Raw genomic sequence first — 137,174 nt, 5'->3', positions numbered from 1 at the left:
CCTGAGCTAACATCTGCCAATCATCCTCTTTTTGCTGAGGGAGACTGGCCCTGGGCTGACATCCGTGCCCATCTTCCTCCACTTTATATGGGACGCCGCCACAGCATGGCTTGACAAGCGGTGCTTCGGTGCGCGCCTGGGATCCGAACCGGCGAACCCTGGGCCGCCACAGCGGATCGTGCGCACTTAACCGCCTGCGCCACCCGGCCGGCCCCAGTAGTGGTTTGTTTTATTAAGCTTTTTTAAAACCAAATTCAGAATCCAGGTTCCGACCTGGTGGGGGGCAGGGGCGTACCCCCCTCGAGTTCTGGTGGCTCAACCAACCGGAAACGAGGTATTGGAGCGCTGAGGAATGGTGCGTTTGACCTCGACCCGGCCCTCCGGGGTGGGGGCAGTTCCCGCTGTGGCGGTGGGCAGCAGCGAGGTTTCTGCCCTCTTGGATCGGGGTGCTCTGGGCTGGGCCGCCTCCTGCCGTTTCTGGCTGCCTGACCCTTGCGTTTCTGGAGCTTTCTGTAGGTGAGGTCCTCACCCTGCGGGACCAGCGGGGCAGGAGAGAAGGAAGCCTAGGGGACGGGGACAGTTCCGTTCTAAGACTTGTCGCCAGGTAAATGGTGAGGGGACAAGTTTGATAACCTCAGAAGCAAGCGCCTCGGGGTTCAGAACCATGTCCACGTGTGCCAACCACTTCCCGCCCTCCTGGCAGGAGGAAGGTGACTTCACGGCAAGTCCCTGGGCCCCTCCCTGTTTCCCCACCCTGCCGTGTGCACGGGGCTGAGACTGGCCCCCGTTTCCCACGTAGATCCTCACGCGTTTGTTGACAGCCTAGCTTCTGTCTAACCTTGCTGATGTGCTGGCCCTGGGACACGCCCGTTGCCTCCTGCGGGCCGGCTCCACACCACGCAGCCGCCCTGGCCGCCGGCCACCCCTCCTGCGTTAGCCTCCCGTGTCCACCCTCCTGCTTAGATACACAGAAGTTATTTTTTTAATGGATATTTATTTTTTTACATTGGTCAGTACTCAGATTGCCAGGATCCCGCTCCAGGGGCTCATGCCAGGGTCACCAGGACAGTGCCCCGGGGTGGGCTGGCATCCAGGGGCCTGTCTCAGTGAGCTGAGCCCCCAGAGGGCAGACTCCTTCAGAAAGTGCAGCTCAAGTCTTACAGACGCAACCCTGAGCCATGAGGCGTGCTGCCTGGAAGGCGACGTGTACAGCGCAGCCGCACTGGCCCCTCGTGGGTCACGCTAGCCCTGGGCAGCACACTCGCCCCACCTGTACGTGTCTGGCTTTGCTTGGGAATTCCTAATGGCGAGGAGGGTTGGAGGCCGGGAAAGTGCCAGTGGCTGACAACACAAACACTGCTGCTGCTGCTGTATCTAGAACCTGCTAGAAGCCCCTTGCTTTCAGTCCGGATCTTTCTATGGTCTCCAGGCCATGGGCTGTGTTTTCTCTGTGGAGGGAAATGTGTCACCAAAACAACTCACGGAAAGTGCAGACACCCCCCATTTGTGGTGGCCTGCCCTGGCCATGCACCATCCTGCCCCGTGTGGGACCTCTCCTGGGAGTGCTTCCCAGGCCCCTGAGGCTGCAGGCTGCCTCCCCTTCCCGCCCTGGCTTAGTGGGAGCCCTGGCCTAGGGGGAGCCGTGTGGACAGTGTGTGGACGAGGCGCTGGGAGGGTGGGGCTTGCTGGCCCCCAGACACGCAGGAGTCTGCGCTGGTCTGGGCCACACTCCTCAGTGTATTTTGGGACTCTCTGGGGATCAAAGCTGTGTCCTGGAATTTGGGTCTGATTTGCTGTCTTTCCGGCTTGGTCCAGGGACAGGAAGGAAGGGAGCGGGCCCCACCCTCCCCACAGGCCCAGATGTCCCCCTAGTGCCTAGCAGAGCCCCTAGGCTCACAGATAGGGGCTGTTCTCCCCTTACCGCACCCCAGGTGGGCCTGGCTAAGGTCTTGGGTGGAAATGGGAGGTGGCCTGGGCAGCCACTGGGGTGCCCTTGGCTGTGGGGAGTAGGCTACACTGGACTGCGTGTGTGGCCAGGTGGTGACTGGAGGTTGGTGATTTGGTGGTGGTTGGTAATCAAGTATTTGGAAACATGGAGCAGAAGCCAATGTTAAAATGTCGCTGTGGCCTGGGAAACAGTTTGCACCAGCCCTGAAACATGCTTAGCTTTAAGCCACTTAAAATGATGCGGAAATGATTCTTTTGTCTGCGCCCCTATCATGTGACTCCAGGCAGCACCCTTCCTAGAGGAAAACCGGACTCCGGCTCAGCCCTGGCAAGGTGGGAGGCCTGCCTGTGGGCATGCAGGGATGGGGAGGCCGCCCCGGGCCTACACTAAGGGCTCTTCACCTGGACTTGCTCTCTCAGCTCCTTTGCTAACAACGAGGCCTCCGACTCGGGTGGTTGGCAGCGCACGTAGACCGGGAGTTCTATTTATAGTAGCACAGCCCAGACGAGACTGACATTCCTCAAGGAGGGCAAAGCCACTCGGAAGGTCTTAAGTCCGTGCCCCCAAGGGCATCTCGCTAGCGGAGTCGGGTCAACAGCTGCGCCGTCTGGACTTCATTTCAGAGATTGGTTGGTTTTTACGATGCATGCCAAACGTGTGGTCTTTATTTCTCCGATGATTTGTAATATACATTTTATGACTGGAAACCTTTTGTACAACACTCAATAAACATTTTGGTTTTAAGTTCTGCCTCTGAGTGTACTCTGACGCGGGGCTGCCGGAGCCCCTAATGAGGCGGGGGTCTAAGACCTACCCACCCACTGAGAGAAAAAAATCTCAGTGGCGAGTGTAGACAGACCCCACTCCTTAACTCCCTGGCGGTACCCGCCACCCGTGTTTTCTGCGTTCGTTTTCTACCGGCGCCGCGGACGCCGCGTTGTGCTTTTGGCCGCATGACACGCCGTGACTCTTCCCGGCTCCGCCCCGGGCAGAACGCGCAGTGTAGACGCGCCCTCTGCCCCTTGCGCATGCGCGGCAGGGCGAGCCGGGGGCGGAACCTGAACGCTCCCAGTCCCCGCTCAGCCTCTTCGCCCCTCGGGAAACAGGCTTCCGCCGGTAACAGCCGGCTCCCGCCCGCGCGGCCTTGTGGGAACTGTAGTCCCGGCCGTCTCTCCCCCCCCCCCCCGCCGGTCTCCGTCCTGGCACGGCTGGACTCCATTTCCCGTGGTGCCCCCGGGCGGCCGACTTCCGGCGCGGGTACGGGTCGGCGCACGCGGCCGCGGTCCGGTTGACTTTGCGGAGCCATGGAGGGCGGCTTCGGCTCGGACTTCGCGGGCTCCGGCGGCGGCAAGCTGGACCCGGGGCTCATCATGGAGCAGGTGAAGGTGCAGATCGCCGTGGCCAACGCGCAGGAGCTGCTGCAGGTCCGGGGCCAAGGCCGGGGGCGGTGGCCGGGGGCGGCGGGGGTCCGGTGGGGCGGCGTCGCGGCTGAGGGCTCGCGTGTCCCCACAGAGGATGACTGACAAGTGCTTCCGGAAGTGCATCGGGAAGCCGGGGGGCTCCCTGGACAATTCGGAGCAGGTGAGACCCGTGGGCAGGCGGGCGGGGGCCGTGGGCCGGTACCTTGGACCCTGGACCCGGCGGGGTGGCCTCTGCGCGTGCGCGGACTAGCGGCGTGGCCTCTGCGCGTGCGCGGACTAGCAGGGCGGCTTCTGCGCGTGCGCGGACTCGAGGGGCGGTGCGGAGGGAAGGCTCTGCGCGTGCGCAATCCGCTGCCCCGGGCCCGAGCTGAGCCGCGCTCCTTCCCGCCTGCAGAAGTGCATCGCCATGTGCATGGACCGCTACATGGACGCCTGGAACACCGTGTCCCGCGCCTACAACTCGCGGCTGCAGCGGGAGCGAGCCAACATGTGACCGGGCCGCCCACAGGCGCCCCCTCCCCGTCTGTTTTCATAAATGCCCTTTGCTGGGCGGGGCCAGCGTGTGCGGACTGCCTACCCGTGGTTTATGAGGTTTCCGAGGACGATACCCGTGCTGGGACGCTGGGGACTCTGCCCCCTCCGCCGCCCACCCCCACCTGCCAGCGCGCGCAGCTCGGGTCTCCGGGGGGCCTTGGGACTTCCCAAAGTGCTGGCACCGCTCCTAGTGTGCCCAGGTCAACCTCGTGCCCGCACACAGAATCCGTGTTGGGACCCGGGAGGGCGTGATCAGACCCCACCTGAGCTGTGACCTCCCGGGGCTGACAAATAAATTGCCGAGGGGGGCGGAGAGCACCCTGTGCGTCTTCCCTGCAGGGGTATCTTGGAAGACGGTGCCTCGGGCACCTGGGTCCCCCACCCCCATCTTTTCTCCCTGGTGCTCCTGGGTTCCTGGGTGGCGGGGAATGTGTTGACACCCAAGGGGCCTCAGAGATGAGGCTGACCTCGCCCAGCCCCAAAGGCCAGGGGAGTGGCCCTCCCCCTGCCACCCTTCGTCCCACTTCTGGGCCCCGGGCGATGGGCAGGCACATGGTCCTTGCTGCGACATGGAGCTGCGGAGCCAGCAGGTTGGGGATAAGGGCTGTGTTTATTGGAACAAAATATGCAGTAACACTGCATCGTGTTACACGCTGCTCCCCCACCCCTGTGACCACCTGGCCTCCCCTCCTCAGGCCAAGCGGCCAGCTGGCTCCTGCTGCCTTTACATCCCTCGTCCCAGGCCTGGGCAGCCACGTGGTGGTCACTCCTGGATGTTCTGCCCGATCCAGCCTCTCACGGCAGCCACCCGGGTGTAGACACCTGGGAAGTGGGGCCGCCCGCAGCCATAACCCCAGCTGGTGACCCCAGTTAGCACCCACCGGCCGGAGGGCTCCCTGCAGGCCAGGGGTCCCCCAGCGTCACCCTGAGGAGGAGAAAGGAAAGGTACTCAGAGCAGGCCAGGACCGCCCAGACAGCAGCCCTCGGGCCAAGGGAGGGCTGGCCCGATCACACCCCTGGGTCACCGGCCACCACAGGAGGGGCACCTGGGCTCCCGGTGTCACTTCCCTGGTGAGCCTCACTGTTATCTGGGAAATGGGTTCAGTGCTGGGACGGCCCATCCATCTGGCGGGCTGACGTTGGTGAACACCCACCGCTGTGGTCCGGGGGTGGAAAGACCTCACACTGCAGCCGCTGCCCAGCCTGCTCCCGCCCCACCCCTCCGGGGCCCCGGGGAGGATGCGGGGAGTGGAAATGGGCTCCTGATGGATGCCAAATAAACGGAGCGAAAGCTCCACGGCCGAAAAGCTGCCCGGCTTGGTGAGCTTGAGAGGTTTGCCCGGAGGGTGGGGCCTGGCTTCGGAGCGATGAGAGCCTCGCTCTCCCCGGTGCGTGGGACCTGGGGTCCGCGGAGCCCCCATTTCAGTTGCAGAGTGCGCTCACCGAGCAGCTGTCCACGCCGCCCTGCGGGAAGCCGGCGCACAGCATGCGGCTGCTGATCTGCACGGGGTAGAAGCGGCGACACGTCTGCTCGCTGAGGAGGCGCACAGCCGCCTTCTGCAGCTGCCGCGCCATCGAGCCTGCGGGCGAGACGGGCCGGTGGGGCCGCGCGCCCGCCCTGCACCGCGGGGCCTTCCCGACGCCCCCAGACTCCTGAGCCGCGGGGCGCCCGGCCTGCCCGCGCCTACCTCCCTCGCGCAGCGAGCCCCAGCCCGTGATGACGCAGCGCGCGCCGTCGGGGGGCCGCGGCGCGGGCTCGGGCAGGCAGATGGGGCGCGCCAGGCGGCCGCGGCGCACGGGCCCCGCCAGCTCGAGCAGCGCCACGTCGTAGTCGAGCGTGTAGAGGTTGTAGAAGGGGTGCTTGTAGATGCGCGCCACGCGCTCCAGCTGCCCGTCGGCGCCGCTCAGGAACGGCGTGCCGAGCAAGGCCGCCCACTGCTTGGGGTCCCCGTAGCTGCGGGGCGCGCGGGGACAGGCGTCGGCCCGGGTCCCCGCGCCCCGGCCCGGCCCGCCTGGGGCTCCCCCGCACCCCGCTATGTCCACGGCCTCGCTTGTGCCCCCAGCGGCCGGTTGGGGACCTTGGGCAGGGCCCTTGACCGCTCTCGGCCGCGCGTTGCTCATCCCGAAATGGGGCTAAGAGGCGTCTCTCTCTCCTAGGACAGCGGGGAGGGCGAGGGGAGCCCACGCCCTGGATGCGCCCCGCCGGGCCACCAGGCAGCGAGGTGACACCACAAGCTGTCTTCATTTCTGTCTCATATTAGGGCTCTGGAGGCCAGAGGCCCCCCCCGCGGCCCTCCGCCTGCCCACCCTTTCTGACCCCGCCACCGCGGGGCGCGGAGTGTGCACCCTGAGCTGGCGTCTCCACGGAGGACAGCGCCCCTCGCCTGGTCCACCTACTGAGAGCCCTGCCAGGAAGGGGACTCCCCACTGGGTGGCCTTTGGGGGCTGGCGCTAAGTCCGAGTTGGGGGGGGAGGCGGGGATGGAAGTGTCCCGCAGTTCCCCGGAGACCCCGATGTCGCCCGCAGGCCTGGCCCGCGGCTGGGAGAGGCTGCTGCCCCCCGGGTTTGGTGAGGGCCGCGGGGCTGGATTCTGCACCCCCAGAGCCATGGTCGGGCTCCGGGCGGGGGGTGGGCATGGGAGGGCTGCACGGAGGAGGGGACGGTCTGCGGCAGTGGGTGCCGGTGGCGGGGGAGGGCATTCGGGGCAGAGGCGCGACACTGAGTTTTTGGGGCCACAAGTCGGTCCGGGAAGCACAGACCGGGCCCGGGCGTTTGGGGCGGGCCGGACTCACACGTCGAAGCAGTGCGCCGCCGACAGCAGCCACCTCTCGGCCACCAGCACGGCCCCGCAGCGGTGCTCCCGGCGCCGTAGCCACAGGCTCACCTGCCACGGCCACTCCCCGCGGCCCGCGGCGCTGCCGCCCACGATCCTGGTCAGCGCCGCCGCCGGCGCCAGGCCGCAGTCTGCGGGGGAGCCGGGCGAAGGTCGGCGGACCGGCGGACGGTGCCTCCTCCGCGAAGCCCGCCGGGCGCCGCCCCTCTGCGCAGCCCCGCGTGGGCGCGCCGGGGAGGAGGTGCCAGGAGAGGGTGGGGGACCCGCCTCGCGAAAACTCCGCACGAAGAAACATTGGCACTTGGTCCTACAGACGAGCCTCCTCTGGGCTTTTCTCAAATAATATTTGAAATGCATGTAAGTTTGTTTTGTATAACCTCAGCGCTAGGGTCAGGCCAGCGTCCCCTACCACCACCACCACCGCCCCCAGGGAGCTTTCAGTCCCCTGGGAGCCGAGTTCCCTACTGCCCCAGGGCCTTTGCACACCCTGGGCTCACCAGTTCCTGTGCCAGCCTGTCTGCCGGGATGCCTTCCCTGCTGCTCTTTACCTGGGTCCTGTGTGACCCGGTATCCTTCCCCGGGTACTCCCTCCCGGCTGCGATGCCCGCCCCCCAGCACAAGGTGCATGCTCAGAACACAACTGTAGAAAACACAAACCGGTAGTTTCAAGGGGTGCGGCAGGGACCAGCGTTACCACCCCTGGGGGCACTGGAGTTCCCCGGGGATGATTCCCATAGGCCTGCTCTTCCTCGGGAGCCACCCCCTTCCCTGCCCTACAGGTCTGAGAAGGTCCCTCCTGTCCCAGTCTCAGCAAACACAGAGAAGGGAACAGAAGGGCCGTGTCCCCACCCGGAAGGAGAGAACGGAGACAAGAGACCACCTGCCCCGCTCCCTACCAGCCCCCCGCCTCAATGCTCCTGACACCACATGGACCTCGCCCAGGACCAGGCGGCCTGGAGGATCTGGGGGAGCCCGCAGTCCCTCTCCTGGGGACGCTACCCCCACTGGAACAATGCTGCCGTTTCTGGGGCCTTCCTCCACCTCCTGGCCCCCAAGTGAATAACACGCAGGCTGCCGCTATCGGAAAAGCAGAAATCATCAGGCTGGGAGGCCAGGCGCAGAGTACCGAAACACCCCCTCCCCGGAGCATCCCAGCTGGACGCCTCTGTCATCACGGCCACAGACTGGCAGAAACTGTGCTGTGGGGGGCAGAGCCGTGTGGACGCGAGGTCCCCCTCTGGCCTGGAGGGTGTAAGTCCCAGAGCCCCGGCCTCGATTTCCAGCCAGGTGCAGAGCTTCCGATGAGGGGGTTCCGGACTCGGCGTGCCACCTCTGCCTTAACTCTCTGGTTCCCAGGACACAGGACCCGAGTCCCCCTCACCGTCCAGACCTGTGGCCAGAGCCGTGGCACGCCGTCTGCTTTGCTCTGAGCCGATCACAACTGTTTCATTTCAGCGTCCCCTCCACCCCACTCTGCCCCTGGTCCCAAAACACCTGCCCCTTCCTTTGTCTGGTTCCTCCGGTGTGCGGGCTGCCCCGCTGCAGAAAGCCCCTAAACCTGATTTGGAGGGTGTGGGTCTGCGTCCGGGCGACGCAGGCCGACTGGGCCAGGACACCAAAAAACGTGCAGGGAAAGGAAAAACCAGCCCTCGGGACACGCAGAGGTTGTGATGGGGCAGTGGGATTATGAGCCGTTCCCCCACCTTCTCCGTAGTGGGGTTCACTGACACACACCCCTGCCCAGCCCTGGACGGAAGGACACTGGGGACCTGGGGAGCCTGAGGAAGGAGGAAAGGCACAGAGAAGTCCCGGGTCAGAGTCCCCTGGGGGAATCGCAGGAGGGATGTTGGGAGACGGGGATTCTGGGAAACGCCACAGTAAGAAGGATGGTGGGTGCTGCCTGCCAGACCAGCAGCCCCCAGTGCTGAGCACCTGACCCCTTGGGGGTCTCCAGGACATGCTTGTCCCTGCCCCCTGCCTCCCCACCTGAATGAAGCCAGACCAGACATTGTCCCCGGGAATATGATGTGAGAGCATCAGGCTTGTGTCTGCCGGTGGGGGGCTCAGGGGGGCGCGTGCACAGAGAAGCAGAGCCGGGGGCGGGGGATCGTGGCCCAGAGCAAGCTGGGGGGGGGGGCCAGCGCCACCCTGCTGCTTCCCAGCTGCCGGTCCCCGACCCCACCCACCCCGCGTTCATCTTCCTCTCCGCTGAGTTCTGCTCGGGCTTCATTTGGTCCCTCGAGGCCAAGCCCAGGGGCTGGGGGGATGGGGAGTGGGTGGGCTCCCTAAGACAGGGTCTGCCTGGCACCCCCCACGAGATGCAGAAGCCAGAGCGTCTTCTGTGTATCTCTCCGGACACTGCCGACGGCGTCTAACTTATTTCTAGGCGTGCGCCGTATGCGATTACCTGCATGACATGGGGCCTTATTTTTGATCTACAATCTGGCGGTTTCACTGAGTTCTGATGAGTATTTAATAAAAATGAACTCAGCGTCTTACACGCCAGTGGAAAGACGTCAGAGGCACCTTCTCCATCGCTGTCGCTCTCGGCCATTACGGCCGCGCTGTGTGTGCTGGGCCAGACACACGGACACCCCCCAGGCCCAGGCGGGGGTCTGGGGTCAGCGGCCCCGAGCCCCAGCCTTGTCCTGCTGTATTCGTCTTCCTGTTCCTCCTGACTACCTGCTATCATACCGTGTGGGTCTCGAGCCTCTGGTTCCCCTCTGCCCCCGAGCTCGGCACCAGGAGAGGAGGGCCTTCTGACCTGGCTGAGCGGACGGGGTGACCCCGTAATGGACACCCCCCCGCTGGGGCCTTCCCCCTGCACCCCGGGCCCCTGCAGAGTGCCCTTTTTAAAGTGGAGTGGCAGGGGTTGCAGGCTAAGGCATTTGCCCCCAGACAGTGTGAGTCTGCCCCGGCAGCGCCCGTGTCCCTGGCTCTCAGGACCTCTTGTGGGCTGACTTGTGTCCCCCCAAAAGTCATAAGTTGGAGCCCTAACTCCCAGGACCTCAGGAAGTGACTGTATTTGGAGACGGGGTCTTTAAAGAGGGGATTAAGGTAAAATGAGGTCATGTGGGTGGGCTCTGATCCAATATAACTGGGGTCCTTTAAGAATAGGCACAGAGGGACGGCCACATGGGGACACAGGAAGGAGACGGCCGTCTACACGCCAAGGAGCGAGGCCTCAGAGGGAACCAGCCCTGCCCACACCTGGGTCTGGGACCTCCAGCCCCCAGCACTGGGAGAGAACCAGTGTCTGGTGTTCAAGCCCCCAGGCTGTGGGACATGGTGACGGTGGCCTGGCAGACTGATACAGGACCCCTGCCACCCAGTGTCGCTCCATCCCTCCCGGTACCTGGAAGCTGGGAGCCCATGGTGGTCCCTGGGGCGTTTGGAGGTGGCGTCTGTCCCCTGGCGGTGGTGGTCATGGCGGTGGTGGTCCGGATGGCAGGCTGGCTGGTCGCCCTGCTGTTGGCCGGGTGGGTGGGTCCGCTGGCCGTGCCGCCCGGGGCTGTGAGGCCAGCCGTCGTCCTGGGGGCCCGACTGGTGGTGGCGGGCGTCCTCGTGGTGGCGGGGGGAGGCGTGGGGACGGGCCGGGAGGACATGGTGTCCAGGATCCAGCCCGTCAGCGGGGTGATGCGTGAGTACACGCCGGGCTTCTTGGCCTGAGCACAGCCGATGCCCCAGCTCACGATCCCCGCCAGATAGAACACGCCGGGGGCCTCCTCGCAGGCCAGGGGACCCCCAGAGTCACCCTAGAAGAGAAGAGGGCTGGCTGTGAGCATCCCGGCACCCCCTCTGCAGAGGGTGCTGCCGGGTTCTCCCACATCCCCACAGTGGGTTCGGGGACTTGGAGACCTGGCTTCAGACCCGTGTCTGGCTGTGTGACTTTGAGTGACCTTGAGCAAGTCACTTCTCTGAGCCTAGATGGTTCTTGCTTTTGTTTTGGAGATGCACAGAAAAGCCTAAAGAGAAAAATACCCCTCGAGGATATTCCCACCACCTAGAATTCACCACTGCTCTTCAGCCGCCAGTCTTTTTTCTGTACAAAGAATTGCAACAGTAATATGTTACATTTCTTTTAAAATTTAGAATGTTACCATAAAGCTTAGGCCACGTAGCAGATCGTATTTCCCAAAGACTGGCTGGGACGACCTCTCCCATCCTACATGCTTTCTGAGCACCAGGACCCTCCTGTTGGGTGGACGGGTCTGTCTGTCCCTCGAACCTCCACGACCCCCTTCGCCCACAGAGTCAGGGGCAGCAATGCCAGGCGGCTTCGTAAAAGTCGTCGAAGTGCCACGTGCTCCCGCCTGGCCTTCTTGGGGCTGCTTGGTCTTGGAGGCCGGCCGCCATGTTGTGAGGAAGCCCAGCGAGCCCGGGCGGAGACCACGGGGAGACGCCACGTGGAGGGTGCAGCCGGGATCCTAGCGCATAACCGGCAGCAGATGGGCGACGAGAGATGCCTCCAGATCATTCCGGCTGCCAGCCACGGAGTCACTCCCAGCCTTTGACCCTCCCAGCCGAGGCCTCGGGTGCTGTGTGGCATGGACGAGCCAGCCCCGCTGAGCCCATCTGAATTCCCAACCGCGACCTCTCTGATCACCATCAACAGTGGTTTTCCACTGCCAAGCTCTGGGGGCACAGGGACCGACACACCCCCGCCCCTGATCCCAGGCTCTTCCCGCTGAAACTCCACGGCACTGAAATCCTTTCCTTCCCTCTTTGCGGACATGTTGAGCGCTTCAGAAGTCGAGACCCGTGCCAGCAGACTTGTGGGTGGAAGGCTGCGGGCACTTCATAAACACTGCCCAGTCCCCCTGTGGATGCTCACCTGGCAGGAGTCGACCTTGCCCTCCAGGAAGCCCGCGCAGATCATCCTGTCCGTGAGGGAAAAGTTGTAGAGCACGCTGCACGCCTTCTGGTCCATGATGCCCACAGACGCCCGCTGCAGGGTGTCAGGCTTGGTGGCTGCCAGGGAAAGGAGACCCCCCGAGGCCACTTACAGAGCCATCACCGTCCAGTGTCCAGTTGAGCTCGAACGAGAACCCCCAGAGGGAGGTACCGTCCCCGTGCTACAGACAAGACACGAGGCTCACGGCCTTGTGGGGATCAGCATAAAGGCACATGGCGAGAAGGTGGGGGACCCCAGAGTCCCGACTCGGGGCCCTGGAATCTCGCCACTGTGCCCCGCGATTCCCTAGCACTTGGGGTGCCTGCAGGGAGGCCACGCTGAGGTTTCAAGGAAGCATTAAGTCTCAGGGGCTCTGAGGGTATAGCACCAGGGTCTCCAAACTTTGTCTATAAAGGGCCACAGTGTAAATATTTTCGACTTGACGGCCAGCCTCTGTCGAGACTACTCAGCTCTGCTTTTGTAGCAGGAAAGCCGCCACGGGCCGTCTGTAAAGGAGTGTGCGTGGCTGTGTGCCGGTAAAACTTTATTTATAAAAAGCAGGTGCGCTGGGCCCCGGGGGCCTGAGTTTGCGACCCCTGGAGGCGGGGAGAGGCGCATGGCTTGCAGGTGGTGGGGGCTCACCGTTTCCCTCCTGCGTGTTGCCCCATCCGGAGATCATGCACTTGCGGCCCACGGGAAACTTCTGGATGGCCAGGGGCAGGCAGACGGGCTGGACGTACTGGTTGAAGACGAGGGGCCCCGCCAGCTCCAGGACGGCCACGTCAAAGTCCAGGAGGCCGGGGTCGTACTGGGGGTGCAGCACTGCCCTCTTGAGCCCCATCTTCATGGGGGTCCCGCCCACGCCCACAAGGGACGCGGTGCCCAGGTGGGCCCACACCTGCTCCACCTTTGTCCTGCCGACAAGAGGCCACTTAGACCCCCCCTGCTGCCCCCGGAAGCCGGGCAGAGCTGCAGGGCCCAGGGAGTGAGGGGCCACACGGCTGCACCCCAAAAGCAGTCCTGGGCTGGGGGAGCCCCTTTGGGCCACATTCCCTTCGTCTGTAACAAGAGGGGGTTGGCCCAGCAGCAGGAGGGGCCCCGAAGTCTTTATGACCATCAAAGGTCCAGGTCTTCTGGCTCTGGAGCAAGGAGCCCTGTCCCCTCCCTGGGTGGCCCCAACTGTCCCCCAAAGACCAGCTCAACAGATTCTCCTCCCAGAAGCCACAGCCCTGGCCTGGGCCCACAAGACGGCTCCCCAGAGCCCTAACTTCTTCCTGCTCCCCCCTCCTTTGCAACTGGACATCAGACCCCCGGCCTGTGAGCCCCGGGGGACAGGCCGCCTCTGCGTGGCCACCCCACGCACAGATGGGCACAGGTTGGGCCGTGAGCAGGTTCTGAGGGCACGGGGATGGGACGGGGGCCTGGCGATGAGGTGGGAGCCGCACAGCCCCTGGGGCAGGTGGGTCTTACTGGTTGAAGCAGTGGGCGGCCGACAGCAGCCAGCGGTCCCCCACCACGGTGGCTCCGCAGAAGTGCCGGGAACCCTCCTTCAGGCTGACCTGCCAGGGCACCTCCCCAGAGGTCGCCCCGAAGCCGCCCACGATCCGGGTGGGCTTCTCCATCGCCGGCCTGGCCCCGCACTCTGTGAGGGGACCAAAGGGGAGGGTCTGGGCATCTCAGGCTGCTCAGAGTGGGGGCACCCTGGTTCCAGGGCCCGATCATCCCCATTATACAGATGAAGAAACTGAGGCTTAAAGGCGTCCTGAGGTCTCACAGCAAGTACGTGGCTCCACTGGGGGATAAAGGTCATAAAGCAGAAGATAGACCTCGAGTTCCCTGGCCCACGAGACACGGACCCACAGCCCACGAGGTCACGTTCACGGGCTCTGCGACGAGGGGGCCGCACACCCGGAGAACCACAGGGCAGCTCCCCAAACAGAGCACGAGTCGCGTTATTATGGGACTTGGGGGCGGTTGAAATGAAGCACGGTTTCAACTGGCTCAGAGCATTTCAGGTCTGCGGGACCACAGAGGGGGATCAATATCAGATCCGGGCTGGGACGGGAGCCGGGCCCTCGGAAGCCACAGAGTAAGACGGATGGAGACTGTCGTGTCCAGAAAGCCCTCATCGGGAGCTCTGCACCCAGGTCCTAAATTAAGGCGGCATCCCGGGGCCAAGAAGGCAACTGTTCTTAATGCAACTGAGCTGGGCCCTTGAAAATGTTTAAGATGGTCGATTTTATGTTATGTGTTTGTCATCACAATTAACAATAAAAGTAAAAAACCAGATAAGCTGATTTTACCCTTCATACGGGAAGAGAAGCATGCCAACGTGTCTAGGAAATGTTTGAAAAAAAGAGAAACGACGGTTCTCAGATATTAAAATGTAACGTGTGCTTATGTGGACGGCGTGTTGGGAAGGTCTCTCTCCCACACTGTGGGATGGAGCCCAGGACGGGGGTCCCACAGGCAGGGTCTCTAGCCTCTTGTGGACCCCTCAGGATATTCTGTGTTTACCCCTGGGGCTGCTTCACTTAACCACACAGCAAATGTGAAGGCTGGCCGGTGTGTCTCCGCCTGTGCTCGTGACAGACATCACTAATCGATCACCCATCTCTTCCCCACAGAAAGCCAGTGCCAAGCGATCCAACCCTGCAGGGAGCAGACACCTCCTCCTGCCTGTCTCCCCAGAATACCTTGTGGCCTAGAGATGGTGACGGAGTCTGGAGGTGCAGTGCTGGGGGCCAGTGTGGGCTGGGTGGGGGTGTCGACCCCCTGGCTCTCGGGGCTGGCGGACCAGGCAGTGCTGGAGGTGGTGGGGGCAGGAGCCACCGTGGGGGCCGGAGGCCTGCTCCCCGTGGCGATGGCCTCCAGGATCCAGTCGCGCAGCCTGGTCACGCGGGCGTAGACCCCCGGCCGCCGGGCTTCTGCACACCCGATCCCCCAGCTCACGATGCCAGCCAGGAAGAACCTTCCGGAGGGCTCTTTGCAGACCAGGGGGCCTCCGGAGTCGCCCTAGGAGACAAAGACACACCCTCATGAGGGGTCCCGCCCACAGCCAGTCCAAATCCCAGAGAAGGAGCCCCGGACGGGGACCTCCCTCCCCATGAGCTCACAGAGTCAATGCGGGCTGATGATCCCCATCTCAGAACCTCAGTTTCCTCGTCTGTAAAAATCAAATAGGACAGTTGGACGATGGGATCTCTAAGGCCACTTTTAGTTCTACCACTGGCAGTTTAAAAGCCAACCCAAATAAACAACATCCCCTCCCCTCCTTATCCCAGTAGACCTTCGATAATGTCACCACTTGCTTAGGCTGACAGGATGACTACCCTGCCGGAGCCCCAGACATCTCACCGGCAGCTGTAGTATCCCCCCTAGGGGCCTGATCTGCCCCCGCTCTCCTGTCTTCTGTCCTTTGCCTGCTTCTCACATCCAACTCACCTTGACTGTTACATTCTTAAACACAAGCTCACTATTATTATTTCCTCACATTTTCTCCAGGTTCTGGTTTTGATATGGCAACCTGAGCTCATGCAGCAGTCTCTCCCCACCCCCCTGGCCTCAGAGCAAAGACAGAAACTAAAAGAAGGAAATTCGTAGCCTCGCTAAACATCGAGCAGGAGAAGTCTCCGTGGTGAACCAGAAACTTCGAGGACTTCCCCTCCTGGGAGAAGGGACCACGGGGTGGAAACCCGGGGCCTTTCCTGGGCGGCCTTGGCGGGCGGGGCGTGGTCTGGGGGCTCCGGGCTCACCTGGCAGGAATCCACCTTCCCGTCCAGGTAGCCGGCGCACAGCATCCGCTCGGTGAGCGAGTGGCCGTAGAGGCTGGCGCACAGGGCCTGGTCCAGCAGCTCCACGGCGGCCTTCTGCAGCGTCTCGGGCTTCACCACTGCCCGGGGCGGGGAGAGACGGGTGGGGGAGCGTTTCAGGGCCCCAGGCAGCCACCTCAAGCCGGAAGGCTGAAGGACGTCTCCTCTCTAGGCCTCAGTTTCCCCAGCCGCAGCCAGAGCTGCTGCCACACCCAGCTCAGATATTAGCAAAGTGACCACTGATGACCCTCTCGGCTGGAGAGCTAAGAGGCGTCAAAGTTAACACCCTGAGACTGGGCTCCTCATCACCCCCTCCAAACCTTCGCTGCCCTGGGCCCCCCCTTACCTGCTTCTGTCCCTCTCTGCTGGAATCTAAAAGCCCAAGTCAGGACCACCTACCCCAGGGCCTTTGCACACGCTGTTCCAGCTGCCTAGAATGCTCATCCCCGTAGAATCCACCTGCCTTCCTCCTTCATCTCCTTCCTCAGGCAGGCCTCTCCTGCCTTCCCTATTTAAACTTTCAGCCCTCCCCGACTCTCTCCCCTTCTCTGCCTTATTTTTCTCCCTTGCATTCATGACTATCACTTATCTTGTTTAGTATCCGCCTCCCCTACAATCGCACCGTCCGGTACAACAGCCACCAGCCACACGTGGCCATTTAGGTGCAGATTTAAATTCATTAAAATGAAATAAAATGTAAAACTCAGTTTCTCAACCGCACCGGGGCTGGCAGCTCCCGTAGCGGACGCCACAGATGAAAAGCATCAAGTTACAGTCGATTCTCATTATTTGAGGCAGTTCTGTAAAGTCGCCACAAACACTGAATTAGCAAACACCGAATCACTGCTCCTGGGGGAATGCAGGGGTGGGGTGCTGGGGGCCTCCCGTCACAACATTTTCGCCAACGGATCAACACACAGCCCTGTGTTCTGTGTGTCTCTGTTTGAAGACGCCTTATTTAATACATATCGTTGATTCACCAACGCTGACCTCACAGCCTGTAACTTATGCCTGAACGAGGCTCATCTAACAGGTGTTTTTTCCTAAGACACATCCCAGCCTTCTTTCGCTTAAGAACCCTAGCCAGCGCTTCAGGACTCCACGAGTGGGACATTTCGCACAGCAACATGACCCACAAAAGCACAAAAATGCAAAAAACGTGGCAGAAAATGTACCACCGAGAGGACACTGCTTTAGAGTCTGAGCAGGAACAAGAAGGCCGAGTGTCTCCTTGTTCCACCTCAGCTGGAAACGTGTGCCCCTCTGCGCACGGCTGCAAATTAAAATTCCCGCGAGCCTCCGTGTGCGGTTGCAAATACATTTTCGCGAGTAGGCGGATTCGCAAAGGGCGGAATCCGCGAATAATGAGGCGGGACCGTGTTGTGCTGGATTTCCAGGCGGGCTGCGGGAAGGTGGGCGCTTACGGAAGTCCTCCTTGAGGTAGCCCCAGCCCGAGATCAGGCACTTCTTCCTGGGCGGGAAGACGTGCGTGGCGGCCGGGAGGCACACGGGCTGCACGTGCCTGCTGAAGGGCAGGGGGCTGCCCAGCTGAAGCACCGCCACGTCGAAGTCGGCCGTGTCGGGGTTGTAGAGGGGGTGCCTGAGAATCCGGGCCACGCGGGCCCGCACCGTGCTGGCCTCCGAGCCGCTGAGGCGGGTGGTGCCCGCGTAGGCCACCCACTCGGTGGGGTCTTGGAATCTGCGGGGCAAGCAAACCACAGCTCAGAGGCCCACGGGGTGGGGACACAAAATGTTAAGGGGGCGCCCCGCAAAACTTAAGTCATCCAGACTGAACTGTTGTCATGCAGCATTGTCAACAGTCAAAACGAATGCAAAACAATAAAATTCCATGGTGCACGGATTGTCAACATTTTAAAGACAGACAGGATCCGACAGGGCTGGGACTAGGGTGTCAAGTGGGCGCCAAAAATCGCCATCATTGTGAGAAATCGTATGTTCATGCCGAGCTGTAAAACATCTCAGTGGATGCAAAAAAATCCAGGATGAACACTATAGCGACATTCTACATAAACCCGGGATCCCACGGGCAGTGGCTCAACTCACCTCCCTCCCCTTCCCCTGACCCCGGTCCTGTCCCATCCAGTCTTCCCTCTAAGACCGGATATCTGTTCATGGTGGATTTTATTTTGCATTCATTTGGATTTTTTACAACGTGGCATGAAAATATGCCTTGTCTCGGGGATGCGGTGTTGCGGGCGGCCCCTTACATCTTTGCCCGTGGTGGATGCCTTGCTCTCCTCACCCTAAACCTGGGCCTGCGGTGGACGTGCCTCTCGGATCCCGCACCCAGTTAATGGGACAACACGCTTCCCAGCAGAGCCCAGGGCCTCCACGTCTCTGGCCACACAGCCCTCGGCAGTTCCCGGGCGGTGGGTGCCGTTTCTCACCCTAGCCCTGCAAACACCCCAGCCCCACGGCTCCGTCCCCTCTGCCCTCAGCACGCCCCCTCTCTCAAAGGCCTTTCCCGAATTCCCCTTCTCAGCTCAAGGTCAAAACTGTTACTGCCTTAAAAATGGTTAAAATGGTAAATTTTATGTCTATTTTACCAGAATAAGAAAGAAAGAAAAAGAAAAAGCAAAAACAGCCCTAAGAGACACTCGTGGGACAACTGGGGAAAAATGAACATGGATTGAATACCAGAGGATGTTGCACAATTTTTAAAAATTTCCTTGGGTGTGATAATGGTATTATGGGTACGTGAGTGTTCTTTCTGGGACGAATGTGTATAGGAGATTAAGAGGTGATGTCGTGATGTTTTCCACTTAATTTCAAATGGTTTGGCAAAAAAATATATGTAAAAACGCAGGGGCCAGCCCGGTGGTGCGGCGGCTAAGTGCGTGCACTCCTCTTCGGCGGCCCGGGGTTCACAGGTTCGGATCCCAGGTGCGTACCAATGCACTGCTTGTTGAGCCATGCTGTGGCGGCGTTCCATATAAAGTAGAGGAAGATGGGCACGGATGTCAGCCCAGGGCCAGTCTTCCTCAGCAAAAAATAAAAAATTGACCCATGGGGTAATTCGTAGGCTGTGGTCTCCCTGGAGAGCCCAGGCTTCCTGTGGCCCTGCACTCTTCCCCAGGAGTCCTCAGATGGCAACAACTAGATAGCAATGCCTGGCACTGCCAGAAGCTTCTAGAACCTTCTCCTGCCTTTTGGCCAGCTCCATTCTGATTGGCCACTCTGGTTGTTAAAAAGATTCTGACCATCCTCAACAACAACAAGAAACAGCCCAATTAAAAATGGGCAAAGGACATGAACAGACATTTCTCCAAAGAAGGTATATGAATGGCCAAGAAGCCCAGGAAAAGATTCTCAACATCACGAATCGTCAGGGACATGACCATCAAAACCTCGGGGAGACACCACCTCACACCCCCTGGGATGGCTATCATCAAAAAGACAAGTAATCACAGGTGTTGGTGAGGATGTGGAGAAATTGGGACCCTTGTGCTTTGCTGGTGGGAATGTAAGATGGTGCAGCCACCGTGGGAAACAGGATGGGGATTCCTCAAAAAAATTAAACATAGAATTACCGAATGATCCAGCAATTCCACTCCTAGGTATATACCCCATAGAACTGAAAACAGGGACTCAAACGGATATTTGCACACTCATGTTCACAGCAGCGTTATTCACAGTAGCCAAAAAGGGGGAAATACCCCGAGTGTCCCTGGACGGATGATGGATAAACACGATGTGGTCCATCCACACGCTGGAATATTACTCAGCCATGAAAAGGAAGGAGATCCTGACACCTGCTCCAACGTGGATGGACCCTGAAGACATGACGCTCAGTGACCTGAGCCAGACACAGAAGGACAGACGCTGTGTGATCCCCTCACAGGAGGCCCCTAGAGGAGTCACATCCACAGAGACAGAAAGTGGATGGTGGGGCCAGGGGCTGGGGGAGGGATGGGAGTCAGTGTTTCATGGGGACAGAGTCTCAGTTTGGGAAGATGGAAAGTTCTGGAGATGGATGGTGGGGATGGTCGCACAACCATGTGAATGTGCTTAATGCCACTGAATTGTAATGGTTAAAATGGTAAATTTATGTTATGTATATTTTACCAAAATTAAAAAAAAATTAATGTATTCAGATTCAACAAAGAAAAAGAGAAGGAAAAGACAGGAAGAAAGAAAGAATTCCAAGGGGCCTGGGGACACCAGGAAAGGTGGCGTCCCAGAGTGGAAGAGGAGGTGGGACGTGGGGATGGGGTGGGGCTCACTCGTTGAAGCAGTGGGCGGCTGACACCAGCCACCTGGCCCCGACGACAGCGGCCCCGCAGAAGTGCTCGCCGTTTTCTCGGAGGCTGACTTGCCACGGGAACTCCCCCGGGGACGCTTCCACACCGCCCACGATCCTGCCCGCTGTCCTCCAGCCAGGCTGCAAACCGCAGTCTGCAAGACAGAGGTGGCCAACCAGGCCCCCAGAAAGGCTGGACCCCGGCCGCACTCCCAGCACGTCTGCTCCCAGTCTGTCACCCCCCAGGGCCCCCACGTTCAAAAACACACACAGGGTCCCACACGTGGCTTTGCTGACTCCTTTGAGGTCTCCCATCCCTCCCTCTTCAGCATCTCCAGCTGCCCGACAGAGGTCAAACACCCAAGGTCGCATGCACCTGTCTCCCTCCGGGACACTTTCCCTGCCTCGAGCGTATGTGGACCATCACTTCGCCATATTACATTTGCCGTATGGTTAACGGCCAAGGGGTGGGGACCAGGTGGGGACGTTGCTAACACTTCTGACTTGATTTGGGACCATGCTGACTCATAAACCAAAGGGTCGGGTCCTTGCGTCCTCGGGTTTCTAGCTGCCTGGTGGACATTCTCCTCCTCTTCCTCCCCACACCGGCCCCTCCTTCTGAGGTCTCGACTTCAGCGACAGTTGCCAGGCAGTAAAGGGTTAACACAGAGGTCTGAGTTGACCAAACCCTGCACGTTTCAAAGAAAGTCTGGCCCTTGACCAGCTCCCGGGAGGGATCCTCTAAGCTCTTGGAATGTCCTGCCTGATAAGATCGTCTTTGTTTACCTGGGGACTTGGGTCATGCCTGAGAGTTTATGCTACAGTGGCATTGATGGGGGGGGGCATGGGCCATGTGGTATCAGCTTGACTTCTGGAGAGGCTGGAGACTAAGGTTATGGGTTGAATTGTGTCCCCCCAAAAGATGTTCTAACCCCTAGGACCTGGGAATGTGAGCTTATTTGGAAATAGGGTCTTGGCAGATGATCAAACTAAGATGAGGTCATGAGAGTGGTCCTAAATCCAGTGACTGGTGTCCTTATAAAAAGGGGAAATTTGGACGTAGGCACACACACAGGGAGAAAGCCCTGTGAACATGAAGGCAGAGATGGGGTGATGCACCTACAAGCCAAGGGATGCTAAAGATGCTAGCACCACCAGAGGCTGGGGGAGAGCGTGGGACAGATGCTCCCTCACGGCCTCAGAAGGAACCAGCCCTGCCAACACCTTGATCTCAGACCTCTAGCCTCCAGAACTGGGAGAGGATAAATTTCTGTTGTTGAAGCCACCCAGTTTGAGGTCTTCTGTTATGGCGGCCCCAGGGCACTCATACACTAAAGTCGACTATGCCGGGGCCGCACACTACGTGACCAACCCCAATGCAGACCCTGGACACCAAAGCTTGTAAGTACTGTCCACACGACTCCACTGGGAGAGGACAGCTGGGGGCTCAAGCCTGCTCTCTCCTGGATTCTGCCCAGTGGGTCTCTTCCTTTGCTGATCCTTTCACTGCACTGAATCTATAACCATGTGCATAACAGCTTTACTGAGTTCTGTGAGTCTTCTAGAAAATCACTGAACCTGAGGGGGTCTGGGGAACCCCCACCACAGCTGCCAATTTCAATCAGCCTCCACATCCCAGTACCAGACGCTATGAATGTCTCCTTCACCTTGTATTCCCCAAGCTTCAAAATTCTTATATGTACATCCTTTCACAGTATGCTGTGTCTCTCTGTTTATTTAGTCTCCTTTTATGTCCTTCAGGAAAGTTTTGTAATTATAGATGATTATTCTTATATGCCTGACACATGTTTATTTTGTTCCTTATTGCTATCGGTCATGAGTGGGATTTTTTCCGTTATGTCTTCTAACCTATTACTACGTGTATAAAGCAAAACGGTAGCTTTTTTATGTGTCGTTATTTATCTTATCTTCCCCTCATTGTCGAACCGTCTTATTTTTCTAGTAGCTGGTTAGTCAATTTATCGTTTCATTTAGAGAGACAATCCTATCCACTGCAAATCATGATCATTTTCCCTCTTCCTTCCCGATACTCAAACCACTGTTCTTACCTTATTGCATTGGCTAGCGTTGCTAGGAAAATGCTGACTCCTCTTACAGCATTTTAATTGTGAAATTCCCTTGCTCAGACCCCTTAGGCGGCTCCCCGCCAGGCGTGGGACAGAGCTCCAGAGGCTGGCATGCAAGGCTTCCCATGGTTTGGCCAGGATCTACCTATTCAGCCTTTCTTTTCCCTACTCACTCAAGGGCTATCCACTCCACACACCATGCGGTCTCCCTTTCTGTGTTTGCTGCTCATGTTTCTTGCCATATCATGGCTGCCCCCTCCCTTTCCTCTGCCCGTTTCTAGAGAATGCCAGGCCCATGTATGCAGCTGACCCTGGAAAGGGGACGTGGCCTGGAGACCAGGCCAGGGAGGCAGACTGACCACAGCGGGCCTCGTCAGATCCGTCGGAGCAGTCCACTCTGTCGTCGCATTCAGGGTTCACTTTGGTGACACACTGGCTGTTCCCGCAGGAAAAGGTGTTCCCTGGACAGTGACCTGAGGACAGAGAAGAACCAGCTCCTGACTTCGCTCAGTCTCTCCTGGCTGGAGGGGGACTCCGCTCTCCACTCGGAACCTCCAGAGCCTGGAAAACATCTCGTCTCTGCTTTCTTGCCTCTGAATATTTCTGAAATAATTTTCTCAGAATTAATACAGAGACACAACACGAGAATGTCAGTCAGCGCTGAGGCCAGGGCTGTGCGACAGAAGTCTATGTACACCATGTGTGGACTTCCAAATGTTCTAGTAGCCGTGTTCAAAAAAAGTAAGAAATGGGTGAAATTAAATTTTTTTAATTGTGGAAAAATACATATAACATAAAATTCACCATCTTAACTATTTTAAGTTCACATTTGGGGCCAGGTCACTCTCTGTGGGGGGCCGTCCTGGAGGCTGTGAGGGGTTGAGCAGCATCCCTGGCCCCACTCACTCGACGCCAGGAACACCCCCAGTGTGACACCCACAGATGTCCCCAGACATGGCACAGTGTCCCCTGGGGGGAAGGATCCCCCCTAGTTGAGAGCCATTGATGTAAAGCTAGATAAATTTATCTATAAATGTGTTGTGAGCTGTCTGGAAAATATTAACAGCAACGAGATTCCAGATGGCACATTTTCTTTTTTCCCAAACTGTTTGTTTTTTTGTTTTGTTTGTTTGTTGTCTTTTAACAACAGGTTTTCACCACTTAAAAAAAAAACCCAATAATGTTTTCTCTTAATCATGCTTGGCCATGTGTATATAATTCGGCGTCTCATCTTTAGATTCTTTGCCCGCACAGGACTACAAACCCATCTCTCCCGCAGGAGGCTGGTGCACAAAACTAGCATTTACTGCTTTCTAGGGATTGCTCTGTGTACCTGAAAGAAATCTTAGGAAACTTCTCGAGAAAATCTGGCAGAGAGCAAGCTGCTCACCGGAGAGAGAAAAACATACCTGATTTTAAGTCTCTTTCTGTCATCGGCCCCTTCTGGCTTCCTGTGGTGGAATGGAGAAGAGATATGAGCTCGGTCACCCAGCGGCGAAGTTCTTAGAGAACATCGTGTTGCAAATCAGAGAGCTGCGCTGGCCACCTCGGGCACCTCTTAAATTCTGACTTAGATCAAGTACTCTTATTTATATATGAGAAGCCAGCAAACTATGGCCATGGGCCTAATCTGGCCCTCCACTTGTTTTTGTAAATAAAGTTTTATCAATACACGGCCGTGCCCATTCATTTCTGTATTGTCTATGGTACTTTCGTGCTACCAGAGTTGAGCGGTCAGGACAGAGACCCTATGGGCTGCAAAGAGGAAAATATTTACACTCTGGGCATTTACAGTTGCGGACGCCTGGTTTTATCACTGAGTGGAAAGCAATGTGCGCGTGTTCTTTTCACAGGAGGGGGCGATTATTGAAAACCTAAAGTTTAATGGAACTTTCAGCTGCTTCCCTCCCACAACACATCCCTCCAACCTCCTCCATGTTTCAGTCTCCATAAGCTACTTGCCTACGAGCTGGGCGGACACAATGGTGCCGTAGGCGGCCACGGGGAGGCCGTGTCCCCACAGCCTCGAGCTGAGTCCCCGTTGCAACAGCTCCTCCTCCAGGCCCAGGCTCAGCGTCCCGAGGGCTTGCAGCAGAAAGTGCAGCCGGAAATGCACGAGGATGCTCGAGTTCCCATCCCTGCAGGTAGGAGAGAGGAGGCCCTTGGAGAGGGAGGGCTCCTCCCTGCTGGAATCTTCCAGAATCTCTCACGTCTCCACCAAGGTTCATGCACCCCAAGGAGGCCCCGACTCACCGGTAACTTAGCACCGTGCAGCCCACACAGCTGGCCTCCAGCTCTGTCTTCTGAAAGCTGCTCACAAACTGCAACGGAAACACAGCAGCAAATGTTGAGACCGCAGCACGGGCTCCCGTCCCCGTGGAGCCCTGTCGTGTGTGCGGGGAGCAGGAGAACTCGTGTTCTACGGAAAAGCATCTCCTCTTAGACTCAATACATGCAGCGGGTCACAGAGCTGTATCAATGACAGGGAGAGGGCATTTCCAAATTATTCGTGTGAAAATATTGCTCCATCAATGGATGGATGGATAAAACATGGTCCATCCACACACTGGAATATTACTCAGCTATAAAAAGGAGCGAAGCCCTAGGGGCCAGCCCAGTGGTGCAGGTGGTTAAGTGCGCAAGCTCCACTGTGGCGGCCCGGGGTTTGCAGGTTCGGATCCCGGATATAAAGTGGAGGAAGATGGGCACGGATGTTAGCCCAGGGCCAGTCTTCCTCAGCCAAAAAAAGAGGAAGATTGGCAGATGTTAGCACAGGGCTGATCTTCCTCACACACACAAAAAAAAGGAGTGAAGCCCTGACACAGCTACACCGTGGATGGACCTGCAATACACAATGCTCAGTGAGAAAACCAGACACAGAGGGACACAGTGTGTGATTCCGTTGATGTGAAATGTCCAGAACAGGCACATCCACAGACAGGAAGTGGGTTCATGGTTGTCAGGGGCTGGGGGAGGGGGAGTGACTGCTAATGGGGATGGGGCTTCTTTTTGGGGTGATGGAATCTTCTAGAATTAGCTAGAGGTGGTGGTTGCATAACTTTGTGACTGTACTAACTGGGATGTTGGTGCTCCACGTGTTGCCCCCAGCAACATCAAGGCTGGGGGTCCCGGGTCGCCCCTGGCACCTCATGTCACCTATAAGAAGGGTGACCACATGTTCCCATTTATCTGCTCTCCCAGTGTAATTACCAACAGCGTCCCCGTTCACTGTCAGAAGTGTCCTAAATTTTATGGTCACCATCTCTGCTCCCTTACCATGTGACGTCATGCTTTTCGATTCTTCCTCCTAAAACTCCCTTATTCCAATCTGCTTCTCTGAGTCCACGCCCCCATTGCCTGCCGTGTAGACCTTCACTGTCCCATAGAACATTCCATAAATTTCCAGAACGTTCTACACCCGCCTCACCCCATATGGCAGCCGCCAGCCACACGTGGCTACTGAGCATTTGAAACGTGGCTGGTGCCACAGAGGAAGTGATTTTTACATTCTATTTAATTTTAATTAATTCATGCTTAAATTTCAAAGCGGATACTCGATTCAGTTACCGGAAAACTCTTAAGTGTGTTTGGAGCCACTTGAGTATGTAAATGTCGTGGAATCTAAACATGGATCGAATATTCCTGATGGAAATTTAGCGTCCAGATTGAGATGTGGGTGTAACATACACATTGGATTTTGAAGACTCCACACAAAGAAAAGAATGTGAAATATCTCGTCGATTCCTGCTTTATTTATGCAGACGACGTGTTGACAGGATAATATTTTGGATAGTCTGGCTTAAATAAAATATATTATTAAAATTCATCTTACCTTTTTTCCTGTTAATGTGGCTACTAAAAATTTTTAAATTACACGTGGGGCTTGTGTTGTATTTCTACTGGACGGTGCAGCTTTGGGGTATAGGATTGAGTCAGCAAACTCCGGCCCGTGGGCCAAACTCGAATCACTGCCCATTTCTGTACAGTCACCAACTAAAAATGGTTTTTACGTTTTTAAGTGGATGTGAAAAATCAAAAGAAAAATAACATTTCATGGCACATGAAGATGAGATGAAATGCAGAGTTCGGTGTCTGTAAATAAAGTCTTATTGGCACAGAGCCACGCTGTTCATTCACGTGTCACATATGGTGGCTTTCTGGCTACAATGGCAGAGCTGAGGAGTCAAGATGGAGACTGTCCGGTCCTGAAAAGTGGAAAATAGTGTCTCTCCGGCCTTACGGGAAGTTTGCTGTCCCCTGGTCTAGACGACGGTGACCTAACTGTCTCCTTCCTTTTCTCATATCTTATTATTCACTCTCCGGGCTGCAGGCAGAGTGCTCTTGGCAAAACACGAATTCTCATCTCGTCACCCACCCGTTTCTCTTAGAATAAAATTTAAAACAATTTTTAAAAATTGAGATATCATTCACCTGCCATAAAAACTCACCTTTTAAAAGTGTGCAATAGATGGGCTTTAGTGTATTCACAGAATTGTGCAACCGCCGCCTCTAATTCTAGAACATTCCATCACCCCAAAAAGAAGCCTTGTATCCATTAGTAGTCATCCCCCCAGCCCCTGACAGCCAGGAACCCACTCTCTGTCTGTGGATGTGCCTGTTCTGGACATTTCACATCAATGGGATCACACACCGTGTGTCCTTCTGTGTCTGGTTCTCTCCCTGAGCGTCGTGTGTTCAGGGTCCGTCCATGGTGTGGCTGTGTCAGGGCCTCACTCCTTTCATGGCTGCGTCATATTCCAGTGTGTAGGTGGACCACGTTTGTCTGTTGATGGACACTCAGATCGTGTCCACCTCTTGGCTGTTGTGAATCACGCTGCTGTGGACATTCATGCACGAGTTTCTATGTGGACATGTGTTTGCATTTCTCTTGCGTGGACACCTAGGAGTGGAATTGCTGGGTCAGATGAAAACTCTATGTGTAACCATTTGAGGACCCACCGGACTGTTTCCCACAGTGGCTGCCCCATCTCACGTTCCCACCAGCCATGTACGAGGGGTCTGATTTCTCCACTGGAATACAGTTTACAGCCTATGAACATGGCCCACAAATCCCGCAGGAGTCAGTTCCCACTGGATGCTACTCGCCCCTGCGTTCTAGAATGCACCAGCCCCGGCCACAGCAGCCTCGTCCTCCTGGTCCCAGGCCCCCCACCCCCCGACCGCCCCCTGCTCTGCTCTGCTGGCCCGGGCACAGGGAGCTCCTGTGGGTCGAGGCCCCTCACCAGCATCTCCAGGGCGGGCGTGAGTGCGCGGTAGAAGGCGGAGGTGTCCCTCTGCAGGCTGGGTGCGTAGTGGATGCCCCCCAGCTGGGCCGTGTGCTCCACCTCGACGCCCTGTGTAGAAAGGGAGGCTGCGGGCGAGACCAGGGCCCCGTGAGAGAGCCCAGCTCCGGGGTCGGGGCTCAGGGCCCCCCACCCAGGGCCGGTCACCCTGACAGACGGGGTGGGCTGCCTTCCTGAGTGACTATTAATGGTGCTCCCTTTTCAGCTCTCATAGTCACCCACCTGAAGGTCCCAGGCAGAGCACAAGGCCCCAGATGTCCCAGGATTTACTTGAGGGCGGGACTGGCTCCTGCTCATCCTGGTCTCACTGGACGGGCCTGGAGCCACCGTCAGCCGAAACGGCTGGAATGGCCTCAGGAGACCCTCCCTGCGCTTTGGAACAACAGTCCCCGCCTTCCCCCTGGGGACAGGGCACCACATCCCGAAAAGCCAGGACACAGCCCGGGCATCGGGGCCCCGGACCACCGCCCCCAAACGCCACCCTCCGCGACAACACGGGTTTCTAGCTGTCAGTTCACAATGGCAAAGAATAACAGTCATCGAAGGCTTTAAAGTAAAGAATATGAGAGCAGCCACATAACCGGCGAGGGCTGGGTCCCGATTCTAGTGAATGTTCATTATTGGACAGATAGATACTTAGGTATTCATTTATTCAATAGAATAAATATTCTAAGCCGATTCCAAAAACGGTTTATTTTCTCATTCAAGAAATGAAAAAGAAAGAAACCGAGCACCCCGTTGTGTGGACCAGTTGTCTACACTCCAGACCCCAGCTGAGCCCTCGTGTGTTTCCCGTGAAATAATCGTGGGCGCCCAGGAGTTGGATGAAGAGCACAGACAGGCCCCGGGCCTCCCCTGGCTTCCCGAAGGCTAACCTTTCCAACTGAAATTCCAGTTGTCTGGGAGGGGATACGTTTCTGTTTCAGCTAAAGAAAATTTTTTAAAAATTTAAGCGCCTCTTAAAGCCTTCCTTAGTTTCAGGGATCCTGCTGGGGGTTATAGTTATCTGTTGTGCCCAAAATGTGTCTGTGCTTCTAGAACGCAGGCGTGAAACCCTGCCCCGCCTCTCCCTGGTGTGAGGACATGCACACACACGCCCACACACGCACACTCACGCATGCACACAATCACACACACTCATACATGTGCACACGCATACAGATGTGCACACACATGATCACACATATGCACATGCAACACACATATGCACACGTGCACATACACCCATGCACGATGCACACCCACGCACACATGCACACACTCACATACACACAGCGCACACAGAACACACTCCTGCACACTTGCACGCAGAGCCCCATTTTTCTGCACTTCACTCCTGCAGCCACTAGGGGGCCTCCGTCAGACGTGCCAGGCTGCAAGCTATTCCAGATGCTCCACATCTGGAATGTGGAAATATATATAAATTAGGGATCCACATACTATTGCCAACTTATTACTTTTCCACATGAGAGCTCCCCCGCAAGCTGCCATTTCCTGTCACCATTTCATAAAAGAAAGGTGACTTTCACATCCCAAACAAAACTGTAGGAAGCTCATCATCTCAGAATAAGCAGCGATGCCCCGCAGAACTTCCCGTAAAGATGGAATGTTCTAGATCTGCGCGGTCCACTACAGTAGCCACGAGCCACGGAAATGTGGCTAGTAGGGACTGAGGAATTGAGGTTTAAGTGTTATTTAATTTTAGTTGATTTAACTCTAGATAGCCGCTGGGGCTGGGGGCTCCCGTCTGGGACAGAATCAATGGAGGGCAGGATACGGGATTCCTCACAGTTTGTGGGTATCTGTCGATCGTTCTATTCAAACATGAAAAGAGCTTCGTTTGTTTGTTTTTATAACTGTAGCCCCACATCATATAGACGGGTCATAATTTTGTACGGTTCACCTTGAATAACATGAAAATATACTGGAAACAAATACGAAATGGGAGCCACTGTTGATTGCAGGCAATGGGAATAGAAACGATTGTTCATTTTTTATGGTTTTTGGTACTTTTCTCAAGATTTTTAAAAAGTTCATTTCTCTGTCCCTAATTGTCTCCATTTCAGCCCGTCAGTGGGAAACCTGAAATACACAGGTATTAAGTCCCCCGCCCAGGTGCCCACCTGCCCAGACGGGAACTGAGTGCACGCTGTACCCCACACCTGGCCTGCTTGTGTCATCTCTTCAGGGGCCTGAAGGTCGGCCTTCCATCCTACGCTTGCACACTCAGCCCTCTGGCTCTGGGATCACGCAGACACCACTGAGCCACTGCTGAGCATCTTTGTGCAAGTCGCCTGGGGTATGAACCCATGCAAGCCCATGGCCACTCACCCACAAGGACTCCCAGGGTGACGATGACGATGCTGGTGGCCACAATAGCAGAGAGGGCCACTCGGGAGCATGCGGCGTCTGGAGCAGGGACTTCCTTTGTGGCCCCGGGCACGAGCTGTAAGTCACCCATGGTGCGCTCCATGGCTCCCAGACACGGGGATGGCGACCTGGATGCCAGCAAAAAAGGGAGAGAAAACTGGGTCAGAGCAGAGGGTGTTTCTCTTCCCCTAAGCAAGGGTCTTCTTGTGTGGACGTGAAGCCATCAACAGCGCCCGGCGCCAGCGGACTCCACTCACAACAGTCATAAAAGATAGATTCAACACGAGTGCTGGCTGGGCTGGTGGGTCACCAGGGTCCATTGCTAGAAAGAAGGTACAAGCTTCTTAGGGCTGCTGTAACAGATTACGGCAAACCTAGTGGCTTAAAGGACACGCATTTATTATCTTACAGTTCTAGAGGTCAGAAGTCTAAAATGAAGAGCTATGTTCCTCCCGGAGGCTCCAGGGAAAATCGTGTCCTGCCTTTTCCAGCTTCTAGAGGCGCCGCGTCCTGGGCTGGGGGCCCCTTCCTCCGTCTGCACAGCCAGCAGCACAGCATCTCCCGTCTCTCTCTGCCTCTGACCCTCCTCTTCCCTCTGATGAGGACCCTGTGATGACACTGTGCCCCTGGGAATCCAGGGTCATCCCCCATCTGAGGGGCGTTAACTTAATCCCATCTGCAAAGTCCCCTCTGCCACGTAAGGAGACATATTCACAGGTTCCAGGGACTAGGACATAGACACCTTTGGGGGCTGTTATTCAGCCTGCCATAGAATAGAATACATTGATGTAGAGAGAACAAGATGGAGCCTGACTTGTTTCTAGCTCTGATGCCCCTGGTGTCCCCTGTGGCTCTGTACTCTCTCTCTATGACCATTCACAGCCACCAGCATCCCCGCTGGAGGGACAGGTCTCCCTCATCCCTCTCTTGACAATATATCATGTATTTATTCTCACTAGGGTCTCAACTCCACGAGAGTCAGAACCAGTGGTGTGCTGGTAAATGCTTAACAACTGGCTCTTCAGTGGAGGGAGGAGGCCCCATCGGTAGCATCTGCCGATTTCCGTGGTGTAAATACTCCCACTGTGGCTGATTTCTAGCTACCCGCATGACACCATTGCACAGAGTTGGGATGAGGCGCACCATGTGAACAGTTGACTTGAAAAACCTCCAGATGAGTTTATTGGGGAATAGCCAAAAGAACTGCAGTTCAGGACGTGCACGCTAGGCAAACCATAGACAAATCCAGAGAACAAAGGAGGGGAGCTGCTTTTATAGAGAAGAAGGGGGAATGGGCGGGGCTGTTCTGAGCGAGTCTATTGGGGGAAAGTAGCAGTTCAGGGCAGAAACAGCTTCTCATTGGCTGAGCTGCAGCGTTTCTCATTGGCTGGGCTGTTGCCAGGTGGGGAGAGAAATCTTCCTTCAGTAGTAAAGTAGCTTTGCCTCCTGTCTGAGACGCAAGCATCCTCTCTTCCTGTTTGGTGTAACTGATGATGTGATGGGCGTGAGAGCTCCCCCTACAGGCCTTCCCGACTCCAGTTTAGTTAAGGTTTCTTTAATTAACCTCCACAGAACCATCGTATAAACTTTCCATCATACAGATACGGCAGATGTAAATAACCCCATGAACATGGACCAGAGCTCAGCACACTTTTTCTATAAAGGACCAGATAGTAGACATTTTCATCTTTTTGAGCCGTCCCGTCTAGGTCACAATGACTGGACTCCACATGTGACAGGAACTACACGTGTTGTAGCCAGTGTGCAAACAACTGGACGTGCCTGGGTTCCCATCACACTTTACTTATGGACACTGAAATGCGAATCCCATATAATATTCACACCTCACAAATATCATTCTCTTTTTGACTCTCTTTCCACCATTTAAAACGCAAAAATTACTGAGCTCGTGGGCTGGGTAGATACAGGTGGCACCCCAGATTTGGTTCAAGGGCTGTAGTTGCCCCCCGCTGGCAGGGGGTAGATAATTGTAAAATGTAAGAAAATAAGTAGGAAGTGGTGAGTTTGGTGTGCTTAGCACCTTCCTTTGTAACAGTTTTTGAATTGTGAGTTTATATAACTTAATCTTTGATAATGTCTGAGTTTAATAACCAGCTTGCAAAATTCCCAAGAATTTAGCAATCGGGTCTCCAAAGGCAATGAGAGCCCGCTCCAGTGTGCCCTCAGTGGGCACCGTCTGCCATGCTGTCCCTCCTACATGGGATGCCTAGAACGTGCCCGGCGCACAGCAGGTGAGGAGGCTGATGATCAAAGGGTCGAGATCTCGTTGGCACCTCGGTTTCACCAAGTCTACCAGAAGCCACCACCTCCCCTCTGCATCCGCTCCTTCTCCATTTCTTACATTCCTGGAGCCGGAATTTATTCAGGGGGACCCCCACGCCCACATCGGCCCCTCTGCATTGAGTGAACTCCAGGGGAGGGACTGTGATCCAGGTCAGGGCTTCTCAGACTCCAACGTGCCTATGAATTCTCGAGAATCGTGTTAAAACGCAGACTCTGGGTCGGTAGGGGTAAGATGGAGATTCCTCATTTCTAACAACCTGTCCATGGTGCTGACGCTGCTGGGCTGTGTTTGTTCAGAAGGTTCCCTCATCCCCCACCCAGCACCTCCCACAGCACTAGGAACCCAGACGGCACCATCTCCCTACCCAACACCAGCCTAACGTTAAGCATTTTGGTTTGGGTTCTAAAGTAGACTTCTCTTTTTAGAACAGTTTTAGATGTACAGAAAAATTGAGAAGGTAGTTGCTATGCACCGAATTGTGTCCCCCTCAAATTCACGTGTTGAAGCCCTAACCCCAGATGTGACTGTTTTGGGAAATAGGGCTTTTGGGGTAGTGATTAAGGTTAACTGAGGTCATGGGTGGGGCCCTGATCTGATGAGATTCGTATTCTCAGAAGAAGAGACACCAGAGAGCTTTCTCTCTTCGTGAGCACAGAGGAAAGGCCATGTGAGGACTCAGTGAGAAGGCGGCCGTCTGCAGGCCAGGAAGGGAGCCCTCCCCAGGAACAGAGCCTGCTGACACCTTGATCTGGGCCTTCCAGCCTCCAGGACCGAGACAGTAACCGTCTGTTGTTTGAACCCCCGGTCTGAGATATTTTGTTACAGCTGCCCGAGTGGACTGAGACACTATTATGGAGAATTCCCATACACTGGGCACCCGGCTTCCCCTGTTGCTAACATCTTACATTAGCACAGTACATTCGTCACAATTCATGAACCAATATTGATCCATTATGATTAACCAAATCCACACCCTATTCAGATTCCTTGGTTTCTCCTGATGCCCTTCTCTGCCCAGGACCCATCAGGACCCCATGTGACTTTCAGTCGTCACGTCTCCTTAGGCCCCTCTGGGCTGAGACAGTTTCTCAGACTTTCTTGTTTTCAATGCCCCGGGGAAGTCTTGATATTTTGGGGATCACCCCTCTATTGTGGTTTTTCTGGTGTTCTTATCATGGGTAGACTGGGGTGGTGGGTCTTGGGGGTGTCAGTGGAATCCTCCCCACCATCGTCCCCTCCATCTCCACTCATGGGGTGTCTGCAGCAGCCTTCTCTTACACTGTGGCCACCACTCTTGGTCAGGTGAATGTCACCTCCTCTGGGAAGCCCTCCTGGCCTTCTGCACCCCCAGTTACAGGCCCTCCTCTATCACGTTGATGGAGCGTCCTCTCTGCCACTGCTTCTTCCCTGTGACCCCATGTCCGTCCATCTCCCAAGAGGAGTCTCAGCACAGATCACCCACAAGACGCTTTAAATATTTGTTGAAGGAATACAGTCTGTGCAGTAGTCTCCAGTATCGCATTTCAGCTTCTCAGGTGTCCTCAGTGTGTTAACATAACACAGTCAGACCATGTCCTAAATGCACTGTGGTCGGCGACACCTTCCTACACTTTGTATGAGGGTCCTGTTTTCAGCAGACTCACCTGTTACTGTAAATAAAGTCAGCCACGCAGAAAGCCAAGAGGGGCAAAAGACAGCCCAGTGCGTACTGACCTCATTTTAAAGGTAAATGTCTACTCAAGGGGTTGGCCGGCCCCACACTTGTTTTTATAAATAAAGTTTTATTGAAACATAGATATGCCCACTTGATGACATCAGTGGTTCTCAATTGGGATGATTTTGCCTCCCATGTGACATGGGATGATGTCTGGGGACATCTGTGGTTGTCACACTGGGGGTGCTCCTGGCATCGAGTGGGTGGGGCCCAGGATGCTGCTCAACCCCCCGCAGTGCCCAGGACCCCCGTCCCACTGCAGAGAATGATCCAGCCCAAGATGTCAATGGTGCCGAGCTTGAGAAACCCTGTGGTACGTACTATCTTTGGCTGCCTTCACGATGCAATGGCAGAGTTGAGTAGTCACAAAAGAGACCAATCTGGCCCAGAAGCCAACAATACTTACTCTCTGGCCCTTTAGAAACACTGGTCGATCCTTGCTGAAGGCCATCCCTGACATGTCATCACTAATTCTTTGATGTTGAAGAGGATTTACAAATGTGAGTACCAGAGTTTGCCCAGGTGTCACAACACAGGTGGCCAGTGAAGTGGCCTTCTCCTTCTGCTTGTGGCTTGCTCTCTTTTGGGCAGTGGCTTCACCCCTGGGTGGCCCATGACATACTGTGTACTTGGAAAGTGGCTCATTAAGCATAATCTGAGAGCTTGTCAGCCCCTGAGAGGTGGAATTAACGCCTGTGGCAGACAGATTCCAAGATGGCGGCCATGACCTGCCTTCTGGTGGTCTCGCCTCTCCCCGTGAGTGTGGGTGGGCCTGCGACTTGCTTCTAACCAATAGACTTGGGCAAAGGTGATGGGCTGTACCTGATCACTTTACATGATTACATTACATTGGATTATAATGCCCACCTTGTTGAGAGACTCTGTCTTGCTGGCTTTGATGAACCAAGTGGCCATGTCGGGGAGATCCACGTGGCAAGGAGCTGAGGGTGGCTTGCCGCCAACAGCCAGAAAGAAAAAGAAGCCCTCATCCTGCAACCACAAGGAACTAAATCCTGCCAACAACCCCATGAGCTTGGAAGCGGATCCTTCACCAGTTGAGCCTTCAGATGAGACAGCCATCACAGCTGACACCCTGATTTTGGTCTTATAAGAGATCCTGAGCAGTGGACCCAGCTAGGATGTGCCCAGCCTTCTGACCCACAAACACCGAGAGGTAATAGATGTGTATTGATTTAAGCCATTAAGCTTGTGGTAATATTGTTTTGCAGCATAGAAAACAGATACGATGCCACTTCATTCATTAAGCACTATTCAAAAGTTAACTGTTGGCTTCATTTTTATAAGTCTGCAAAACTTGAACCAGAGGCTGTTTCTGCAACAGTTAATGCTGTTTAAAAAAAAAAAATCTCTGATTAGGAAGGCTGCAGGGTCAGAATAGCTGTGTGACCTAACGTCTCTGGCCTCCAGCTTCCCCTCTGTCGAATGGGCAGAATACAATCCTGCTGTCGGGTTGACTCTTCCCTCTCCAGGATCTTGAGTTCTCAGAAAGCAGAGCTGAGCCCTTTTCTCCAGAGGGGATGAATCACTTTTGGGTTTTCTGCAGAGGTGGATCTCATTACCTTACCTGCCTCCACTGTGTGGGTGGAGAATGATTCATACCTGGCCTCCAGCACATTTTTCCCCATTAGAACATCACAATGAAGGAAGCTAGGGGACAACTCTGTCCAATTTATCTTGACAGGGCTCCACGGAGGTGCCAACTTGGCCGGATGCCTCCCTGGAGGGAGTAGGGCTGCTCTTGAGGCCCATAGGGATGAACAGCAGGCCTGGGGTGTCTGATAAAATACAGGACACCCAGTTAAACTTGAATTTCAGATAGGCAAAATATACTTCTATAGCATAAGTATGGCCCTGGGATGGTTGATTCCATGTGTCTGCATGGCTAGGCTAGGGTGCCCAGTTGTTTGGTCAAACATTATTCTAGGTGTTGCTGGGAAGGTAATTTGTAGATGAGATTAACATTTAAATTAGTATATGTTGATGAGAGAAGATTAGCCTCAATAATGTGGGGGGGCCTTGTCCAATCAGTTGAAGGCCTTTGGAGGAAAGACTGAGGTCCCCCAAGAAGGGAGGAATTTTGCCTCCAGACTCCCTTTGGACTTGAGCTGCAACATCAGCTCTTCCTGGGGCCGGCTGCATGGCATATTGGTTAAGGTTTGACCACCTCCACTTTGGCGGCCCAGGTTCATGGGTTCGCATCCCGTGCGCAGACCTACACAACTCGTTATCCATGCTGTGGCGGCGTCCCACGTACAAAACAGAGGAAGACTGGCACAGATGTTAGCTCAGGGCTAATCTTCCTCAAGCAAAAAAAGAGGAAGATTGGCAATGGATGTTAGCTCAGGGTGAATCTTCCTCAGCAAAAAAAAAAAAAAAAAATCAGCTTTTCCTGCCCTGCAGATTTCGTACCTACCAGCCCCCATAATCGTGGGAGCCAATTCTTTAAATTGCTTCTCTCTCTCTTTCTTTATTCTGCTCTGTTTCTCTGGAGAACCCTAATACAGTCCCTAATATGTCTTGAGCAATATTTGGGACATATACTAAAAAAAAAAGGATTTATCTGAAATTCAAATTTATCTGAGCGTGCCGTACGTTTATTGTTAAGTATGGGACCCTATGCTGGGGCCCAGAATGTTCCATCCTCTGGGGAATGGGTCCCTGCTAGGAACGACCACTCCGTGCCTCGCCGCCACCCTCCAGAGCCGATGAGACAGAGGAGCTGTGCGGCGGTGGCGGGCAGCGAGGCCGTGTAACCCTCACCACTTATTCTTACACTTGAGCTGAATTGCCTTCCGAGGAGCCAGAGAATCTCTAAGAATCACTTGAGGAAATGTTTTGGGGACAAAGACACTGAGATTCACGTCTGTGATTAGAGTTGGACACTGGCATTCAGTGTTATGAGCTCATCGACATGCCCCCTCCCAACACACACACTGTGTTCATTCTACCCCAGCTGCCCTGCCACTCCCACCCCTGGGTTTTCTAAGGATGCCTGTGTTTTCTAAACTGTCCTGTCATCACCATCATTAGGGCACAGAAGGGGCCCTCCTGCTATTTAGCGTCGAATATAGCAGCACCATTCATCCAGCTTTCCATCCGTCCGATATTTATGATGGGCCAGGCCCAGCGGCTCTGGGCTGGGTACCCGGCCCTGAATGAGACAGATGCAATTCTCAGCTCACAGAGCTTAACTCTTCGTGGCAGAGACCCAAATAAATTAAAATTACAGCTACGATAAAGGCTGGAAAATGGATATGCGTCCGTGGGGATTTGAGTCTGTGTAAAAGGGAGCTTTGATCTAGACGGGGGATCGGGGAGGGTTTCCTGGGGGAGGGATGAGTTACCTGAGTTCTGAAGGATAAATAGGAATTCAGTGAGTGCCCAGTGGAAGGAACAGATGTCCACAGGGTAAGAACAAAATATGCAGAAGTCCTGGGGCAGAAGGGAGGAAGTAAAGGCCAACGTGGAGAAAGTGTGTCAGTCAGCTACTGCTGCGTAACGAGTTACCAAAAACACAGAAGCTTAAAACAACGCACATTTATTATCTCGCGGCTTCCGTGGGTCAGGATCCCAGCGTGTTTCAGCTGGGTCCTCTGCTCAGGGTCTCAAAAGGCTGCAGACAAGGTGTCAGCTGGGCCGTGTTCTCACCTGGAGGTTCAACCGGGGAAGGATCCACTTCCAAGCTCCTTGTTGTTGGCAGAATCTGTTTTCTCACGGTTGGAGGACTGAGGTTCCCATTTTCTTGCTGGCTGTTGGCCAGGGGCTGCTCTCAGCTCCCAGCAGCCTCCTGCTCACAGGCCCCCTGACGACACGGCAGCAACTTCTTCCAAGCCAGCAGGACAAACTCTCTCCAGTCTTTTAGGACAGAGTCTTCTAGAATGTAACGTAACAGTGGGAGCTACAGCCTGTCACCTTGCTCATGTAACGTCCCCTAATCAAGGGAGGGACCATGGCTTCTTATTCGCTGGCTCTTTACGCTCATGGGGAAGGGATTATACAGGGCGAGTATGCTGGGGGCAGAAATCTCAGGAACCATCTTAGACTTCTGCCTGCCACAGAAATCACGAGGAAGGGTGGTATGAAGTGGACATGGGGATAAGCAGGGGCTCACCAGGCAGGGTTTTGTCCACCGTAAAGGAACACCAGAGCATGCACAGGGATGTACGGACAAGGGGCTGGATGTTGACAATAACCTAAATGACCATCAACAGGATGCTGGTAAATCCACGGGGACACAGCTAGACCAGCGCTGCCCCAAACAGTAGCCACTGGCCACCTATGGCTATTAAAATGAAAACTAACTGAAGTGAAACAAATGAAAAATCACACTCCTCGGTCACACTGGCCACATCTCAAGTGCTCAATAGCCACATGAGGCTAGTGGCTGCCAAAATTTAGCCGCCTGTTTTCGTAAATGAAGATTTCAGGGAGGACACAGCCACACCCATTCTTCTACACTGCCCATGGTGCTTTCACAGGATTGAGTCATCAACAGAGACCGTCTGGCCCACAAAAGTCGAAATCTTTACTCTCTGGCCCTTTTTGGAAAAAGTCTGCCGAGCAGTTAAAAAGAATGAAGGACCCAGATACATACTAATGTGACAAGCCCTCTAAGACACCAAGTGACGAAGTCACAGAACACTGTGCACAGAAAGAGCCTGTGGTTTTTAAAGATATTTTTGTGAACAGAGGGCTTCGGGAGGTACCAAGGAAGGATGAAATCTTGCCTGGGGTACTGACGGCAAAGGTCAGAATGTCAAACACACTGCAGGCACTAAACTGTGCTTGTCAAGTGGAATTTAGAACCGTGATGGAGGGCCGGCCCCGTGGCTTAGCGGTTAAGTGCGCGCGCTCCGCTACTGGCGGCCCAGGTTCGGATCCCGGGCGCGCACTGACGCACCGCTTCTCCGGCCACGCTGAGGCCGCGTGCCACATACAGCAACTAGAAGGATGTGCAGCTATGACATACAACTATCTACTGGGGCTTTGGGGAATAAAAAGGAGGAGGATTGGCAATAGATGTTAGCTCAGAGCCGGTCTTCCTCAGCAAAAAGAGGAGGATTAGCATGGATGTTAGCTCAGGGCTGATCTTCCTCACACACACACACACACAAAAGAACCGTGATGGATGAGCAGGACAGCCCTGGAAGGAACAAGGGGTTCCAGAAGAGGGAATGATGCAGCAGAAGTCCAGAGGCGTTCAAACAGGATGAGCTTAGGGAACCCCAAAGCCTGGCGTGGGGTGGGGTGGGGCAGAGCAGGGGAGAGGAGAGTCTGGGAGGATCTGAAGGCCCAGGCTGGAAGGCCACGGCGTCCATACCCAGAAGTTCAAACTCTGTGCTAGGACCAACATTGTCACGGGCAATGGAGAGCTGGTTAGGTTCAAGCGAATTTAGAAAGCATTTCCAACTCTCTCTATGTATCTCGCCAACACCTATGGTGGCCAACTGTCTTGGTCTTCCTGGGACCAGCCTGGTTTTAGTGCTGAAAGCCCCACATCCCAGGAAACCCCCCAAGTCCAGGCAAACAGAGGCAGGGTCATCCCACTGGTGACACCTAAACACAGTCCATCCAAAATTAAACTAATTTCCTTTCTCCAAACTGCCTCTCATACAGACGGTTGCCCGAGCCCCGAATTCTCGCTTGCTCACTCCCGCTGTGCCTCGCCCATCACCAAGTCCTGCAGATTCTCTCCCGAATTTCTCCAGAACAGGGGTCCCCGAACTTTCACAAAGGGCCAAGAGTAAATATTTTCAGCTTTGTAGTCACACAGTCTCTGTCACAACTACTCCAGCATGCTGTTGTGTCACGAAAGTAGCTGAGACAACAGGTCAAACAAATGGGTGTGGCAGTTTCCATAAAAGTTTCTTTCAAAAGCAGGCAATGGGGGCCGGCCCAGTGGTGTAGTGGTTAAGTTCACACGCCCCGCTTCGGCGGCAGGGGGTTCGCAGGTTCAGATCCCGGGCGCAGATCTACACACAGCTCATCAAGCCATGCTGTGGTGGCGTCCCATATAAAGTGGAGGAAGATGGGCACGGATGTTAGCCCAGGGCCAGTCTTCCTCAGCAAAAAGAGGAGGATTGGCAACAGATGTTAGCTCAGGGCTAATCTTCCTCACCAAAAAAAAAAAAAAAAAAAAAAAACAAGCAATGGGCCAGATGCAACCTGTGGGCCACAGGGTGCTGATCTTTGGTCGAGAATTGTCATTTTGTCTTTGTCTAGAACAAGTCACCACTGCCTCTTATCTGAATTATTGCAAATGACTTGGACCCCTCCAATCCATGATCTGCACTGCAGCCAGAGCAATCTCTTACCAGGAAAATCCAATTACTCCTGTGCTTGCAGGCAGTCAAACCCAGTGGGTGAAAGGCAGAAAAACAAAGTAAAACAAAACCTTTCCAGAGAGACACACCTTCATCCCAGGTTCTGCAGGATTCCCAGAGAGAAAAGTGTGCTAAGGATGAACTCACAATCCAAAATTGCAAAACACACCAGGGGAAAAACCCACCATGAGCGAGAGTCAGCAGACACAAGAAGGCAGTATTAGACACCCAGGACATTCAGAAAAGGAAACTATCCGAGATTGTAAAATAAGTATGATTAAAATTCTTACAGAGATAAAATAATTGAAAATATTACAAATGACACCATGCAAAAATGGGCAGAACTTTTTTTAAGAAACAGAAGTTCTAGCAATGAAAACTACAGTCATTAGGATTAAATTCTCAGTAGAGGGATTAAACAGCAGACACAGATCGAGAAAGAACTAACGACCCCGAAGATAAATCGGTTACTCAGAATGCAGCAAAGAGAAGGAAAAAGATGGAAAACTTGTGTGAGATGTTAATAGATATGGGACACATTAGATAGATAGGAAACGCTCCATTGTATATGTCATAGGAGTTCCACAAGGAGAGATTAGAGAAAACGGGAGAGAGGCAACATTACGAGAGAAACTAGCTGAGAATTTTCCAGAGTTGTGGTAAGACCTGAATCCTCAGATTTGAAAAGCACTATGCCAACCATAGTAAATAAAAACGAATCCTCAACATAATCTACAGAATAAAAACAAAGGGGAGATTAAGAAGTAACTAGAAAGCAAAGACAGGTTATCTACAAGGGAATGCTGATTAAGAGTGACAGCAGGGGCCGGCCCCATGGCTTAGCGGTTAAGTGCGCGCGCTCCACTGCTGGCGGCCCGGATTCAGATCCCGGGCGTGCACCGATGCACCGCTTCTCCGGCCATGCTGAGGCCGAGTCCCACATACAGCAACTAGAAGGATGTACAGCTATGACATACAACTATCTACTGGGGCTTTGGGGAGAAAAAGGAGGAGGATTGGCAATAGATGTTAGCTCAGAGCCGGTCTTCCTCAGCAAAAAGAGGAGGATTAGCACGGATGTTAGCTCAGGGCTGATCTTCCTCACAAAACAAAAAAAAGTGACAGCAGATTTCTCATCAGAAACCAAAGTACCAGAGGTGAGGGAATAATATCTTCAAAGTGCTGAGAGGAAATAGATGTCAATCAACAATTATATATCTAGAACCCCCTAGTCAAGGAAGAGAATGAAATGCAGACTTTTCTAGGAAAAGACTGAGAAACTTACCATTAACAAACCTTCACTGACAAAGCTACTACAGGATGTATTAGGGGAAGACTAACATTGAATTCAAAAGAAGGATGTGCAATGCCAGAAGCACAGTGAGCCCAGAGACCGTAAACATGGGGGAACATCTAAATTAGCACTCTGGATAAAAAATAATAATAATGACCAATTTGAGGTGTACAAAGACCAAGGCTGAACTAGCAGACAAGATGGAGGGGATGTTTGCAGCTAAAAGACTCTAAGGTTTGGGGGAAAAAAGGAGAGATTATCTATTAATTTGGGACTTCATTAAGTGAAGCATGCATGATAACATTTTGAGTAACTCCAATATTAGGACTAAAATGGATAACTTCCAAAAAGCAGAGTGCATAGGATATAAAAGCAGGAAAGCAAACAAAAAGAGAAAGAAAAAATGCAAATGTACTAAACTTACGTGTTAAAAGACAGAATTTGTCAGGTTAGATGTTTTTTAAGCCATCTAGGTGTTTTAAGTGGTCTCTTGTAAACAGCAAAAGGCACAAAATGGAAGAGATAAAACTTCTAAATTCATATCTACCAAAATAGCAAGATTTGACACCAGACAAGTTTGTTTAATTGACCTATATATTCCCTGCAGTCGAGAATAAACTTACTTTTTCAGGCACATGTGAAACATTTATGAAAGCGGACCATGCACTAGCCACAAAGCAAATCTCCACAAAACCCCAAAACTTTAAACTCAGACCCCCTCTCTCACCACAGTGCAGTTAAATTAGATACCTAGAAATAACAAGAAAACCAAGATTGAAAATCTAAAACAACTTCCAGAGAAGGAATGATTCCAAGAGGAAATTATGTATAGCTAAATTAACAAAATATTTAGAAGTGAATGATAGTGAATATCCTTCACGTCAAAATACTGGATGCAGCCAAAGCTGTCTTTACAGGCAACAACATTGCCATCACCATCAATGTTGTGTCACATCGCTCAGCTGGACAGGCACTGACTGAAATGCTGGCATCTCCAGGGTCTGATTGTCCTCCATGGGAAACACAAATTGACGTCCCCAGCCCACACACGGTGTTCACTGTACTGAGGTCAGCTGTCAGGATCCTGGTGTCCTCAGAAGAGAAGATCACTGTCCCAAGCGAAACCCCATCTGTGCACCGATGGCCCGAAGAGTACTCACGGGGCCAGCATGCTGTTGTTTCTTCTCTTAATATTTCCTTAAGAAGCATCTGAGAAGGCAAATCCAGCAGGAAGAGGTGGGGTGGGAATTCAAGGGGGAAGAGATCTCATTATGAAGATGTAGAGTCAAAAATTTGGCATTGCCCAAAAAGAAAGTCCAGCCTTTGCCCTCAAATTCTGGGAGGTGATTGATGGGAAGCTGAGAACAACCACGTGAGCAATCAATGAATCAATCAATGAGTCAACACCTCTCTGGTGGAGCCCCAATAAACTCTGCACCCTGAAGCTCGGGAGAGCTGCCCTGAGTGACAATACTCTGTGTGTCATCACACATCAATGCCAGAAGATTAACGCATCCTGACTCCACAGGGAGAGGAAGACAGAAGCTTCACGCTTGGTGTTTCTCCTGGTGCTATGGTTTGTGTCCCCCAAATTCCTATGTTGAAACCTAACTCCCCATGTGATGGTGTTTGGAGGTGGGGCCTTTGGGAGGACGCAGTCAGGAGGGTGGAGTCCCCATGATGGGATTAGCGTCCTTATAACAGAGACCCCAGAGAGACCCCTCAATCCCTCCACCATGTATGACACAGCCAGAAGACAGCGTCTACGAACCAGGAAGCGGGCTCTCAGCAGACACCAAATGTGCTGGTACCCTGATCTTGGACCTCTAGCCTCCAGAGCTGAGAAATGAATGTCTCTTGTTTCTAAGCCGCCCTGTCAACGGTATTTTTTTAGAGCAGCCAGAAGGGAGGGAGACAGCCAGACTCTGCCCTGTGAGTCTCTCCCTTCGGTTGATCTTAATCTGTCATCTTAATCCCCGTAACTGTAACTGTGACTATGACAGCTCTTAGTGAGTTCTGAGTTTCCCGGCTTCTGGGGTCTCCAGCAGTCCTGGGTGTTCCTTGGCTTGTGGAAGCATCACCCCCATCTCTGCCTCTGTCTTCACGTGGCCTTCTCCCTGCGTGCGTGTCTGTGTCCACATGTCCCCTTTTTATAAGGACACCAGTCACATTGGATTAGGGCCACCCTGGTGACCTCATTTTAACTTGATTACATCTACGAAGACCTTATTTCCAAAGAAGATCACATTCTGAGGTACGGGGGGTTAAGACTCCAACATACGAATTTTTGAGGGGACACAGTGCACCCCAGAACACCCCTGAGCTTGCAACTGGTGTCATAAGTGAGGGCAGTCTTGCACAGAGTCCGTGACCTCTGATCTTGTAGTCGGCCCTACACCCCTCACAAAGGAAAAGAGTTAAAAAGAGAGAGAGTTCACACCCATTAGGACGGCTATTATCAAAAAACAGAAAATAACAAGTTTGGCGAGGATGTGGAGAAAGTGGTGCCCCTGTGGACTCGTGGTGGGAACATAAAATGGCACGGCTGACTGGAAAATATCTCATAAAGCTGGTATTAAAAAAAGAAAGAAAGCAGGAACTCAAAGAGATATCTGCACACCCATGTTAACAGCAGCGTGATTCACAGTAGTCAGAGGTGGAAGCAACCCCAGTGTCCATAGACGGACGATGGATACACACAATGTGTCCACCCACACACACTGGAATATTACGCAGCCATGAAAAGGAAGGAGATTCTGACACCTGTGCCAACGTGGATGGACCTTGAGGACACGACACTCAGTGACATGAGCCAGACACAGAAGGACAGACACTGTGTGATCCCCTCACAGGAGGTCCCTAGAGGAGTCACATCCACAGAGACAGAAAGTGGATGGTGGGGCCAGGGGCTGGGGGAGGGGATGGGGAGTCAGTCTTTCACGGGGACAGAGTTGGGGAAGATGAGAAAGTTCTGGAGACAGATGGGGATGGTTGCACAACAGGGTGAATGTGCTTCACGCCACTGAGCTGTGCACTTAAAAATGATGAGGATGGGGGGCCGGCCCGGTGGCGCAAGCGGTTAAGTGCGCGCGCTCCGCTGCGGCGGCCCGGGGTTCGCTGGTTCGGATCCCGGGCGCGCACAGACGCACTGCTTGGCAAGCCATGCTGTGGCGGCGTCCCATATAAAGTGGAGGAAGATGGGCACGGATGTTAGCCCAGGGCCGTCTTCCTCAGCAAAGAAAGAGGAGGATTGGCGGATGTTAGCACAGGGCTGATCTCCTCACAAAAAAAAAAAAAAAAAAAAAAAAATGGTGAGGATGGTAAGTGTTATGTATAATTTACCACAATTTAAAAAAAAAAGAAGAGAGAAAGAGAAAGGGGGAGAGAGAGACTGACACACTGCAAACTGGAATGTGATAAGGGAGAGCTGGAGGGGTGACGATGAAGCCCCAGAACCACAGGGAACAGTGGCACACACTTGAACTGTTTCCACACAGAAATATCCCGAACGTGGAGAGCCAAGATCGATTGTGAACAAACAAGGAAACTCAGGAGAAGGCGGCGCCAGGCGGCCGCCCGCCGGGCCAGCTCTGCCCTCTCCCATCCCCGTGAATGCCAAGCCTGATGCACACCGGTGCGTTCGTGCCCCGGCCCGACCCGACACAGCCTCCTCGAAGGCCGAGAAACCTCATCCACCAGTTGGCAGGCCCAGTGGAGGGCAGATCAAAATCAGGCTACAAAATCTGCCTTTGAACCAAGCCAGGTTCAAGAAAGACAGCGACTGGTCCAAACAATCTGACGGTGTCTCTGGTACTTCCACAGAAACGGAATTTTGCTTGGACACCGTGGCAGGCAGAATAATGGCCCTCAGAGACGTGCCCATCCTGGCCCGGGCCCTGTGGACGTGTCACCTCACGTGGCAGAGGGGTCTTTGTAGGTGGGATTATGTTAAGGCCCCTGAGATGGGGATGACCCTGGATTCCCGGGGGCCTAGTGTCACCACAGGGTCCTCATCAGACGGAGGAGGAGGGTGAGAGGCAGAGAGAGACGGGAGACGCTGCGCTGCGGGCTGTGCAGACGGAGGAAGGGGCCCCGAGCCCAGGACGCGGCCTCTAGAAGCTGGAAAAGGCAGGAGACGGTTCTCCCTGGAGCCTCGGGGAGGACAGCCCTGCCCAACCTGGACTTTAGCCCAGGGAGACCCACTTTGTTACAGCAGCGACAGGAAACTAGTAGAGGCTCCTTGTAGGCAGTGCTACTCAGGGCTGGCCGAGGAGAGAGAGCCCAGTGTTGACCCAAGGCACTGGGCTCCTTTGCAGGAAGAACGCCTTGAAAATGGGTTCCCTGGGGTCAGGTGCAAGGGATGGCTGCTGGTCACCAGAAGACCAGCATCACATTCTGGCTTCAACCCGAGTAGTTCTGTGGCCCCAGCAAGACAGACAACCTCTCCAGGCCTCAGTCACGGCTGGTCATTGATCAGCTATGTTCCTTTAGTTCTAGTTTTCTATGGCATGTGGGGTGACGTCATTTTTGTCTTCCCCAAACCTTTTTTGGGGGAAGGCCCGCCCTAAACTAGTGCCCCACCCACCTAGCCACCAGGCCTGCCAATCACAGTATTTACCCCCCTCTGTGATTGGTCCACAGTGGACTCAGGCCTGCCAATCACAGTAGCCACCCCTTCATCCCCATCAGTGATTGGTCCACACTGGACCTAGGCCTGCCAATCACAGGAGCCACCCCTTCATCCCCATCAGTGATTGGTCCACACTGGACCTAAGCCTGCCAATCACAGGAGCCACCCCTTCATCCCCATCCATGATTGGTCCACATTGGACCCAGGCCTGCTAATCACAGTAGCCACCCCTTCATCCCCATCAGTGATTGGTCCAAAGGGTTGCATATGACTGAAGCAGGCCAACCAAGTTTCTTCCTTGAGTTTCAACTGTATGAAATTGCCGCTTTTCTAGACCAAACACTACAGGACATGATCAATTTCATATGGTTCAACTAGTAATAGGAGGGAGGAAGCAGCCTTCTTCTCGATGGGGCTCCTAAGCTGCCATAGGTAGCCTTGGGGCGCTTGGCCGCCATCTTGTCTGCCAACAGGATGGAGGGATGGGGTCAATGGCCCGGAGGAAGAGATCCAGTGGACATGGAGGGCAGAGCCAGGGAAGGACCTCAGGGGACAAGACAGCGACCCAGCTCTGCCCGGGGCCAGGTCTTCCTTGGACTGCTCAGGCACAAGAGCCAATCTTGGCTTGAACTGGTTCAAGTTGGGTTGTGTCTCTTAAAAGACCAAGATTTATGGTTCCTCATTGATGCTCACGGCACCAATGACCTTTAATCCACCAACAACCCCAGACAGAAGTTTCCAGTTCACGTCTCTCTGGAGCTTCAGGCCGGAATGGCCACCTGGACGTCCCCACCTGCAGCTCAGCATGTCCCAAGTGGGCTGTGTCTTCCGCCAGCAAATCTGCTCCCTCCCCTCCTCCTGAGTTCTCAGGTACCACCTCTCCCACCCACCGATGCTCTGGAGCAGCCCCTGGGCACCGGCCATCACTCCTCCTTCCTCCTTCCCCTCCTTGCCGGTCACCTCCAGATCTGGCCATTCCAGCTCCTTCCTCCTCTCCAGGGACCCCCTCCACCCATTGCCGCTCTCGCGCCTTCCTCTCTTCCCTGGCTCAGTGAGCTTCTCGCTAACTTCAGGCGTCCCCACAGGCCCGTTCTCCATACAACTAGAGATATCTGCCCAGACCAGGGGTCTCACCCGGGGATGATCATGCCCCCAGGGGACACTGGGCGGTGTCTGGGGACATCTGTGGTTGTCATGACTGGGGGTGCTCCTGGCATCAAGTGGGTGGGAGCCAGGGATGCTGCTCAACCCCCCACAGCGCCCAGGCCGGCCCCACCCTGGAGGATGACCCAGCCCCGATGTCACAGTGCTGATGGGAGAGACCCTGGTCTACGCAAATATGACCGTGTCATTCCCTGCCCTTCCATAGCTCCTCACTACCCTTGGCATCAAGCTCAAAATCTGGGCCCCGACTTCCCTCCCCAGCCTCATCACTCACCACCACTTGTTCCCTCCTCCCGCCATTCCACGTTTATTCTGCTCCCAAAGAAATCCTGACACCTGCTCCAATGTGGATGGACCCTGAGGACACAATGCTCACTGACCTGAGCCAGACACAGAAGGACAGACACTGTGTGGTCCCCTCACAGGAGGCCCCTAGAGGAGTCACAGCCACAGAGACAGAAAGTGGATGGTGGGCCAGGGGCTGGGGGAGGGGAGGGGAGTCAGTGTTTCATGGGGACAGAGTCTCAGTTTGGGAGAATGAGAAAGTTCTGGAGACGGATGGTGGGGATGGGTGCACAACAGTGTGAATGTGCTTCATGCCGCTGAGCTGTGCACTTAAAAATGGTAAATGTTATGTATATTACCTGAATGGAAATATTGTTGAGAGAAGTCAGCAAGGAATGGACGGGGCAGGAGGTCGTGCCTCTCCTGTGACTGTGAATACAAGAAAAAGGACTGTTTGATGCCAGTGTGATCATTTAAGGAGTTAGAAACCAGTGGAGCTGTGGAAGCAACAGAGCTCCCTGGCTTGGGAAGCGATTATAAAGCACTGCATGGATTTAGAGAAACTTCTAGACCCCTGTCAGCTCCTCAAAGACAGACACGAGCTTTCTGCCTCTTTGGTTTGCTCCCATCTCCCTGCAAAGTCTTTGCAAACAGTTGGTGCAGACGAGGCGTTTGTCGCCTGAGTGAAAAACTGACCACTTCACCAAAGAAGAAACGGGCAGTGTGCTTATTAGCTTTGCAAACAGTTGACCAAACACCTCCAGGTCTCAGCCTCTCTGGGTTGCGTTATCTTCCATCAAATGTTGAGAAACAAGGGCTGAAGGATGGATTGATAATGGGCTAATTATCAGTCTCCAGACATAACGTCAAGTCAGTTCAAAACCCAACTTGTGCAAAACACCCACGTTTCTAAATTGAAATAAACTTCTGACCAAGATACAAAGTCCATGTAGGGTTAAAAAAAAAGTCAGCCCAAACAAATTATTTGGTGTTGTGTAGACCAAAAACCAAATCTGCCCGTTAAAATGGATCTTTTCCTTTTCACTCCGACGTGATGGAGACAGCCTGTTTCGGACAAGCGGGCGTATTACTTAAGAGCGAGAGGCAAAGGGATGGAAGGTTCCGGAAGATCCTCCATGCCCCTAATCTCAGACTACAAAATATCTTCTAGAATTTGCTTTATTTTTATTTTTTGCAAAGATTGGGGGTGGAGAGGACGGAATACAAAAGCTGAGGAGGAAAGAGGTGAGATAGCAGATTAAGACAAATAAGAGAGAGCTGAAGAGGCGGTTGCTGGCTCCACGCGGTGACTTGAGCTCAGAGAAAGCCCTTGACGGGATGAGGCATGATTTATTTTTCTGAAAGCGACGTAGGAGGATAAGTTACCACCTGAGCTGGGGAGACACATGAGAAGCCCCCAGACGGGGCGGTTGTGAAATCAGAGAAATGAGTGGGCGAGGGACTGCTGTCTGTCCCTGGTTGCAGGAATGATGGGTAAAAACTTGGAGAAGGATCGGCGCCAACTCTAAGATCTGAAGTGCGCAGCAAGATGCAGGGGAGGAAAGGGAAGGGTCTCTGGAAGAGACGACAAGAGCGCAGAGCGCGCAGAACTGAACTGAGCTGTTAGCCTGTCACTCATCAGCCCGCAGCTTAACAGCGTCCTCGGGCCCACGTGGGAGGCAGACGCCCTGACTCTCATCCCCACTTGGCAGTGATGGGGTGACACTGAGCACGTCACTCCCATTGGGGTGACTCGTCATCCCAGTCACCTGGCACTGTCCCCGTTTTAACCCAGAAGTTGGGACATCTGGCCACCCTCCTCCCACTCTGTGGTCATCTGCCAGGAAGGGTCTGAAGCAATTTGGGCGTTCCCACCCAAGTGCCCAGCAAGCAGATTGCGTGCACTGAGCCCTAACTGTGAAGGGGGCGGGAACAACGTCTGTTTCCAGCCTCCTGAGGACGCCACGGAGAGTCTGTTTAGGGCCAAGTGTCCTTAATGCCACTCTGACACTTGCCAGCGTCTGTTTCCAGAAAAGAGAGAGAGAAGGTGCAAAGCCTTGGCCTGGGGGAGGCGATGGAAGCGCTGGCCTCGGGGGCAACATCTAACGGGCCACCGAAAACCTCAGTCAACAAGATAAATAATCTTTTCATGCCACATTTAAAAAAATCAAAGTTAACAGCAAAAAATCCATGACCAACCAAATATCGACATTTTACGTACAGACAGGATCCAACCTCGCACTCGCCCAACTCATCCGCTCTCCTCCCCTCACCCCTGCCCTGTGGGGCACTGTCTTTGCTGAAAATGTTGATATTTTGCTCATTGAGGATTCCTCTGCATTCGTTTGGTATTTTCTTTTCTTTTCTTTCTTTCTTTTTTTTTTTTTTGGTGAGGAAGATTAGCTCTGAGCTGACAGCTGTTGCCAATCCTCCTCTTTTTGCTGAGGAAGATCAGCCCTGAGCTAACATCCGTGCCCATCTTCCTCTACTTTATATGTGGGACGCCTGCCACAGCATGGCTTGATGAGCCATGTGTAGGTCCCCGCCTGGGATCCGAACCTGCAAACCCCAGGCCACCAAAGCAGAGCACGCGAACTTAACCACTACGCCGCCGGGCTGGCCCCTGGTATTTTCAATGCTGCACTACAATGTTATTTCTCTGGATCACTGAGTTTTTTGGTGTCCCCTTAAATTTTGTGCCCAAGGTGAGTGTCCTGCTGGCCTCACCTTAATGTGGGCTCTGGAGGACGGTGACAATTTAATAACATCATTTGGTTTTCTTCCCATTTATTTTGTATTTTGGTTGCATTCCCTTTCTTGTTTTCTATTTGGGCGTGTCAGTGATCAAGTATTCTTTTAAAAATTTTTTTTAGATTTAAAAAGTGGGCCATTTAAGGAAGATTAAATAGACATTTTCATGGACTCCCTGCAGATTCGCGCCCTCCCCTGGGACCCCACCCAGTCTGTGGGTTTTTTTTTTTCTTTTTTTTTTGTGAGGAGATCAGCCCTGAGCTAACATGCGATGCTAATCCTCCTCTTTTTGCTGAGGAAGATTGGCCCTGGGCTAACATCCGTGCCCATCTTCTTCTACTTTATAAGGGACGCCACCACAGCATGCCTTGATAAGTGGTGCGTCGAGCATGCCCGGGATCCGAACTTGCAAACCCCGGGCCGCCAGCAGCGGAGCGCGCGCACTTAACCGCTTGCGCCACTGGGCCGGCCCCCAGTCTGTGGTTTCAATACCACCCCTGACGCCTACAAGCTCCAGACTAATTTTTCGCATCCCTGACTCAGGTCCAGCTGGCTACTGGAACCTCCCTCTGGGTGACCTGAGGTGACCCCCAGTGACCCCACCTCCAGATGTTCACAGCCCTGGGTGATCTGCTCCCCTCGAGTGTGGTCGGGACTGTGACTTGCTTCCAAGCAATAGAATAGGACAGAGGCGATGGGACGCCACTGTCGTGATCGGATTATGTTATGTGAGGCTCCCTCTTAGCAGACTGGGGTTGGCTTGAGGAAGCAGGTGGCCATGTTGGGGAAGTTCGTGTGACAAGGAACCGTGGGTGGCCTCTACATTGCTGAGAGAGGCTGCCAGCTGACAGCCGGCTGAAAGCCGGGCCCTTAGTCACCTGCCAACAACCTGAATGAATTTGGAAGCGGATCCTTCCCCCCTTCCTACTGCTTCCCCTCTCCCGCCCTCGGCTCCAGCCACACAGGCCTCCTCACTATTCCCCAAACACGCAACACACGGCCCAGCCTCAGGGCCTTTGCATCTGCTGTGCCTGCTGCCTGATGTGCTTGTCTCTATCCTTATGGAGTCACCGCCACTCCCCCCTCCACATCCCCTGCTTTAATTGCTTTCTCCGGAATTATGCAGGCTGTACCCATGGGAGTGGACGGCAGGATGGTTTCGGCCAACGTGCAGAGCCTGGAGTCCCCTGGACTTTGGGAGAAGTGGCAGACATTGGAAAAGGGGACGAGGGAAAGAACAGCCACCATGTTCTCTCCATTCTTTAGCCCAATATTGGCCAAAGGAGCAAGTTCTCTCACTCGACACTCTGGCCTTACAGTTCCAGGGAGTTAGGGCTTGACAACTGTGGCTGGTATATCTTTCCCCAAGAGAATGGAAAGGTACTGGGGGAAATGCATTGCACTGAACAATATTTACACGCATTATCTTGTTTATTACCACAAGTCTCCTATGGGACCAGCTGTATTCTGATGGGGCAGGAAATGGAAGCACATAGGAGCTAGGTAACTTGCCCAAGGTCACAGGATGTGGTGGTTTTAAAGGATGTCCACAAATTCTTTGCCATTTTTCACATTGGTGGAGCCTAATTTGCCTCCCTTTGAGTGTGGGCTGGACTTGATGACTCACTCCTAGTGAATAGAATGTACCAGAAGCAATGGAGTGAGACTTCTGAGAGTAGGTCATAAAAGGGCTGTGGCTTCCACCTCGCTCTCTTGGGATCACTCCCTCTGGGGAATCCAGCCGCCATGTTGTGAGGAGGCTCAGGCGGTGCTGTGGAGAAGCCTGTGTGGAGAGGAACTGAGGCCTCCACCAACGGCCACAAGAGGGAGCCAGCAGGGAAGTGGCTCCTCCAGCCACGGTCGAGCCTTCAGATGAGGCAGCCCCAGCAATGTCTTGACTGCAACCTCATGAGAGACCCACAGCCGGAAGCACCCAGATAAATCACTCCCAAATTCTTACCCTCTGTGTCATAATAAATGTTCATTTTAATCTGCTAAATTTGGGGATAATTTGTTACACAGCAACGAATAACTAATACACAGGACCCCAGACTCCACAACCTTTCTGTCTGGCTTTCTATTTTCCCTCCCAGGAACCACGCACTCTATTCTCGGTGGCTCATCCAGTTCCCTTCTCCTCATCTCCTCTGTAGTCCCTCATCCTTCCTGCAGTCCGCCAAGCGCCTGCCACGAATCTCCTTCTTGTCTTTAATGGCCGATTTTATCTAATTGGTTAAAACAGTGGTTCAGCCCCGCCAAGGGGACATGCAGGGTTTGGGCTCACTTTTTTCTAAGCAGAGTCAACTTTTAACTTCAATAAAACCCCAATGTCACCTCAGCTCTGCTCCTGGGCTCCTAAATTTCTTCTCTTTGCTCTCAACTCTTTAACCATCTCGCTGTGTAATTTTTTTCTTTCTCCTAATCCAAGATGATCACGGTTTCCAGAATCTTCCATCCCATTTGTCTCCCAGAGCTCGTTTCTGGAACGGGCATTTCCGGTCAGCACTTCAGCCTCTCCTGTTCCTCCCGGCCCGGGCTCCTCAGGCTCAAATCCAGCCAGGAAACCCGCCCCGCCCCCTGGCCCCCGCCCCAACTTCATGAAATAAATCACTCAGCGAACCTCAAGGAAATTTAATAAGCTTGCTCTGTTTTTTTTTTTTTTCCTTTTTGTCTGTGGACTTTTTGTTAGGTTTTCATGGGAAGAGGTGTTTGTGAGAAAACTAGCTGTGGTGATGATATCTTGTGCTCTTGTAGCTTTATGATGGGCACGGAGGAAAAGAGGCTCAGAGATCCTGTGGGGGGGCGTCGAGGGAAGACACTTCCAATCAATTTATGATTTGTGTCACTTGAAATTAACACAGGTGCTAAATGCAATGGAGGACCTCAGATTGGATCCCAGAACAGAAAGGACATCAGTGGAAAAACTGGGGAAATTTGAATAAAGTCTGCTGAGAGTGCTTATGTTGATTTTAACGTGAATTTCTTGGTTTTGATCATTGTGCTGTGGTTATGTAAGATTTGAACACGAAGGGAAGCTGGGTGAAGGGTGTACGGAGACCCTCTGTACCATCCTTGCAACCGAAATTATTCTGAAATCATTTTTGTAAATTAACAGAGGTAAAGGGGGAAAAACAGCAAAGCCTTATGCAGCTATGAGCCAATGACCCAGAATATGTCACCATCTGCGTTAATTCAAGAGCCACGCGTAATGAAGTGAACAGCTCGGAACAGCCATTTCCCTGTTCCCGCTCACGGGGATGAAATGGGCTTAGGCCAAGAGAGAGGCAGCCTCGTGCAAAAAGGTCGTGTCTGATATCTGTGTGCAGCTCACAGACATAAGTGAGCCCTTCCAATAATCCCACAGGGGGCATGGTTGTCCCCATTTCACAGAAGGGGACATTAAGGCTGGGAAAGTCTATCTCCTCTCTTTCTATCTCTCTCTCTGCCTCTATCTGTGTCGCTGTCTCTCTCTCTCCCTCTTTGTCTCTGTCTCTTTCTGTGTCTCTGTCTCACCATCTCTCCCTCTCCCCCTCCCCTCTCTTACACGCACACATAGTTCTTAGAATTCCTGGGATTTCCCCCACTTTGCTGTGAGGCTTCTCTATCACGAAATGGGCCACTGCTACCCCAGGCCCCTGCTGTCCAGCAAGGCAGGAGAGCCATGGGGACGGGGATCAAGAGCTCTAAGCCCTGCCCTAGGGCAGGAGGAGAGAGGGCGAGTGGCTGAAGGGACGGAGGTCAGCGTCCATGCCTGCGTTCAGCTCCCAGCTCTGTATATACCGGCCACAGGGCTGGGTAAGAGTCACAGGGCCACACGCGCACGGCTCCCTCACCCCCCGTCCCGCCTGGGCTCTGTGCTCCTCTCCCCCCACGCCACACAGACCGACCAGCACAGAGCCCAGACCCCAGACCTGCGATCCCGCTGCTCTGCCTCCGCAGGACCGGCAGGACTCACCTGGCCACAGTCACAGAAATGCCCGTGCCCCGGGCCCGTGCCACTGCTTCAAACTCCTGCCCGACAGCAGAGACAACAGGAGAGAACTTTCTCCACGTGGGCTGTTCCCAGCCGGATTCCGGGTCCGAGTTCCAGGCTTAATCAAAGGCCACCCAACACGCTTTTGTCAAAAGACTCTCCAAGCCCCACACTTTGTCCCCTAAACATGCAGAATTCTGCAAAACACTCTGAACAAAACACGGCGCTGGGGCTGGACGCCGGGAGGGGCCGGGGTCCACCCGCCTACATTCGCACCCCGCAGTGCAGCCCTCCCCAACCTCTGAACTTGGCGTTTGGTGGGACAAGAGGGCTGCACGAGGCGGTCAGATCCGCGGGCGGGGAAGTGACTCCGGTCCCCAGTCTCCGGACGAGGACACTAGTGAGAAGGTGTTCACACACACGCAACCATACACACGACATCACACAACCACAAAGAAAATCATACACGATCGCACAGTGCAGTCACATGCATCCACACACTATGGCAACACAACCACACACAATCTCACACACGTGCCCACACACTTAGTCACACAGACACACAGCCACACACAATCATACACAGCCACACAAAATAACACAATGACACAACCACACACATAATTACACAATCACACACTATTGCCACACGATCTCACACACATGGGCACACATTTAGTCACACAGACACACAACCACACACAATCATACACAACCACACACAAATAACACAATAATTACACACAATTACACAATCACAAATTATCACCACACAACCATACACAATCTCACACACACAGTCACACAATTACACAGACACACAACCACATACAATCACACACAACCACACACACAAATACACAATGACAGGACCACACAATTACACAACCATAGACAATTACACACAATCACCACACAATCACACACACAGACTGCACAATCTCACATATGTGGTCATGCTCAGTTACACAGACACACAACGACACACAATCATACCCAACCACAGACACAAATATGCAATGACACAATCAGTGACACACACAATCTCACACACACACCACACCGGCTCAGGGCCGCGGGCAAGCAGAGTGGGCTCGGGGTCCGCGGGTGAGGGCCCCGCATGGGCACAGGCAGAGCTGCTATGGAAGCGACCACCCTGTTTGTCAAATACTATGTCCCACTGGCGAGATGCACAAAACGTGCATCCACTTAGGTGCCCGGGTTCATGGAGGCTCTGCCCTCGCTGTCCCGGTAAGCAGACCCTGAATAGAGCTGGGCCGGGGTCGTGTTTGACGTGAACACACGCACCCCTAACCTTTGGCGGCCCCCGGTGCCCACGCCTTCCTCCGCGGGGTCCCGGGAGCCTGGCTCTGACCCCGTCCTCCTCAGCCAGTCCCAGGGCAACAAGCATATTGCTAATCAGACCAGACAACTTGGGTGACATCAGGGGACGTGGGGGGTGGCTTTCCTGAATCCGTGAGACCCCCTCCCCCCAGGCAAGTGCGACCCCCCACCCCAATCCCAGGCCTTGTGACCACCCTTCCCAAACTGTTATCCTCAAATCCTTGCCATTTATTCACTCACAAGCAAAGAAGAGGCCGAAAGGAAGGACAGGGAGGGAGGCAGGGCAGCTCCTTACCAACCCCCTGGCGGTGGTCACCCCTCTTCCTCCTTCCGGCTCCTGCGCACCCCTGACCCCGCCAGGGCTCCAGGCTGAGGCTCCACGCTCGGGTTCAGCCAAGTTAGTGGGCAGAAAAGGCGGGAACACTGCGGTCGGGGATGGGGACCCCTTGGGGGCCCCACCCCGCCGTATGCCCGGGGCGCGTCTACACAACCAGCCTCATTCACACACTCCGGCCGCGTCTACACAGCACTGCCTATCCACACGCCCTGTCCACACGTCTAGAAAGCCTCCTCTACACGGCCCTGCTGCCTCAGTCACACAGCCCGACCGCGTCTACACAGCCCGTCCGCGTCCACACGGCGCGGCCCCGCACTCACCGCGCTCCGCCCGCCCGGAGGCTGCACCGCGCCCGCTCGCGCGGACAACCGAGCGCCGGTCTTAGGGAGCCGGGGCGGGGCTGGGGGCGGCCCCGGGCGGGGCACCGCCCTCCTCCTCCTCCCCCCACCCCCGGGGTCGCCTGGGCCGGGGGCACCGCCCTCCCCACTCCCCCCCACCCCCGGGGTCGCCTGGGCCGGGGGTCCCGCCCTCCCCCCTTCTCCTCTCCCCTCTCTCCTCCCCGTCCTCCTCCCCTCTGGGACATCCCCCGCCCCCAGCCTCCCCGGCCCCCGCCCGCCCCCCGGTGCGCCCCTCCCTGCGCCCTGAGACCCGCCCCGCCGCGCTCTCTGCTCCGCGAGGACAGGTGGGCCGGGGGCCCCATCCTGCGACCACCCCCGCGAGAAAGGGCCGCCTGCAAAGGGGGGAGGCCCGGTGGTGCCGGGAGCCCGTCGGTGGGGGGGTGTCCTGGACCTCGGGCTGCTGTGGACGGAGCTGGGCGTCCAGGTGGAGAGGGCACGGCAGGGGCAGGTGAGCCCAGTGGGCAGGTGACCCAGTGCAGAGGGCCGGGGAGGGGTGATGCTCAGCGGGTTTTCTAGGAGGGGAGCCTGGGGAGGGGTGTGTGTGAGTAACTACACTATTTTAAAAATAAACTTTTAATTTTAGAAGAGTTGTAGATTTACAGAAGGGTTGTGAAGACAGTAGGGAGGTCCCGTGTCCGCGCGCCCCATCAGGATCCCACTTGGGCCCCTCTGGGCTGGGACGGTTCCTCAGATGCTCCTGATGCCCTGGGCCCTCGTGAGGGGACGCCCCTCTCCTGGGGTTCCTCTCCTGTGTTTCTCACTGTTAGGCTGGAGGGCGGCCTGGCCTCCAATGTGACACACCTGCCACGGTCCTGAGGGCGCCCGGTCTCCCCTCCTGCTCAGTCCCCCTGGGCGGGCAGGGAGGCCGTGCACTCCGGTAGAACCATCGTCTCTGCTCACGATGCTGTTGGCTGTTTTTGGAGCTGCCTTCGGAGACCAGCCGTTTCACCGCCTCGGTGGCCACATCTTTGTGGCCGAAGTGGCGATTTACTTTTGTGGGAGGCGCTGCAGGCGACGGGGAGCAAGCCTGGTGCTGGGGGGGGAGCAATTCTGCGGGGTCCCGGCAGCCTGTCGTGGCCCCATTTATCAGGCACATGAGGGGACTCGAGCGAGTTCTCTCCGGTCCTCGAGACCCTGCAGAAGTAGCTAGGACCCTTCTGGCAGAAGAGATGGCTGCAGCTGAGGGTAGTGACAGGCCCAAGGTCGCCTAGCTCCAGACCCGGCCTCTTCTCACTGCGGCCTCCTGCACACCCTCCATCGCTGGGCTGAGTTGAGTCCCAGGGAGGTGTTCGCATCCTGCTTTGAGCCAGGACGGCTGTCGGGGGGAGCCTGGGAGCCCTGGGGGCCGCCCTTCTCTCCCCCAGGGCAGCCTCACCTTGTGGTGACATCCTGCTGGTGTCTTTCCCGTATGGCTGGCCATCGTGCCTCCCTCCACTGGCCCTGAACAACCCCTCCTGCACCCCTCGGGCTCAGCCAGCAGTCACCTCCTCCAGGCAGCCTTCCCTGACACCTGCTCCCCAAGACGGAGCTGGGGGCCTCTCCCGCACTGCCCCGAGTCCTGTCCTTCCTATCCAGGCTGAGCCGCCTGGGGCAGAGAGCGGGGTCCGAGACTCACACACATCCTGGGCAGAGTGGAGGACGGGCACACAGCGGGCACTCAATGAAGGCTGGCTGAATTAATGAATGAGTGAATGAATGGATGAATGAATGAATAGGTGCAGGACGGCCGGGGGCCTCGGCACCTGCCAGCAGGGCCTGAGACCCTTGGTCGTCATACCAAGACCCCTGACCCAGGAGGGTCCTGCGGCGCCGGGCGGTGGGTACGTCATCCCCCCGCCTCACAGAGGACTGGTGACAGAGGCTGAGGGACCTGCCAAGACCTCGGGGGTGAGGGGGGCCCGAGGGAAGCACCCAGGCCCGCCTGCTCCTCGGTGCTTTAGGCCAAGTTCTCCCGAGACCGTTTTGAATCGGCCTGCACAGGAGGCCCTCACCTGGAACCGTCGACGGGAATGACCGGCTGGGGCCGTCTGCTTTACGCACAGGACAAACGACCGCTGGAGAGAGACCCCGGGTGGACATTCAGAGTGGACCTCCAAGCTGTGTCCCCGCGCAGGGATGCCCTAACGGGAAGGCAGGCCAAGGACTCCTGTTAGAAAAGCTCATTGGTGCCTCACTAAGAGTTAAAATAAAAATTTTATTTATTTTTTTATAATTTTATTTATTTATTTTTCCCCCAGAGCCCCAGTAGATAGTTGTGTGTCACAGCTGCACATCTTTCTAGTTGCTGTATGTGGGACGCGGCCTCAGCATGGCCGGAGAAGCGGTGCGTCAGTGTGCGCCCGGGATCCGAACCCGGGCCGCCAGCAGCGGAGCGCGCACACTTAACCGCTAAGCCACGGGGCCGGCCCTAAAATAAAAATTTTAAAGCCTGTGATTTGGAATATTCTAGAACTAGCTTTCAGTGATTAAACCATCCCTGCCCCGGCTGGTTTAAATGGGGCTTGGCGGCATCTGCCCCAAGCCCGGCGGGCGTTAGAATCTCCTGTGGGTTGGGGTCTCTCTGCCCGAGAAGGGGGACGGTAACGCCAGCGAGCAGAGTGAGCCTGGAGGAGTGGACGCCCCTGCTCGGACCTCGGCTGCCCTGCAAGCCGGGCAGCCTCGGGGAATCGCCTTCTTGACCCGGGGAGCAGGGCCGGTGAAGCCTGACCACTCGAGCCCCCACCATGCTGGCCGCTGCCCTCGGCTGCGCACAGGCCCGCGTCTCTCTGGCCAGCCGCCCTGCGGGCTGGGGTGGCACCCGGGTGCCCGCCCACCGAATCCCGCCTGCCGCCTGACTGTGCACAGCCTCCGGCTAGGAAATGACTTTCTGGTTTTAAATAGCTGAAAAGTATCAAATATGGAACTCCACGGAACTCACTTGTGCGTCTGTCCAGAGCGTGCTGGTCACAGTTACATCACTTGTGCTCGCGGTGTGTGATGCTTCTGGCTCCGACGGCCGAGCTGACCGGCTGTGACAGTGACCGTGTGGCCTGCAGAGCCCCACGCCTTGGCCCTCGGGCTCCTGGCAGTCTGTGGGCCCTGCTCTGGGGCTTCCCTTCCAGGCTCCTCAGATACCCGCGGAGCAGCTAAGGGCACTGGAAACGCGGGGGACGACCTGGTCACCTCTGAGCTTCCTCCAGCTCTCGCGCCCACGGTGAGGACACCGCCGAGCCCCGTCGCAGCCATGACCCCACGTCCGCCCTGACCCTCTGCAGGACAAAGCCGGCCCGGTCCGCCCCAGGGCTCCGCCAGCTCACGGCGCCACGGAGGAGGCAGAGGCCGAGTTTTAAGTATCAAAAGGGGTGTTTAATTGTAAGATTCCAACAGAAGCAAGGCAAAAACTGCAAATGGAAACTTTAGGGACTAACGTCTGCCTTTGAATCCCTTGACATCTGTCAAATTTCCAAAACAGAAGAGAGAGGTTCCCGCTCGGACCCCAATGGACAAAATGGCTTTGAGGGAGGCACAGTCCCTGCGGCAGAAGGGGTCCACCTGGACCCTCCGCCCAGGCCGCCCCGCCTGTGGCTGCGTCCCGGGTCCCGGCCTGAGTCCAGGAGCTCCTGGGAGGGGGGGGGCCGGCTGCCCCCTCCCAGGTCACCTGATCTTTTTAGGAAACACACGGAAACCAGTGGAAGACGTCTTCTTGTTTTGGGAACAAACGTTTCTCCCTCGAGAAGCGTGGCTGACAGAGGCTGGGTGCGACTCTGCCTGGCGCTGGTATTTTCCGGAATGGACCATAGTTGGACCCGGTGCCTCCTGTCCACGACAGGTCAGCGGGAGGCGCACGGGGTGGGCCGGCGGAGACAGAGCTGGGACCGGAGGGTCTGTGCCTTCCCTTCCCGTCGGTGGAAGCCTCTCTCTGACCGTGAGCCTGGGGGCCGCGTGGACGGGGCGGGCAGGGCCCTGGCGGTCAGCGGCCCCTGGGCACCAGGCTCCGTGGCCAGGCCGTGGCGTTGGGGCTGCTGGACCGCGGCCAGCTCTACCGTGGCATCTCTGTCGTGAGGTTCAGAGAACCCTCGGTGAGGTAGAAGACAAAATGCCAGTTCCGGAATCTTCTCCCACACGCAGAAGCTCCTCCGCGGTCGAGATAACAAGTGCGCTCGCCTCGCCTGTGTCGTGGCTGGAGGCCGGGCGAGTGGCGCGCCCGGACGGGGCGGGGTGTGGAGAACGTGCAGATGCCCGTGATGGGGGTGGGGGCCCCGAGGCCCTCGGAGCAGAAAGGCAAGATGGAGCCAACGTGAAAGACAGAGCCGACCGTCGAGGGCTGCGGGGTGCAGCTCCACACGGACCCTGAGGGCCCGTCTGCCTGGCCTGGCGCCCACCCCAGGCCCCAAGAAGGGCAGTCAGGAGACTCGCACCCCAAGAGGCGACACTACCGGAATTTCAAAACGTCGTGGCCGTTTATTAGAACGTGGAGGAGGTTGGTGCGGGGCTGATGGAGGACGGGGTGGGCGCGGCCCACAGGGAGCAGGTGCCCGCTGACGGCCTCGTCTGCAGCCCTCAGTGGCGGCCCCTCCTCACGGGCCCCCTACCAACCAGACGGGGGTCTGGACCCCACGCCAGCCTGAGTCCAAACCTCGGGGGGCCGGGCTCTCAGTCTCTGGACCGGCCGGCCTGCAGAAAGGGGCTCTGCGGGGCACGTCCCGGGGGAAGGGGCAGCCAGCCTGTCCTCTCCTGCCCCGAGGGCCGGCCGCGGAGGAAGGCGGCAGCACGGGAAGCACCAGGTGCGGGCGGATCTGCAGCCATCGGGCAGAGGGGACGGCCCCAGGCCCTTCCTGAGGTACCAGCAGACGGAATCCGAGAGGAAGACCGCGGGCCAAGCACTCACCCAGTGTGGCCTCGGCCGGCCGGAGGGCCTTGCAGCAGCCACGCGAGCTCGGAGCAGGACTGGAGGGGCCGGGGCGCAGCGGGCTGGAGGGCGGGGAGGGGCGAGGGAGAAGGGGGAGGAGCCGGGGCAGTAGCCATGGGGCCCCCGCCCCGACGTAAGCATCGGCCAGACCAGAGCACCAAGTCGGGGGCAGGGTGGGTGGTCCAGTCTCGGGGGAGCCCCCTCGGTGTGGTGGGGATGGCAGCAAGGGGGCCGAGTCCGTGCCGCCCTCTCCTAGGCCGAGGCGCCCGTCAGGCCCGCGGGGTCGGGGGTGCGGCCGGTCGGGCTCACGGGCTCCTGGGCGGGCGTGCCGAGCCCCGTCTCCTGGGGTGTGGAAGGTTCTGGGGGCTGCTCTCCGGACACGGGGGACCTGACCGGTTCTTCACCTGGAGACTGCTGGGAGACGGTGGCGTCGGAGTCTTTCGGAGGCTGCGGGCCATCAGCGGAGGCCGGCGCCCATGGAGGCTGAGGTAGGTCCTTCTGCAAGAGAAGAGAGGCCCACGGTGAGGGGCAGGACGAGGCCGGAGGAGAGCCCTGGCGGGGCCCGCGGGGGAGGGGAGGTAAGATGAGCCACTGTCCCCAAAGGGTTAGGCTCCAGGCCCAGCAGGAGGCACCTTCCCCCAGGACCCAGCACCACCGGCCGCACACGGGGCCACAGGAGGGAGGCCTGAGGCAGAAACCCCGACTCTGACATCTCTGCTCATCTCACCCCTCTCCTGAACCTTCTAGAACTAACCCACCCACTCTCTGGCAAAGCCAACGCCCATCAGGACTGAGACCCTTTGAGGACGGTGGGCAGCGACCCCAGGAGGGCTTCCCTGAGGCTCTGGGAGAGGGACAGGTTCGGCGGTCGGTGAGGGCCCAAGGCCAACCAGCTGGGTGGTTAACTGGGCGAGACCCGAAACCCGGCTTTGCCCCAGCGTTTCCACACCAGGACAGATGGCACGAGTGTCTATACACCCACAAGAACAGGACACAGTAACACCACGTTGCAGGGGCCTGGCAGAGCGGGGGCGTCACACGTGGGGAAGCCCTGTCCACGCGGACAGATTACATGGACACCAGAGGGGCTTTGAGTCCCCGTTCCTGGCGGGACAGGCTCCTGAGCGCCCGTGTCCACGGGGACTTGCGAGCAGGGCGCCCCTTCTGCAAACGTGGGAGGGCAGCGGTGTCCCCCGGAGCCAGGGAGACGCGCGCTCGCCCCTTGACTTCGAACGCCGCACGTTGTGTTAAGAGGGGCCTCCACCCCGCTCCTCTGTTTCAGACAACAGCAGCGAGCCCCACGCGGCCGGAGCCCCCCCAGGGGCCTGCACAGGACAGCGCACCACGGCTCTTCCGCGTGGACTCGCGGGGCTGCCTTGCGCCCCAGTTAGTGCCCCGGCCTGTCGCCCGCTCCAGTGGCCGGGTCCAGCCTGAGCTGCGACAGCTCTCACCCGGCCAGAGGGGCTTGGTGGTCTCCCACGCCCGGTGCCACGTTCTCAATGGCAGAAGCCGGTGTCCCACTGAATGGGGTGTCACTATACCAGGAGACGGGCACCCTAGGAAGAGGGGGTTCAAGCACCACCCTCAAGTCACGTCCAGCGTGACAGCCACAAGCTCGTCCCCTCCGCGGGGACAGCTCAGAGCCACCAGAGCCACACTAACATGACACTCAGATCAAAACCTTCCGGGAACAGGGAGACACCGACCACGGGACATGGGTCGTGGGGTTTAGTTGTAAAACTAGGAGCTTTTACTCAACTTTAATTCTAGTTAGGGCTTATTAGGTTATTATTTCTCGCAGACAGTCATAGCAAACCGGTATTCACCGCAAAGCCGCTGCCCGTCCAGAACATGCCCAGCTCCCGGCGCCAAAGGGCCAGGGCGCAGCTGGCGATCAGCGTGCAGGGCACCAGGTAGAGCAGGGCGGGCTGGCCGCGCTGCATCAGGGCCAGGGCCATGAATGTCACCAGGAGGCCAATGCCGTAGGCTGCAGGGACAGAGACGGATGGCACGTTACCATGGCCCGGGGGTCCAAGGCCCCCCACCCACCTCTTGCAGGGATGCCAGAAGCGGGGACAGAAATGACAGAGGGCCCGGGGACCAGAGAGGCAGAGAGAGCGCCACAAATACAGCACACAGGGGCCAGCCAACGGGAGCTGGATGCTTCCAGAAGTGCACAGATCCTTCTGGCATCTTCCAGGACACGCGCTCCCACCAGTCCCGAGGGGGCAGGCAGGAGTGCGAGGCAGGAGTCAGCGAGAAGACAGGAGGGGGCGAGGGTACCGCGAGCCTGGGAGAGGACGGGGCCGGGGACCACGGGGCTTTCTGATCAGCAGCTGGCAACTGCACGAAGGGTCTGGAATCACAGAAGAGGCTGAGGAAGCTGTAAATATGCCCAGGTATCTGGCTTTTATAAACCTTCAATTACAAAACAATTTAGAATGGCAGCAACATACATACAGAATCAGGAAACCCAGTTGGATAACTGAACTGTGATCGCATAAAAGACTGTTTCTGTTCTTAGGAAACACTCGGGAGGCCCGGGGGCGAGGGCGCACGGCGTCTGCCTCTGCTCACGGCTCACAAGGAAACATGTACTGTTTACACGTGAGCGTGAACACACAAACATACAGAGAGAGCGGGAACCCACAGAGCAATGTGCCGAGACGCTGAAGCCAGTAAACCGGGGAGCAGGAGCAGAGGAGCTGATCCTGCAGCTGCCAATCTGTGATCGCTTCAAGATGAGAAGTTACGAGAAAGTCAGCCTCTCCTCCCCGGCGTCTACTTGTCCCTGCTGCCTCGTCTGACCTGACCCCCACGTCCCAGGACACGGTGGGGGGAGTTCCTGCTTGTCATGTGGACCACCCACGTCTCCCACACAAGTGATTCAGTGGAAGCAAACTGTGGAGGATAAAGGTGCTCGTCCCCCGTGAAGATCTAGGGGTCTGGGTGACAGGACCCTCAGAACGACCAGAGAAAACCCTCGGCCGCTGTCTCTTCGAGGACAGTCACGAGGACTGTCAACCCGGAGGGAAGGTGCAGGGATGCTGACCGGGACGGGCGAGGGGAGAACAAGGGGCGAGCCTGCAGCTGCAGGAACTGGGCGGGAAGAGGGGGACAGTGACAAGCTGGGACCATGCCCAGAAGGCTGCCTGTGTCCCGTGTCACAGTGGCATTCACGGGGGCCCCCCTCCACTGGTGTTGGGGCTGTGGGACCGGTGCACTCTGCACCCCCATGACGGGGGGCGGGGGGAGGGAGAGCCCCCGCCCACCCAGCTCTCTGCAGAGGGGGCACGTGGATTTGAGTGTGTGAGTGCGTGTGTGAGTGCGTGTATGAGTGTGGGTGCAAGTGTGTGCGTGAGTGTGCGAGCCCGCTTCTCTTCCTTAAGAGCTCACGGGGTGGGGACAATCAAACGGGCTTGGAAAGTATTAAAAACAATACTTCGGGGCTCAACAGAAAATGAGAAAATGGTCCCGTTGTGTAAGTGGCTTTGGCGACAAAAGAAACAAACGGGAGACGAGGGAAAACACAAAAAAGACAAAAAGCAGACAAAACAAAAGAAAAAGCACAACACGAACCACGGATGAGAGAGAAGGACTGCGATGTGAGCACAGGCGGCGCCCCCAGCCCAGTCCACTGCACCCCCCAGCACAGCCTCGGGAGCGGGCGGGCGAGCCGGGACTCACCAATGGTGCAGACCACGAAGTAGACCCTGGAGGACTGCACCTGGATGTCAAAGCGGTGACAGTAGGCCACGAGCAGCCCTGGGGGAGAGAGGACGAGGGCCAGAGCCCCGCTGGGGACCAGCCTCCGGTGGGGAGGGACGGCGCTGGGCACTACCCCGCCCTGCGGCTCTCACTGCTCCACGGATGGGCCGCCGGCGCCCAGACTCACGGCGGGCAACCCGGGGCCGCGGATGAGCACATGCCCCAAGGCTCAGAGGCCGCGGGGCAGGGTGGAGAGGGCCGGGTGTGGGGGCAGTGCAGCTGGCAAGGCCACACCCCGCCCCTGGGCAGCGCGACCACTCAGGCAGGGCTGCCCCCCGGAGCCCACGAGGGGCCGGTCATGCCCGGACACCGCCCCGCCGTCCCATCCCCACCCGCTGGCTCCCTCCCCACCCACTGCCCCTCCGGCCCGACACTGCCAAGGACACCTGGCCGCCCACGGGGCCAGGGGCACCCACCCGCCATGCCCAGCCAAGTACCTGGGACCAGGATGTCCCCGAAGCCCAGGAGAGAGAAGGGCCGGTCGCACAGCGCCAGCGGCGAGGCGTTCAGCCGGGGCACCTTCAGGACCATGGGGAGCTGCGGAGAGCGAGGCGGCGGCGTCTGCAGGACCCGCTCGGCCCCCCACGCTCCTCGGGGCCGCGCCCTGGCCATCAGCCGCCACGTACCTTCTCGTGGGTGGCCGAGTCCGAGGGCCCGGTGGCCACTTCAACCATGATGCTGTTCCCGCTCTACGGGGGGGGGCTGTGTCAGAGCGGGGGCAGGGGCGGGGCGGGGGCGCGGGGCGGGGGCGCGGGCGGGCACGCACCTTGGTCAGGAAGGGCGTGATGAACACAAAGAAGACGTCGTAGACGAAGAGCACGAGCAGCAGCAGCGTGCAGGCCTGCGGGCGGGCGTCCTGAGAGGGCCGCACCCCCTCTTCCCCTGCCCGGCCCCCTCCCTGCTCCCCTGACCCCCCGCCAGGCTCGGACCACCCCTGTGGGGACAGAGCCTTTAGGAGAAAGTGAGCCAAACCAGTCCCATCCCCCAGGGCAACCGAGCCAGAAACTGCCCTGGAGCCACGGTGGCCGCAGCCGAGGGTCAGGGCCCAAGCAGAGGTCAGACTGCCTAGGTTTCGGAGAAGTGACCGGTTGGCTGTGGCGTTGGGGGGCGGGGGGTGACGAGCCTCTCACACTCGCCCATGCGTCTAAGTTACTTCCGCCGGGGACCTGTGACCCAGAACCTTGACCGCGTGCTCAGGCCCGAGCCATGTGCGTCCGCCCCCTCAGCTCCACCTGGTCTTCCTCCCTCTGTCCCCTCCTCCAGCCGGAACTCAACCCCAGCCCCCAGCTGTCACCAGAGACACCGCCCTGCAGCGCCCGCCTGGCCAGAACTCCGGTCCCCGGCGTGGCCGCCACACCAGGAGGCAATTCTGCAGCTGACCCCTAAGCCCCATCCCCAGGGAGGTGGCCGGAGGAACCGGCTTGCAAAGACCAGGCCACCCTCAGAGGGCCAGGCTGACACAGAAAGGGCCCTCGGGACACAGGCTGCCACCCTCGTCCCCACGTCTGCAGACCGAGCGCCCTCAGCCAGCACCACCCCGGGGCCCTCACCTTGAACGTGGGGAGGCGGATGGTTTTCAACGTATAGAGGCAGAAAGCAATGCCCAGTGCGTCCTGAAGGATCCAGGCCCACCTGGAAGGCAGAGCAGGTCACCCGCGGGCAGGGGCTCCGCCAAGAGCCACAACCCACCGCATCCCCCTCTCCTTGGCCGCCTCAGCCAACAAGCAGTCAGAGCCGACCTGCACCTAGCCCGACCCCGCCATGCTGCGGAGACGTGGGTGCGGTTCCAAGACCTGTGGGCGGGGCCCTCGCTGCGTCGGGACGGGGGGGGGGGGGGGGGGGCAGCAGTGGCCAGCAGGAGCAGGAGCCAAACCCACCCTGTCCACCCACCCCAACACTGCGAGGCCAGAGAGAAGCGGACACACCAGGGTCCCCGGCCCTCCACAGGGGTGGTTTTCACACCCAGGTCACAGAACGGGCAGGGCCCAGGGCACGGGGGCGGATTGTGCATCTGCTAGACTCAAATCTGTTTTCAGAAATACTTCTTAAATGACAGAAAAATGAAACTCGCGCCCAGCCAGGTTCCACCAGAATCTCTCAGCCCGTGGGACATCGGGGCTCGGGCCGGCCTGGGGCAGGCCCCGAGGATGCGCGTCCGGAGTCCCCCAGGATGGTCCCACGGGAACACAAGGCAGGAAGGAGCGTGGGCGGAGACCGCCTCACTCTCAGACGTCCACACTGACCCCACACCATCAGGTGCCACCAGCGGGGGTCCACATTTCTGAATTCGCAAGTTAAATTCGTGCTGAAGACGTTCCGCGTTGAGGATCTAAGAAACAGCTGGCTCGACAGAGGGGCCGGCGGCCCTGTGCGCCCCTCCTGCCCTTGGCGTTGGGGGTCGTGTGGTCACAGCCCCCGCTGCCCCCGCCCTGGGCTCTGTCCTCGGTTCCTGCCGCCCCCTGCAGCCTGAACGGGGCTCTGCCAGCCGGGTTACACATCCGACACTTCACCCAACCCGGGACGAACCATCTCCCGGCCAGGGCGGTCGGGAAGAACAAAGAGAAGGCTCTCAGGCAGCCGGGTGGGCGCCCCGCCGTCGGCTGCCCGCGCCCAGATGCAGCGGGAACCACGGCCTGTTCTAATTTTGTAAGACAGGGCAAGCCTGCTGGCTTGGATTTAACTGCGAGACTTCGTCTTCTCTTTGTGTACAAAGGACTCAAAATATTTTCACGTTCTCCTTCTGCCAGTTAAATCTGTTGTGGCTCCAAATGTGGCGCAGCCAAGAGCGTTTAACCGCCTCGGGAAAGGTGGTTAGCAGATGGTGTCAGCAAAGCAGGTGGCAGCGGGGCGGGGACGGGCCCGCTCTGTCCTCACTCTGTCCTTGGCCCAGCCCGGCTCCAGGCTGGGCCGCGGGGACGCCAGTGCTCAGAGCAGCAGGGCCTGCCTCCGCACGCTGTCCAGGCAGGGAGCCGCAGAGCATACCCCGCGGCCGGAGGGCAGGCGCCACGATGGGAGCAGAGGGGGCCAGCGGTGCCAGGGCCCCCCACCCGGGGCCCCGTGGAGGCCGTCCTGGAGGACACACTTGGGGCACCCGGGCCGGGAGGGTTTGCGGTATCTCAGATCCAGATTCCAATCGAGACTCGCGTGGCATCCGGACAGACCAGGGCAGCCCCGCTCGGCAGCGCGTCAGCTGAGCCCGGGCAGCAGCTGGACGCCGCGCGGCCACCGCTTCCAGGGAACTGAAGAGGCTTTTCATACCCGAGGAGCTGGACCAGCTCCAGCTGCCCCCGAACGGCCCCAGGGAGGTCATGCTCCAGCTGGGAGCATCTGGGGACAGCCCGCCCGCCTGCCGGGGCCTCCCAGGCCGCACTCACTGGTCCTCGTTCCGGAAGACTCCCCACACCACGCTGACGGCCAGGCAGAAGAGCGCCAGGAGCAGCATGCGCACCTGGGGGCGCTTGTGGAAGTATGGCAGGCTGTTGTCCGGGACCCTGGGGGCGGGCGGCCATCAGCACAGCACCCTCGCCACCCCGACCTCTGACCCCCACAGCCCCCTGGCTCCCCACGTCCCGACTCCTACGGACCCACCCCTCCAGGGCCCCTCTGTCCTCCAGGGCTCTGCTCTGGGAGGGCCCCCAGCATCCTGCCCCCCGGCCCTACCCTTCCTCCGCCACACAGCGTCTGTCAGACTCACTGGTCCCTCACCTCTTCCTGTGCTTCTAGAAAGAGGCCCCTCAAGGCAGAGCAGAGCCGGGTGGGGACAGGCACTCAGGGGTGTGCGGACAGTCGCCCAGCCAGCCCTGCCCACGGGAGCCCCCGGGAGCCGTCAGCCTGGCGCAGTGTCCCCTCCTCGCCCTCTCACCCTCGGATGGCCACCCTACAAGTTCTCAACCCTGGGAGCCGAGCTCTCTGAACACCCGTCTGACCTCGCCCAAACCCTGCAGCAGTCGTCCACTCATCCCGTAAGAACCAGAACGGGCCCCCGGCAGCAGGGAACCTTCTGGGCCTGGACCGCCAGCGCATCCAGCCACGTGGCCCTGCCCTGGCGGGGTGCCCTGAGCAGGCCTGACCCACTGCCACCACCCAGTGCCCACTGCAGCCCCTGCGTCCCCACTGGGCCCGACCCGGAACATGACGTGCAGAGGGAGGCCTGAGAACCACCCCCGCTGCGCCCCTCCATCCTGCTCCCGAGGCCCTGGGCCCCAGGCCAGTAATGAGTGAACGCCTGTTGTATGCCCGCACTGTGCCAGATTGGCTGGGGACCCGGGAGATTTGGGGGGTGCTCGGCGTCACGGAAGCAGAGCCTGGAGCCTCAGGGCCGGGACACAGGAGACAGAAGCAGACGAGCGAGCAGAGCTGTAGGCAGGGGCCGGGCGGAGGCCACCCCGGGGGGGCTCACCTGCACCGGCAGAAGGGCAGCCTCTGGACCAGCGGCGCCAGGCAGCTGTAGAGGCCCGTGGAGGACGCCAGGCAGAAGATCCCGATGATGACGTAGACTGCGGGGCGGGCGGGCGGTGAGGGGGGGCTCGGCGCGGTCACTCCCCAGCAGGGTGACGCGCGCCCAGTCCAGGAAAGGGACAGCCCCAGCCCCTCCCAGGGCTGGCGCGGCGGTCCCCGTGCCCCCGGCGGCCAGCGGACGCACCGAGCTTGTCGTAGAAGTAGTAGAGCAGCACCAGCATGGAGCAGCACAGGACCACGAAGACGCAGATCATCACGGGCGTCACGTCCACCGCCTCGTCCTCCTGCTTCTCGGGCCCGTCGTCGCGCTTGTGTTTCATGTACCTTCTGGGGGACACAGCAGGTCCTGGGATGCCCAGCCGGCCGCACGTCTCCCGGGGCCATGGAGAGGGGGAGGACGGGCAGGGACGGCCTGACACAGGGGTCAGCACCGGCTGAGGGGCCGCCGGCCGGGACGTGCCACCCACCGCTCGCTCCATCGGCCGGCCCGCCCTCTCCACACCCACCGCGTGTCCCTGCTGTCCCGACGGGAGAGCCAGGCCCTGCCCCCAGGACCCCACGGACCACGCCAGGAGCTCGAGGTCCTCACGGTGACGGCTCCCTGGGGCAGCCTCCAGGCCCCCTGAGGCTCAGCCACAATGGCAGCCTTTGACGGAAGGCTGTGGGATGCCCTCGACCCCCGCCGAGACCACCCCCCGGCCCCGGACGCTGCGCTGACCACATCGTGCGCTTCACTGGGCTGCGGAGTGAGGTCTCCCGTGTACGGCCCCTCCCTGGGCAGGCCTGGGGCTGGACCCCCAGCGCCAGAACAGAATCTCAGGGAGCAGGACCCTCAGAGCCTTTGGACAGGTCTCGTGAGTGTTCACAGCAGCTGTATTCTAGAATGTTCTCAGGTGTGTGGACGCCCCTCTTCTGGGCAGTCCTGTGACTTTCACATCTTCACATCCCAGTGCAAGGCCACCCGTCTGCCACGCACGCACGCACACACACAGCCGGGACACTCACTTCTTCACGTCCCGGCTCCCGGCCCAGTAGCCCCCGAGGGCGACGGTGCCGACCGCCATGATGAAGATGATGACCATGTTGTAGTCCAGCATGGGCTCATTGGGGGCGTACAGCGCCGCCCGCACCGCTCGGCCGAAACTCTGCCTCGGAGAATGCACCAGAGCTCAGGGCTGGGGCCGCCGCCCCGTTCCCTGCCGCCCAGAGAGACAAGGCCGGCCCACGTGGAGCTGGGGCGGGGAGACCCTGTCCTGGAGGGCCGGCCCACCCACCCTCACCCGCCACGCCTGACCCCACAGACGTGGGCTCTGACAGAATGAACTTTGCACGAGGGCAGGCGGAGGGACCCATGAGGGTGGGGGGACATAGGCCGTGAGGCCACATGTGTGTGTGCGTGCGTGCGTGCCTGTGTGTCAACGAGGGTGGACATTGCCTGGGAAGCGACCAGGAGGCCGACGTGGTTCCCTCGGGGAGAGGCACGAAGCCTGCGGTTAGGATGGGAACATTTACTGTGAACTGCCGGAAGCTTCCACAGACTGAATATTCCCGTTTTACTTGTGTCACGAGGCTCACATGCTCCAGACCCAATTCCCCAAATGAAAGGTGGACACAGGCCTCTGGTCAGACACGGCCAGCTATGTGTCTGCGTGGGGGGCCGGGCCAGGCGTGTGAGCGGCCGGGAGGGGAGTGAGGAGCACGAGAGATGCTCAGAGTCTCTGCGTGTGGGCAGGCCCGGCCGGCTAGCCTGGAGGAGTGTCTGGCTGCCGCAGGCCAGAGGGCGCCCGGGCCGGGGCCGCTCTACCTGGCAGCTCGGAGCCCTGCGGGCCGCGATCTCCACTGCTGATGTCCAGCAGGGCTGCGGGCCCTCCTTCACGTGCCCTGGCTCCTGCTGGGCACGAACCACCCACCGGCCAGCCCGGGAGGGGCAGCCTCGCCCACGGGCCCCGCCCACCATCCACCAGTAGGGCGCCACAGCCCGGAAGGGGCGGGAGACCCTACCTTGAAAATGTCCAGCATGTCTCTGTGGCTGAGCAGTGCCACGGGAATGCCGATCTCGTCGTACTGCGTCTTGTTGCCCGCTGGGGGCACCTGGGGGCCGAGGGGAGGGAGACCGATGGCTCACCAAGGGCCCCCCAGGACGGGGCCGGCCGCCAACCCCTCCTGACAGCGAGGCCTGCAGAGCCAGCTCTCCGAGGGCACAGAACAGTCCCACGTGTGTGTGTTGGGGGGGTCATGGGGCGCCAAGTGGCGGGGAGGGGGACACGCCGGGAGGGCAGGCCTCAGGCTCGGCCCACCCGCTGGGGGAGGAAAAGCTCTCCCTTCACATTCACACCTTGGGGTCAAGTCCATCAGGTGCCCGTCCACGCTGGGAGGCCAGCGAGAGGCTGGCACACGGGCCCACATCACCTGCTCCTCAGAAGGCCCCCCCACAGCTTGCTGGGGACTTGTCAGGGGGCGGGGTGCAATCTCCCTGAACCCCATGACTCCTCTAGGACAGGGCCCCCTCCAAGACCACGGTCCAAGGGCCCAGGTCCACAGCCGCGGTCAGCAAACCAAACTCCTCATCTCCCTCACCGCGGCCGCCCACGCCCCCCGGCGATCCCCGCAGCCCACTGCGCTCTCGGCCCAGGCTCCCCCCCACGTGGTGAGAAGTCAGAGCAACTCCCACCGCCTCCCACCTCGAACCCCCGCCCCGGGGCCTGCTGCCTGGCCGGGCGGCCGCCACCCAGTGCAGGGGAGGGGTGCCAGGGCGGCCGTACCAGCGTCTCCTTGCTGACAACGAGCAGCCCGCGCGCCCCGCTGCCCTGGGCCAGCCTCACTTTCTCGTAGAAGGTGCAGTTGCCCCGCGCCACCAGCGGGATCTGGTTGCTGAAGCCTCTGGCCGGGAGGTCGGCTGGGGAGCAGAGCACGGAGCTCGTCCAGTCCCGCAGCTGCAGGAGAGACTGAGGGAGGCAGCATTGACACAAGCTGTGCTGGAGAAGTCAGCACGGACGACGTCCTCACGGGACCGAGTGGACAGGGAACCCTGTCCCCGGAGCTGACCCTCCACTACCCAGTTCCTGCAGTGAGCCTCATCCGGGCCACCCTGCCCTCTACTCCCCACCAGGCTCGGCCCCACGCACCTCGACAGGGCAGGGGTGGGGTGGGTGGGGCCTGCACACACACACACGTGCACACCCATGCTTGTGCATATACACACCCACGCACACTCACACACACCCCGAGCACGAGGCGGACGGGAGGGACAGGGGGCAGCGTGCGCTCAGAGGAGTTCCTGGGAAACCCTCGCTCGTCTCCAGGGCCCGCCGCCCGAGTCCACTGCAAACAGAACTCGAGGGGTAGGCGGGGGTGCTGGTCCCTGCAGGGAGAATCGTCCACCCCCCACCCAAGCGGGGGCTAACGCTCTGGGAGGAGTGAGGCCAGGCCACGGAGCAGCACCTGAAGGGAGAGGTGGCGGAGGGCCTGTCACGCCCTCAGCTGTCACCCCCTCAGGGCCCCTCTGCCAGCCAGCCCAGTCTGGCGTGTGGGGCCTGGCTGGTGTCCTGCCAGGGCCTGTCCCCCGACAGCACTCTGGACATTTTCCATTTACGACCATGGAACCCGAGGCCCAAGGTCGTGGGCTTCTCCGGGGACACCCCAGACCCCAGCGGCTCCAGCAGCCTCTCGAGGGCGACCCGGTCCCACCTCGGTTTCCCAGCCGAGGTCCTTCCTCCATCCTGCAGCCGGCTCTGCAAGATGAGCCTACCGGGGGCCCTCCAGAGACCCGAGAAGGAGCGGAGGGATGGCGGCCAGATGGACGACCGCAAGCCGGGAGGGGGCCGCCGGAGCCCAAGGGAAGGGCCCCAGCGGGTACTCACCGCCTTGCTGAGGTCGTGTGGCAGGTGGGCCCACTGCGGGTTGTAGAGGACGCAGTAGTCCTTGCCCTGGGAACCCCCGGCCTCGGAGACCACGTGCACCATGCCGTACTCACAGGCCGCCTGCGGGAGAGGGCAGCGGTCAGAGAGCTCAGAGCCGGGCCGCACAGCCCGGCAGGAACGGGGCCAAACCAAACAAGGACACCTCTCCAAGGAGCACCTCTGTCCCCAACTGGGGACGGTGTCCTCCCTCCCACAGGGCGGACGGGGTACGAGCGTACACGTCTTACGGTGGAGAGGGTGACGGAGGATGGCGAGGATGCGGACCAGCCTCCCCACGGAGACCCCCCACGGCTGACGGCGGCCGAGTCCGGTCCCCTCCCGTCCCCGTGGCCCTTGTGGCAGGGAAGGCACCACCTCGTGGGGCCCTCCCAGGATCAACAGGATGGGGAGAACGGAAGCACCACGGCTCTGTCGCAAGGCCGGGAGGGAATGCGGTGAGCCAGCAGCTCTGTCCCCAGGCCCCGGGCGGTGGCTCGCAGCTGGGACCCCAGGACAAGGCGGGAGGCCTGGAGAAGCTTCCGGCGCCCCAGCAGTTCCCGCATCACCCTTACCCCACAGGCTCCTGGGAAAACTGCCTATCGGCCACTGACAGGTGACACCAGCTGGCTCCGGGCAAATCTCAGGACCTTGGGCCAGCGCCTCACTTTCCAGGGGGACATCAGAGCCCAGCTCACGTGACCAGCCCTTGCCGGGACACAGGTCAGTGGGACTTCCCAGCTCAGCATCCCTAACCTCCCCCGCTCGGCGCTGCAGCAGGAAGCGGATGGTCAGAGGGCCCGGGCAGCTCTGGGGAGGCTGGGAGCTGCCCCTCTGCTCCAGGTGGGCAGACTCGGCGACAGAGAGGAGCTGCCCCTCCGCCCCACACCACCCCAAGCACGATCCCGAGCACGACGAGCCTGGCTCCCCACCCAGCACCAGCTGCCCGGCCCACCATTGCCGGGAGGAGGAGCAGGAGCTGCTGGCCGGCTGCAAGTTCCTCCTTCCAAGCCCCGCCGGGCCGCAGGCTGCTCACGCCGGCTGCAAGGAGAGGAGCGTTGCCCAGCGAGCTTGGAGGCGCAGCAGGGACGAGGGCGGCTGGCCCACCGCGGAGGACAGGGCGGGCCGGGGCATAGCAGCCGTCGGGGCCCTTCTCCGAATCTGAACTCACAGTGAGGCAGGACCGTGTCCCAGAGACACTGACGCCTCCCTCAAGGGCCGGGGGCGGCCGGGGGGCGGCCGGGGGCCTGGGATGGAGGGGCTCACTCTCCTCTTTTCCGTGTAACCCCAGAGCAGCTTTATCCACGTGAAAGAACACCGTTTCACACAAAAACACCCCACCACCTGCTCGCGGTGGGCCCTACACAGACCACGGCACCCCCCCCCCCCCCGAGCGGCTGCCTGGCCGAATTGAGCGCAGGCCACCCTCTCCCCCTTCCTCCCACACACCCGGCTCCGCCCGGGACCCGCAGAGCCCCCACAAGGACAACTCTCTCTCTGGAGGACGCCGTCACCAGCGGGCCTCACAGCGTCGAGGCCCCAGGCAGGCTCGCCCTAACTCTGGGGAGCTCCCGGGGCCTGCAGGGCCTGCCAAGGAGGGGGTTCCCAGGACAGAAGCCTGTGCTAGGAGCTGGGGGCCAGCGTACCCAGCCAGGTCACACTCACGGGCCCTGGGGCCCCCGCCCCTGGGCTCCTTGGAGCTCCTGGGGCCCGTCTGCACCCTACTCGCACTCTGCACGCTGCGGGCTCCCGGGCACGTGCTCCCCGTGGGCTGTGAACACCTCGAGACAGAGACGCAGCACACGCTCCTTGGTCTCCCCCAAGAATGTGCCACGGAGACAAACAGGTGGCAACAGCCTCCTGTCTGACAACAGACGTGTGACGAGAACAGACGCCAGCCGGCACCGCGGGACCCGCACCATGCCATGGGGGGCCGGGGTGGGGGGCTCTGACTTGGCCGAGGGTCCTGGTGGACCGGGGCCCCCGACACCAGGCCTGGGGCACAGACTGGCCCTCAGCGGAAGCAGTGAGGCCCCGGCCCACTCCGGAGCTTCTCCTTGGAGGCCCCGGGCATCTGGTGGCAGTGGCGTGGAGAGAAGCCCAGGGCACCCCGACCCCACAGCCCCAAGGCTGACAGGAGGCACCGGCTGCAGGTCCCCGACCACCACTGCTCCAGCCGGCACGTCACTCTGGCGCTCAGCTTGTCACCCTGAGTGAGGTGCCCACGCTGCTGGGTGTGTTCGGTGAAGCAGTGCTGACAGAGCCCTGAGCTCCAAAGAAGCGGGGTGCACGGGGCCACTGTCCCCAGCACTCACGGGAGGGACACGCGGGGGGCTGCCTGAGGCCAACCAGGGGTCTCAGTGTTCTTCCTCCACCTGCCCTGGCACCGGGCCCCGCCAACCTCCACACACCTCACGCCTCACCTTGTTCCCTCAACCTGAGACAGAATTAGGAGACCCCTCTTCCAGGTTCTCCCCACCAGAGTGCCCCCCAAGGGTGCCCCTCAGCCTGGCCCCAACTACCACATCCGGCTGTATGCCCCTTCCTTCTGATGGGTCACCCTACGCTCAGAGCCCCCTGGCACCTCCTCGCCCGGGGCCACTGTGGAGAGTGTATGGTCCCTCAACCCCCAGGCTTCGTCCGGCCCCCCTTCTGTGTTTGTAAATAAAGTTTTACTGGAACACGGCCACCCCGTGAGAGAGAGCTGATGGCTGCTCTCAGTACAAACGCAGAGCTGAGCAGTGGCAACAGAGCCGATACGGCCTGCAAAGCCGAAAACATTCACCGTCTGGTTCTTTACAGAAAATGTCTGCTGACCCCTGTTCTATGGGATCCAGGGTGTTGGGGAAAGGTGTCATTTGCATAAAATGAGAATTGACAGAAACTGTTTCTCTTGAAAAACGTCATTTAAAAGCACAAAAGAATACTACATGGGTTTTCCTCCCCACAATCTGCACAACTGGCTTTCCGTTCAGAAATACATCTGTGCTCACATCAAACGCCAGGGAGGGCACGGTTTCGCTTTGAATACGGCTTCCTCGCCAGCTGAGTTAAAGGAACTGGGAGTTCTTCAAAAGGACCCCGCGCTACGAGTACCCTGCATTCTAGCACGGCCCGTCCCAATTTGGAGAACCAGAAATAGTTTGGACTGCCGAGGACAGGCCACCTGACACATCTCAATCACCAAGCAGGTTCAGGGATGTCTAGGAAAACTATGCGCAGGAGGAGCGACCATGAGAGCACCCACGTCAGGGGGCTCTAAGAGAGGCTAGTGACCACAGGCGGGGAGAAGCTTTCCTTCTAAGACCTGTGAGTTCCAGGAGGAGGGGAATAAGGACCCAGGATGCTTGGAAAAGGAGGTGCAGGTGGAGGAAAGTGACGGGGAGACGAGGCAGGTGGAGGGGGCTGGGGCAGCTGTTAGGGGCAGGGGGAACAGGTGGAGGGGCGGGGACAGGTGCAGGAGCTGGGGGGACAGGGGGAGAGGAGGGGACAGGTGGAGGGGCAGGGATAGGTGCAGGACGTGGTGAGACAGGTGCAGGAGGTGGGGGGACAGATGCAGGAGTTGGGGGGACAGGTCGAGAGGCGGGGACAGGTACAGGAGGTGGGGGGACAGGTGCAGGAGGTGGGGGGACAGGTGCAGGAGGTGGGGGGACAGGTGGAGAGGCGGGGACAGGTGCATGAGCTGGGGGGACAGGTGCAGGAGGTGGGGGAACAGGCGGAGAGGTGGGGACAGGTGCAGGAGGTGGGGGGACAGGCGGAGAGGTGGGGACAGGTGCAGGAGGTGGGGGGACAGGTGCAGGAGGTGGGGGAACAGGTGCAGGAGGTGGAGGGACAGGTGGAGAGGCGGGGACAGATGCAGGAGGTGGGGGGACAGGTGCAGGAGGTGGGGGGACAGGTGCAGGGGTGGGGACAGGTGCAGGAGCTGGGGGAACAGGTGCAGGAGGTGGGGGGACAGGTGGAGGGGTGGGGACAGGTGCAGGAAGTGGGGGGACAGGTGCAGGAGGTGGGGGGACAGGTGCAGGAGGTGGGGGGGACAGGTGCAGGAGGTGGGGGGACAGGTGGAGGGGTGGGGACAGGTGCAGGAGCTGGGGGGACAGGTGCAGGAGGTGGGGGGACAGGTGGAGGGGTGGGGACAGGTGCAGGAGGTGGGGGGACAGGTGCAGGAGGTGGGGGGACAGGTGGAGGGGCAGGGGGCAGGTGGAGGGGCAGGGGCAGGTGGAGGGGCGGGGGCAGGCGCAGGACGGCAGGGGAAACAGGTGCAGGAGGTGAGGAAGGTAGAGGAGGGGCAGGGAGGGCACTAACATCAGTTCCAACCTGCTGAGTAACAGCCTCCACTCGGGCCTCTCTGTGCGTCCTGTAACAACTGGGGAAGGTGGCTATACTTGGGGAGGTCAGACCCTTGGCCAGGGTCACAAAACGGTAGCAAATGAGTTGAGGGCTGTCAGCAAGCAGCCTCCTCCCAGTGGAGACCTAGTCTTATTCTTGGGCACCACGAAGAGCCACACCCAGCCACCAAGGGCGCCGTCCTGTCTCAGGGAGTGCAGACCAGGGTTCTGTTCCAGGAAGCTGCTCCCCTCACTCTCTCCTGCAGGCTCCTTGGCTCCCCACGTGCAAGGTAAAGTTCAAAATCCTCAGCCTGCTTGCCATAAAGTCCAAGCACGTCAGTATCGTGAGCCTCCCACCACCTGGCTCTGACCTGCGCAGCCCAGGGAGGCCACCTGCTCGCCCCCCTTTACCCTCTGCCTGGAGCCACTCCCAGTGCTGCCCCCTCCCCCGCCCTCCAGCTGGGCGGGGACCTCAGCCTCCCTTCATGTGCACCTGAAGGGCCTCCTTCGGGGTGACATCCTTCTGAGGTATAAGCACTGTACCACCCTATACACCAGTGCAGCGGAATCCTCATCGTCCCCAAATAAATCATCAGCCCTCACACCTCTGGCCCTGCTACACCCTCCCTCTTTCTTCGCATCTGGGCAAACTCCTACTCATCCTTCAGAACACTCCTTTGCTGCCACTGCTTCTGAGAAGCCTTCCCAGACAAATCTGCTCGCTCCTTTCACGCTATTCTCATGACCCTTCATCCACCTCTTGTTTTTCCCTCAATCAAAATGCCTGGGGCTGGCCTGGTGGCTTAGCGGTTAAGTGCGCGTGCTCCACTACTGGCAGCCCGGGTTCGGATCCCGGGTGCGCACCGACGCACAGCTTCTCCGGCCATGCTGAGGCCACGTCCCACATACAGCAGCTAGAAGGATGTGCAACTATGACACACAACTATCTACTGGGGCTTTGGGGAAGGAAGAAAGGATGAGGATTGTCAATAGATGTTAGCTCAGAGCCGGTCTTCCTCAGCAAAAAGAGGAAGATTAGCATGGATGTTAGCTCAGGGCTGATTTTCCTCACAAAAAAATAAAATAAAACAAATGTCTGGAGAGCTCAAAGTCTCTGCCCTAGAATTGTCCAGATTGGCGAGGAAGATGAGTGAACAGAGTTAGGGGAAGGCCAGGGGCCAGTGAAGCGGCTGGGGAGAGGTGTCCCAGAGAGCTCCTAGGCGGGAGGGACAGGGAAGCTGAGACCAGAAGGAAGCCAGGGGCATTCCAGGAAAACAGATAAGACCAGAGAGCAGACCGCCTTCAATAAACTAGAGCCGGAAAGGGAGGGAAGCTTCCCGAGCAGCCAGATCACAGAGGCCTCCCAAATGCACTGGGAAGCCACTGGAAGGCTCTGGTCTGCACGCAACAAGAGCCGACACACTTTGAAACAGATGATTCCTGCTGTGTCGAGAATGGACCGGGGACGTGGGGGACAACAGTGGCCACAGGGAGAACAGTGGCCACAGGGAGAACACCGGCCACCAGGAGCTATAGCAGAGAGGTGGCACTGAGCTGGAGGAAACGGGTCAAGGTTAATGGCCTCGTTTGTAGGGCGGCTGGACACCATTCTCTGAGCTCCGGCACCCAAAGGAGAGGGAAATAAAAGATGCGCTTATGACAAGGTGCATCGGCCTCTCGTGGTCAGTCACCCCCTGGCCCCGCAGACCCCTAACGCCAAGTAACAAAGTGGCAGCACGCTGCACGTTCATCACCCCATGCATCGTCTCGCGGAGTCCACGCTGCACTCCTGCGGACAAGCGACGGATGCCCAACGCGGGGGACTCCCCCACCCAAGGTCACGGAGCAAAAAACGGGGCGGCGATTCGACCCCACTCCAGGGCTGGGCTCCCCAACACTGCCAGGCACCGGGCGCCGGGCTGGGCAGCTTACCACAACCCTGGGGGATAGAGCTAGCATCGCGGGGGGAGGGAAACTGAGGCTCGGAGAGGCGCCGCCACCTGCTGAGCCCACAGAGCCAGTCGGGGGCGTCCCCGGCGGCGGTTGGAGACCCCGAGGGGGCCCGGCAGGGCCCGGGGGAGGGAGAAGGGTCCCCCAACTTCAGCCCCGGCGGGAGCGAGTGACGGTGCGGCAGGGAGGAGATCCCGAGGCGGGGAAGGGGGACGGGCCCGCAAGGTCACGGCCGGGCTGCGGGGGGCGCGGGGGGCGCGGAACCCCGAGGCTGGACCCCCAGGCCGGGCCGGGCGAGGCCCCGCGCGGGGCCGGGGGCCAAGGGGCCGGGGCGCTGCCGCCGGCGGGACCGGGAGTGCCGGCGCAGCCCTCACCTGGGCCGCGAGGAGGAGGAAGGCCACCTCGAGCCGCGCCAGCGCCGCCGCCGCCGCCATGTCGGCCGGTCCCCGCCGCAGGCGTCGGCAGATGTTTCCCAGCAACGCCCCGGCGCGCTGCGCCGCGCCTGCGCCGTGCGTGCGCCGCGCCTGCGCGCGGGGGCGGGTGTCAAAGGGCGCGGCCGCGGCGCCTGCGCAGAGCGGCGCGGCGCGGCAAGATGGCGGTGAGCGCGCGGCGCGGCCGGCGGGGCCGGCGCGGCGGGAGGCGCGGGGCCGGGTCGCGCTCTCCGCCTCACGCGCTCTGCTTCCCCCGCAGGACAAAGAGAAGAAAAAGAAAGAGAGCATCTTGGACCTGTCCAAGTACATCGACAAGACGATCCGGGTGAAGTTCCAGGGGGGCCGCGAAGGTGAGCCCCCGCCGCCCGCGCCCCTAGCGATTTAGGATAAGTAAGGAGCAGCGATCCTCGTAGCTGATGCCGGGCTCCGCTTAGGTGCTTTGCTCGGGTAACTCGTGCAGGCCTCCTAATAGGTCTCATAATAGGCGGGCCGGGAGGTAGGAACTTTTGAATCCATTCTGCAGTTGGGGAAACTGAGGCACGGAAAAGGGACCGGACTTAACTCAGAGCCACAGTGGTGCAGCCGGGGCTGGGATCCACGGCTTTGCCTCCCCTGCGGGCCTGTCTGTCCAGCTCCCGCCCCCGCGGCTGCCCCAGCTCCTCGCCGAGCCCCCCACCCCAGGGTTCCCCAGACTCGGCGCTTCGGACAGCCGGGACGGGTCATTCTCTGTGGGGCTGTCCTGGGCACTGCGGGGGGTTGAGCAGCATCCTCGGCCCCCACCTACTCGATGCCAGGAGCATCTCTCAGTTTTGACAACCAAAATGTCCCCAGACATCACCCAGTGTCCCCGGGGGGGGGCAACATGGCCCCAGTTGAGAACCACGGCCCACGCCGCTGCCAGAGAGACCTGTTAACAGACAAATCGGATCGCCTTGTTCCCCGTGGTCCCAGGGTAAGGGACCGACTTCTTGTCTCTCTGGGAGCTCTGACTGCCACAGGGCAGTGAAGGGACACGTTTTCTCTGTGCCTGGAGTGCTGTTACCAGGTCACCTCATCACCAGCTTAACCGCAGAGTTGTTTCTCTGCTGTCAGCTCGAGACACTTGCTCCAGGAAGCCTTGCCTGACCCTCCACCCCAAGTCAGGCCCCTGTGTTAGAAGCCCCTGGTAGCGCCTATCACCATTTGCAGCTTGATGCCGGTTGACACGATGCTTAGCTCTGCGTCACCCCCTGGTGAGGAGAGGGCAGGAACAGGGTGGAGTGCTGCCTCTTGGTGGGGCAGCCGCTCTGCAGCCTGGCCCTCCGGGTTCGAGCTCCAGACGGCTCGAGTTAGAGCCCCAGGTCTTCCGGTCACTGGCTGTAGGTCTTGGGGTGAGTTGCTACCCTCTCTGAGGGTCAGTTTCCTCATTTGTCAAACAGGCTGTTAACACCGCCTACCTTGGCGAGTGGCAGTGGGGATGAAAGGGTTAAAGACACACGCCATGTATAGCATCCGGTCAACATTTCATTTATTCAGCTGCCACTCTGACCGTAGGTTTCATTTCACGAGACAGTCATCCAGACCCCTCTCCCTGAGGTGTGGACAGCTGGATGGTGTCAGAGTGGTTAGAACACAGTGCCTGCGGGTCTGGGTACTGGCGGAACTGAGACTCTGAATTTGAACGGGTATTTGCTCCATCCCCACGTGCTGGCCCTGGGACTTGTGGGCTGTTGCTTTGCAGGGTGCTTGTGTTAGTTTTCTACGTTGGGGAGTAAATGACCACCAATTTGTTGTCTTGTGGTGTCAGTGGGTCGGGAGTCTGGGTGCCTCGGGCTCAAGGACCCCTATGAGACTGTGATAAAGGAGCGTCTCTTGGGGTCCGTCCTCTCAGGCTCGGGGGCCTCCTCCAAGTCCACTGGTGTTGGCAGAATTCAGTTCCTTGCGGTTGTGGGACTGGGGCCCCATTTTCTGGCTAGTCTGGCCAGGGACGCTCTCGTCTCCCCGAGGCTGCCTGCTGCCCTCCGCACGACTCTGTCCACAGCTCGCAGTTTGCTCCTTCAAGGCCAGAAGGAAAATCTCTCATTTTTCAGAAAATGCTCATTTTTTTTTTCCTTTTTTTTTTTTTTGTGAGGAAGATCAGCCCTGAGCTAACATCCATGCTAATCCTCCTCTTTTTGCTGAGGAAGACCGGCTCTGAGCTAACATCTATTGACAGTCCTCCTCCTTTTTTTCCCCAAAGCCCCAGCAGATAGTTGTATGTCATAGCTGCACATCCTTCTAGTTGCTGTATGTGGGACGCGGCCTCAGCATGGCCGGAGAAGCGGTGCGTCGGTGCGCGCCCGGGATCCGAACCTGGGCTGCCGGTAGCGGAGCGCACGCACTTAACCGCTAAGCTGCGGGGCCGGCCCGAAAGTGCCCATTCTTTTAATGGCTCACCTGATCAGGTCAGGCCCAGCCAGTGTAGTCTTCCTTTACGTTAGTTAACTGAAAGTTGACTGACTTGGGGACCTTAATTACATCTGTAGAGCCCTTTGTCTTTGTCATAACCTAATCACGGAGCGACACCCCATCAGGTTCACAGGTCCCATCCCGCATTCAAGGGGAGGGGGTTATGTAGGCGTGTTCCCCGGGGCGGGGGAATGTCGGCTCCGCCTTAGAATCCTGCCTGCGCAGTGCTTGTGTTCCGCTGAGGGGGCGGACCCGCAGGTGCGGGCTCACTGCCAGGCCCCTTGCCCAGGGCCGGATGCATCATTGCATTTGACGCTGTCTGGAGCCACGTCCCATCGGTGCCATCACCGTCTTCATTCCGCAGGAGGGACGAGCAGGGAGACAGGAGGACACAGGGCTGGGGGCTCAGACCCAGCCAGGCAGATGGATGTCCACACCAGCGGCCGGCAGACTCTTTCTGTCAGAGGCCAGACAGGGACCATCCCCAGCTTTGCGGGCCAGCGGGTCTCTGTCGCAGCGGCTCAGCTCTGCCACTGCCGCGTGAGAGCCGCCACGGACAGTGCTTAACAGAAGAGCGCGCTTGCGTGCCAGTCAGCTCTTCACAAAACCAGGCGGCAGGCTGGATTCGGCCGACGGCAGAAGTTCGCAGACCTGCTCTCCACCCCTGGGGGTGCTGCTGTCACGCCCGGCCCGGCCTCGGTGTGGGCGGTACAGCGGGGACCCACGTGTGGGATCCCTGGGTGAGACCCGGGGAAGGAGGCCCAAGAGACGAGACAGGTTAGAACGGAGGGGGTTCCTCAGGTCCGTCCACATGGTAGCGTGTCAGCACCTCACTTCTTTTCACAGCCGAGTAATAACAGTCCGTTGTGTGTGTGTTCTGCTGCCTGTCTTTGTATGGTTCATGAGCTGACAGCAGTTTTTACAATTTTTAAATAAGTGAAAAACAATCAGAAAAAGACTATTGCCTGATCTGTGGAAATCACGTGAAATTGCGCGTTTCTGTGTCCACGAGTTAAGTTTTATTGGTGCACGGCCGTGCCCGAGTGTTTAGTGTCTCCAGCTCCTTTCCCCTAGGAAGGCGGAGGGGGTGGTTGCTGTGGGGCCTGTGCGGCCGCACAGTGGAACATTCCCCGCCTGGCCCTCTGCAGAAAGCTCTCACCGACCGTGATCTGTTGAGGACGGTTAGGAGTCGGCTGTCACTGCTCCCCTTCTGGGGGCTGTTCCCTCGCTTTCCCCTTGTCCCCCATCTCTCCGTCCCTGGAGAGGCTGCGCCCACATCTGCATCTTCCTGGGGGGTGAGCCCCTTGCAGGAGGGGGCGCCCCATCTCTCCAAGCACGCCTGCCCCGAGCACGACCGCTGACCTGACGCCCTTCTGTCTCTCTTCTCTTCTGGTGATTCCTACCAGCCAGTGGAATCCTGAAAGGGTTCGACCCGCTCCTCAACCTCGTGCTGGACGGCACCATCGAGTACATGAGAGGTGAGTGTGCCGGCAGGGCTCAAAGCGTCCTCGCTGGGCCTTCTTCCTGTTCCCAACCCACGACCCCGCCGTCCGAGGGACGCATGTCGGGCCTCGTGGCCTGGACGGCTCACGGGCGTGTGTCATCTCCACCATCCCAGCGTCCCGTCCAGGCTCATGCCTCCGTCATCTTGGGGACTTAAAAGACATAGACGAGTTCTACCAATCCGCTCGTCATGCTCCTGCCGCACTGCTGGGTGCTGAGAGCCCGCCCGGCGTGCTCGGAAGGGTGCTGACCCCCCTGTGAGCCAGCGGCCTGCTCTGCTGCTCCTTTTGGCTCCCTCGTCCCCTGCTGTCCCCGGTGTTACCACCTGCTGCTGACAAAGGGCCCCTTCCCCTCATTGCTGCCCCCTGGGTCCCCAGATCCTCTGCACCAGCCCACGGTGTCAGGCCAGCCCCGGCTCGTCAGCCGTCAGGCTCTCCGGCTCAGCCTGACCGGGGCATTAAGGGGACGCCAGGACCTGGGAGGAGGGAGGGAGAATCTTGCCTTTTGGGGGACCGCCAGTGTCATTGAGACGGGAGTGACTCTAGTAGAAGGTTCATGCAGCCACACAGGAGTGTCACGGGGCCACTGGGGAAAGGCCCTCTTGGTGGGAGAAGCACGGCCTCGGCCGCATCAGCCATCGGTGAGGCTTCTCACTTTATCATTTTCTCTCTTCCCACCTGGGTCCACCCAGAGTCCCAGCGTGGCCCCCCCGAGCTGGGATCCCGGCCCAGCCTCCTGGGGCGGATGATTGTCATCGTCTGTGAAAGGACAGGGCCACCAAGTGGGGCCGTGGGGAAAGCCTGTAGCTGGAGCGGGGCAGAGCCCAGGTAGGGCCCTGGGCTGTGGCTGCCGTTCTTTCCACAGAGCTGCTCCTGTCAGGGTGGGCCCGCTGGGCTGAGGAGGCCATCCACCCAGCCCCCACAGCACAGCCCTGGGGTGGCAGCCCTGGGCCTTCCGCACGTTCCAGGGAGGCGGGGGTGGGCCAGGACAGCTGTTCCACCCGCAGGTCTGAGGTGGGACTGCGGCTGCGACCGGGTCTCTGATGCCGCTGGGCCCCCTCGTGTTCCCCACGTCATGCGGTAACGATACGGGGACTTGAAGTTTCTGTGACCCCAGCAGAGCACTCCTCGGGCTGCTGTCACTTCCGGGGTCCCTCTCCCCCCACCATTAATAGCCCAGTGATGGGTGAACGGTGGCCCCACAGGGCTCCCACAGTTTTCCAGAAGCTGGGGCCCCAGATTGATTTTTATTCCAGCTGCTCGTCTGATGATGTGTCCCAGGGCCTCCGCTGGCTCGGGTGCCGGGGCCCCCAGTTAGCTCGGAGACCCGGCGTCCCCCGCCGTCCCCTACTGTCCCCTGGGCTGTGTTCCCGTTGCAGAAGGAGGGCAGGCGGGGACGGCTGTTCCAGAGTCCTCCGGGCCTCACGGTCCGTGGGTCGTCCCGGGGACAAGGCTGCGTGTCGGGTGATCTGGGTCCCTCGTGCCCCCTCCCCAGGCAGGGTCTCGGGCGTCCTCCTCAGGCCCCCAGCCCGCGCCGCCTCACCCCACCTTCTCCCCTGCAGACCCCGACGACCAGTACAAGCTCACGGAGGACACGCGCCAGCTGGGCCTGGTGGTGTGCAGGGGCACGTCAGTGGTGCTGATCTGCCCGCAGGACGGCATGGAGGCCATCCCCAACCCCTTCATCCAGCAGCAGGAGGCCTAGCGGGCGCGCGGGCGCTGCCGCGGACTCAAAGCTGCCCCTCGCGTGGCGTGCCGCCCGCAAGAATGGAACTTTCCTTTTTGTATAGGTTATTTTTCTTTTCTTAATAAAATTGCAAATCTCAGGTGTCCGGGAGCCCTGGATCTTGCTTTCGGCCCAGGGCGGTTTGTCGAGCCGGGGGCCGGGGGCTTCAGAGATGCCCAGGGTGTGCGGCGTCCAGACCGGAGGCTCTGCGGAGCCCCTGGGCGGCCAGAGCAAGTGCAGCCCCCAGGCCAGTCTGTGGTTCCGGGCGGTGGACGGGCCGCACGCCTTCTCAGCGAGCAGGTCGCGGTGGCATCGTCTCTGCGTCTGCATTGTCCCTTCAGTGCCTCTCTGCACTGGCCACATGGCCCCCAAACCCGCGCCTCCTGGGGCGTGTCCCGCTTACAGTCGTGTCGGTGCAGAGAACAAAAGAGACGCGGCCTGGATCTCAGCCAGCCCTGCGGCCCCTCCGAGTCGGCGCCCATCTTCCCCTGACCTTAGTCCAGCCCCCGGCCCAGCGAGGGCCTCCCCCTGCTCCTCTGGGCCCAGGACCCCCACTCGGTCCTCTTCGTGAGCACCCCTTGATGCCCCGTCCTCAGAGAGCAGGGCTTTCCCTGGCCGGTCTCCCAAACTCAGCATCCTTGTTAGGACTCCGCCCCCATGGGACTGTCGCTGCCCACAGCAGGCCACGTCTGTCTCATCTGTCACTCGGGGGCTGGGAGTGAGTGTGTCGTCCTGGTGGGAACCCCTCCCCTTACAGCTGGGCACACAGGCAACTTGGGGTCGGGGCTGCGCGGGAAGCCAGCAGCTGACAGAGCTGCATGTCCAGCTGGATGGGCTCGCGAGCTACGTATCTGTCGTCGCCACCACGTAAACTGACACCGGCTGGCTCCCGGGCCTGTCTCGGGGATCTGGGCTCTGCTGCTGCTATCAGTTATGGGGCTGCAGAGCAAACCCCTGCGCCAGCTCCTCGTCCCCCCGCCCCTGCCTTTGCCATCTGGCCCGGCCCTGCCTCCACCGGCTCCCTTATCGAGGCCTCATCTCGGAGCCAGAGCCTCGAGCAGCTGGGCGGTGGGGGGCTGGGCTGCGCGGCCTCAGGGGAGGCTGTGACCTAGAATCAGCGCACCCGCCGTGCCACCATCCAGCCCCCGTGCCTCGCTGTTGGGCAGCGATTCCCTGTGCCCGTTCGACAGTCGTGGGGGCTGGGACCTGGGCTAGGTCGCCGGGAGGGACTGAGACCCCAGGCACCAGGGTATCTGTGTGCTCAGCACCAGCCCGCCCTGTCTGAGGCCGAGATGATGGCTGAGACGGAGACTTTGGGGTTGAGGGGAGCCCAGGGGCCTCGACCCCAGCGCGGGGGACAGAGGAGCAGCAAGGCCTGGAGACTACTTAGACCCCCACCCAGGACAGCCAGGCCGGGACAGAAGGGCGCCTGGCTTCCCCGCCCCCGGCTTCTCTCCCAGAGAAGCAGGCTTGTCCCTGGTACCTCCCTGCCCCACAGTTGGACCCCTCAGAGCAGCCCCCCAGGCTCCAGACTGCCCTCCGCCCACCCCCTCACCCCTCAGCGAGCTGGTGAGGGCGAAGGCTGCCCTCTGCAGCCAGAGTCCGGAGGTCAGCTCTCCTCCCACCACTTGCTGTGTGGCTTAGAGTAAGTGTCCCAGCCTCTCTGAAGTCCCGTTCCTTCTGTCTTAAGTTCAAGACCAGGCATTGGGTATCCACCCAGTGGCCGGGCCACTCAGTGCCCCAAGCTTTGCATTTCAGCCTGAGGATAAGAACAGAATGCTATAGAGGTCTGAAAGGAGACCCTGACCTCCTGGGGGCTCAGAGAGACCTCCTCAGAAAGGAGGATAAAATGAGCTTGTTCCACTGAACCGTATCTACCCTAGAGAGTCACATCAACCTCATTTGTAAAAGACCAGCAATAACCTGGCTGCCCATCACTGGGGGATCTGCTACATAAACTCAGTTTCCTCCAGCCAACTATGAAGTGACTTTACAAAGCGGTAGATCTCTCTGTGCAGGAGTAGATTAAATACAGCCAGAGGGTCTCTGCAGCTCTCCCTAGCAAGAGGGGGCCCTATTTCTCCACCCCTGGGAATCCAGGGATCTGATCTGATGATAAGAATATGGCGGAAGGGATATAGTGGGAATTCAGAGCCTGGCTGGCAACGGGGCCTTGCGGCTCCCACCCTGTCCTCTTGGAATGCCATCTGGAGCCGGCCAGGATGTCAGGAGGCCGGACCAGGAGCTCCGAGGCCCCCCGGCCAACAGCCAGCACCACCAGCCCGTGTGAGGGTGTTGGAACCACCAGCCCAGTCGCCCCTGTGGGTGTCGACTGCAGGGGCCCACAGAATCACGAGAAATAACCGATTGTTTTATGCTGCTAAGTGGGGGGATGTTTGTTACGCAGTGACAGGTCACAGACTTGCCGACAGAGGCCTGTGACAAAGTGCGAGTGAATCACACAAGTTCAGATGCGTGTGGTATAACACCGCTTATTTAAGATACTTTTTAAAAAGATCTTACACCTCTGTACTTTTCAATGTATGGAGAAAGATCTGGAAGGATCCGTGCTGACCTGGGATTGAAGCTGGTGATGGAGATGTCAGGCTGCGCTTAATGCTTTAATATTTTACAAGGAGAAATTTAATATTTCATATCTCACATTTAATACGGCGACGATGTTTTAATATTTTACAAGGAGTCAGAGGAAGAGAAGGCCAGACACAGGGAGGGAGACGCGGGGAGAGATTTACGGAGACAAGGAGACGGGGAGGCAGAGCAGGGAGGGGGAGAGAAGCGAGGACACGGCCCCCTGGCCGCTGACACCGGATCCCGGCCTCCCGCCCCCCCCCCCCCGGCCCCGATATTAATGCCGGCCGCACCCGGCCCCCCAGCAGCCCACCATGCCCGCTGACCCCCGCCCGCATCCCGCCCTTCCAGCTCCCGGTCCTCTGTCCCCGCGGGCTCAGCGGGCGGGGGCTGCGGCCGTCGCCGGGGCCGGCCCTGCTCCATGTGCCCACGGTCACCGCGGCCCACGGCTTCTGGGTGCTGGCCCAGAGGCCTCGGGTGCTGTCAGCTGAGGCCCCGCTCTGGGAGACGTCACCAGAGGCCCCAGGAGACTAGGACAGAGGCTCGAGCCCAGACCAGCCGGAGACCCCCAGGACGCGGGCCCATGGCCGACCCCGGAGTCCTCCGCGGGTGGACAGGATCTCGAGGACGCTGACGGTCAGCCCGGCCCCTCCCCCAGCCCAGCCGCCGTGTCCCCAGAGCAGCTTAGGGAACAGGATGGGCTAAGCCACCCCTCTGGCTCGCTGCCCTCCCCGACGCCCTTTCTCCATCCCCGTTCACGGAAGAGGATGCTGAGGCCCAGAGAGGTTGAGCGACTAGCGCAGGGTCACACAGCCAGGATGCTAGCCCAGGTGGCGGGCGGCCTCCAGCGCTGTCCGCCCCCCACACCCTTCCCGTGCCGGGGAGCCCCCCGAGGCTCACTGCCCCCGTCTCGTGGTGCAGAAACAGACCCAAAGCGAGATGGGGGGCACGCATGTCGGGGGGCAGACAGAGAAGGGGTGCCCCGGCCCAGAGCCGGGAGGGAGCGGTTCCCACTGCTCTCAGGCCGCAGGTCTGTTCCTGCTGCCGACAGCCCAGGGGAGACCTCACCGCGACCCCCGAGCACCAGCAAAGGGACCCGGACGACGCCGAGTAGCGCGGGCCCCTCTGCCGCGGAGCCCCGAAGCCCCCCAGCGTCCCGGCCTGCCGCCGTCCGTGTCGGGGTCCCGGCTCCCGGTCAGTGACTCAGGAGCTCGGGGGGCCAGGCCGCGCGAGGATCCCCGGGCTGTTCTCAGCGCCAGGCCCGCCCGGAGCCCCCACCGTCGGCAGGAGCTTCGGGGCGGGGGGCTCGGACACTCAATAAACTGGCCAGTGCCTTCCGGGCCGTCTCCTCCCCGTCTTCTCGCGCTTTCCACGTCCACTCAGGCACCGGGTCAGCTCCCCCCACCCACCCCATGCCCGCCGTGCAGACCAGAGCCAGCAGGGGTCAGGACTCGCCCAGGGACGAGGGACGAGGCAGGCGAGCACACTGCCGGCACGTAGGAGATGGGGACCGGCCACCGAGGGGGCTGCCCGGAGCCTGGGCCCCGCCCGGTGGCTGACAGCCTCTGAGCTCCTTTCTCGGCCCCCATCTCCCCGCAGCACCAGATCCACACCCACTCGGGGACCTGAGAGGCTCCCCAAAATTAACATGCCCCAAGCTGATGCCTCCCCGACTTCCCCCGTTCCAGGATCCACTTCCACAATCCCCCACTTGCTCCAAACCTTGGGGTCACCCTTGACCCCCTACTCTTTTTCTCTCCCCACACATCCCATCCATCAGCAAGTGCTGACAGCCCTACCTTCAGAATTTATCCCGAAGCTTTTAAAGAACAAATAGCAACCAAACTCTCAGAAATGAGAGGTGTCGGGAACGCTCTCCAGCTGGTATAAGGCCAGCGTAACCAAAACCTGTCAGAGACATTCCAGAAAGAGAAAACCACAGACCGATGTCCCTCACGAATATAGATGCAAAAATCCTTAACAAAACACCGGCAGATTGGATCCGGCCGTCTACACAAAGGCCCATACATCATGACCACCGCGTCGGGTGTATGCCAGGAACACGAGGTTGGTTTAACAACAGAAAATCCATCGATGTGGTTCACCCCATTGACAGAATAATGGGGCAAAGCCGCACGATCGTGTCGCAGCCGCAGAAGAGGCGGCTGACAAAATTCAACCCCATTCAGGTTAAAAACCCAGCAGCCAGGAACAGAAGGGAATTCCCTCGACCGGGTCGAGGCCATCGATGAAAACCACAGCCAAGTTCACACTGAATGCTCAAAAACGAATGCTCTCCCCCTAAGATCGGGGGCAAGGCAAGGACGTCCACTCTCGTGCTGGAGATCCTAAACGGTGCGATAGGACAGGAAAACAAAATCAATGATAAATATTAGGGAGTTTTGCAAAATCTTTGCTTTTTGCAGAATCTGCTTGGGGCTGCAATGTTGACTTGCTGAATTACAATTACTTGCTGAAAAGACATGCTGTGATTCAGGCCCCAGCATCCCTCACCTGGATCATGTGGTACCTGCCTCCTCTCGTCGCCCTGCCTCCCCTCGAATTCCCCACAGTCCAGCAGATCACATCACCCCCCTGCTTAAGACCCTCCAGTGTCTTCCCAACACTTTAGAACAAAATCCAGACTCCTGGGTCCTCAAGGTCCTGCACGACACCCCACCTGTCCCCCTCTCTGCCACGTGCATTCCACCCCACCCTGGCCACAGTGGCCTCCCTGCTGACCCTTGCTCCTGCCTCAGGGCCTTTGCACATGCTGTTTGTGCTCCTGAACATTTTTCCTCCCACACGTTCACAAACCTCATCCCTCACGTCCTCCAGGTTGTCACTCAGTGAAAGATTTCCCAGGCCATCCGTCCAAAGCAGCCCCACTTCCCTGATACCACATTTCCAGGTTCATCCACGGCACCGATTTTGATCCTCAACCATCATCCGGGCTTATCTGACAGTTGGTTGTTTCTCTGCTTTCTGTCCACATCCCCCGACTCGTCTAGAGTCTCCATGAGGTCAGGGACTGCATCCCCCTCAGTCAACCCTGTAACCCGGGTAAGATGGCAGGTGCCCTGGGGGTCCACTGGGAGAGTGGAACGGATGATCAGCAAAGTCGAGAAGGAACGAGTTTCTTCAACAAATACATTGCAAGGAAGGAGAGAGACAGAGACAGAGACAGAGACAGAGACAGGGATAGAGAGACAGAGACAGAGAGAGACAGAGACAGACAGACAGAGACAGAGAGAGAGAGACAGAGACAGAGAGAGACAGACAGAGACAGAGAGAGACAGACAGAGACAGAGAGACAGACAGAGACAGACAGAGACAGAGAGACAGAGACAGAGACAGAGAGAGACAGACACAGAGAGACAGAGACAGAGAGACAGAGAGAGACAGACACAGAGAGAGAGACAGAGAGAGACAGACACAGAGAGAGAGACAGAGACAGAGACAGAGAGACAGAGACAGAGAGAGAGACAGAGACAGAGAGAGAGACAGAGACAGACAACCTACACATTAAAAGAGACATAACCAACTGCAACAAATGGACCTATTTTGGATCCCAATTCGAACAAAGTATGAAAAAAATTTTACGGGACAATCGGGGAAATTGGGCACTGGCTGGCCATTTGAGAATATTCAGGAATTACTGTTAATTTTTTAAAGGACGATAAAGGAATAGTTGGGGTTTTTTTCATGTCCTCATATTTTAGAGAAACAAATACGTACGGATGAAATTACATGGTGTCCGAGACTTGCTGTGACGTGGTCTGTGCAGAAGGGCGGAGAAGGTACTGACAAACCTGAGGGACTGTACGTCGGCGATGGGTTCAGGGGGGTTGTTGATGATTTTCTCAGCTTTTGCTTGTGTTTGAAAATTTCCATGATAAAAAGTTAACATAAGTGAGAAGTCCCTTTGGGATCTGCTGCAGGCTATGAATTTCTATGTGTATCAGAGGAGAGGTTTTTTCTTAATGGTGGGTGTTCAAACTCCACTCTGAACCCAGAACTCGCTCTAGGGGGTCACTTGTTAGGGGGACATTTCTCAAAGCTCCCGGCTTCTGTACCCAGAATCCTCCCACGTGGCCACAGAAAGCCAATCCCGATGCTCCCTGCCTAGAACCCTCTATGGCTCCCAACTTCCCATCAGATAAAGTCTCAGCGCCTCCTCCCTTTCCACCTCGTTGCCTCACTCCTTGCAATTCTCCAAGTTCACTGTCCCCCCGGTGTGACGCTGTTAAATCCACAGTTGTTAAGTGGAGCCCAGGGATAATGAGCCACAGTCCAACAAAAGACCACAAAGGAACTGAAGGAGAGAAGTTCATTACTCACAGGTCCTGGCAGAGGGACACGCACGCCTGGAGGGCCATGCGGGAGGGAGGCCAAGGCCGGTGCAGGCAGAGAGCGCGGCAGGACCTGGGTGCACGCCTTTATTAGGGTCACTAATAAAGGGTGGTTGCTTTGGGGTCCCTGCGCCAAGGCTGGGTTGGCCCATTCACCCCAAAAAGAGCGGGGTTCTGGTAAGCTTCACGGGGTGTCATCTAAGGGGTGCACACGGGGGACCCTGGGAGGAGGGGGTGGCTGTCACCGGGCCTTGGGGAGGCACACGGGGGTGACACTTCCGGCGACTCTGCGGGCTGCTCTCTGGGGCCCACGCCTCCACGGGGGGCCAGGTGAGCTTAGGGTCCCCAGAGGCCACTCGGCCACACAGCACAGACGCGGGGCAGCAAGGCCGCAGGGCAGCTTAGCTAAAGCCTGGACGCCCCCCGGGGCCTTTGCCCTCGCTGCGCCCCCTGCCGCACACTCTCCCACCCTCTTTGGCCCAGAGAACTCGGGCTTCTGGGCTGGCCCTCCTGTGACCCTTGCCTGGCAACCTGGCTTCGGGGCCCTCCGTCTCCCCAGCTGGCGCCGGTGGGAGCTGAGTTTGGGGACTCGGTATCCCAAGTGAGCTTCACACAGTGTTGAGGAAGTCTTGACTCAGAGAATAATAATAGCTGGCCGTTCATGTTGTTTATCATCCGTCGGGCAGTCTTATAACTATTACACAGTTTTGTAAATATTCATCCTCCCGGCAACCTGGAGGGATCCGTTCTTATTATTCCCACGTTACAGAGAGGGGAACTGGGGCTCAGAGAGGTTAGGTCACCAGCTAGAGGTCACACAGCAGGGACCCAGTGCCACCCCAGGGGTCTGGATCTGGAACCCACCGCCTTAGTCACTCTGCGCTTTTGCATCCCAGCCCCCGATGGCTCCACGCCCCATTACAGAGGGGAAGCCACTTGTCTGCGGCCACATCTGCCCCCACAGCCTCCCACCACTGGCTGTGACCGCCAATCCTGCACATCTCGCTGGAGAGAGAGGGCCAGAGGAAGAGGGCTTTTAATTTTAGAAATAATTAAGGCCACCGAGGGGCTCCTGCTGGCTCTCCCAGGCACAAGGGTGCCAGACGGGGGAGAGCTTGTGGCCCCACTGCACGCCCACCCAGAGCGGTCCACCGGGCTTGGGAAGCCCCCTGGGCAGGCGGCCACCTCCCTGCCCCCAGCCCCTCCCACAGCTTCCCCATCTGGAGCTGCCCTCTCCTCCCGGTGGTCCGTCTCCATGGCAACATCCCCATCACAGGGGGTCGTAACCTTGGCAACCAGGTACTGCCACCCCACTGCCTGGGAAGCTTGAACCCGTGGCTGCACCCCCTTCCCACGTTCCCCTCGCCCCCCAGGCAGCATCCCGCTGAGGATGCTGGGCCCTGAGAGGCCACCCAGCACTGAGCCCACGTCCCCAGTCCCGCTAGACACAGCGGGACGGGGAGCAGGGAGACACCAGCCAAGGACAAAAAGGAGAAGACACGCAGTGGTTTCAGAGAAGGAAACCGAGATGCCGCTTCCCGGCTCAGACCCCCAGAAACCCCCCTCCCTCTACCGCCCTCGACATCACTGGACCACTCGTTCACTCAGCCAGCATTTATTGGGCGCCTGCTGTGTACCCACTGGAGCCACAGCGATACAGAAGGAAGGGCACGCAGTAAACAGCATAAATCCGGAAATTACAGACTATCTTAACCGGGAGAGAGCAGAGGAGGCAGAGACAGGACAGAAGGAGGCACGGGGTGGAGACATGAGTCAGGAAGGAAGCGAGGGGGTGTTCCAGGCGGAGGGAACAGCCATGCAAAAGTCCTAAGGTGGGCGTGTGCCCGAGGCCTCACCCTGCCCTTCAGCCAGGCTGCCGGAGCAACGACCTGGAGCTGGGCAGAGCCACAAGCGCCCTGGGGGCCCTCTGTCACGGGGAGCAGAGTCCCTGCAGCCCTAGAGATGGGTTCTGTTCTGATCCCTGTTTTGCAGATGTGGAAACTGAGGCTGGAGGGAATCTCCCATAGTCCCTCACCCAGGAAGTGGCAGGACCCAGATGCGAACCCGTGTTAACCTCCCTCGGCCCCGACCCCCACAGCCTCAGGCTCCAGGCACGTCTGCTGAGTTTTCCACACCCCACCTTGTGATTTTTCATGAGTCTGCTCCCCCTGCCCATGGTAAGCCCCCTTGCTCCCCCCAGCATCCCCTCCCTCCAGCACTTGGCCTGGCACACAGTAGGTGCTTGATAAAAGCTTTCCTGCCTGAGAGGCAGGTTTCAGGAGGGAGAAAGGGAAGCTCAGAGAAGGGAGGTGACCTCCCCGAGGTCACACAGCGCATCCGCAGGGATGATTTCTCCTGCAGGGCTCGGCCGCCGTGGGGGTGGGAACCTCGAGGGAGGGCAGCTCACGTCTCCTTCCGCACTGATCTCTCCAGGGCCAGGAAGGGAACTGCCCCCCTCATCCCACAGGGGCCTGGCCTGCGGCCTCCCGGGACGCGGTTTCTGGGCCTCCAGCCAACGCGACAGTCTGGGAACGGAGCCTGCTTGAGTCACAGGTGGCTGAGCCGACGCCAAGCCACCATCGAAGTGGCGGGGAGGATGCGGCCGCGGGGAGGGCCGGAGGAGGCGGGGTGGTGCAAGGTTACACACCAGGGCCGCGAGGCAGCCAGGCCCGCCTGGCTCCCCACCCCCCCCCCAGGGACAAATGGCATCTCTGAGCCTCGGTTTGCTCATGTGTGAAATGGGAGTAGCTAAAGTGTCCACCTGGACCGGCGAGACGGCAGCCAGGAGCAAAGGGCCCACGTTTAGAAGGGAGCCCAGCAGACAGTGAGCGCTCAGTCATCTCACGATCTGGGGGTGATCTGGGGGAAGGACGCCCCCGCCCCTCTCCTCTGCTGGGCGCCCCCACACTATACTATGGTCCCGCCTCCCATGCCGGGCTCCATCCCTGAGCCCCCTAAATGGGGCAGTGCTAGCTCCTGGCCGCTGCCCGCAGGCCCCGTCTGGGGAGTCAGGACACCCCAGTCCTGGTCCCATTTCTGCCCTGACTCGCTTCGCCTCGGGAACCACAATAGCCCAGCCTGGGAGTCCAGAATAGGGACCCTCCACCCCGACATTCAGTGATTCTGGGGTGTCTGCTCCGACAAAGCGCCCTTCATGGGGCCAGGCGGGGCCCCCCTCCTAACTCAGGGTCCCAGGCAGGGGGGTGCCCACGGCTCCCCAAACCGTTTTTCACACAAACACCCATGAGATGAGAACTCTGCAAGCTGCAGCATCGGGCCCAGGGCCCAGCGGTGGAAAAGCCCAGTTAGTCAGACAAATACGAGTGATTCCAGACTGGCCAAGGAGGATGAAGAGAAAGGCCTTCTGGCAGACGGAACAGCAGTGCAGAGGCCCTGAGGCTGCGGGAACCAAGTGGCCTGTCTGAGCAACAGCAGGAGTGAGGGGGAGGGTGGGAAGAAGGCGGGGCGGGGCAGATCCAAAAGCTTGTGGAGTTAAATGTGATCCTGAGGGCAATAGGGAGCCATAGCTGGTTCTGGAGCCCAGTGGCTAAGCTTCCTCTGGGGTCCTCGTGGGGAGTGCGCCTGGAGAGAAGAGTGGAAAAGGCTGGGCAGGTGTCCGGGGCCGGGTGGTGGAGGCCTGGACTGGAGGCAGCAAGGAGGCGACAGGTCCCGGAGGGGCACAGATGGCGAGCCCTGCGTTTCCTGCGCCGCAGCCTCCGCAGGCCCGCCAAGGCCACCGCCACGGGGGTCCTCCGACTCGCGCCAGGGCGGGCGGGGCACACACGCAGCGGCACGCGCCCCGGGCCCCCCGCTCCCCGCCCGCCGCCCTGGCGCGCGTCCCGGCACCTGCGCGCACGTGTCCCCGCGCGCCCCGCAGCCCCGCACACCTGCGGCCCCGGCGCCGCGCACCCCGGCGACCAGGGCGCGCGCACGGCCCGGCGCAGCCCCGCGCGCCCCCGCCCCACGCGCCGAGGAGGGCGGCGGCGGGCACGCGCGGCGGGGGCGCGCACGGCGGACCCGGGAGGCGGCGGCGGCTCGAGTCGGCTCCGGGGGGCCCTCGCGCCGCAGCCCGCGCCGTGTCCGCGGCGGAGCCGCCCAGGTGAGTGGCCGCGCGGGGCCCGGCGACCCCGCTCCGCCTGCGCCCCGCCGTCCCCACCCGCGCCCCCCTTCCTCGCCCGGGGGGCACTCGCCCCGCGCGCCCCTCTCGGGCGCATCGCCCCTCGCCAGGCCCCGAATGCTCCCCCTGGAAACTTTGGGGGCCACTCCGCACGCTGGGGTCCCCCCTCCCCTCCCCTGGGGCACCGAGGAGCGGGGGGCCGGGTGGGCGTCTGTCTGGGGCAGTGGGCACGCCTGGGAGGATGCGCCCTCTCCATGGGGGGACGAAGGGGCACTCGCTGGGTCCGAGAGTCGGGGGGACGGTCGAGATGGAGGCTTCAGCCCCGCGCCTTCCTGTCCTACCCCTAGCGGGGTCTGGTCCAGCCTGGGGGGTACCGAGCTGCCAGGAAGGCGAAGGGGCTGTTTGGGATCGGCACCGGGACCCGCTCCATCCCAGCGGCTGGGGGAGGGATTCGGGGCACAGGGCTGAGCCCCTGGCTGTGGGCCCGGGTCCAAGCAGCACCAAGGATGGAGAGGGAGTGCTTCTCTGCATCTCCTGAGTCTGGGCCTGGGTGTCCCTGGGCCTCTGGGGCCTGGCCCGGGAGGCCACTGAGCCCCATTCAACAAGTTGAGGGCAGAGGGAACGGCAGCTTGTGCCTCCATCTGGGCACAAGAAAAGACCCAGGTCCTTACTTTGGAGACAGCCTTATAACTGGTTTTCTCCACATGTGCCCCAGGCTCTAAGGACGCAGGTACCCCAGCCCCCCAGTTCTGAGGAAGCAGAACTTCTGGGAGTCTGGGCCCCGGAACCTGCATTTTTAACATGCTGGTGAATCCGTGTGTGCACAGAAGTGTTAAGAACCTGTTGCTTCTGGTGGGGGTGGGAAGGGGGTGTCTGGTGACACAGCAGCAGAGAGAGGGACCATCTGGGACTTGATTTGGGGAGGATTTTCAGGGCCGGCAGGGCTGTGAGACCCAGGAGGGCTCCTTGGAGGCGGTGTGGAGGCTGGGAAGGGTTTGGCATGTGAGTGCCCAGAGGTGCAGGACCCAGGGTCTCTGTGTGGATGAGGCAAGTGGAAAACAGGTTTCGTGGGCGGGGAGGGGGTGATCTTTGTCAGGAGTCTGGGCCCTGGCGGGCTGTGGGCACTGTTCCCTCTGAGCCAAAGTGGCAGCCATCTGAGACAGGATCGGAGCTGGAAGACCCCGTGGGCTTTCCCTGCAGACGCAGCTCCCACACTGTAACTGGGGTGACAGGAAGGGGCCACCCAGCCATAGAATGGGGGCTCAGAAGGGCTAAGCCCGTCCTCATCCTGCTTTTCTGCTCCCCGTCCTGGCTGGTGACTTCCTGCAGAGGACGGCGCCTCTCTGAGCTCCAGGTTGGGGACAGACGTGAACATGGGATTTCACGGGGTGAAAGGAACCGCTGGCATCGCAGCCCGGCGTGGTGCTGCGTGAGAGAGAGGCTTGGTTCACGTGGGGCCGCAGCGGCTCTGCCCACACCGGCCCGGCCTCCGTGTGCTCGTCTGTCGAATGGCGGCTCGCGGCCGCCCCCAGATTAGCCCGGGACCTGAAGGTGCCTTGCTGGGTGGGAATAAAAAGCACCTCTGAGACTGCGGCTTGATTTCTCTTCCCACAGCGCTGTCACTCCCGGGAGCCCCTGAGTCACCATCTAGTCACCAGGTACAGGGCCTCTTGGAGAACTCTCCAAGCAAAACTTGTCCCAGGTGGGCCGGAGCGAACCGCCCACCACTGCCTGTCAATCTCGGGCCTCCGAGGAGCGCCCTCCGCCCTCCATCAGGGCTCTGGGATTTCATGGAGAGGAGCTTGGGTCAGACCGGGGTTCAAAGGTTGACCCTCAGGCTGAGTGATGCCAGGTGAGCTGGGGGCCACTCTGACCCTCAGTCTCCTTTTCTCCAAATGGGCTTCGTTATTCCCGCCCTCGAGGCTGGGCTAGTGGGTGAGCGGCCACGCTAGACTGTAGGCGTTCGAAACGTGGTTCCAGATCTAGAGGCCTCACCTGCAGAGGGCAGTCGACAGCCCCCGTGCACAGGCGAGAAAGGAAAAGTGGGTCGGGAGGCCCCCAGCCCCCCGAAGTTAACAGGGACGAAGAACAGACGGAGGCTAATTAGGGCTTAATGAGTTGTCATGGATGAGAGCCCCGGGAGGGCCCGGATCTAGGACGCAGGATGCACCAATCCTGGGGGGTCAGCAGTGTGTGTCCCCAAAAGCAGGCCTCGGAGAGCTGGGCACTGCCTGCGGCGGGGTCCCCACCTCCCACGTCTGTCTAGAAGGTTGAATGGGGGACGTTTTGAGGGCCCTGCCACGCCACACTCCCCATGCTCTCTCCGGCCCCAGTTGTGGTGGGAGGCAGAGGGAAGGATGGCCTGGGGACAGAGGGGGCTGGCGGTCAAGCCCCCAGCATCTGTCTCCCTGCCCCCCCCCCGCCCCCGCTGTGTGTTCAGCTGCCACCTCCAGGGGGCCTGGCTCAGCCTTGGCCAAGGGGGTCTTCAGCATCGCTGGCCTGGGGTGGGCCGGGAGGATGTGTCCCATGTGGCCTTACGGGGGAGAAAGCTGGCTCAGAATAGAGGAGGTAGGTGGGTGGGTGGGGCTGGGGGCCCGGGCAGGACCCCCGACCCCAGGAGCTGGGCTGCCTCTGTTCAAGGCGAGGGGCCCAGGGCAGCTTGGGGCCGAGGGGAGGAGGCGTCCCCCTTTCCCAGGTCGAGCCATGAGGGACAGATTTGGGCCCCCTCCCCCAGGGGGGTCCCTGCACGTCAGCCGATGCTGAGGGCAGACCCCGCGGGGAGCCCGGCCCTTCCGCCTCCCAGCCCCGGGAAGTGGGCGCCGCTCCGTGAAGGCCTCAGCCCCTCCGGCCACTGTGACAAATCACCACAAGCCCAGTGGCTTAAAACCACACGAATCGATTCTCTCACGGCTCTGGAGGTCAGAGATCCGACACGGGTCTCCCTGGGCTAAAGTCCAGGTCGGGCAGGGCTGTCCTCCCGGAGGCTCCAGGGAGAACCGTCTCCCGCCTTTTCCAGCTTCTAGAGGCGCCGCGTCCTGGGCTCGGGGCCCCGTCCTCCGTCTGCACAGCCCGCAGCGCAGCGTCTCCCGTCTCTCTCTGCCTCTCACCCTCCTCCTCCCTCTGATGAGGACCCTGTGGTGACACTGGGCCCCGGGGATCCAGGGTCGTCCCCCCTCTCAAGGTCACCCCTGAGCGTCCTTAATTGCAACCTACCTTCACCCCCTTGGCCCGTGAGGTAACGCGTCCCCAGGTTCCGGGGCTGGGGACGTGCGCGTCTTCGGAGGGGCCACGCTGCTGCCGGCCACCGAGCGCACCTTCCTTCTTTTCTGGTTTTCTCCGCACCGCTGCCCGCACGCGGCCTCCACGCCACCTCCCTCTCCCGCTCGCCACCCACAGACAGAACGGCAGGGTTTCGTCTGTTTTGTTCAAAGCTGTTTCTTTTAAGAACAGGGCCTGGCACACAGCAGGCGCCCGTTAATCGCTTGTTGAGTGAATGCATGAATGAATGAGGTGAAGACTTAGCCAAAAGCAGAACAGGGCCCGGGACTCGGGCTCCTGACCCCCGCCAGCACCCGGCAGATTTTTCCGGAAGGATCCCGGGTTACAAAGTCCTTCTCGGCCGACTTCTCCTGTGCCCCTCCGGTCAGCCCAGGGAAGTGGTCACTAGGTCACTTTGCAGAGGAGGAAACCGAGGCTCAGGGCGTTAAAAGTCTCTGCCCAGGGCGGTCGGGGGCGGGGGCGTGGGGGGTGGGCTCCGATGGGGACCAGGCGTCCTTATCCTGGCTCCGAGTGTCGCCCATTCTCTGCTGCATTTGCCGGATATTATCGGGCTCTCAGGGCGCCCAGCTCTGTGCACATTGCGGGGGGACAGAAGAGTGATCTGGTCCCCACTCTCGCGACAGCGCCGTCCGGGTGGGAGACGACTTTCTAGGCTCAGGTAATGTAGGGTGAGAGTCAGACCACACAGGACCGGACACATCTTCCGGCTGCCGCTCAGACCCCTCATGCTCTTCCTCAGACGCCCCCCATGGCCCCCCATTGCTCTGAGAGTCGAGCGCAGACCCCTCCCAACCGTGGGTTTAACGCCCTGTGTGGTTCCACTCCTGCCACCCCCAACTCCCACCCCCCAAACTCAGACACGCCCAGGGCCGCCAGCCTCTCCTCGTCTGCTCCTCGGAGCACCAAGCTTCTCCCCACCCAGGGCCTTCGCCCCCACGGGTCCCTCCACCTGGCCACCGTCTCCCTGACTTTTGCCTGGCTGATTCCTGCCCCCCAGGGCTCAGCTCAGACAGGCCTCCCCCGGCCGCGCCGGACAGAGCATTGGGCAGTGACGGACCCCACTTTCCGCTTCCTGTGTGTGTTGGGGTGATTCCTGTCTGCCCCCCCCCCGACACGACGCCCAGGGAGAGAACCAGACACAGAAGGACACACGGTGTGTGATCCCACTGATGTGAAATGTCCAGAACAGGCACATCCACAGACAGGACGTGGGTTCCTGGTTGTCAGGGGCTGGGGGGGCCGGTGACTGCTGATGGGGATGGGGTTGCTTTCTGGAATGTTCTGGAATTAGTGGTGATGGCTGCACGTATCTGAATGCAGTAAAAGGCATTGAATTGAACACTTGAAGTGGGGAAGACATGCCCCATGCAGGCCGGGGTGCCGCTGTGCGCCCAGGGCCTGGCACAGAGGGGTCAGGGGAGAAAAGAGAGAGACAGGGTGGCGAGGTCTGCACGCGGCCGGCCCCTGCCCCCCGCCCAGTGACCACGGTGACCCGGCCTCCGCTGCGGCTCGTCGAGCCCAGTGGTGAGTCTGTCCTCGAAACACGCGTCGTGGGCCGGCCCCGTGGCTTAGCAGTAAAGTGCGCGCGCTCCGCTGCTGGCGGCCCGGGTTCGGATCCCGGGCGCGCACTGACGCACCGCTTCTCCGGCCATGCTGAGGCCGCGTCCCACATACAGCAGCTAGAAGGATGTGCAGCTATGACACACAACTATCTACTGGGGCTTTGGGGAAAAATAAATAAATAAAATTAAAAAAAAAAAAAGGAAACACGCATCATCCGTCCCCCCGGACCCAGGGGCTTTGCCCTCGGTGGGGAGGAGACTCGGGAAGGTTCTCGGGGACCAGCTGGAAAGTGGGACGGCGGAGGCCCTGCTTCTGTGCGGGGGTGGGGGACCCGTCAGCATCAGCAGTCACACAGCAGGCCCCAACCCCACCGCCGACGCGCCCTCAGCCCAGGCAGGGGCGCCCGGGGCCGGGACGGAGGAAACCCGGGCTCTCTGCCCTCGTCCCTGTCGTCCACATCCTGGCCCCAAGCCCTCCGAGGTGAGGGAGGAGGGGCCGCGCTCTGCCAGTGGGCAGCTCTGGGTGCCCCACGGTTCTGCCGCCGGCACAGGGCGGGCTCCTGGGTCTGCAGAGCCGACTGGAGTCAGAGTCCCTTGGGGGACGGGGGACCACCCCCCAACCCCGGGGAGCCGTGGGGGAACAGGGTGTGGCATCCCGGGTTCCAGTCTCGCGTCTGCTTCTCACCCGCTGTGTGGCCCTGGGCAAGTCGCTGCCCCTCTCTGGGCTGCTGCTTCCCCGGCTATAACACAGGCTGATCCTCGGCGTGTTTCCTCCTGGATGCCCGCTCTGTGCCTGGCATCCTCGAGGACAGGGGTCCCATCCGGGGTCGTCCTGTCCCCCAGGGACACTGGGGGACATCTGGGGACATCTGTGGCTGTCACACTGGGGGCGCTCCTGGCATTGAGTGGTTGGGGGCCAGGGATGCTGCTCCACCCCCCACAACGCCCAGGATGGTCCCCCCGAGAGTGACCCGGCCCTGATGTCACAGTGTCGAGGGGGACCTGCTTTGCGGGTCTCGTTTGATGCTCACACGACCCCGATCCTGTTCTGCAGGTGGGGACACTGAGGCCAGAAGGCGGGGGTCTGTCGCGGGCCCGGGTGGAGCGGAGCCCACGCGGGAAGGAGGGGTGGGGAGGGGTGGGCGGTGGCCGGGTGGAGGGGGTGCTGGGGCGTCTGCGGAGGCGGCGCCGCCAGCCCCTGTGACGATTGGCGGCCAGGGTGGGAGCGGGGACAGCCCTGCTGCTGGGGTGACGTGGGGACACTGCGGGGCCTCCTGGGATGTGGCTGAGTCCCCGGGCCTGGAGCTCAGGGGGGACATGGTGGCCGAGACAGAAGATCAGGGTCATCAGATGGCGTTTAGTCCTGGGAGGACAGGAGGGGTCAGAGGGCAGGTGGGGACGGAGATGGCCCTGGGGGTATCACCTCCCCCAAGGCTACAGCCCCCAGGAGAAGGGAAGGGACAGAGAACGGTGAAGAGTGGGCGTCAGCCTGTCCGTCCAGCCTGGTCCCCCCGCCCGGCCTGTGTCCCCACCGTGTCCTCCACTGTCCGCCCCACCGCCACCATCCGCCCGGCCAACGCCTCACCTCCTGCCCATGTTGACACAGACGCCCCCCAGGCAATGGGCCCAGTGCCCCAAACACCTCCCCCCGCAGAGGCAGGACTGAGCCCAGACCCCACCCTCATCGGGACCTGGGGCCTGAAACAGGCCCAGAGAGGGTCCCCGCTTGCTCAGGGCGCCCAGCCCCGCTGTCACCCGAGAGTGGCAGAAACTGAGGGGACCCGGGGCGTCTTGGTGGAGTCCCCCTGTGGCGCTGCACCCGAGCCCACCCTCCTGCGTGCTCGCCGGCCTCCCGGCCCCGGCCAGCGCCCAGGAAAGCGCGAGAAGGGGGTCCCCCGGTTCCCTCGCCGAGAACCAGCTCATCCCCCGAGGAGGGACCGGAACCTCGGGGGGAGGCGTCCAAAGCCCCAGCCCGGCTGCACGGCCCCGTCCTGCGGCCCCAGCCCCCCACAGAGGAGATGACAGGGCCGCACCTGCGGGAGAGGTGACAGTTGACAAACTGGGTCACAGCTTGAGTGGCTCCCGCTGGGCGCTGAGGACCGGGAGTAATTATAGCGCTGGAGCGCGGCGCCCCAGGCTCTCGCTGCCTTTCCAGGCGAGGTCCAGAGAGGGTGCGATTTTCACCAGAGGTCACACAGCACGCCAGGCCCGAGGTCTCCCACCCGCCCTTGGCGACTGTATCACGGTAGCCGTGCCCCGGCCGCTCCGACCTCGCGTCCCCTGACTGCTTCCTTCCTGAGTTTGTCCTTATCTGCTGTCTGTGCAATTTTTTTTTTAAATCCTTTCCAACTCAAAAAAAAATACTTAAAAATTTTTAAAGTCCATCTTATCTGACCACGGCGCCCGCCCCCGGGCTCCTGGCCTGAGCCGCGCGGTCCCACCTCTCGGCCTTCGTCCCTCCTGTGCCCTCCGCCCGGACTGCCCTTCCCTCGCCATCTGCCCCGCTCTGTCTCACCTCCTTTGTGCAAACGTCGCCTCCTCAGTAAATCAGATCATTGCCGTCCGTCCCTTCAACTCTCCCATCTCTTTGGATTTATCTTTCTCCACTTAGATCCACCCGAAGCCCCTGGAAAGCGATCTCTTTGTCCTGTGCGCTCTGTATCCTCCGCCCTTGGAAAATGCTCGGCACCCTGTAGATGTTTGTTGACTGACTGACGGACGGACTGAATCAGTACATGAGGGGAGACCTCTGGAGGTGGTGATTAAATCGGTCCAGCAAAAACAGAACTGCATTTTTAATTCAGGCTGGATGAGCTGCCCGGACCTTGTCCCAGCTCCGTTTTTTAAAAAAAAAAAGGGGATCAGCGAGTGTCAGAGGTGTGGGAGCACCACTGACTTCACCCTGAGACTTGCTCCTGCCACCCCTGTGTGCCGTGTGAGCCCGAGCAGGTGACTTACGTTGCTTTGAGCCTCCGTGTCCCATCTGTAAAGTGGGGGTGACGGCTGGGACCCCCCGTGAGGTTTTGTGGGGATTAAGTGGGACGATCCAGGTGCTCGGGGCTGCCCCAGAGCGGGGCTGTGGGATGTTGGCCATTTTGATGGCGACAATGATGTTCATGGTCCAGGAGGAGATACCAGCCTTAAACAAGGGATTAAATGGCATTTCAGAGAGGCTAGAGTGGGGACTTGAGTGCAGAGTCACCAGGGAAGTGACATTGGGGGTGAGACCCAAATAAAGTTAGGGAGAGAGCCGTGTGGGGAAGGTGCTCCAGGTATGGGCACAGCGTGTGCAAAGGCCCTGGGGCAGGACCATGTGCGAGGAGCCCATGTGGCTGGAGCAGAGTGAGGAAGGAGGGCAGGGAGGGGACAAGGGGAGAGGGGAGGACTTTGAATTTTATTCTAAGGGCGTGAAACTCTCTTCTGCAGAAAGTATAACCAGGCGGCTTGGCCCCCATAAGGAGTCTGTGTTTGGGGCTGAACAGCGCCAGCCATTTCCTCCTTGGGGCAGAGCCTGGGAGACCCCGGCTTCTCCAAAGCAGGCTGCTGAGGTCCTGTCCCCCGTTCCTGGGCCAGGGGACCATGGGAGGTGGCACGCGCCGGGACAGGGCCCTAGGAGTGACCTCAGAGCCGGGACGGGTTTAAGGTGGGAAGTTGCCAGAGGCGCGAGGTGGGCGGCTGAACAGGGAACCATCGTCCAGGCTCTCTTGTCCCTCCTGGGACACAGCCTCGCCACGTGCCGCCTGCGGCAACCACGCGGGAGAGAATGACCTAGAAAAACAGCCTCGGACGGGAGTTTGCCTTGGGGAGGGATTACGGCCCCTGCGACACCCGGGCTGGGATTAAGGACGAGTACAGAGGACGGGCGCAGCCGACTGGCCCTCGCTCCCTCCCCGACCCTGCTCCCCAGCTGGGGGGACAGGGAGCTAAGACCCACAACCCCCTGGAGACCAGGGGCCCCTCGGTTTCCACATCCTCAGCCACGGGAACTCCATTCCCGCCGCTCACAGCGCTGTTCCGTGTGGTGCGTGAATTCCCAGGCATCCGGGGGCACCTGCACGTGTGTTTACGTGCCACCCCGAATCTAGAATTCGGTTTGGTGTTTCATTTTATTTTGCCACAAATAGGATTCTGCTGCCTGTAAGCATTTGGCAACCTTGATTTTTCCCCCCATCTAACTGCATCTCAGCCATCTCTCCTCGTGGGTACCTTCGAATCTTCCAGAGTTCCACAATTACAATGGATTACAGCTTATTTCACTGATCCCCTGTTGGTGGACACTTAGGTTAGTTCCATTTTTTCTCTGTATAACTAGATCTCAGCTGTCTTTCTCTATTGGTACGTATGAATCTCCTGGATCCCACCGCAGGAATGGACAACAATTTAACCAATCCCCTATGGATGGACACTTAGGTTAGTTCTGGGTCTCTCCCCCCGCCCCGCCCCGCTCCCCGCCCAGTATAACTGCATCTCTGCTGTCTTTCCTCATTGGTACATACAAGTCTCCCTGTGTTACACAGCAGACACGGACCACAGTTTATTCAACTGATCCCCTAGTGATGGACACTTGGGTTGGTTCCAGCTTTTTGCTGTTTCAGACGACACTGCAGCAAACTACTTGTTTATCGAATATCTGAGTTTTTCTCAAGGATACGTGGATGCTCATTTAGGTCCTGTATGAGTGTCCTGTAGCTGCCGTAACAAACCACAGATGGGGGCGCTTAGAACAGCAGAAGTTTATCCTCTCGGATCTGGAGGCCAGAAGTCTGAAATCGAGGTGTGGCAGGGCCGCGCTCCCTCCCGAGGCTCCAGGGCGGGTCCTTCCTTGCTTCTGTCAGCTTCCGGTGGTTACTGGCGATCCTGGGTGTCCCTTGGCTTGTAGACGCATCACTCCACTCTCTGCCTCCACGGTCACACGGCCGTGTCCTCTGTGTCTGCGTCCAGATTCTATAAGGACACCAGTCACTGGATCCGGGCCACCCCGCTCCAGTGTGACCTCATGCGAACTTGGTCACACTGCAGGATACGAACCGGCCCGCCACGTACACGTGGTTCATCTCCAGCACTGAGCAAGCGGCTGCTCGGGGCTCGGTGTGCGTGTGAATTGTCACCTTAAATTCCCCGAAGGGCCGGGGAGGCAGGAGGCGGCCTCCCGGGTGTCTAGCAGATGAGGAAACTCAGCCGGGTCCCCCCAGCCAGGCCTGTGGGAAAAGGGAGGGAACAGGCGGCAGGCCCGGGCCAGGGGGAGCCGAGGGGGCGCCTGGGGGGCTTCAGCTGCTAAGATGCCAAAAATGGCTGCCTGGCACACGGGGTAGCCACCACGCAGCTGCCAGCTGGCTGTTCCCTCCCCACCCCCCTGACCTTATTGGACCCCTGGGATCTGGGCTGTAGCCAAGCAGAGTTGGGGTGGGGATGCGGGGCCAGCTGGCTGCCAGGAGAGATGAGCAGCTAGGAAGGCCCAGGTGCAGAGGCCTCCGTGACCCCCCAACACATCTCCCCGTCCGTCTCCCCACCCGCTCCAATCACAGCCTCACTAGCCGCCCCTTCTGCCTCAGGGCCTTTGCACTGGCTGTTGCCCCAGCCTGCAACTCTCTTCCCCCGGACATTCGCGCGCACTTTTGTGCTGATCCTTTTGGTCTGTATGAGCTGTCGGGGGCCGTCATAACAAAACGTCCCAGACTGGGGGGCTTAAAGCAACAGAAATCTATGCGCTCTCAGTTCTGGAGGCCAGAAGTCTGAAATCAAGGTGGGCAGGGCCGCGCTCCCTCCCGAGGTTCCAGGGTAGGGTCCTTCCTGCCTCTCCCAGCTTCTGGGGGCTCTGGAGTCCTGGGCTTGTGGCTGCATCACCCCCGTCTCTGCCTCTGTCTGCCTGTGGCCTTCTTCCCTCTGTGTCTGTCTATGTGCGTGTCCAAATGTCCCTCTTCTCAGGACGCCAGTCACTGGGTTCAGGGCCCCCCTTCTCCGGAACCTCATCTTCATCAGTCACATCTGCAGAGACCCTAGTTCCAGACGAGGCCCCGTTCACACGTCCCGGGGTTGGGACTCAAACGTATCTTTTGGGGGGAGACAGTTCAGCCCACTACCTGGTCTCAGCTCAGATGTCACCTTAACAGGTCAGAGGTCGCCCCCTCCTTCCACGCTGCTCACCCGGACCTTTCATCCTCGCTGCGTCCTCTGGTCTCGTCGCCGGAACGTGCCGACGTTCCGCGAGCAGGTGCTGTGTCTCAGGCAGATCTGGGCTCCGAGGAAGTCGAGCCGATGGAGCCCAAGGCCTCGGGGGGTGTACAGTCCAGGTGGAGGCGACAGTGAGCAGGGTTTTAAGATACGTTCTAGTTTCACAAGATGGATGGACCCGTGCGGACAAATGAATAGGAACAGGGAGGACGGGATGGTGGGGGAGCTGGTGAGGCCTCTTTGGGGGTGAGGACCACCTGTATCCCCACCTGACGGACGTGAGCCCCAGGAGGGTGGGATCTGCGTCTGCCTTGTTCTTTTGGGTATTCAGAGCCTGGTATACAGTAGGCACTCAATAAATGGGATTTTGGGTATCCAAATTTTTACATTATATTTGAATGGTTCTTCTCCAGCTCAATAAATACTTTCTTTTGCATTTTTTTTTTTGCAGGGGAAGATTCGCCCTAAGCTAACAACTGTCGCCAATCTTCCTCCTTTTTAATTCTTCTCCCCCAAAGCCCCAGTACGTAGTTGTGTATAGTTGTAAGTTCTTACGGTTCTTCTATGTGAGCCGCCACCGCAGCGAGTGCTGTGGTTCTGGGCCCGGGGAACCAAACCCAGGCCACCGAAGTGTAGTGTGCCTGCTAGGCCAACATGGCTGGCTCTGCATTTTTTTTTTTTTAATGGAGATAAAATTCACAAAACGTAAAATTCACCCTTTTAAAGTGCACAACTCAGTGGTTTTGGTATATTACAAGGTTGTGTAATCACCACCACTCTCTAGTTCCAGAACATTCCCTCACCCCCAAAAGAAACCCTGGCTGTGCCCATCAGCACTCACTCCCCAGCCCCTCACAGCCACAAACCCACTGTCTGTCTGGGGATGTGCCTGTTCTGGACATTTCACGTCAATGGAATCACACACCGTGTGTCCTTCTGTGTCTGGTTCTCTCACTGAGCATCGTGTGTTCAAGGTCCATCCACGGTGTGGCTGTGTCAGGGCCTCACTCCTTTTCAGGGCTGTGTAGTATTCCAGTGTGTGGCTGGACACGTTGTGTGGATCCATTCACCCACTGATGGACACTTGTGCTGTTTCCACTTTTTGGCGATTATAATGCTGCCGCTCTGAACACGAGTGTGCAGGTTTCTGTGTGGACGTGTGCACTGAGTCCTCTTGGGTAGACATCCAGGAGTGGGATGGCGGGTCCCACGGAGGGTAAGCGCATCTTGAGCGCACTGCCGGGGCGGGCCGCGCTCGGGTGCTAACGCTGCCTCCGCCCGCAGGTGCCCCCGAGGATGGTGGCGCGGCCCTAGGCCCAGGCCCCGCACCATGACCTGCTGGCTGTGCGTCCTGAGCCTGCAGCTCCTGCTCCTGCGCGCGGCCCCGCCCCCGGCGGGTGGCTGCCCGGCCCGCTGCGAGTGCACGGCGCCCACGCGCGCGGTGGCCTGTCCCCGGCGCCGCCTGACCGCCGTGCCCGACGGCATCCCGGCCGAGACGCGCGTGCTGGAGCTCAGCCGCAACCGCATCCGCTGCCTGAACCCGGGCGACCTGGCGGCGCTGCCGCAGCTGGAGGAGCTGGACCTGAGCGACAACGTGATCGCGCACGTGGAGCCGGGCGCCTTCGCCAACCTGCCGCGCCTGCGCGTGCTGCGCCTGCGCGGCAACCTGCTGAAGCTCATCCCGCCCGGGGTCTTCACGCGCCTGGACAACCTCACGATGCTGGACCTGAGCGAGAACAAGCTCGTCATCCTCCTGGATTACGCCTTCCAGGACCTGCGCCGCCTGCGCCGCCTGGAGGTGGGCGACAACGACCTGGTGTTCATCTCGCGCCGCGCCTTCGCGGGGCTGCTGGCGCTCGAGGAGCTGACCCTGGAGCGGTGCAACCTCACAGCGCTGTCCGCGGAGTCGCTGGGCCACCTGCGCGGCCTGGGCGCGCTGCGCCTGCGGCACCTGGCCATCGCCGCCCTGGAGGACCAGAACTTTCGGCGGCTCCCGGGGCTGCTGCACCTGGAGATCGACAACTGGCCGCTGCTGGAGGAGGTGGGCGCCGGCAGCCTGCAGGGCCTCAACCTGACCTCGCTGTCCGTCACCCACACCAACATCACGGCCGTGCCGGCCGCCGCGCTGCGCCACCAGGCGCACCTCACCTGCCTCAACCTGTCGCACAACCCCATCAGCACGGTGCCGCGCGGCTCCTTCCGCGACCTGGTGCGCCTGCGCGAGCTGCACCTGGCCGGGGCCCTGCTGGCCGTGGTGGAGCCGCAGGCCTTCCTGGGGCTGCGGCAGATCCGCCTGCTCAACCTCTCCAACAACCTGCTCTCCACGCTGGAGGAGAGCACGTTCCACTCGGTCAACACGCTGGAGACGCTGCGCGTGGACGGGAACCCGCTGGCCTGCGACTGTCGCCTGCTCTGGATCGTGCAGCGCCGCAAGACCCTCAACTTCGACGGGCGGCTGCCGGCCTGCGCCACCCCCGCCGAGGTGCGCGGCGACGCGCTGCGCAACCTGCCCGACTCGGTGCTCTTCGAGTACTTCGTGTGCCGCAAGCCCAAGATCCGCGAGCGGCGGCTGCAGCACGTCACGGCCGCCGCGGGCCAGGCCGTGCGCTTCCAGTGCCGCGCCGAGGGCGAGCCGGCGCCCACGGTGGCCTGGGTGACGCCGCAGCACCGCGCGGTGACCGCCGCCAGCGCCGGGCGCGCGCGCGTGCTGCCCGGGGGCACGCTGGCCATCCAGGACGCGCGGCCGCAGGACAGCGGCACCTACACGTGCGTGGCCAGCAACGCGGGCGGCAATGACAGCTACTTCGCCACGCTGACCGTGCAGCCCGAGCCGGCCGCCAACCGGACCCCGGGCGAGGGCCGCAACGACACGCAGGCGGCCGCGCGCTTCCCGCTGGACCTCACCACCATCCTGGTGTCCACCGCCATGGGGTGCATCACCTTCCTGGGCGTCGTCCTCTTCTGTTTCCTGCTGCTCTTCGTGTGGAGCCGCGGCCGCGGGCAGCACAAGAACAACTTCTCCGTGGAGTACTCCTTCCGCAAGGTGGACGGGCCGGCCGCCGCCACCGGCCAGGGCGGCGCCCGCAAGTTCAACATGAAGATGATCTGAGGGCCCCAGGGGCCCACCTCCCACTGCCCTCGCCCTGCTGGGCCCGTGGGCTCCGGGCCGCGCCAGCCCGCGGCCTGCCCGTGTGATGACCACCTATGCATTTCCCAGAGGGGGCGGCTGCAAGCCGGCTCCTGGCAGAACTTCCCCTTTTTTGTAGGGACCCAACCACAGGTCTGTTTTTTCATCACGACGCATCTTTTGCAGAGTTTCTCAAGCGTTTTCTAAAGGTTTCACCCTGTGTTCCTGCTCGGGTGTGGTCACCGAGCTGGCTGGGGTCAGGGCAGGGTCCTCCAGCTCGCGGTTCACTCCCGGGAGGCACACAGCTCACACCTCAGGGGGTGGTCTACACCCGGGATGCCACAGAGGGTGGCCTAGCCCCGAGGGGAGGGCGCACAGGAAGCTGGCACTGTTCACACCTGGACAGCCCACATCTCACACCCAGCGCACGTGTGTTCACACCCGGGACACAGTCGGACACGGCTCCAGAGTGGAACACACACGCCTCACATCCAGCTGACACGAGACAGGTGCCCCAGGCTCCAGAGCTCGGCACAGGCACACAAGGCCCTCACACCAAGGACACACGCAGTCCACACTCCATACACACACAGCTCACTCTTGAGACAGATCACACCCAGCTCACACTTGGGTCGCACAACTCACACCAGAGACACACTCAGATTACGCACAGCTCACACCTGTGACCGGCACAGGTCACACCCAGGACAAGCAGCTCACACCTGGAACACACGTGGCTCACACCCCAGAATGCCCAGTTCACACTTGGGACACACACGGATCACCCCCAGGACACAAAATTCACACACAAGACACACTGGGCTCACACGTGGACACTCAGCTTACACCCGGCTCCGGCTCGGCTGGCCGTCTCCCCCCGGGATCTCGGGGGCTGGGCTAAGGTCAGGCTCGCCCCGAGGGGGCCCCGCACACCTGGGTGGTCCCTGATGCAGCTACCCCCCCCCGCAGGACTCACCGGCCCGACAGGGTGGGCTCCGACTAGGAGAAGCCATCCCCGATTCCTCCACCGCGCCCACGCCACGCGGGAGGGGCAGCTGCCCGGGCCCCGGGCCCAGGAGCGTGGCCTCTGGGGTGCCCGTCTCCAGCAGGCCGGAGTCCACACTAGCCCTGAGCCAGCCCCCTGAAGCCCTGCTCCCCAAGGAACAAGAGACCTGAGTGCGGGCCGTCCTCAGGGTCCCTGTTGTGTGCTCCCAGGGCAGCAATGGGGAGCGAGGCCAGGACGGGTTCAGGCTCCAGGGAGGCCTGCGCCTGGGTCACGCACGGGAGAAGGTCACAGCGGCATCTTGGTCTCTGCAACGTTGGGGCAGATCTAGGGCCAAAGAGGAGGGGGTCACAGGCCGACTGCAGCTCAGGCTAAGGAGGAGCTTCCTCAAGGTCACGGTCCCGTTGCTTTTCAGAGAGTGAGCTCCCCGTCACTGGGGGTGAGCAAGCAGGAGCTGAGGTTCTGCAGAATTATTAAGACAGCAGACAGGGACTGCCCATGACCGTGCCTCCCCCAGCCTGGTCCTTGCTCCCACTCTCTACCTCGGCTAGATGACAGGGCATCATTGGGAGAAAGGGGTACAGGAAACATTGTGGGGCCCAACCTCGGCCGGAAAAGAGCTTAGCCGCCGACCAGAAGATTAGGACCGTATTTTGAAGGACCTTGTAGGAAGGCTCAAAGCCGCTCTGTTCCTGCCAGGCTGTGTAATCCCAGTTGGTGACTGAGGACTACCTGGACCAACGGTGTCCTCATCTGTAGAGTGAAGGTCAAACCCATTGCTACGTATGTAGAGGCCCCTGGACCGGCTTGATGGTCGACCTGGATGCTGGATCCTTCAAGATCTTTCTGAGATGAGCCAGAGAGAAAGCTGGGTCAACCCTGGAGGTTTTGGGCAAAGGATTCAGACAGAACTCAAAAGAAGACACGGGCCGTTCTCCCTGGGCGGGGACCCTGCCCCAACCCCACTCATGGCGGGACGTAAGTGAGGGCCGAAGGGGGCGTCCAGTGGCCCCATCCATACTCCATCCAAGTTGGGCAGAACTGACTCGTTTTTTCCCCTTAGCATCTTCCTGACTTTGGTTGCCATGACAACCCGAGGGCCCCTCAAAGCAACATCCAAGTGCCTTTAGCATCATCACAACGGGAGGGGGCGTGTTCTTGGCAGCGTTATGACTTAAGGAACGTCGGCTTATTGGGATCTCCCAGCCCCCCTCTGCCCGTCCCCCCGGTCGCAACATGAACCAAGACCCCACCAGGCCCCACCCCAACCCTGCTGTATTTGATCAGAACCCAATAAAAGTGAAACCGATTTAATAACAAACTTCAGATTTTTTTTATAATTCTCATGGGAGACGTGGGGGCAGGAAGTAGGGGCTGCTCAGGTCCCCAGGGGCAGCTTCCCGGCTCCAGCCCCAAAGCTGACCCTAAGTCATGAGGCGTTTGTGGAGAGAGGGTGACCCGTGGTGATAGTGTTAGAGGTCACACTTCAGGAGTGCCCATGCTGTTCCCGATGCTGTTCCCTGCACTGCCTGTATTAACTCCTTTCACGCTGATGACAATGCTGCGAGCTGGGTCCTGTTATGATCCTATTTTGCAGGTGAGCAAAGGGAGGGTCAGAGGATGGAGGGCATCTGCCCGGAGTCCCCAGCTAGGAAAAGGTGGGTGCTGAGAAGGGCTGGGGGGTGGGGTCTCTCCTCTGCTGAGGGGGTCCCATCCGCCTCCCTGCCTCTGAGGGCTCTGGGGAAAAGCAGGCAACCCTGGGCGCTGGAAGTAATACTGATAAAGCACTTTATCCTCACTCCAACCCCCAGTGATGGATGGGGAAACTGAGGCACGGAGCCCCGTGTCAGGGCTCACACCCCACTGGCCCCTGAAGGCCTGGGCTCTTTCTGGAAGGAGGTGGACCGAGCCAGGGTGGTCAGCAGAAGCCATGGCCGAGGGCAGCCTTTCACTTGCCACCCCAGTGTGGCTCTCTGGGCCTCGGTTTCCCCATTTGAACCTAGGAAGAAGGCTCCCTTCTGTCTATCAGGATAGGGACGTGTCGGGGGCTGTGGGGACCCCTCCGTGCTGGGGCCATGGGACCCTCCCCTGGGGTCTCATCCCCCTCTTCTTCCTGTAGCAAAGGCAGGCGAAGGATGGCCTCGTGTGCCTCAGTTTCCCCATCCGCAGGGGCTGCCTGCGTCCCTGGTTCAAACCAGGTACAAGATCCAGCATTTCTGAATCCCCTCTTATTCTTGGGGTGCGGCCGAGGGGTCCTCCTTCCTTGGCTGCCAAGCCCAGCTGAAGGGGGACCCGTCCCGCTGGTTGCCGGAAACCCAACAAGGAGCCCCTCAGAGGGGTCTTTATGGGGTCCCCCAAAAACACAGGACGGCGGCCCAGCCGTCGGCACATCCTGGGCTCGGGGGGGGGGCGAACATCCCTGCCTTGATTTCCCCTCCCAGGTGGGGCTGGAATGGTGTACAGGGTCCCCCTAGCCCGCCCCTGCAAACTCAGGCATCTCGACCCCCATCTTCCAGGCACAGACACACTTCCTGTGCATCTCCCTCTCTCTGCATGGCCTTTTCCAGATGATTCCGTGATAGGAATAGCTGAGCACATCAGCCTCCCCTCCTCCCCTCTTTCCCCCGCATGGGGGCACAGCGCCCACCTGCGAGCTACTGCTTGTGGTCCGGGGTCCCCAGCCCCAGGTGCTGTGCGGCCGGGGGGAAGCCGCTGTCCCTCTCTGGGCCCCAGTTTGCTCCTCTATAAACTGGAGGACTTTTGTCGTCTTTCGTGCAGGACACTGCACGAGCTGCCCCGTGTCACTATCCACAGGTGCTGGACCCTGACAGCTTTGGGGGCCGTAACTCTGCCGTAACCACAAAAACGGAGGCATGTTTTTCAAAGTCAGGTCATTTGACATCCGTGTCCCGTTCCGGGCGACACCAGGGAGGCAGAGAGCCGGCCCCGACTCCGCAGCATCAGCAAACGCTCGCCGAATGGAAGACCAGCTTTGGGGGCTGGGGAGGGCCCGACCCTGGGGCCAGGTGGCCGGGTGGGGTGGACACGGGGGTGACTCACATGTTGATGGCCATTTTTGGGGTGAGCTGAGGCAAGAGGTCCCCATTTCTCAGCGGGGTGCTCGGCACATCGGGGACGCTGAGCAGGTGTCAGTGGGCCACTCTGCTCTCCCCTCCTGCACAGGGCCCGGGGGTCCGCTCCAGGGAGGGGCCAGCCCGAGGCAGGCAGGGGGACCCCATCACCAGCTGCCCGCCACCCTGGAGACGTCACCCCTTGTCCCAGCCTGGACCCTCTGCCCGCCTCCCCACCCCGCCCCGGGCTTCTGCAGCAGGGCTGGGCCCCAGACGGGTGAAGGGGGCGCTCATCTTGGGAATGAAATGTTAGGGGGCACCCAGAATTCAGCCATCACGACCAGCACTCCATAAACGAAATGACTTGAGGCCCCAAATCCACGATGAGCAAAGGATCAACCTAAATACAGACGGGATCCGAGCTGCCCGGGCACGGCCCAGCCTCGCTCTCCACACCCTCATCCTGGCCCTGCTTCCAATAAAACTTTATTGACAAACACAGCCAGCCGGCCCGGGGGCCACAGTTTGCCAATTAGATTTCTTTTTTTAATGTTACATTAAAATATTATTTATCTTGATCCCTGGGGGGGTCTTTGGCATCACCTTGAATTCTGTGCCTGAGCTGGGTGCCTGGCACGCCTCACCCTCATCCGGGATCAGGGCGGTGGCCCAGCTGGATGACCCCACAGGGTCTCATGAAGGGAAGAACAAGAATCACATCAGCAGGGCTTCGGCAGTGACGAGGCCGTGTCCTCAGCACCTCTGTCCCTTCTGTTCCACCTGGAACAGCCCAGGATTTGTGGGATCCATCCCTTGTGTGATTCAGACTCTTCCTGGAGCCCACCCGTCTCCCGCTGCACAATCCTGAAATCCACCAAAGCCACGGGGCACCCCAGGGACTAAAGACAGAGGGCGTAAATTCTATGAATTCCACAAAAGACGAAATATAGGAGCCAGTTTTGGACTCTCAAGCCGGAGGTGCCTCGGGGGGTCAGCAGAGGGTCAGCGTTGCCCAGAATGTCACAGAGGACGTTCACAAGATGGATTAGTCTCCTTCGCCACCCCCGGGGATTCTGGGGAGGACGGGGCACCCCGCAACGAGCCAGTGGATCTCTCGCCCCGGCCCGGACCTGCTGTGTGACGCCACGTGGATTCCCTACCCTCTCTGGGCTCATTGCCCCTCAGGGAAACAGGAGGGGCTCCAGACAGGTGGGACAAGCCTCGAGCCCCAGAACAGCTTCGACAGGCGCGTGCTCCAGCTGGAATTGCACGCTGTCTGGTTCCCCCTCGATTTTCACCATTTCTGATGTGCCACGTATGGTGATTACAGATCAAATGTGTTTTCTAAATAAATGCATTAGGCTCATGGGGGGAGGGAAGCGAAACGATTAAATTTTTTTAAAGAAAAATCCATGGCCGGCCCCGTGGCTTAGCGGTTAAGTGCGCGCGCTCCACTGCTGGCGGCCCGGGTTCGGATCCCGGGCGCGCACCGACGCACCGCTTCTCCGGCCATGCTGAGGCCGCGTCCCACATACAGCAACTAGAAGGCTGTGCAGCTATGACGTACAACTATCTACTGGGGCTTTGGGGGAAAAATAAATAAATAAAAATTATGAAAAAAGAAAAAGAAAAATCCAGCTGGTGTGGCTGTCGCGAGGCAGTGAGTGGGAGCCGTTCTTCGCTGGAGCACAGAGAGGGGTGGTGATCTGCCCCGCGTCACACAGCACGTCAGAACAGAGTCGGGCTTGAACCCGGAGCACAGGAAGGAATTCCATCAGCTCGCAGTCTGAGGGTCCTGCAATGCGGGGGAGGTGGGGGAGCAGACTGGGGGCTCCTGCGATGGCCCCACAGATGGGGAAGTGGTTCTGGAGGAAGCAAAAGCCACAGAGGAAAGAGCCTCTTTGTTACGTTTCTCCCTGAACAGCCATTGCTGGGGGTCCCTGCGCTCCCCAATGGGGGGAGCCTAAAATGTCTCGCTCCCCCCCCCCATCTCCCCATGCCGCCCACCTGGAATGACCTTCGGGAGCTCAGCTGTCTCCTCCATCTCCCCCCACCCTGGTCTCAGCCCTGGACGTTTATTTTTGAGTCCCACCTCCCAGTCTTTGCTCAGGCTGTTCCCTCTGCCCGGAATGCTGTTCCCACCTCAGAGGGAGGTGGTCTTGTGCGGCCAGGCGGCCGTGGGGAAGTGAGGCAGGGGCCCCCCACCTCCCGCCGGCCTGCGGTCTAACAGATTGCACGGGCGCTTCCGGCTCGCTGCCGGCAACAGGTCAGACGGTCCTGGGAGGAGGCCGGGGCGGCCACTGTCAGAGTCTGTCCCCAAGGATCTCCCCACTCTGCAGTCACTCCAGTCCTGAAGGTAGGGGGCTCCTGGAGGGGCTGGGGAAGGGGGTGGGCAGAAGCAGCCACTTTTCGAGGTTGGGGGGGACCTGGAGTTGGTGGGGGAGAGATGGGGGCCGGGCTGCTGTCAGCTCGAGGGGGCTGAGCCCTGGGGACGAGGCCCAAGTGTGGGCCCCTGGGTATTGTCGCCCAGCCCAGCTGTCCCCCTGGTGGCCTGCCCTCAGGGCTGGACACTCTGTCCGTGTCTGGAATGGGTGACATTCCAGAGCCCAGAGAGGGCAAGAAACCCACCAGGGCCACACAGCAGGGTCAAGGCTGGGCCAGAGGAGCCAGGTGTGCAAGGCTGACCCCCTTAGGTCCCTGCACGCCCACCCATGGAGCGCTCATGGACACCCCGCATGTGCCCACCTACGCATGCCCCCCCGCTCTGCCCTCCCTCAGCAGCATGAGCAGCCCCGAGCCACCCTCCAAGACCCCAGGGCCCGACGTTCCCACCTGGCAGACTCAGCCCACGTACATCAACCTCGGTGAGCCGCCGAGCGGGGGCCCCGGGCTGGGGGGGGGGGGTGGCGTCCAGCAGGACCTCGAGGTGGCTGGAGCAGAAGGGCCGAGTCCCTCATTGCCATTTAAGGAACTTCTGCCTAATGACAGTTTAACTTCATGACATTAGCTGTTTTACTGTCAAAATTTGTTAAAAAGAAGCCAGAATCACCAGCTTGTAAAAACGGGGAGATCTGAGTTCAGAGGTGTGGTCACCTGCCTGGAGCCACACAGGGAAATGGGGGTCACCTGGGGCTGGGCCAGAAGCTTCTCTGCCACGGACTGGGCACCTCTGGGAGCCTCAGTGTCCTCATCCGTAAAGTGGGGGCAGCCCTCCCCCACAGACCACAGGGCGGAGGGTGTCAGCATGATACCCACTTTGGAGATGGGTAAATCAAGGCCGAGGGGTGCAGTCGTGTGCCCAGGACCCCTCGCACGTCCTCACGCCCCCGACTCTCCCTGCAGGTGAGGTCCGTGCCCACCTGCTGCCCTCCAAGGCTAGTCGCTCCCGGACGTCCGAGTCCCTCTCGGCCGACCCGCAGCCCGCGCCCCCGCCCCTGCCCAAGAAGACGTTGCTCAGGACGAAGTCCCTGCCCACCCACAGGGGCCCCAGCCCCGCGCCGGCAGGTCAGCCTCGGAGGCCCCTTCTGGGGTCCTTCAGCGTGGACGAGAGCCAGGCGTGCGACGACAGGGCCCGGCCAGCCTGTTCCCCCGCGGAGCTGCCCTTCAGCTCGCTGGGCCTCTCGGTCCACGACCTGCAGCGCCCCGAGGCCGTGCGCGCCGAGCTGGAGGCCCGGCAGCTGGTGGGGCTCAGCGCCGTGCACACCCGCCTCCGGGCCCGGCTGCTGGGGGGTCACCCGGGCCCCTGCCACGCCCGCCACGGCTTCCGCCTGCTGGACCCCGCGCCCTGCGCAGACGGCGGGGACGCGCTTTACTACCGCGTGGTGCGCAGGGACGACGACACCTGGCACGTCCTGGCCGCCAAGGTGAGCCCGCGGTGCCCCACAGCCGCCGAGGTGCCCCAACATCCCGACTCGGGCATGACCCTTGACACTTTCAGCCCCGGCCTGACTGCTTGTGCAACTAACCCGCATTAACACAGTCGGCCCTGGGGCCGCATCTCTAAAGTGTGGGGCCACCTACATTCAAATCCCCCAGGGAGTCTGGCTAAGGGCCCCTCCCCACACCTCCCAGGGGCCCAGGAATCTGCATCGTCACTCCCCCCGCAGTGAATTCGGGCGCTAGAAAGCCACTGGGTTCACCAGCCACGGGCGCTGACAGCTACCACTTAATAATCAACCACCACCAAAACGCACTGAACACGTCCTTTGCATCCCGTGCTGTTCTAAGGACTTTTAGACGAAGTTATTTATCTAATCCCCACGCCGACTTGACCATGCCTGTATCACCACGTTTCATCATAAGATGCTTCTGTTTTATGTACCGCTAAGAAAAAAGATTCCCATTAAATAACCGGCAGGCGTTAGACGCATCCCCACTCTGCAGGGACGGCGGCAATTTGACAGAACGCGCTCTTTCAGCCTGTTTTACAGAGGGGCGCAGGGAGGGAGGAAGTCGATGCTGGCTGTGAGTGCTTTAGGCGACGGCTCCAGCCTGGCTCTGTCTCAGAGGCCCCCGGGGAGTTTATTTTTTAAATACCCCCTCCCCCAGAGCACCTGTCATTTTTAAACAGCCCGTCCCCCCAGGTGATTCTAATGTAATCCCAGACCCGATGCCCACCTGGGCTTCTAGACGAGCTTTGCCGTCCATGCAGCCACTGGCCGTGCGTGACTTCTGAGCAGTTGAAACAAGTCTGGTCCCAATCCAGACGCGATCTGGGTGTCCAATATACACCCATCTCAAGACTTAGTACCAAAAAATAATATTAATGTAGGACATGTCATTAATATTTTGTGTATTGATGACCTGTTGAAATGATAACATTTTGGATCTATCGGGTTAGATGAAATATAAAATTTACTTTCACCGTCTTTCACTTTTTCAATGTGGCTACTGGAAACTTGTAAATGACACAGTGGCCCCCGTTGTATTTCTATTGGACAGCCCAGCTCTGGCACGTCAGCTGTCACCTCCCCCTTTACCGAGTGGTCAGAACCCGCCCCCTTGGGCAGGCTGGAAAGTCTGACCCCTAAACACCATCCTCCCTGGGGCAGTTTTCCTTAAAATCATGTTAGGGACTAACATCCGAATTAACATCTCACTCCGGTTTCTGGAGGCGATGCAGTCCGCCCGGCAAAGCCGAGTGGGTGGCCGGGAGGGTGTCAGGGCAGGTCGAGCGGCTGGGGCAGGCTGTGCTGGTGGGGGGCTCCGCGGTCAGGCGCTGATGGCCCCCTCTGCCTCGCAGGTGCCCAAGCCGGAAGCCGAGACGCCCAACCCGTGGGGCCTGGAGCTGCAGGCCTCGCTGGCTCCGCATTTCAACCTCCAGGGCCTGTGTGGCCTGGCGCCCGAGGGCGCGGTGCTCAACGCGCCTTGGAGAGGCCCCGTGGCGCTGGCCGCCGAGGTGCCGGAGCGCACGGTGACCCAGTGGCTGGCGGAGGAGGGCGCGCAGCGGGGGCCGGCGGACTTGGCGTGGGCGGTGGCCCTGCTGCTGCTGCAGCTGAGCGCGGCCCTGGAGCACCTGGAGGCGCAGGGCGCCGCGCTGGCGGAGCTGCGGCCCGAGAACCTGCTGCTGGCGACGCCGCGGGGCTGCGCGACCGCCGGGCCCCCGCGCCTGCTGCTCGCCGACTTCGGCCACGTCCACCCGTGGCCGCGGGGCTCCCCGGGCGCGCACGCGCGGCAGCTGGGCCGCCTGCTGCGCACGATGCTCCGCCCCGCCGCGCCCTTGGCCACGCCCCTGGCCAAGGGCCTGGAGCGGCTGGCGGCCCGGCTGGCGCACACGCGGCCCTCTGCGGCCCAGACGCGCGGCGCGCTGCAGGCGCTGCTCTGGGGGCCCGGGCCCGAGCTGTGCGGCCGCGGAGCCCCGCTGGGGCCCTGGCTGCGGGTGCGCCGCGCGCTGCTGCTCCTGCACCTGGCCGAGCGGGCCGCGGGCGGGGAGGTGCCCGGCCTGGAGGACTGGCTGTGCTGTGAATACCTGGCCGAGGTCACCGAGGACTCGCTGGGCCGCGCCCTGGCGCTGCTGTGGGACTGACCCCTCCCGAGGGCGACGCGCCTGTTCCGAGAGGCCGGCACCCCTTCCAGGGCTGGAGCTGGCGGCCGGCGTCTCCACGATAGAGTGGACGCCCCTTTCCAGAAGGGGTCAGATAGGCTAGCAGAGAGTGCAGGGGTGTGGACGCCCCCCTCCAACGCCGGCCCCCTTCTGTGCTGGGGACGTAGGCCCGAGGCCTCCCCAGGAACGCAGGTGCCCCCTTTCCGGGCTGGGGGCGGACGGCCAGTGCCTGCTGAGGCTTTTTGATGCCAGAGCTGCCCACCCCTCTCCCAGGCGTGGACACCTCTGCCAGTCAATGTCTCTCCGAGTGTGTGGAACCCCTCCCCCGCCTTTCCACAGAAATCAGGGCGCCCTCCTGGTGCTGGGGTCTGAGGGTCACCATTGCCCTGAGAGTGTGGACACTCCCTCCAATGCTGGCCCCCCGGGGCATTTCTGGCCCTGGAGCACCCCCTTGTGCTGAGGACGGCCAGACATTTCAGGAGTGTGAACATCCTCATCAAGAACTGTTGGGGTCTCCGGGGGAGGCCAGGCTCCCCGGAGCCCGAGACACCCAGCGCCCCCAGCACAGCCTCCCTGAGGAGTCGGAACTCAGCTACCCACCCGTTCCCCGGGGTTTGTGTGCCCTGCCACCTCCCGACCCTGTCTCTCCCCCACCCTGGCCTCCTCGCTGTCCTTCTGTGACACTAAATGCTGCCCAGCCACCAAGCCTTTGCAGAGGCTGTTGCCTCTGCCAGACTGTTGGAATCCCACCTCCTCTAAGCAAATAAAGCTAACCCTCCTGGCTCTCTTGACCTGCTCCTTCTCGTCTCCCAGCTTCTTCTCTCCCCAGAGCACTTAGCGCCCCTTGGAAGTTTTTATTCAACTCTTCACCTGTCACCTGTCCCCCTCACCCACCAGGCTGGGAGTTCCCTGAGGGCAGGGGCCGGGCTTAACACACAGTAGGTGCCTCCTTAATAGGCAGGATGATGGAATAAACAGTCATACAAGACTCATCCGGGCACCTGAGGGAGAGAACGGGATCTCAGTTCACACCTCTGGCAAATGGACACAGGAGCCCTGAGGAGTCCCACTGCCCTTGCCTGGCCTCAGTCATGTCCCCTTACCCACACCCACCCCTGCCATGGCGATCCTGGAGGAATCTTTCTAAGCCTTAGATATGACTAGCTCCCTTTCCTGCTCAAACGTCTCCCATGGGTCCCTAGTACTCTCAGAATACAGTTGGGCTCCTCCGAAGGCTCTGCAAGCTCTCTCTGGTCAACCCCTCCTGCCCCCTGGCCCATCCCTGGAGGTGCTTTCTGGCCTCCAGGCCTGGCCCAAGTTGTTTCTTCCACTGGACACACCCTACTCTCTACTCCTCTGCTTCAGACTTCCATTCATCCTTCAACACCCCACTCTCTGCCCTTGCCCTGCCCACATAGACTGGCAGTGTGCGTCCTGTTCCGCGCCCCCAGACCTTTGAAGGCCAGCTCCATCATCACTCAGGTAGCTGAGTATCCTACCCCACCCCCGAGTATACTCAACCTCTCCGAGCTCCTTTCCTCCTCCTCCGTAGATGCTCCCTGTCCAGCCAATTTCCGGCTAAGACCTGGACGCGGATCCCCGGCGATGCTCCCAGATGCGGCCAGCAGGTGGCGCCGCGTCCCCGCCTACCCTCCGCCTTTAGCTCCGCCCCCGCCCCGCCCCCCCCCCCCCCGGGCTCCGCAGGCTCCCCCAGGAGCGCTCCCTCCCCGGCCCGGCACTGCTGGCCGCCCGGGGCTCGCCCAGGGGACGGGGGTGCCCACGGCCACGGACGCTACGCCACCGGCTCGGAAACTCCCGCCGGCCCCGCCCCGCCCCGCCCCGCGCGGGATGGAGGGCCGGTGAACACTCTGGTGGGGGTAGGCCAGCACGGGGAGCAGGAACGTGGCCGGCCTCCCGCCCCGGCCGCCCCGGGCAGAGCACTGGGCACCGGGGGTGGGGGCGCGGCTGAGAGGCGGGGCGGGCTGCTGGAGGCCGCCGGGCGGTGTGGGGGTGCAGAACCCTCAAACAGCCTCCCAACCCAGGGGCTGAGCAGCCCACAACGCCCCGCAGAAACCTCGGTTGTTCGGAGGCCACACCGGGCCTCAGCCTGCCTCCCCTGTATAAGTGCTCCCCCAGCTCAAGACTGGCACGATGCCACCCCAGGCGACCCCGAGGTCCCCCAGTCCCCGGGAAGGGGGGGAGGGGGGCGGTAACACACTGAGCCAACACGTGTTTTGGAGCTGGAATCACTTTTATTCAGATTTTTGAGAGCAATAGAAGGGCCAATTAATACTTATTTTTCCAAGTTAAGAGATCTAAGACTGTTTGCAAAAGAATTCAAACTCCTCCTCGAAGGACAAAGATAATCTGAATCATCTTAAACCAGCAATAAAAAAGTAAAATATAAACTTTTATTTAGAATTAAAGCAAATACTTCAGTATCACAAACACAATATTAAACTTCAAGAAATATATGCTAATTTGGAGTGAGCATTTATTTGCACAATTACAACATGCGACACACCCAGCAGAGGAGCGGCTGCACCGACTCAGCGCAGGGCTGGTCGCGCTGCCCGCACCTCGCGACGTGGAGGGGCTGGGCTGATGGAGGCTCCGCGGGGAGGCGCCAGGACCCGTCTCCACTACTCCTCGCCAGCAGAGTCTCTCTCGAAGGTGTAGGCCATGAAGCAGGCGTCGGGTCTCTTGGGGACAAGGGGATGCCCCGGTCTCACAATCTCAAAGCCCAGGAAGCTGAAGGTCCGGAGCAAGGCGGCTGCAGGGGAGACGCGGTTAGAGCTGCTGCCCTAGGGGCCCCCAGTGCCCGCCCCACGTGCCAGCGACAGGAGACCCACAGGAAGTGACCGACAGGGAACAGAGCACAGGGGGACGTCCAACAGGGTGTGGCAGGGCCCCGGGGACAGCAGAGAGGGCGCCACCTCCCCTCACCCGTGCAGAGCAGCTGGGGCCTCTGTCACCTACCTCTGTCATCACGGTTCTTGTGGAAGCAAATGAAAACGTGGTCAGCGTGGAGCTGCTCCTCGGCAAACTCGAGAAGAACTGCAAAGCTGAAGGGCCAGCGTCAGGACCGCCCGAGGCACCACCCGCTCCTCTCCACATCCACAGGCACCAGACTCCGCTCTACTCCCAGGCCTTCCCCCACGGCTGCCACCGGCAGGTCCCTCTCTGGGGGGCCATCCTGGGCACTATGGGGTGTGAAGCAGCATCCCCAGCCCCTACGACTCGATCCCAGAAACACCCCCCCCGTGTGACAACCATAGATGTCCCCAGCTGTGGCCCAGCATCCCCTGAGGACAGGAGCCCTAGGTGACCACTGCTCACACCCAGTCCACCCGCCACCCCAGACCGACACCGCTTGCGGGAGGCGGCTCACCTGTCCTTGCTGCCCTCGGGCAGCGCCCCGCCCGGGATCTCGATGTAGAGGGAGGCCCCCCGCAGCACCACTCTCCAGCTGATGTGCTTGGCGGCCGTGAGCCTGGTCTGGACGTTCAAGATTTTCGTCTTGTCGTTAGACGTTAGTTCCTCTGTTACATTCAGCCGATTATCCTGCAGAGGAAGGCCCAGAACCGACCTCAGATGCCTAGCCTCCGCGTGGAGACGTCCCCCTCGCTGCTATCACTGTGGGAAACCCAGAAAAGCATCCAAACCACCAGGCCCCCCAGCTCCGTGCAGCGCCGCCGGGCCTGAGGGGCAGTGGCTGGGCCGTGCCGGGAGCCCCGGGCCGAAGCACCAAGGGAACCTCGCCAACGGCTACCTCGGCTTGGGACAGCCGGGGCTGCGGGGTGCCCGCTACTCCCGGAAACGGACTCTGGGGACCTGATGAGATGAGGGAGACCAGCCCCTGGCACACGACAGGGGCGCAACAGAAAGCGTCCCCTGCTGGACAGCAGAGCCTGCGGGTGTGGACAGCTAGTTGGGAAGCGACCCCCCCCACCAGGACCCCAACCTCCAGAACCCCGCATACTCACCGAGTAAAATAAATTAGCTGAAAGATTGTGATCCCTCTGACTATTCCCTCGCCCACCTGGGATCTTCAGGGGTGGGTGAGGGACATCAGGAGCACCACCGAGGCCCCGGACCCGGGTTACTCGAGCAGGGGAGGGAGACCCTGGAACTGGAGAAGAGTGGGCGCTCAACGGCCTTCACTGCCCCGCCCCGAGCAAGGATCCCGACTCCACCGCCCTGCACCCCCGCCCCTCCGAGTCCGAGGTCTACACCGCGGGCAGAACCCGCCTGTGCCCGTCGGGGCAGCGGAACACTCACAGTCACAGAGATCACTTCCCCCGGCCCTCTAACCACCCGAGGACGGCTACGTACCCCCGTCCACTCCCCGTTTCTGACCCCCGCGGCCCCCTCCTCGCAGCAGAGACCCGGACTCCGCGCGCCCCGACAGCCCGCCCCCCGCGACGGGCTCTCCGGCTACCCCCCCGCCGCCCGCGGGCCCGTTGCGTCACCCGCCGCGGCCCGGCCCCGGGGAGGTTTGCACAACCGCGCGGCCGGAGCGCCAGCAGCCATTTGCTGCGCGGCGCCTGTAAACAAGCCCCGAACCCCTCCATTTTGCTCGGCTCCCGTCGGGGCCCCCAAACCGCAGCCCGTCGCCGTCGCGGCTCAGGACCCGGCCCGGGGCCGGCGTCTAGACCCCGCCAACTACCACCGCCACACGCCCCCCCCCACCCCGACCGCGGACACGACCACCTTCCCCCAGGCCGAGGCCCCCAGGGGCCCCGGGCGCGTCTACGTGGCGCCGTCTCTCCCCGCGTCCTCGGCGCCAGTGCGCCCGGACCCACGCGCTCCGGGGCTAAAAACGGGGCTCGCGGGGCGGCCGCCCACTGGGGGTCCCCGGGTGAACTTTTCCACCCGCCAGGCGCTCGCCGCGCCCGCAAAGTGCAGATTCCTGGGGCCCCCCCAAGAGCGCCCCTCCCTAAACGCGATCCCGGACCCCCGATTCCAACCAAGGACGCCCACGCCCCCAAAGCTGACCCGAGACCTCAAAACCCAACCAAAGACCCCCGTGACCCCCAGATCAGACTAGATACCCCCATGTCCCCAAACCCGACCAGGGACCCCCGTGTCCCTCCCCAGACCGACTCGATACCTCCGTGGACCGCACATCCAACCACGGACCCCAGCGTCGTCCAAACCCGCTCCCCGACCCCATGCCCCTCCCCCAAACCCGATCCCGTACCCCCCAGATGCAACCAGAGACTCCCACGTCCCCCAGATGCGACCAGGGACCCCGGAGCACCGCGACCCCCCGTGCGCCGCCGGCCCGGGCACCCCGGGGGGTGGGCGCCCGCCAGCCCCGCCCCGAACCCGCCCCCGGCGCGATTGTGGCCTCGACAAAGGGGCGGCCTCCCCGCTCCCTGGACTTCCGCGGCCGGCCCCCCGCGGGCCTGCGCGGCGGCGGCGCTTCTGGAAGCTTCGGGCGGGGGCGGGGCGCTCACCTCCCGCTGCTGCGGCCGCCGCGGCTGTGCAGGCTGAGGAGCGGCATGGTTCGGCTGGCGTGGACGGTGGCGCTGGATTTATCCCCCTCCTTCTCTCGGGCGAAGCAGTGGCTGTTGAGGATCCGCTGCAGGGAGGATTTCACCATCCGGCCGCTGGGGTCCCAAACCAGCAAAACCTCCGCTGCCCCTCTCCGCGCCGCCGCTGCTCGCCGTTCGCAAAATGGCGCCGCCGCCGCCGCCCGCCTTTATAGGCGCCGCGCCCGGGCCACGCCCCCCACGCCGCTGGGATCGCGGCCGCGCAAGGGGGCGGGGCCGCCGGGAGACCCAGGCGCGCCCGCCCCTCTCGGCGTCTGATTGGCGGGCGGCGAGGTGACAGCGGCGCGGATTGGGCGGACCGTTTCGGGCCACGCCCTCTCCCGCTGGCGTCTCTCTGCGGGCGCGCAGAGGGGGCGGGGCCGTCGTGGCGCCGGGAACGCGCCGCGCGCGCCTTGTCCCGCCCCGCCCCCACTGCCGGGCTTGGGGGCGGGGAAGCCGCGCTGGGCCTGTTTTCGGGCGTCTCACGGGGGGTCCCGTTTCCGCCGTGGTCCCCGTCACCCTCGCTAGGGTCCCTCCTCCCCGCGGGCACCCTCCCCGGCGCGGCCTGGGGCGACAAAGGCCCCGCGTGTTTTGGGGGAGGCTCCCAGCGCCCCCACCCCCGTAGGACAAAATTATTTTCAGTAATAACCTCGATTATTCATCATCGGTCAGAATGATGCTTTTCTGGATTCGGTCTCACGTTTGCCAGCGACGTGCAATTAAAAAGAGGACTTTCCATGTTGAAATATTATCCAAATTTAGTAACAGATGTGTCACATTGGGACTTCAGCAAAAATATTACTCTCTGCAGATAAACTCACAAAGATATTTCTGAACTAGAATTTGCCCTCAAGCAGACATATTCCTCCTGGCAGTTAAATTCAGAGACATTTCACTAGGAATCACGTTGTGCACCTCAGGAGCAAAAATATTCTTCCCTGTGGGTCCCACTTTGCTTGGTGGCTTTACGTTTTTTAAGCACAGAGAAACTTGAAGAGTTTCATAGAATTGAAGCAACTGCTATTTGTTTCTCTGTCTTTACAATCCCGGCCTCTCATCTTTATCATCAGTCTATTGTGTCCATTTGGGGTAGAGACACAAGCCTTTCTCAAAGGGATTTTGAATGCTTACAAAATGCATAGAAATGGACTCTCCAGAGCATGGGGCTGAGTCTCTGTGTGTCTGCAAATTCCCTTCCACGTGGATGCAGCATTTATTATTTGCTTATACAATATTTATAAGTAATACAAGTGTCAATTTACAGCTTTCCTATATACATGATTAAAACTCAACAGAAACTGTAATGATGCAAAGATGGGGCCAACCGAAGAGTTTTCGCAGGGGAAGAATATTTAGTCGATGACGTCGCTCAGGACTGCACTGTGAAAACAAAAAGCAGGTGGGTTTTTAGTTAACTTTATCATTGTTTTTAATTTTTCCACAAAGGCACGTGCTTTCATGGCGAGGGCTCGCTCCTCCCCACCCCCACCCTCGGGTGCTGCTTAAGGGTCCCCACCGTTTGTGGGATTTGTATCTTTGTTGTTGTTGAAGCCCTGTTTTCTGGAGGCCGGAAGAGCCTCTGGCTTTCGAAATCGGTTGTTTGGCCTCCTGCTAGCTCTCCGTGTCTCACACAGATGGGTGTGTCTGGGCCAACAGTCCAGAAGCGGACTTGCCAACAGCCAGCCACTGGTCACTGCGTCACACCGTGTTTGCCCCCCAAGACTGAGGCCTGAAAGCAACCGAGGTCACAACCGACCCCCAGCACGGTGGGCTCGAGAGCGTGGCCTTGCAGCCCACGCAGAACCTGGGCCAGTGAGGCGTCTCCAAGGACTCGCCCGCCGGGGCAGAATCTGGAGAAGGAAGTCTAAGCGACACCCAGGCCTCTTGTGTCCACGGGGACCAGCAGAAGTCTCGGGTGGGGACGGGAGGGGACCGAGTTCCTTCTTCGCTGGCAGGCCTTGTGCACTTGCTGGCCAAAATACTCTTTGATGTGGAAGCGTTGTGGGTGGAAAGAAAAAAAAACGTAGCCTCTTGGTGAAACACAAGTTGCCGGAGCTTACGGAACAGCAGAGGTGGAGGAGGAGAGAGGGTGCCTGTGAGGTCCAGGAGGGGCCCTGTCAGGGCAAGTCATCGCCGGGGCTCGGGGCTTCCGAGCACCGCCAGCTCCGGGCAGGGATGTGAGGAACGTGTGGTGTCACCCTCGAGGGGAAGGTGGGCTGGGCCTGGGGACAGCTCCCCCCCTGCTGTGGGGGAGGAGAGAGGTACCAGATGCGGGGCGAGGAATGTTTTCGTCTGCTTTACGCCCCGTGTGTGTGTGTGGGGGGGGGGACAAGGCACCTGCCACCCCCAAGATTGTAAACACTGGGGCGGGACCAAAATCTCCTTCCGGGTGTCGTCTGGCTCTAAAAGGCCCGCCTGCTGTCGGATCTTGGTTACTGAGCAGTCAGGGTGCGGTGGTTCAGGCAGAAATGAATTCCCACTCTCCACATTCGGGCTTGTCAGCCTCTGGGGGGCCGTCCTGGGCTCTGTGGGGGGTTGAGCAGCATTCCTGGCCCCACCCACGCGATGCCAGGAGCACCCCCAGTGTGACAACCATAGATGTCCCCAGACATGGCCCGGTGTCCCCCAAGTGTCACTTTCTGCCTTCTCTGTCTAATCTGGGGGCACCAGCAAACTCTGAGCCTGTGAGAGGGAAAACCACACTGGAAAAAGGCCCAGGAGCCCAAGGCGGCCACCGTGGCTGGACTTGCTGGGGACTGAGAGAAATCAGATGGGTGGGACATGCCTTGCTGCGAGCAGGAGTATGTGAGACGTGAGGGACCCCCGGCCTGCAGGGAGGGAAAGAGGAGTGTCAGGGAGGGCTTCCTGGAGGTGGTGAGAGCTGAGCTGCTGGGGAGGGACAGCGGAGGCCATGGCGGGGCGTGTCCAGGATGGAGGGCCCGTGCCCGGTGTCCTGCTGAAATCAATATGGTGAGGTTAGGCATCTGGGGGCGGGCAGTGGGGAGGCCAGGGGTCTTACTCTGATTTTAGAAAAGGATTCATGGAGTGTAGTCGGCTGAAGAACAGCTCCCAAAGATGTCCACCCCTAATCCGTGGGCCCTGTGGACGTGTCACCTCACGTGGCAGAGGGGACTTTGCAGGTGGGATTAAGGTGAGGCCCCTGAGATGGGGATGACCCTGGATCCCCGGGGGCCCAGGGTCATGACAGTGTCCCCATCAGAGGGAGGAGGAGGAGGGTCAGAGGCAGAGAGAGATGGGAGACGCTGTGCTGCGGGCTGTGCAGACGGAGGAAGGGGCCCCGAGCCCAGGACGCGGCCTCTAGAAGCCGGAAAAGGCAGGAGACGGTTCTCCCTGGAGCCTCCGGGAGGACCAGCCCTGCCCACACGTGGATTTAGCTCAGTGAGGTCCATTTCAGACTCCCGATCCCCAGGACAGTGAGATGATAAATGTATGTGGTTTTAAGCCACCAAGTTTGTGGTGACTTGACACAGCAGCCACAGGAGACTCACACATGGAGAGATGGGAATGGTCTGTATCGTGATGGGTCACATTTGGTGAGCATTTGACAAGACCCACCCAGCTGGCCTGTTCTGGTCCATTTCTCTCCAGGTAAATTTCACGTAACCCTTAAAGCCACAATCACGTATTGATCTCTAGTGAACAGTGTGGTGCCGAAGTGGTGCCTTGTCTGCAATTGGCCTTGAAATGAAATTTTGAAAGTGACGTGGGTACAGGGAGGCATGGATAGACGGACGGAGACGGACAGAGCGAACACAGCAAAACAGGACCGGGAGAATGTGGGTGGCAGGTGTGTGGATCTTCCTGGGGAAATTCCGTGAACCTTTCTGTACGTTTGAACACTTCATAATAAAACGTGAAAAAGTAAAAATAAAGGATGGAGTCTCCTTGTACCATGTTTAATGTCATTTGTAAGCCTGGCCCTCTCTCTGTCTTTACTCTCTGGACCAAAAAGTCAGGGGCCTTTGAGTCTTGAGCAAGCAGCAAAGAAAAGGGGAAGAAGCGAGAACCGACCATTTGTAATATATGCGTCAGACACCAGCGGCGAGACACAGGGGGAGGAAGGCCCACACAGCCGGAATTGGGCCACAAATCCACACACACGTCTGCTGCCCTGAGATAAAATGCAGGACACCGAGCCGGGCTGGTGGCGGTGACAACTCTGTAAAAACAGGCACAGGACCAGAGGGGACAGGCCAGGAGTGAGCTTATCTCAAACGGGTGGGCTATTTTTTATCTTGTTTTTATTTTCTGTTTTTTATGCTCCTCAAGACGTTTTTCAGTATTTTGCTTTGCAGTGTTTCAAACGTTTTCACAAAGCTTCCGTTACAGAAAACGGAACGGTAAGTGGGCTAAGCCTGCACGTTTTATCTTAATTTCTATAAAATTTTTGTTGCTAAATATCAGCAACGGATGCTCATTGAGAAAACTGAAAATACATGGGCATATTTCTTACTGGATCTATACTATATATGTATGTGTTTATGCATTTTTATTTATCTATAATATTAGGCATTATCTATTTTAACATAGTATGTATATATTTATAAACATATAAACACATTCTGCTGTACCTAATTTCATAGCATTTATCTATATATTCAAGTACTTCTTTTTTTTTGGAACTCCAAATATTTTATAACAGCTTTATTCAGATCGAAATCATATACCACACAATTCACCCATGTAAAGTGTACAGTTCGACCATTTTTATTATATTCACAGATGTGTGTAACCATCACCACAGTCAATTTTAGAACATTTTCATCACTTCAGAAAGAAGCCCCGACCCCATTGGCAGTCACTCCCATCCCCCTCCCCCAGCCCCTGACAACCACGAACTCACTTTCTGTCTGTGGATCTGCCTGTTCTGGACATTTCACATCAATGGGATCACACACCGTGCGTCCTTCTGTGTCTGGTTCTCTCACTGAGCGTCGTGTGTTCAGGGTCCATCCACGGAGTGGCTGTGTCAGGGCCTCACTCCTCTTCCTGGCTGCGTCATATTCCAGTGTGTGGAGGGACCATGTTGTGTGTATCTATTCACCCACTGATGGACACTTGGGCTCTTTCTGCCTTTTGTCTATTATGTAAAGTGCATCTTAATAACCACTGTCATTGCCTATAGACTATTCCACTTTCTACTCTATTTATTTAGAATACCATGATTTACTTAGGCGATCCCCCACTGTGGGGCATTTTGGCTTCTTCATGTTTTGTGGTTATTATACTAAGGATGCGTTGGCTCTCTGGGTGTACACATATTTGTGGTATTCTAGATCATTTTCTTAAGATCAAATTCTAGAAGTAGAATTCTTTGGTCAAGGAAATAGCTATTACCTAAGACCTTCTAGAAATGTTGAAACACTTTACTGTCCCACACGCAGCATAAGTGAAGGCCTATTGCACCATATCCTCACCAACAAGATGTATTACATTTTAAAAATCTTATGGGAATCTCTTTGTTGTGATCTGCCTATGAGGACGGACGGGCAGTCTCCATGTGAGGGAGATTTCCTTCTGCTGAGTTTATATGACTTAGGACAGCCTGGTGTCTGCTGTGGGAACAAACAGCCCCCAAATCTCACTGGATTAACACAGGAAGGCTTTACCACAATGAGATACCACTTCACACCCAATAAGATGGCTGTTCTCAGCAAAATAGAAAATAACAAGTGTCGGTAAGGATGTGGAGAAATTGGACCCTCGTACAGTGCTGGTGGGAACATAAAATGGTGCGACTGTCGTGAAAACAGTCTGGCAGGTCCTCAAAAAATTAAACAGAATTATGATCCAGCAATTCCACTCCTAGGTATGTACTACCCCACAAAATTGAAAGCAGGGTCTTGAAGAGATATTTCTTTCTTTTTTTTTTTTTTGTGAGGAAGATCAGCCCTGAGCTAACATCCATGCTAATCCTCCTCTTTTTGCTGAGGAAGACCAGCCCTGAGCTAACATCTATTGCCAATCCTCCTCCTTTTTTTTCCCCAAAGCCCCAGTAGATAGTTGTATGTCATAGTTGCACATCCTTCTAGGTGCTGTACGTGGGACGCGGCCTCAGCATGGCTGGAGAAGCGGTGCGTCGGTGCGCGCCCGGGATCCGAACCCGGGCCACCAGCAGTGGAGCGCGCGCACTTAACTGCTAAGCCATGGGGCCGACCTGAAGAGATATTTCTACGTCCATGTTCACCGCAGCATGATTCACAACAGCCAAAAGATGCAAACAACCCGAGTGTCCATGGACAGATGATGGATACACACAATGCAGTCCATCCACACACTGGAATATTACTCAGCCATGAAAAGGAAGGAGATTCTGACACCTGCTCCAACGTGGATGGACCTGGAGGACATGATGCTCAGTGACATGAGCCAGACACAGAAGGACAGACACTGTGTGGTCCCCTCACAGGAGGCCCCTAGAGGAGTCACATCCACAGAGACAGAAAGTGGATGGTGGGGCCAGGGGCTGGGGGAGGGGACGGGAGTCAGTGCTTCATGGGGACAGAGTCTCAGTTTGGGAAGATGAGAAAGTTCTGGAGATGGATGAGGGGATGGTTGCACAACAACATGAATGTGCTTCATGCCACTGAGCTGTGCTCTTAAAAATGGTGAGGATGGTGAATTTTATGTTATGTCTATTTACCACAGTAGAAAAAACTTAAAAGCACCCCCCCACACCCACAAACCAGGTTTCTCTCCTCCTCTTGCCCAGTGACCTTCTGGGGCCCCTAGTGGGCACTGCTCACCAGAGACGCCCAGGCCCCCCACCATCTTGAATTTCACTGTGGCAGAAGGAAGAGAAGGCTCTGGAAGGAATCAAGCCAGCAATTAAATGCCCCAGCCTGGAAGTGACCTCAGGAAGTATTACAATGGTAAATGCCACATTATGTATATTCTACCCCAATAAAAAACTTTTAAAGGAACATTTGGGGACCAGAGGTCAAGGGTAGACAGCAACTCTGGGTACTGTCTTCACAATTCTTCTGTAAGTCTAAAATTATTTCAAAATAAGAAGCTGAAGAAATTTAAAATTCAGTTCCTCGGTCACACTAGTTCACATTTCGAGTCCTCAGTAGCCACACAAGAGGCTGGCGGCTGCAATGTCGGGCAGCCCAGACGTAGACCACTCCCGTATTCATTGTCTTTACGTGTAACAAGTTACGCCGAAACTTAGAAACTTAAAACAACCAATATCTATTATCCCACGGTTTCTGGGGGTCAGACATCCAGACGCAGCCTATCTGGGTCCCCGGCTCCAGGTCCCTCATGAGGTTGACATCAAGGTGGGGCCGAATCATCCGAAGGCTCGACTGGGGCTGAAAGATTCACTCACAAAGTCGTTGCAGTAAAATAGATGCAACATAGCAATTGCCAGTTTTAAAAATGAGCATTTTGAAGTGTACAATTCAGTGGTATTAATTACATTCACACAGTTGTGTAACCCTCACCACCATCCATTTCCAGAACTTTTTCATATCCCAAATGGAAACTCTGTCCCCATTAAGCAGTAACTCTTCATTGCCCCCTCGCCCTCCCCCAGCCCCTGGCAACCATGAACCCATTTTCTGTCTGTCGATTTGCCTGTTCTGGACATTTCACATCAATGGAATCACACACCGTGTGTCCTCCTGTGTCTGGTTCTCTCACTGAGCATCGTGTGTTCAAGGTCCATCCACGGTGTGGCTGTGTCAGGGCTTCACTCCTTTTCATGGCTGCGTCGTATTCCAGTGTGTGGGTTGACACATTGTGTGGATCCATCATCCATCGATGCGCATTTGGGTTGCTTCCACCTTTTGGCTATTCCAAGTGATGCTGTTACGAATGTGGGTACTCCTTCGAGTCCCCGATTTCAATTCCTTTGGGTCTACGCGTCGGAGTGGAATCGCTGGGCATATGGTAATTCTATGTTTAGCTTTTTGAGGAACTGCCAAACCATAATATACTCTTCAGATAAAAAAATGCAGAAACAAGATGCTCAGACATTCACTAACGATGCCAGTTTTATCAAAATAAATACGTAAATAATATTAAAACAAAAAGTTGCAAACACATCCGAGGGAAGAACATCGAAATGTCACACAGCTTCTGATTTGGGTGGGAGCATTGTGGGTGTTTTAAAAATCGTCTTCTTTGAGCTTCTCCACACTTTCTAAATGTTCGGGGTTTGCCTGTGTGATTAGGAAGAAAACAAGAGTTCTTCTGAGCGAGGCAGGAGGGGGCCGGGAGCTGTTGGCCTCAGCTATGCGGGTGGGCAGGTTTGTCGGGTTTCCCCGGTGGCTCCTGGGGAGGCCGTATTTGCTCAGGACCTTTGCTGTTGGTGACTCATCGCCGAGACCCACTTCCCCCTTCCCCTCCGTGGTCCCAACGCGGCCCACACTTTGCAGCTGCAAACACCCAGCTGCAGGTCTTAGAATGCACCTTTGAAGGTTGAGAGGGGAGCCCGGAGCCCCCCGGAGCAGGGGTGTGGGGGTCTCTCTGTGTCATCATGGGGGAGAACGAAGATTCAAGGTGTATGAGTTTCTCGAAGCTGCAATAACAAATGACCACCAACTGGGGGGCTGAAAACAACGGGAATTTATTCCCTCACATTCTGGAGGGAAGACTCTGGAATCAAGGGGTCTCAGGGCTGCGCTCCCTCCGGAGGCTCCAGAGGAGGGTCTTTCCTGCCTCTCCCAGCTTCTGGGGGCTCCAGGTGCCCCTTGGCTGGTGGCCGCCTCCCTCCAGTCTCTGCCTCCCTCAACACGTGGCCGTCTCCCCGTGTGTCTCTGTATCATCTTCCCTGTGTGTGTCTCTGTTTCCCAATTTCCGTCTTCTTCTAAGGATGCCATCCTACTGGTTTAGAGTCCACCCTTGTCTTAACTAATTACGCTGGCAAGGATCCTGTCTCAGTCCATTGGGGCGGCTATAACAGAACACCAGAAACCAGGTGGCTTGTAAACACAGACATTCGTTTCTCAGTTCTGGAGGCTGGAAGTCCAAGATGAAGGTCCTGGCAGATTCGCCGTGTGTTGGGGACCCTTGTCCTGGTCCATGGATGGCGGTCTTCTGGCTGTGTCCTCATGTGGCAGAAGGATCGAGAGAGCTCTCTGGGGTCTGTTATGAGGGCACTAATCACATCATGGGGGCCCCACCCTCATGACCTCATCACCCCCCAAAGGCCCTACCTCCAAATACCGTCACATGGGGGGTTAGGTTTCAACATATGAATTTTGGGGGGGTACATTCAGTGTATGGCAGACCCCGTTCCCAAAGAGGGTCACATTCTGAAGCTCTGGGGGTTGGAACTTGAACATGTATTTTTGGGGATACAATCAACACATAGCGGGGGCCAGAGGTGCCTCTGAAAGCTGAGCCTTCTGTAGAGGGCCTCGTGTGAGCCGTGGGGTGAGACGGAGGGAGGGACAGGACCAGGTCACGATCTGGGCGAAGGCGAATTTCCCACAACAGCTCAGGGAGTGCGGCCCGGCCGGTGTGACTTTCACAGTGAGCAGCAGAGGCCGAGACGTGGGAGGGTTGGCTGGGATCCCCGCATTGGGGTCTCTGACTCCGGGGCCCCTGCTCTCGATCCTGCGTGCTGTTCCACCCCCGTGCAGACCTGTCTTCACCGGGTGAATACTGTGCCACCGACGTGAGCCACGAGTACAACTTATAACAAGGTCTGACCTGACGGCGTTCTACACGGTGTCACGTTTTTAACAGTTTAAACGAAACAGGGTCTCCCCCTGGGGCACTGTGGACATCGGGGCCGGGTCACTCTCTGTGGGGCCATCCAGAGCACTGTGGGGGGTCGAGCAGCATCCCTGGCCCCCCCCACTCAATGCCAGGAGCAGCCCCAGTGTGACAACCACAGATGTCCCCAGACAGGGCCCAGTGTCCCCTGGGGGGTGGGATCAACCCCAGTTGAGAACCACAGACCTACAATTACAGAAATCACGTCCTTTACAAATTTAAAAATATATAGCCCATCGAGAGTACTTCAAAGCTTCTTAATGCTTTCGAGATAAGCTCGTGACTTGTTCCTCTGACGGCTCGTGCTAGTGACTTAGTCAGGGTTCTGTCTGGACAGACGGCCCCAGCGGAAGGTGGCTATATCCTTTTGGGTCACTCTGGGTGCTGTTTTGGTAACTTCCAGTGGACGCTTTAGTAATCACCAGGGGAAGTGGTGCTTTAAGGTTCTGCCTAAGCTCGCAGGGCTGGTGGCATCAAGTCAACCATACTAAGTGGAATTCACTGTTACGTAAGGCTTGGGTTGTCTTCACACGTGTCAATATTAAAAACTGTGTGCTTTTTGTGTGTGTGTGTGTGTGTGTGTGAGGAGATCAGCCCTGAGCTAACATCTGCCAACCCTCCTCTTTTTGCTGAGGAAGACTGGCCCTGGGCTGACATCCGTGCCCATCTTCCTCCACTTTATATGGGACGCCGCCACAGCATGGCCTGACAAGCAGTGCGTCGGTGCGCGCCCGGGATCCAAACCGGCGAACCCCGGGTCACAGCAGCAGAGCGCTCACACTTAGCTGCTTGTGCCACCAGGCCGGCCCCTAAAAACTGTGTGCTTTTGCGCACCGACGCACCGCTCGTCAGGCTGTGCTGTGGCGGCGTCCCATATAAAGTGGAGGAAGATGGGCACGGATGTCAGCCCAGGGCCAGTCTCCCTCAGCAAAAAGAGGAAGCTTGGCAGATGTTAGCTCAGGGCCGATCTTCCTCACAAACAAAAAAAAGAAAAACTGTGCTTTTCGTGGGTGAATAGTATTGTATGTGAATTATATCTCATAAAGCTGGTATTAAAAAAAAAGAAGGAAAGCAGGGACTCAAACAGATATTTGCACACCCACATCCACAGCAGCACTATTCACGGTTGTCAAAAGGTGGAAACACCCCAAGTGTCCTTGGAGGGATGATGGATCCACACAGTGTGGTCCACCCACACAC

At 58.9% G+C, this 137,174-nt stretch overlaps 8 protein-coding genes across 13 annotated transcripts in view; 5 read left to right on the top strand and 3 right to left on the bottom strand.

The window, feature by feature from the left end:
• Window positions 1-2,692, top strand: part of LMNB2 (lamin B2) — a 19,976-nt gene extending 17,284 nt beyond the window's left edge. Inside the window, exon 12 of the mRNA XM_058537609.1 lies at window positions 1-2,692. This exon is cut by the window's left edge and continues 490 nt beyond it. The gene's annotated coding sequence lies outside the window, so the exon portion shown is untranslated.
• A 514-nt stretch (window positions 2,693-3,206) lies between these two features.
• Window positions 3,207-4,221, top strand: TIMM13 (translocase of inner mitochondrial membrane 13). The gene is made up of 3 exons (XM_058537657.1): window positions 3,207-3,372; window positions 3,461-3,529; window positions 3,764-4,221. Exons 1-3 carry the CDS (start codon window positions 3,253-3,255, stop codon window positions 3,860-3,862), a joined length of 288 nt encoding a protein of 95 aa, XP_058393640.1. The 5' UTR covers window positions 3,207-3,252; the 3' UTR covers window positions 3,863-4,221.
• A 280-nt stretch (window positions 4,222-4,501) lies between these two features.
• Window positions 4,502-29,580, bottom strand: TMPRSS9 (transmembrane serine protease 9). The gene is made up of 18 exons (XM_058537662.1): window positions 29,425-29,580; window positions 27,034-27,161; window positions 24,044-24,111; window positions 23,749-23,928; window positions 23,200-23,237; window positions 22,150-22,263; window positions 19,687-19,858; window positions 16,867-17,141; window positions 15,386-15,522; window positions 14,327-14,645; window positions 13,101-13,272; window positions 12,273-12,544; window positions 11,571-11,707; window positions 10,092-10,491; window positions 6,696-6,867; window positions 5,592-5,857; window positions 5,347-5,483; window positions 4,502-4,828 (listed from the first exon to the last, which is right to left on the bottom strand). Exons 1-18 carry the CDS (start codon window positions 29,564-29,566, stop codon window positions 4,667-4,669), a joined length of 3,291 nt encoding a protein of 1,096 aa, XP_058393645.1. The 5' UTR covers window positions 29,567-29,580; the 3' UTR covers window positions 4,502-4,666.
• Window positions 29,581-60,422: 30,842 nt separating this feature from the next.
• SPPL2B (signal peptide peptidase like 2B) lies at window positions 60,423-79,726 on the bottom strand. 5 transcript variants are annotated; one of them, XM_058537611.1, is made up of 15 exons: window positions 79,662-79,726; window positions 72,977-73,096; window positions 71,879-72,061; window positions 71,118-71,207; window positions 70,122-70,261; window positions 69,301-69,443; window positions 69,058-69,154; window positions 68,033-68,149; window positions 66,209-66,290; window positions 65,425-65,499; window positions 65,285-65,347; window positions 65,096-65,195; window positions 64,578-64,655; window positions 62,717-62,877; window positions 60,423-61,388 (listed from the first exon to the last, which is right to left on the bottom strand). In XM_058537611.1, the coding sequence occupies exons 1-15, from the start codon at window positions 79,719-79,721 to the stop codon at window positions 61,143-61,145; spliced, it is 1,755 nt and encodes a 584-aa protein (XP_058393594.1). In that variant the 5' UTR covers window positions 79,722-79,726; the 3' UTR covers window positions 60,423-61,142. The 5 variants fall into 5 exon arrangements, with proteins under 5 accessions (XP_058393594.1, XP_058393595.1, XP_058393596.1 ...); XM_058537612.1 differs by having other exon boundaries at window positions 69,301-69,440; XM_058537613.1 differs by having other exon boundaries at window positions 61,326-61,388; window positions 62,650-62,877.
• A 151-nt stretch (window positions 79,727-79,877) lies between these two features.
• On the top strand, window positions 79,878-85,473 carry LSM7 (LSM7 homolog, U6 small nuclear RNA and mRNA degradation associated). Its single transcript, XM_058537656.1, has 4 exons — window positions 79,878-79,885; window positions 79,978-80,068; window positions 83,552-83,623; window positions 85,210-85,473. The coding sequence occupies exons 1-4, from the start codon at window positions 79,880-79,882 to the stop codon at window positions 85,350-85,352; spliced, it is 312 nt and encodes a 103-aa protein (XP_058393639.1). The 5' UTR covers window positions 79,878-79,879; the 3' UTR covers window positions 85,353-85,473.
• A 10,907-nt stretch (window positions 85,474-96,380) lies between these two features.
• On the top strand, window positions 96,381-111,310 carry LINGO3 (leucine rich repeat and Ig domain containing 3). The gene is made up of 2 exons (XM_058537610.1): window positions 96,381-96,413; window positions 108,728-111,310. The coding sequence occupies exon 2, from the start codon at window positions 108,774-108,776 to the stop codon at window positions 110,550-110,552; it is 1,779 nt and encodes a 592-aa protein (XP_058393593.1). The 5' UTR covers window positions 96,381-96,413; window positions 108,728-108,773; the 3' UTR covers window positions 110,553-111,310.
• A 5,601-nt stretch (window positions 111,311-116,911) lies between these two features.
• On the top strand, window positions 116,912-120,694 carry PEAK3 (PEAK family member 3). Of its 2 annotated transcripts, none has more exons than XM_058537628.1 (4): window positions 116,912-117,000; window positions 117,423-117,508; window positions 117,987-118,507; window positions 119,887-120,694. In XM_058537628.1, exons 2-4 carry the CDS (start codon window positions 117,427-117,429, stop codon window positions 120,667-120,669), a joined length of 1,386 nt encoding a protein of 461 aa, XP_058393611.1. In that variant the 5' UTR covers window positions 116,912-117,000; window positions 117,423-117,426; the 3' UTR covers window positions 120,670-120,694. The 2 variants fall into 2 exon arrangements, with proteins under 2 accessions (XP_058393611.1, XP_058393612.1); XM_058537629.1 differs by having other exon boundaries at window positions 116,917-117,000; window positions 117,426-117,508.
• A 2,382-nt stretch (window positions 120,695-123,076) lies between these two features.
• Window positions 123,077-126,370, bottom strand: OAZ1 (ornithine decarboxylase antizyme 1). Its single transcript, XM_058537644.1, is given in 6 exon segments — window positions 123,077-123,460; window positions 123,667-123,752; window positions 124,079-124,251; window positions 124,674-124,760; window positions 124,762-124,819; window positions 126,150-126,370. Coding segments are annotated over 6 exon segments (681 nt in total). The 5' UTR covers window positions 126,296-126,370; the 3' UTR covers window positions 123,077-123,329.
• Window positions 126,371-137,174: the final 10,804 nt, after the last annotated feature.

Source organism: Diceros bicornis, unplaced genomic scaffold (genome assembly GCF_020826845.1).
Source record: "Diceros bicornis minor isolate mBicDic1 unplaced genomic scaffold, mDicBic1.mat.cur scaffold_67_ctg1, whole genome shotgun sequence".
Lineage (NCBI taxonomy): Eukaryota > Metazoa > Chordata > Mammalia > Perissodactyla > Rhinocerotidae > Diceros > Diceros bicornis.
This window is presented reverse-complemented; position numbering and strand designations above follow the sequence as displayed.

What these genes read in the sequence shown, in the direction of transcription:
- TIMM13 (XM_058537657.1), top strand. Translation starts at nt 3,253, where the DNA reads ATGGAGGGCGGCTTCGGCTCGGACTTCGCGGGCTCCGGCGGCGGCAAG. An exon ending in ACGCGCAGGAGCTGCTGCAG is followed by an intron (nt 3,373 to 3,460) that starts GTCCGGGGCCAA and finishes GTGTCCCCACAG; the next exon opens with AGGATGACTGACAAGTGCTT. An exon ending in CCCTGGACAATTCGGAGCAG is followed by an intron (nt 3,530 to 3,763) that starts GTGAGACCCGTG and finishes TCCCGCCTGCAG; the next exon opens with AAGTGCATCGCCATGTGCAT.
- LINGO3 (XM_058537610.1), top strand. Translation starts at nt 108,774, where the DNA reads ATGACCTGCTGGCTGTGCGTCCTGAGCCTGCAGCTCCTGCTCCTGCGC.
- TMPRSS9 (XM_058537662.1), bottom strand. Translation starts at nt 29,566, where the DNA reads ATGGAGCGCACCATGGGTGACTTACAGCTCGTGCCCGGGGCCACAAAG. An exon ending in CTACCTCAAGGAGGACTTCC is followed by an intron (nt 15,523 to 16,866) that starts GTAAGCGCCCAC and finishes CGCCCCGGGCAG; the next exon opens with TGGTGAAGCCCGAGACGCTG. An exon ending in CAACACGCAGGAGGGAAACG is followed by an intron (nt 11,708 to 12,272) that starts GTGAGCCCCCAC and finishes TTTCCCTGGCAG; the next exon opens with CCACCAAGCCTGACACCCTG.
- PEAK3 (XM_058537628.1), top strand. Translation starts at nt 117,427, where the DNA reads ATGAGCAGCCCCGAGCCACCCTCCAAGACCCCAGGGCCCGACGTTCCC. An exon ending in GCCCACGTACATCAACCTCG is followed by an intron (nt 117,509 to 117,986) that starts GTGAGCCGCCGA and finishes CTCTCCCTGCAG; the next exon opens with GTGAGGTCCGTGCCCACCTG. An exon ending in GGCACGTCCTGGCCGCCAAG is followed by an intron (nt 118,508 to 119,886) that starts GTGAGCCCGCGG and finishes TCTGCCTCGCAG; the next exon opens with GTGCCCAAGCCGGAAGCCGA.
- SPPL2B (XM_058537611.1), bottom strand. Translation starts at nt 79,721, where the DNA reads ATGGCGGCGGCGGCGGCGCTGGCGCGGCTCGAGGTGGCCTTCCTCCTC. An exon ending in ACATGCTGGACATTTTCAAG is followed by an intron (nt 70,262 to 71,117) that starts GTAGGGTCTCCC and finishes TCTCCGAGGCAG; the next exon opens with AGTTTCGGCCGAGCGGTGCG. An exon ending in ACTCGGCCACCCACGAGAAG is followed by an intron (nt 65,196 to 65,284) that starts GTACGTGGCGGC and finishes CGCTCTCCGCAG; the next exon opens with CTCCCCATGGTCCTGAAGGT.
- LSM7 (XM_058537656.1), top strand. An exon ending in GTTCCAGGGGGGCCGCGAAG is followed by an intron (nt 80,069 to 83,551) that starts GTGAGCCCCCGC and finishes GATTCCTACCAG; the next exon opens with CCAGTGGAATCCTGAAAGGG. An exon ending in CACCATCGAGTACATGAGAG is followed by an intron (nt 83,624 to 85,209) that starts GTGAGTGTGCCG and finishes TCTCCCCTGCAG; the next exon opens with ACCCCGACGACCAGTACAAG.